Genomic DNA, 143242 nt, shown 5'->3' on the forward strand with positions numbered 1-143242 from the left:
AGAGACCATTTTTTTCTGTACATTTCATAAGTTGTGGATTCTGGAACCCCATGAGCAGCTTGAATCACAAACCCATGTGAAGCTTCATTACATGATTAAGAATAGGAGAAAAATTTGTCCCCTTACAAAGCCCAGGCCAAGACAGACAAGCTACCTCATTGTGTCCATATGCCAGTGGGAAGTCTATTTTAGAGAATATACCTTTCCCTGAGGATATAGATCTTTGAGACTTCCTCGTCTCAAGTGGGTCCATGAGCTTATCTCCTATGTCTTTTGTGTTAAGATTCAATCCCCTAGATGCTACTTATTATGCTTTTTGAACTGGGTAATGATTACACAGATGTGTTCACTTTGTAACAATTCCTCAATCAGTACATTTGGAGTTTGTGCCCTTCTCTGTATGCATATTATATACTTCAATTAAAAATTATATAAAAATCTACAAGTATTTAAAAACCTGAAACATGTTAATTCTCTCCAAATTGATCTACAAATTTAATCCAATTCCTTTCAAAATACCAGCAAGGTATCTGTAGGCACAGAAAAGCTTTTATTCTAAAATATATAGGGGCACCTGGGTGGCTCAGGTCATGATCTCAGGGTCCTGGGATCAAGCCCCACATTGGGCTCTCTGCTCAGCAGGGAGCCTGCTTCCCCCTCTCTCTCTGCCTGCCTCTCTACCTACTTGTGATTTCTGTCTGTCAAATAAATTTTTAAAAATTTAAAATATATATAAAAAGGCACAGGGCCTGGGATAGCTAAACAATCTTGTAAAAGAAAAATAGAGTGGTAGGAATCACTCAACTTGATATTAAGGTTTACTATATAGCTACAGTAATCAAAACAGTGTGGTATTGGTAGAAGGATAGAAACATATGATCAATGGAACAGAACAGAAACTCCAGAAATAGACCCATACAAGTACAGCTACCTGATTTTTGACAAAGGGGCAAAGGGAATGGAATAGAGAAAAGATAATTTTCTCAACACGTGTTGTTGATATAATTGGATATTTCATAGGCCAGAAAAGAACCTTGACCTAAATATCTTACAAAAATTATCTAAAAATGGATCACAGATATAAATGTACAACATAAAACTATAAAACTTTTAGGACACTGGAGAAAATTTTCATGACCTAAGGTTAGTCAAAGAAATTTTAAGCATGACAATTTATAAAATAAATAAAATTGATAAATTAGAATGTCAAAATTAAAAAGGTTTGCTCTACAAAAGATACTAAGAGAATAAAAGGATAAGCTACAGTCTGGGAAAAATATTTGCAAAGAATTTATATCCTAAATACATAAAAAATATAATTTATATCCTAAATACATAAAAAGTTCTCAAAGTTCAATTATAAGAAAACAAACAGACCAATTAGAAATATCAAAAAAACTTGCAGGCACTTTCTACCCAAGAGGATATATAGATGGCAAATAAGCACAAGCAGAAGCAATGTGTTGTGTGCTGCCACCTTGTAACCATGAAGATGTATCCAAAGACAAAATTAATACACACATGAGGGCAGAACTGAGATAATCAGAACCAAAGCTCTGATTAAACTGTGCCTAAAATCCACATACTTCTAGACTTTGCAATTACATGAGTTAATGTTCCATGGTTGACTTTTCTGTTATTTGTAATTTAAAACATCTTTATGCCTACCAATCTTATTATCAAAGTAAACAAACTTTAAGTAAACAAACTCCTCTCACTTCCAGGAAAATTTTCATGGCTGCTAAATGCTCTTTCTCCATTTTTTCTTTTGAGCTCCTCCAGTCCCAAGAGTGTAACATTCACCTTTTCTTTCCCTGTTCTCCGGTCCCCTCTCTTCTACACACATATGCACATACACCGCAAACCCTTGTGGCATTTATGTTTTACCTCATTTTCCATTCTCTACTGTTACAACACTGACCGCGGTGCAATGCAACATTCAACATTTGTCACACTGAATTGTGACCATGAGTGTTTGTCTCCCCCTACAAGATTGTTAACTCCTGAGGGCTTGGCAGTCCCATGGCTCCACTCCTCTCTGCTTCACTCTTTCATGTACTGACCTATAAAGATGAGGCTCTGTAGGGGGATTGGAGAGGTAGCAAGGCATCCATTCAAGCTTGTTTACTAGTGCTCATTGCCTTATGACTTCACTGGAGAGGGAGCCACTCAGGCTCTCTCCACCTGGATCATCTATTTTCACACATTTCAAATCCTACACATTCAAACTCAAAGGCTATTCTGGAAGGGGGAAAGGCTGTGATTGACTGGGAAGGGACATGTGGGAACTCCCTGGGTCAAGGATAATGTCCTGCATCTTGATAGGAGTGTAGGTTAATACACTTATCAAAACATATGAAACTATACTCTTAAGATACCTGCATTTCATTTTATGGAAATTTTAGCTAAAAAATTAAAAATGTACATTCAACTCTAGTTAATGATATGCATGCAGAAGTGTTCAGGGGACATATACAAATGTCTAATTTGAAGGACATAAAAAATAAGATGGGTTGATGGAGAGATAGAAGGATGAATAGATGTGTTTGACAAAGCAAGTGTAGTATCATGCTAATTGTAAAATCTAGATGGTGGATATATATATAGGTATTCATGGAACAATTACTTTTTTCCCCAAAACTTTATTTTATTTATTCGAGAGAGAGGGAGAGCACAGAGGAGTGAGAAGCAGATTCTCTGCTAAGCAGAGAGCCCGATGTGGGCTTGACCCCAGGACCCTGAGATCATGACCTGAGCTGAAGGCAGATTCTTAACTGACTGAGCCACCCAGGCAACCTTACTTCAACTTTCTGAATGTTCAAAAATGTTCATAGTAAAATGTCAGGGGTAAATGGGAGTATGGTTTAACGTCTCTGGTATCTTCACAGCCACTACCCTCGTTCAGACCTCATTGCATCTTAACTGGGATCTTGCAACACCTTTCACACTGGCCTCCACACTAATCCACTTCTGTCTCTCCTGCCCCAAGGATCACCAGAGAAAACATCCATGATCAGATCCCTGCCAACCGCCTTAGCCTCACTCCCTAACACTTGCCATCTTACTCTAACCTTTACACCAGCCTACTCAAGGGCTTATAGCTCCACCCACACAACAGGCTTCAACTTTCCATTTTTGCTTACGCTATTCCTTTTGCCTGGAATGCTCTATTCCAATACATTCTTCTGCCTTCCCTTGCCTAGTGAATGCCCTTCTATATTCAACTCAGAATTTCTAAGTCTTTTCTGCTTCTCAACAGGGTTTGATCTCCTTTTTTCATGCTTCAATAGCACCCCATATTTATTTGTAACATAATATTTATCCCAGCACCCTGTACTTGGGTTTCCAAGTCTGGGTACTAAAACTTTTGTTCCTTGAAGACCGAGCCCTCCAAAGGCGTGCACAGGGACAGACACAAGAGGGTTTAATAAACCATTGTAAAACTGAACCAGTGATAATTGAATTAGCATGCATGATACTCTGGCACTTTTCACCAATTTCGTGTCTTGGACTTAGTTGTATCTCCTCTACAGGAGTGTAAAGCTCACCACATTTATTGACTCAGTCATTTCTCTCTGTCTTTCAAGCACTTTCATATGAAGCCAACTCATTTTCCTGCCACGGTTTGGAATATTCTCTTCAATTCCTTTGAAGGCTTATTATATTTCTGTAATCTTTATAAGATTATAGGATTTATTGGGAAAATTTTAAGTGGGCAAAATTCACTAATCACCTGAGTGTCAGATGTTGAATTAAGTTCTTTAAAGAAACTAGGTAATTTAATTCCTCCCAACAACCCTGTGAGGTAAGAATTATATCTTTATTTTACAGATGATGAAACTGACTCAAGGAAATATAAAGTAGCCACCTCAAGATTACATAGGTGGTAGAGCTGGAATTCAGTCATTGGTCTTTTCAACTTCCAGGCACATCCTTCTACCACAGACCATTGTCTTCAGGTTGGGCCAGGTTCTGAAAAGCCTTGAAACCCAGAAGGTATAATAAGCAGCAGGAAGCCAGGAATGCTCTTGTGCAGGACGGGATGATGAAAAGAGGACTTTCAGGAGATAACATTGAAAAGCTGTGTAGGATAGAATGGAATGTGAGGGAGGCTAGCTGGGCTCCTGACAAGAAAAATATAAAATGGGTATTGCAGATCCCTTACCACATTCATAGGTGTATGCTGGCATTATGTTGTGGTCCTAAGGGGAAGGAGAGGGCCTTAAAGGGTGAGCTATTTTGAGAGCTAAAAAGCCAAAAGGGGGATAAAGGAGTGCAACTTCTGTCTTGTGGGTTGTATGAGTGGACAACTCCATGGGTCTGCCTCCTGGAAATAGCCTAGGATATCTGACCTTTATAAGATGTATAAGTCTAAAAAAAGGTCAGAATTGAAATTGACTTGACAGTCAGGTGAAGGCTACCTTAGGGAAGTGGCATTTTATGGGGCATTAGAAGATAAGATAGTGCCCTCCCCGCCCCTTCTTCAGTAACTTCCTCACTGGTCTTCCTGACTTCATCTTGCTTCCCCCGAATCCACTCCTGAGTTGACTGACAAAGGGATATTTTTAAAAAGCAAGTTGGATCATGTCATTTTCTGCTTAAAACCCTTCAGCGGTTCTGTTATTCATGGCATACAGTTAAACCTTTTGACTAACATCAAAATTACATCTCCTCCAATTACCTATCTGATATTAAAAATAAATATCATGCCTAAAAACTAATCAACTTTGATCAGGTCTTCTCCAACTACACATTACCTCTTGGAGATTCTTCATGATGATCCCCCAGGTGAAAGTCACAGCTGCAGTTATACTAAATTGCTTGTCCTCTATACACATGTATGCCCCCCTCCCACCTGTTTTTATTCATGCTATTGCCTTGGCTTGAACTATTCTTCCCACTGTTCTCCACCAGACTGGCTAATCACTTTAAATGCTTCAGCTCAGGCATCCCTGACAGGAAGACCTACCTGCTTCCTGAATTCCCTTCTTTTCCTCAGGATAGATTCCCTGACTAGCATCATGTGCTCATCTCTACCACCACACTGTACCATGTGGTGCTCTTCTGCTACATTCAGTTTAATGGAGAGCAAGTGCAATTTCAGTCAACTTGGCATGAACAGGGTCCTATTGGAAAGGAAAGGGCCTGTGTACTTGAGGCAGGGAATGCAATATGAACAAGCAGAATTGGGGATCTATTTTGGTTTGAGAATCAACAGTATCCAGAAAGTTTGGGGGTGACCATGCTTCTAGAAGTTTTCATAGTTGAAATAATTCCATCTGGGCAATGTAGAAACTGAGATCCAGACAATTAGAAATATTACCCAAATTACTTGGTCACTGAGAAGGCAGGCTCTTAGTGACAAGTCCTATGTACTTTTCTACTCCATATTGGAAAGAGTAAAGACTGAAGTTGGGTGCTCTTGTTTTCCTAATTTTTAGACAGGAGCCTCTGATCTGCTGGCACTTCTGCATAAATGAGAAGGTGACCAAAACTCTAGTTTATCCTTTAACCTGAGGCTGGTGACAGTGCTTTGGGTCCCTCCCTGGGAAGGGTGGGTTGGGAGCTGATGACAAAGAGAACCCACCCCACCATTCCTGCAAAGGCTCTGAAATTCCTCCCCTCTTTTCTGAAGCATTTCTACCAAAAGACACAGCTCCCCATGGCCCAGAAAAGAACCTTTGCTCTTTAGATCCTAATACAAAGATTCAGATTGAAAGAGTAGGAGGCCATTTAGCCAGTAGGTGTCAAACCCAGAGAGTCATCCCAGACCCACAGTAGTAGAATTTCTAGGATAAAGAAATTCTCATTGGGTCCAAACTCCTTTTACAGTGAGTCTCAGACAGTAAGCAGTCTATCCTGGGTCACACAGAGTCAGGACGGTAGTGGATCTAGAACTGAGGCTCCTGACATTATCCCAGTGGGCTCTTTTCAGGAAATAATTCTCAATGCTACATTTTGCACACAACAGGTGCTCACTGGGTCACTGATCCGCAAAAGATTTTCTAAGACAGTGAGGGTAAAGAACATTAGTTTTGGAGTCAGACAGATCCTTCTGTGGAAGATCACTGGCAAGCTTCAGTCTCCTTCACTGTAAAATGGGACTAACAACCATCTCAAAGGTTGTCAGTAAGAATTAAATGGGATATCCTAGTAAACCCCAAGCCCATGCCTGGCACAGAAAAGGCACTTAATAAATAGTAGTGGTTATCAGTAAGCTGTGGTATGGTGATAAGAACAGACTCTGGAACTAGGCTAGCCCCACAACTTAAGATGTTTGATGCTGCAAGGTTTCTTTGCCTCTGTTTTCTGCATCTGCAGAAATGAGGATGTCAGTGAAGACAAAATGAATCAATATACACAGAACACTAAGAGTAGTGTCTAATACAAGGAAATGAGCGTGTCATGTTAGCTCTAATAATTCTATTCTATCCCTTGAACTGGATCTAATCATATTAATCAAGTTCAGCCTGGAGGAGCATTTCAGAAAAAGAGAGAGGGAAGAAAAACAAAACCCCCAAACTCCACATTTAAAGAGGATACAGGTGTAGCTACTAAAAATAGCTCATGGGAGATATGGAAAGGCTTCCCAACAAACTTGTCAGGCCACTCTGAATTGTTTGCCCCCTTTGTTTTCTGTTCACTGTACTTTTTTTTTAAAGACTTTATTTATTTGACAGAGAGAGAGAGAGAGAGATCACAAGTAGGCAGAGCAGCAGGCAGAGTGAGAGGGGGGAAGCAGTCAATCCCAGGACCCTGAGATCATGACCTGAGCCGAAGGCAGAGGCTTACCCCACTGAGCCACCAAGGCACCCCTCACTGTACTTCTGATGATCTGTTTCTGGTGTGTCAACTGTATCTCTCATGAAGACTGGGATTCTGTCCCTTCCCCACCTCAGTTGTAAGTTTGTGCTGAGTTCATGAAAGGGAGGGACAGAGAAAATATAAAGAGAAAGCGGCACTCCTGGACCCATCCCACCACTCACCACCCACTACCCATTCCCCACCACCACCACCACCAAAAAAGAATTCCAAGCAAAGCAATTGCCAAGATAAATCACTTTTATCTCTATAGGAAAGGGAGGATCTAAAAAAAATATAAATTACATTAGTAACACAATATAAGAAAAAAACAGGGGGAAAAAAACAACAGAGAAGTCTGTATGATGCTATTCTAACCTGTTTATAAAAAGGCCCTGCATCAGAAATTCACAATCCTACCCACTTCTAAAAATATATTTAGACATGTACAGAAGCGGTGGGCTTGTTTTTAAATTGTTTGCTTTTTTTGTAAAAATATATTAAAGGTGAATAGAAATCCTCTCTCCCTGCCCCCTATCCAACCTCCAGCTCTGTGCTGGGGATTGGAGACCAGAGGTAACTCTCACCATGTTCTACACCTTAGTTACTACCACTCCCAACCCCTCCCCAACTTACTTCATCACTTAGAACCTGATAACATTAAAAAAAAAAAAAGCACACTAGCCTCTTTGGAAAAGCATAACTCTGAGGGTAAACTTGCTTTTCATTTAAAACACAAAACAACAAACAGGAGGCTCTGAGAGCCCATCTAAACTAAATGGAAACCCCGTCATATGGAGGTTGGGTTTCAGCTCCACAGAAACTTCTAACAAAGAAACAGAGGGGAAAGAGGCCCGGAACCAGGGGGATTTGCTAGCAATTAGCTGCCTTTGAAAGATCAAGGGGGTGGGTGTTAATGGGCAGAAGGGCTGGGGTCCTGGTCTGGTTACAGCAGTCAGGGCCTAGTCAGGTAGTTGCCTACACAGGGACACAGGCTGCCCCCCTCCCCTCCCCTCACTACCCTCTGCTGCCTTGAAATCCCCAAGAAAGCAAAGCTGGGTGGAAACAGAGGAGAGGGGAGTGGGGACCTCACATGCTAGGGGGGAGGTAGCCAGGCTTTTTGCCTTTGGTGTGACTAGATGGAGGACTGCATGGCCCCTGGAGTTCCCAAAATTTAAAAAAAAAAAAAAAAAGCAGATGGTTTTAAGGGACCCCTGATTCCAAATAAGGAGAGCAGATGTGGGCTGTAGAGAAAAGGGAGACAAATTGGAGACACAGAGACGACATGGGAAGCCTCACATACTCCTGTGGCCTGCATGGTAGCTGTTAAGTTCCCCAGAAGCACGGCAAACTGGGGTGAGGTCGAAGTGGGGAGTAGAGGGCAAGGATGCTCTCTACTTGCGCAGTACCAAAACGGAGAGAGTGGGACATTCTCCATCCAGTCCAGGGTACCAGGGAGGCAAGACAAGCAGAGGTGAAGGGAGTTAGGAGGAGGAGAAGGAAGAGGGAGAGGGGTTGGGCATTGTCTGGACAACAGAGACATCCACAAGGGGAAGACAGGGAGTGGAGGATCAGAAGATCTGCTCCTTTACAGATGGGCATCTCCTCTCCCAGGCTCAGGCTCCTGAGTAGTGCATCTGCACTCTGCTTGGGCGTTGACCTGATGTCTGGGAGCACAAAGGCCAAGAAGTGAAGATGTGAGTTCTGAGGTCTTCTTCAGACCAAGACCTCAGGTGGGGAAGGAAGAAGGGAGGCTCCTGATGGAGAACCCAGGGGTGAGCTCTCCTGTCACATCCTCTCCAGAAGGTCCAGACTGTGCTCTGTGGTTCAGGTGAAGAGAGCAGGCTGTACACAGGGCCAGGGTTATCTGCTTCAGTGGCAGGAACTCTCAGACTTTTGGAAGATAGTTTTTCACCTGTTGGGGCCCAGCTACAGCCAACTGGATAATGTTCTGTGGGACCTCAAAATCCAGGCAAATCCCTGAAGCTCACTCTGGGACAGGGGACCTCATCTGTAGCCACCCGAAAATAGCTTCCTCCAGTGGGCTCCAAAGTCATGGTCAAAGGGTTGGGTGTCAGTCCTCTCCCCACCTTGAGAAGTGATAGAAATCTCTCTTCTTCCCAAAGGTGAGTCAAGTCAGTCCATAACCTTTCAAGTCCACCTCTGAAAATGGCCCATGGTGGGGCAGGAAGGAGACTCTGGAATCTCCTCTTTATTTTCATGAAGCATTTGGCAAGAGGGGGCAGAGGCTAGACCCTTCTCTCAAGAACAAGTCTGGAATGGGACATGTCCACTAGGCTAGGGGGAAGAAGGGGAAGGAAATATGGGCAGAGGGGGACAGGCTTCTGGAGACGGTGGGAGCTGCAGCAAGTGTTGAGCACTGGGCATCCCACTTCATGACTAGGGAAAGAGCAAGGGACCCAGGCTCACTTTATGTCTCTCCTGATCCTGTCTTCCAGCTTTAAGTAGGGATAAGAGTAAAGGGCAGACAAGGCTGGTAAAAAGGAAATGGGCTGGAGCAGCAGAAAAGAGGGTTCTAGTCAGCCAGAAACCTCTCCCATTCACTGCTACTCAGAGGTATGGAGAAGGCAGGCAGGATGCTTTAGTGGAAGTAGGGAAGGGAGTTAGGGGAGTTGATGCAGAAGCCCGTTGGGGAGTCCGTGCCTTTGGTCAGTTCCAAGAAAGCAGGACAATGCGCCTCAGCACCTTGTCCGGGGCAGATAGGATCCAGGAATGCCCCGAGAGTTGACAATGGAGAAGGCAATGGGGGTGAAGGGGTGAGGGGCAGGACACGAGGGGGCTCACAGAAGTAGTTTGCCATTTCTGTGGATTTTCAGGATACGGCCAAGTCTCTGCTTTGCTGTGGCCAGACCCTTTTTAGGACGCTTTCCTGTGAGGAAAAGAGAGGTAAATAAAAGGCTGTGGCACAGGCTTCAGTAGCAATTCCAGCATCAACTATCTTCAGTCTACCCCCCTCCTCTGTTCCTCTGCCCACAGAGTCTCCCCACCCTTATGCTGGCTCCAGCACATATTGGGCAAGAAGGCTTCCTTAACCACTTCCATCCAATACCACAGGCCTTGGTTCTTCCTATGACCTTCTGCAGCAGCTATCAACCCACTGGTTAGTCTATCTGGTTCCTTTTCCTCAGATTTCTTTGGCCCCAATCATTTTACTTCCTAAATTCTGTGGAGCTGTGGTTATGCCTCCCTGTCCTCTTATCCTGAGCACTGTTATTAGTTAAAAGCCTGGTTAGTGATTATATTTGGTGTCCCAGAAGGTGCTATCCCCAAGGCCTTTTTTCATTAGAAACCCCCGTCTTCGAAAAAAAAAAGAAAGAAAACCTCATCCTCATTACCTAAGGCCATACTGACCTCACTACCCTTGAGCTGAATGCTCCAGGGACTGGGTTTTGAGGGCCAAAGTAAGGAAAAGGGGGGATTAAGCACTCCTCCCATTGCCTCTTCCTCTCTCTCCACACATCAAATCACCTCTCAGGTCCCATGTGACCTCCTCCATATTTGATCAATTTATCCCCTCTCTGTTCCCTCTGCTATAGCCTCAGCCTCTCTTCACGGCAGCCTGAACCTATGTATATGCCTCCTCCCTAGATTTCCCACCTGCAGCCCATCCTCTGGTTACCAGAAGGCTCCTTATAAACCCACACCTGAAATTCCTCTGTTTAGCACCAGTTAATGTCTCTTCATGGCCTAAGAGATCAAATCCAAGCATCTGAGGTTGGCCATCAGTATCCCTCCCAGGTATTCCCATCTACCAGAGTGCTTAGGGTTTGGAGCTGGTGACCCTAAGATCCTTCTCAGTTTTGCAACCATATGGCCATCATACCTTGTCCTGCTTGATTGCTCTGGGAGCCAACTGACGGGCGCCGCTGGGTCAAGAAGACACCAGGGGCCATGGGTGTGGTGCTGCGGTTCGCCTGGGCCATACCAAAGGCATTGGGACGAGCAGTATATTCGTGGTCAACAAGACTCCCTGAGAGGGCCTCTTGTTTAGGCTCAGGAGGAGGCGGGGGCGAGGAGGAGGTGAGAAGCTGGGGTGTAGTGGCCAGAGTTGGAGCTGGTGCTGTCACACTGAGAATGGACTCCTGAGGGCGAGGCTGTTCTACCTCCTTCAGTAAAGGCTTCTTCTTGATATATTTCTTCTTTTGGGCTTTCTGCAGCTCCTGAAATACAAGCCAAGTGGAAGGAGAAAATTCAGAAGTGGAGAAAAGAAGAGAATTGCCCAGAAAGGAAACTAGACACTGGTCAATGTGGTCCTGCAGCCCACCCCCACCCCAAGTCTAGCCTGGATGTATGTACACACAAGGCACAGGCCTTCTAACACCTAAGATCATCTCTTTGGTACCATCCATCCTTAAGTTACCACTGCCATGAATCAGTACAGTGGTAACAAAAGGGTAAATGAATTCAGAGACTTGGGTTTTGGTCCTAGCACTGCCATTTATGAAGTGGAAAATAGACACTTCTAATAAGAATAGCTGAATTTATGACAGCAGCTAAGGCCCTTTTTACAGTTGACCCTTGAAAAACATAGGGGTTAGGGATACTGCTCCATGTGGGTGAAAAATCCACATTTTAACTTTTGACATCCCTAAAACTTAACTACTAATAGCCTACTGTTGATTGGAAGCATTACTAATAACATAAATGGTTGATTAACATATATTTTGTTATGTTAAATGTAATATTATAATAAGGTAAGGCAGAGAAAAGAAAATATTAAGAAAATCATAAGGGAGAGAAAATACATTCATAATACTACTATAACTTTAAAAATCTACTACTATAATAAAAAAATCTATGTTTGAACCTACATAGTTCAAACCGATGTTGTAAAAGGGCTAACTGTATACTTCATTTATTCCTCATAGTAGCCATGAGAAGGAAAATCCCTCAGGTTATAGAGGAGAAAACTGAGGTACAAGGATATTAATAAGTTGAGCCCAAAGCCTCACAGGTGAAAAGTTGTTGGGTCTAGGATTCAGCCAGGTCTATCTGAATACCCACCCTGCACACTTCTCAAAAACGGACCTCTGGGTGTGAAAGAGTAGTAGCTTTGGAATGAAAGAAAGTTGGGTTCAAATCTAGGTTTGTGTTCCCTAAGTGGGATGGCCCTTGTCAAGTTATTTACTAACCTTTGTGAATCTCAATCGCCTTATCTGTAAAATGGGCAAAATAAATCTGTTTTTTTAGGGTTGCCAGAAAGATTAAATGATGATGTAAAAACTTAAAGCACATAATAAGTACTCAACAAGTGGAAAACTATTATTCTATGTTCATCTCTTACAATGGTTTCTCTTCCTCTTGCTGGTCTTTTCTTTTAATAGAGGACTTCGCAATCCTCCAGGTCACTGGGTCTTAAAAACCTCAATTCTGGATGGGAGGGATGAATAAGGAGTTGTGTCAATTCTCCCAATATCTTGGATTTCATCCATCCATTGCTTTATGGATCTACTATCCACTGTGTAGTGGGTACCTGTATAGTGGGCATCTGGAGCCCTGAGAACCTGGAAAGGTGGTGCTGAGAGCATGTGAACGACTTCACCTTCTGAAATGCTACACAGCCACACAGACCAACTCAGTGATTACATTTCCTTGCCTTGGCAACACGGGCCTACTCCTGCCTTCGGAAGATCTGACAGGCTGTGGCTATCATAGGAATTTCTGGGGGATAAGAATAATAATATTAGTAATACATGCCAAGTACTGTTCTATAATTTAACTCATTTAATACTCAGAAGAAGTATGAGAAGAAAGAATGAAAATCCCATTTTTAGGAGAAGAAACTGTGGCACAGGGAGATTAAGTCATTTTTCCAAGGTTACAGGACCAATATGTGACCAAGCTTGGATTCAGACCTAAGCCATCCGGCTTCAGAATCTCTTTTCTCAACGACACTGCTATTCCACCCATACCAGAAAGTACATTTCTGCCCCCATTTCTCTCACCTGAATCCAGAAATTATCTATTCACACCCTGATCACATAGCCTAAATTTTTCTATTGTCATTGCCAATCTCCTTGTATAATTTATACAGATTCCTTCACTGAAGACTAGACCATCTTAGGACAGGACCATTTACACCTTGCCAATCCTTACTCAAAAACCTGTTAGCATATCTGACATTCATGTTTGGTCATTCATACTTACCAATCCATAATGATAACACTGAAAAACTAACACATCTATAGTATTTTGCTCTGCAGCAAGTGCCATGCTCACAGCTTTCCCACCCATTCCCTCATCTAATCCTCAAAGTTTATGAGGAAACTGAGGCACAGAGAAATCAAGTAATATGCTAAAGTGGTAGAGTGAGGATTTGAACTTAGGCAGGCTGGCTCTATAATCCCTTTTTAAATCTGAATCTATCTTACTCGAGTTCCCAATATGCAGCCTCCAACGCAGAAAGATTTGCTCATTCATTCATGCATCCATTCACTCACTCGCCCAACGCGGATTAAACACGTTTAGTACAGTGGGGATATCAAGTTAAATTAGATATACCCCCACCCTTGAGGCACTCACAGTTTAATAAGGGACACAGGAAAGCATACTTACAAGTACCATGAGAGAATACTACAGAAGCATAGAAGGCCACTGAAATAAACTGGTGGTAGGTGGTATGAAAGAGTGTTAGGTAAGGCATCTGAAAGGGATGATCCCCAATGGGCAGAGGGAACAACCTGTGCAAAGGCACAGAGGCATAAGACAGTGTGATGTACACAAGGTGAACTACAAGCACCACAGTGCAGTAGTATGGCTGGTGCAAAGCATGTGCATGAGGGGCTGGTAGGTTAGGGAGGAGAGGTGAATACAGACCAAATTAACAGGACCTTGGGTGCTTTGCCAAGGATTTCCCTTCTCCTGGGATGCCTCCTGTTCCTTCTAAAAGCTGAGCCTGCCAAACCACTTCCAACATTCAAATTCTCTTCTTTGAGGTCACCCCTGACCAAACCGAACAGAAGTGAACTCCTTAGGAGGCACTAGTAGTTTTCACACCTTTAATTAATTTATCTGTTTATTTAAAAGAGTAAACCCCCCCTCCCTCCCTTTTATCCCAAATTACATCTTAGACGGCACCAGGATATACATAACAGAAGTTCTGGTCAAAGAAGGCCTGCCTGGTCTGCTTGGTCTCTGCTGGCTCCCAACAACAGCCACTGAGACATTTCTAAGCAACTCTAGAGCTCCATATAACAGCATATTAAAAACATCATTCTATTAAATTTTATTTAAATAGGATATAATTATTAAATTATATAAACATTTAATTATTTTATTGAAGTAGCAAGTAACAGGAAATTTGAAGTTAGAGGATATGAGTTTGAATCTTGTCTCCTCCATTTACTGGCTGTAATATCCTGGACTAGTCACTTAAAGAGAGTCTCATTTTCTTCACCTGCAAAATGATGAAAATATCACCTATTGAACAGGGCCACTGGGCAGATTATACAAAACATTGTACATGAAAGTTCCTAGCAGAAAGCAGATGCTCAGTAAATGCTCTACGCAATAGGATGTTGCCTAAGGAGCCAAGGCGATGTTAATAAGGAGAGAATCAAAAAATTCAACTCTAACTGTTCCCAGGGTTGCTGAGTACAGTATACACATTAAAGAACTTTGCAAACTGTAACCTGCTAGGAGGTCAAGTTGGTTCTAGTGAAGTGACCCCTTAAGACAAAAACCAGTGGGTGAAGTTTACTTGGAAAGCAGGGGGGTAAATATTAAGGCAGTAATATTTGGTATACTTTTAGTTCTTTCTTTTCTTATGAATTCCTCCTTCTAGTCATTTTGCCCAGAGAAAAATGGCTGAACAAGAGAACAAAATAAAAAATGTCAACCATGACCCAAGCAAAATACTCATACATGGATTATAAGAACTAGCATAGAGGATCATAGAGGAAGGGAGGGAAAACTGAATGGGAAGCCATCAGAAAGGGAGAAAAACTATGAGAGACTCTTACCTACAGGAAATAAACTGAGGGCTGCTGGAGAGCAGTTGGATGGAGGAATGGGGAAATTAGGTAATGGGCATTAAGGAGGGTGTACATGATATGATGAACACTGGGTGTTAAACGCAGCTGATAAATTACTGAACACTACATCTGAAACTAATGATGGCTAACTGAATTTAAACTAAAAAAATAATATTTGGTATAGAGGACAGGGAAAGCCTCTCCCCAAAAAACAAATTCTGATACTGATTGGGAGGCTGAGAACTCAAATATACCCAGCTGGTAACCTCCTCAGGGCTTCATCTGAAGGGCAAATGTTCTCATTCAAGGACAGAGAGAAGTTGGCCTGCTTGGTCTCCGCTGGCTCCCAACGACAGCCTCTGAGACATTTCTAGTTTTTGTCCTAAAGGCAAACTGGGATCAGTAGCAGGGCCACTGCCTGGGTGTCAGCACCTACCTGCTGGGCTAGCTTCGCAGCTGCTGCAGCCAAGCCTGTCTCAATGGAAGCTACCCGGGTCCCCTCACGCACAGGACGGTCCTGCTTTGGTAGAGTTGGGGTCACACGGGCTGCAGAGGAAACAGGATGAAAACAATGATCTGAATGTCAAGCATATTCCCTACCTCTGAGCCTCCCCCAAAGGTGGTCTCATCGGTCTCCCAGCTTCTAGCTTTTTACTAAGTCTGATTTTGTTTCCCATCAGGTAAGAAGCTAATTTACAAATGCTCAAAGTACACAAAGCATACAATGATTATACGATAAAAGTTAAGTTTCCTAAACTGGCATTTAACGTTGTCCATGTCTTGCTCCTGGCTTACCCACCTCCTCAGCCTTATTTCTACATCCATACTCTCAGCTTTTCTAGACAGAATGGATTCCTTATTCTATCTCCAGAATATGTACAGCTCATCCTCTTTCTACTTCCATCCTCACCAACCACATTACCTACAGTACCCTCTTTCCTTTGGCCACCTCTTCAAAACCTGACTGTCCTTCAAAGGTAAGCTGAAATCAACCTTCTGTACACAAACCTCTAGGACCTGTCTTGTTCACATTGGTCTCTCCCTCTCTGAACTTAAGATATATACCAGTCACTTCATATATAGCACCACACCATCCTGTCTCATTCCCTAACTTTAAAGTGCTGTTATGCACATGTTATTTTGCCAGCCCAACAGGCTATGAGCTCCTGAAGAAGACTGTCTTCTTGTATAACCCTTTTATAGTGCCTTAGCAACCTTGAATCAAAAAGGAATTATTTTTTAAAAAATAGTTATTTATCCCACATTTTACACAGCAAGTATATTTTACCAAACAGCCCCAGATGATGAAGGAAAGCTGCTATTTACAGAAGAATGCCAGCTAGTTAATGTAGAAAAAATGACAAAATTGGAAAATCACAGGTTTGTAAGCCCTAATAAAACAACTGATGCTAGAGACCTATATAGTAACACAGTACCAAACTATTACATACATATTACTTGCTAGTCTCAACAAGGAAAAAACTAACTTTACAATGGTGAGATCATATCACCTCCTTAACTAAGTATTAACTTGATTATTACTAATAGTGAGACAGCTGACTTCATGCACCGCCTGATGCAATGCAGTATGAAATTCACAGCATCACCTTGGAAGTAGTTTTGCCAAAGATCTAAAATCAAATAAGTGGTTCATATCACTTCTAGTTTTTAGGAAACAGAGATAAGAGAACGAGTTAAATGATGCCATGAGAAAACAATCAGACATTCTACAAGATAACTGCCCTAGTTTTATTAAAAAGACAATGTCACAAGGAAGTAAACAAATCTAGAAGGTGGGATGGGTCATAGGACAATTCTATTACTTTTTATAAGAAATAAATAGCACAAAACAAAAAGAGGGGGTATGCTCTAGATTAAGAGAGACTCAAAAGGCATGACAGCCAAATGCTATGCGAACTCTGCTAGATCCTTAGGTAAACAAACCCACTGTAAAAATACCTTTTTATGGTTACACAATTGAGGAAATTTTATTATGGATTTAGGATTAGATAATGTGCAGGAATTATCAAATTATTGCTAATTTTGTTATGTATGATAACAGGATTGTGGTTATATGAGAAAATGTATTTTTTAGAGATGTACATTAAAGTACATTGAGAGCAGGAATGACAAAATATGTAGGATATGCTTTAAAGAACAATTTTGAAAAAAGGGAACTAATAGATGAGTCAAATGTGGCAAAATCTTGATAACTATTGTTAGTGGTGATTGTATGGGAATTTATTGTATATTCTATTTTTAATTAATGAAAAAAGTCAAGTCAATGTCACAGAAAAAAGGAGGTGGTAGTGGTACCAACCTAGATTTGAAGATTCCTTGGTTGGTTAGCTGCTGCTGCTGCTGCTGCTGTTGCTATTGTTATTATTAAAACATTATTATTATTATTATTATTATTATTACTTTAATTATTAAAACCTTTCTGTATAAGTAGTATGCAGATTCTAGAATAAGCAATTCAGGAGACTGAAGTCCCCTCTTTAAAGGCAGTATTTGTTCAAAAATGATCTGAAGCAAAAAGAACAAAGGGAAAAAGGGGTAGTAGGTTTGTTTATTTGAACAAATTATAGCTGAGAACTTCCCTAATCTTGGGAAGGAAACAGGCATTCAAGTCCAAGAGGCACAGAGAACTCCCTGCAAAATTAACAAAAACAGGCCATCACCAAGAAATAACAGTGAAACTTGAAAAATATAAAGATAAAGAGAGAATTCTGAAAGAAGGTAGGGATAAAAGCTATTTAACCTACAAGGGTAGACACATAAGGTTATCAGCTGACAATGTCCACAGAAACACAGCAGGCCAGAAATAAGTAGTGGCATGAAACATTCAAACTGCTAAGTGGGAAAAATATGCCAAGACTACTTTATCCAGCAAGGCTGTCATTCAGAATAGAAGGAGATGTAGAGAGTTTCTAGGACAAGCAAACTAAGGGAGTTCATGAACACTAAACCAGTTCTGCAAGAAATATTAAATGGGACATTTTGAGCAGGAAAAGAGAGACTGAAGGCAACAAAGACTAAAATGGAACAAGAACATTACAGGTAATGCAATGGCAACCAAATTCTTATCTATCAATAATTACTCTGGGGGCACCTGGGTGGCTCAGTGGATTAAGCCGCTGCCTTCGGCTCAGGTCATGATCTCAGTATCCTGGGATCGAGCCCCGCATCGGGCTCTTTGCTCAGCGGGAGCCTGCTTCTCTCTCTCTCTCTCTCTGCCTGACTCTCTGCCTACTTGTGATTTCTCTCTCTGTCAAATAAATAAAATCTTTAAAAAAAAATAATTACTCTGGATGTAAATAGACTAAATGTTCCAATTAAAAGACACAGGGTATCAGAACGGATTAAAAAAATTAAGAGCCATCAATATGCTACTTACAAGAGACTCGTTTTAGAACCAAAGCTAATGGAAAGCTGGAGTAGCCATACCTACATCAGACAAACTAGATTTTTTTGGAGGAGGGGGAGGGACAGAGAGAGACAGAAAGAATCCCAAGCAGGCTCCATGCCCAGCACAGAGCCCAATGTGGGGTTTGATCTCACAACCCTGAGATCATGACTCAAGCCCAAAACCAAGACTAAGTCACCAGCTCAACCAGGCACACCCAGACAACCTAGATTTTAGACCAAAGATGTAATAAGAGATGAAGAAGGGCACTATATTACAATAAAGGTGTCTATCCAACAAGATCTAACAAATGTAACTATGCCCCTAAATCGGGAGTAGCCAAATACGTAAGTGAATTAACAACAAAATCAAAGAAACTCATGGACAATAATGTAATAATATTAGGGGACTATAAACCACCCCACTCACAGCAATGGACAGATCATCTAAGCAGAAGTTCAACAAGAAAACAATGGCTTTGAGAGGCAGGCTGGACCAGGTGGCCTTAACAGATATATTCAGAGAATTCCATCTTAATGCAGCAGAATACACATTCTTCTTGGGTACACATGGAACATTCTCCAGAACAGAGCAAACACTGTGTCACAAATCAACCTTCTACCAGTACAAAAAGACTGAGATCATACCATGCATATTTCAGACCACAACACTATGAAACCTGAAGACAAGCACAAGAAAAAATTTGGAAAGACCACAAACACATGGAAGTTAAAGAGCATCATACTGAAGTATGACTGGATTAACCAGGAATTAAAGAAGAAATTTAAAAATACATGGGAGCAAAGGGAAATGAAATCATGAGAGTCCCAAACCTTTGGGACATAGCAAAGGCAGTCATAAGAGGGAAGTATATAGCAATATGGGCCATCCTCAGGAATTGAGAAAAGTCCCAAATACACAACCTAACATTAAACCTAAAGGAACTAGAAAAAGAACAGCAAATAAAACCTAAGGCCAGCCAGAAGGGAAATCATTAAGATCAGCGTAGAAATAAGTGATATAGAAATTTTAAAAAACTGTAGAACAGATAAGCAAAATGAGGATCTGGTTCTTTGAAAGAATTAAGAAAACTCATAAACCCTTAACCAGGCTTATCAAAAAGAGGAAGGACCCAAATACATAAAGTCTCGAATGAAAGAGGAGAGATCACAACTAACACTGAAGAAATATAAACAATTATAAGAAAATATTATGAGGAATTATATGCCAACAAATAGGGTAATCTGGAAGAAATGGATACATTGCTAGAAACATATAAACTACCAAAAGAGAAACAGGAAGAAATAGGGAAGCTGAACAGACCCATAATCAGCAAAGAAATTCAATCAGTAATCAAAAATCTCAAACAAACAAACAAACAAACAAACAAAAAACAAAAACCAAGAGTCCAGGGCTAGATGGCTTCCCAGGGGAACTGAACCAACCAAACATTTAAAGAATTAATACCTATCCTTCTGAAACTGTTCCAAAAACCGGGGATCAAGGGAAAACTTCCAAATTCATTCTACAAGGCCAGCATTACCTTGATTCCAAGACCAAAAACCCTACTAAAGAGAATTACAGACCAATATCTCTGTTGAACACGGATGCAAAAATTCTCAACAAAACACTAGCTAATGGAATCCAGTAGTCCATTAAAAGGATTACTCACCATGATCAAGTCAGACTTATTCCTGGGCTACACAGGGGTGGCTCAATATTCACAAATCAAGGTGATATACTACATTAATAAAATAAAGCATAAAAAAATATGATCCTCTCTATAGATACAGAAAAAGCACTTGACAAAACACAGCATCCTTTCTTGATAAAAACCCTCAACAAAGTAGGGATAGAAGAAACATACTTCAACATTGTAAAGTCCACATACAAAAGACCCACAGCTAATATTATCCTCAATGGGGAAAAACAGAGATTTCCCTAAGTTCAGGAACATGACAGGGATGTCCACTCTTACACTGTTGTTCAACATAGTACTAGAAGCCCTAGCCTCTGTAATCAGACAAGAAAAAGAAATAGAACACATCCAAACTGGCAAGGAAGAAGTTAAACTTTTACTCTTCACAGACAACATGATACTCTGTAGAAAACCTGGAAGACTCCATCAAAAAATTGTGAACTGATACAAGAATTCAGCAAAGTCACAGGATATAAAAACAACATACAGAAATCTGTTGCATTTCTATACACCAATAATGAAGCAGGAGAAAGAGAAATCAAGAAATAATCCCATTTATAACTGCACCAAAAATCATAATGTAGCTAGGACGAAACCTAACCAAAGAGGCAAAGATCTGTATGCTGAAAACTACAGAACACTTATCAGAGAAACTGAAGAAGATAAAAAGAAATGGAAAAACATTCCATATTCTTGGATTGGAAGATCAAATACTATTAAAATGTCTATACTACCCAAAGCAACCTACACATTCAATGTAATCCCTATCAAAATAACACCAGCATTTTTCACAGAGGTGGAACAAACAATTCTAAATCAAAACTAACTGTGCCCCACCAAATGTCTTTTTTTTTTTTTAATTTAAATTCAATTTAGTCCTTGAATAGAATCTGGTTTGAAAAAGCAAGTAAGATATTTTTGGTACAATTTTGGGGGGGGGGATTTGAATAAGGATTTGGTACCAAATGATATGAGAAAATAAATGCTACTTTACTCAGGTGTCATAAAACAGTACTATGGTTATAGAAGAAAATGTCATTTTCATAGAAATGCATACTGAACTATTTAGTATGTTATGATGGATGACAACAGCAAAAATGACAAAGTTAAGGATCTCCAAACACTCATTCCTGAATTAAAACAATGAAAAATCTGGTAAAACAATGTCAGAATAAACTTTTTCAGAACTCTGGAAGCTAAAGGCTTACGGCAACCCTCTAGTGGAGAATTCTAGTGGGGAAGTGAAGGCTGTGGAACAGGGGTGAGAGGGAAAGATTTACCATATACCCACATATAAGTTTCATCCTTTTGGAATTTAGTGGGGATCCATCCTAAAAATAATCAGAGAAACCAACACATATAAATATGTTCACCCCAAATGTGAACTTGGCAATAGACTAAATGCCTCACATTAAACAAGTTAGGTAAATAAGGTATATGCACAGATAGAATATCTGGTGGCCATTAAAATATTTAAAACAATGGCATAAGGACATACTTATGAAATAATATTTAAAAGGTCAGGTATATGTATTGGTTTTCAACTTTTACAGTCAACCCCTAGTTAATATAAAGTATTAATCACAAGGCAATATAAATGCTAACAACCTTGACAATGTAAGGGAAAATGTGCAGTTCACAGAAGGTCAGAAGAAAGAAAGTGTTCTAATGTCTGTATCTTAGAAAGTGGGTAATCGGGGTGCCTGGGTGGCTCAGTGGGTTAAAGCGTCTGCCTTCAGCTCAGGTCATGATCCCAGGGTCCTGGGATTGAGCCCCACATCAGGCTCTCTGCTCAGCAGGGAGCCTGCTTCCTCCTCTCTCTCTGCCTGCCTCTCTGCCTACTTGTGATTTCTGACTGTCAAATAAAAAAATAAAACCTTTAAAAAAAAATAAAGTGGGTAATCAAGAGAGAGTGACAGCGCTGAGAGAAAGAGAAACAGAGACTAAGCTGATACATCAAGAAATAGTGGTATAAACCCTACCATCTTGAGTTTTGGAGGTAATGACCAGAAAAAAAGAAAACCAGAAGGTTGTCTCTTAGGCATGGAATTGGAGGTGAGGAAAGCAGAAGTGAAGACCACTGCATTTCATCCTAAACTCCTCTGTGCTATATGATTTGCTACCAAATGTACACATTAATTTGATTAAAAGTCAATAAAGCAAGATATAGGATTGTATACACAACCATAAAAAGAGATACATAGGAAAAACAGATTTGAAGGAAACATGTCAAAACATTGACACAGGGGCTGCCTCTGGGTAGCAGAATCATGGGTGCTTTCTTCCTTATACATTCTTCTATTTTCTGTATTTTCCAACTCTTCTATTTTGCTAATCAGCCAGAAACTATAGGAAAAAATACAATAAAAAAATAGTGGGATGCCTGGGTGGCTCAGTTGGTTAAGTGGCTGCCTTCAGCTCAGGTCATGATCCCAGCATCCTGGGATCGAGTCTCACATCGAGCTCCTTGCTCAGCAGGAAGCCTGCTTCTCCTTCTGCCTCTGCCTGCCACTCTGTCTGCCTGTGCTCACTCTCTCTGACAAAAACAAAAAGTAACATTTGCTGACTGACTCACTAAGAGAACACTTTCAGGGATTACCCTACCACCCCATTCCCCTGATCCCCAGCAAATAGCAGAAAGGCAGATGAGGATGGGTGGGACCACAATAGCCAAACTATGGAAAGAACCTAGACGTCCATCAACAGATGAATGGATAAAGAAGATGTGGGGTGTGTGTGTGTGCGTATATACATATAATGGAATACTATGCAGCCATCAAAAGAAATGAAATCTTGCCGTTTTCAATGACATGGATGGAACTAGAGGGTATTATGCTGAACGAAATAAGTCAATCAGAGTAAGATAATTATCATATGATCTCTCTGACAGGAGGAATTTGAGAGGCAGAGTGTGGGGATCATGGGGGATAGGGAGTGAACAAATGAAAAAAGATGGGATCAGGAGGGAGACAAACCATAAGAGACTCTTTTTTTAAAAAGATTTTATTTATTTATTTAACAGAGAGAAACAACCAGAGAGGGAACACAAGCAAGGGGAGTGGGACAGGGAGAAGCAGGCCTCCCACCGAGCAGGAAGCCCAATGTGGGGCTTGATCCCAGGACACTGGGATCATGGCCTGAGCTGAAGGCAGATGCTTAATGACTGAGTCACCTAGATGACTCCATGAGAGACTCTTAATCTCATGAAACAAACTGAGGATTGCTGGGGGGTTGGGAGGGAGGGATAGGGTGGCTGGGTTATGGACACTGTGGAGGGTATGTGCCATGGTAAGTGCGGTGAAATGTGTAAGCCTGATGATTCATAGAACCCTACCCCTGGGACAAATAAGACATTATATATTAATAAAAAAAAATAGGATAGGTGGAATCAGCAGGGGATATCCTAGGGACCCATGGGTATGGAGGAACCAGCACCCTCTGCAGCAGACTGTTGCAGTTATAGCTTTCAACTTGCTCACATCTCCCTGCATGCAGAGGAGGGCTCTGCAGTTCCCTCTCTTGAGAGGTATAATCCATAGCTCCACCCCTGGAATTGAGGCTTGACCATGTAACTTGCTTTGGCTAGTGGGACAATGGAAAACATGACACCAGCAGAGGCTTGAAAAGTGCTTGCAAACTGGGGCTTTCCCTCTCTTGCTAATGGACATGTTTCTGCTTTCCTGTGAAAAAGTTTATGCTGGCTTCCTGGTGGACTAGGAGAAACCACATGGAGAGAGGCACTAGCCACCCCAAATTAGGTCTAGACTCCTGAAGATCTGTTTAGACCACCCAGCCCAGGCTAAGCCAGTCCAGACTAGAACAGTAGCTTAGCCAACCTACAGAATAATGAGAAATGATCAGCTGTCATTGTTCTAAGCCACGAAGTTTGGGGTAGTTTGATAAGCAGCAAAGGCTAACGGATACGCCCTCCAATGTGAAAACCACCCAACCAGAGAGATGAATAAAATTCTTGTATTACACTCTAAATTCCACATTCAACTCAATGATCATTCTTTCTTCCCTCCTCAGAGCTGGCCTCTCAGGCAGTATAGATGACAGTCTAAGGAGCCTTGGGCCTTGTGAAGTTCAAGAGTCAGCAGAATTTCCCTCATTTGGCAAAGTATTACCAAAGGTCTGGGATGATGGTAGCTTCTCAGAAGCCTCAGAGTGCTAGGTGGAATCTGCTCAAGGCCTTCTTTTCACCTCAAGCCATATATCAGAAGAAACATGCTCCATCACCTCTGACTTTGCTGAGCTGAGTGCATGAAATGTGTCTTATCCACTATTTTTGCTCCAGCACCTAACACAGTACCCTGGCACACAGGTGGTACTCAACAAATGTTTGCTGAATAAACAAATGAGTGACTGAATCATATCTTCTTATGTTATGTATCCCAACTACCCCCAGCCTATTTTCCCCAAACCATACCTACAGAGTTTAAGGACAGAATACTGGATCACCTTTAGGACTCCATGGAGCATCATCTGAATTCTTCTTTTTCTTGGGTCGAGATTTCAAAGCAGGGTCATCATCATCAGACTCCAGGGAAGGGTAAACTGCAATGAGAAGGAAAGCAGGGTAAACTGATATTTCATCCAGAAGGGTGAAGACGGAATGATGCCTACACCTCAGCTCCTGCCACTCCCCCACCAGTAGACCCTTTACTTAATCCACACTCAAATGCAGGAATCCCTGAATATGCCACATACTTTTCATGTCTTTCTACTTTTGTACCTTGCTGCAAATGTCCTTCTCCAAGCATCACCTAATTCTGATTCACTCACTCAACATCCATTTAGTGAGTTACCTCATGAACTACTTTACTGACCTTGCAAAACTCAGCTCTAGATTCACTTCCTAAGAAGCCTTCCTTGTTCTTCTAACCTGATTCAGATGGCTTCTCAACTCTCCAGAGTATCTTGGGTATACCTCTACTGGAGTTATTTATTATATAGTATTTGAGAGATGAAAAGTAAATAAGTCACCCCTAACTTACTGTGAGGGCACAGATAAGTATTATTTGATTTCAAACTAACTAAGGGAGCCTAATACAATGCAGAGTAGGTACACAATAAATGTTGGCTGAAATGGAAAAAGAAATGCTATATACATTATCACACAAAGGGAACAAAAAGACCACTTGGGCTGAACTGACAACAAGATTACTGCAACTGAATGATCTGAAAGGCAAAACACACATATACAAGTATCTCAAGCTATACACATACACACAAACATCCAGTTTTATCACACTCTGCTCAAAATCCACATGTAACACCTATAGGATTTAATGGGACAATGATGTAGATAGATCCTACTGATGAAGTCAAATTCTGCGTCTCTGCTTCTAAACCTGAAAGAGAAGCAAAGTGAGAGTGAAACTTCTTCCTAGTGATTCTAATCATCCAAATGACCAGACTCAAATTTCTCTAGAATTATCCTTCATCAGAGGAATTCTAGTCACATACTTCCTTCTAGTAGGACCTCTTTATAGGAAAATGAGTTCATTTTTCAGGCCTTCTTTTCTTGAGCAAAGAGGTAAAACTCCTGCCTTCTGACTTTGAAAGAATCAAAAAGAGGGGTCACTGATTGTCCCTCAAAAGAAATAGCTGCTGGTAACAATTGTTTGAGAAAGATCCCATCCTTAATAGTCCCAGTGGCTGTTAATATTATTTTGTTGGGTCTGAAAGAGTTTGCCATCTCAAGGAAAGTAGTATGGTATGGTAGAAAAACCGTGAGTCTAGGGATCAGATGTTACTTTGAAATCCTGGACTGACCCACTAGCTTTGTGACTTAGGAAAACTTCTCTAGGTTTCACTATCTTCACCCATAAAATTGAAATAATACTACCTGCCTTGAAAAGTTTTAAGTATTGAGACATTTAAGTAAGTGTAGACATTAAAAGAAAATAGAAGTTAAGATACACATATTAAAAATGTAAAGGTAGAGGGGCGCCTGGGTGGCTCAGTGGGTTAAGCCGAAGCTCAGGTCATGATCCCAGGGTCCTGGGATCAAGTCCCACATAGGGCTCTCTGCTGAGCAGAGAGCCTGCTTTCCTCTCTCTCTCTGCCTGCCTCTCTGCCTACTTGTGATTTCTCTCTGTCAAATAAACAAATAAAATATTTAAAAAAATGTAAAGGTAGAAAGGAGTGATGTCCCCCAAATGGAGTTAGGAGCTCCAAGTATTTGTCCCTCCACTGCAGCAACTGTTGAGGTAGCAAAAACTGTAAGAATAAACATTTGGGGGACTCTGGAATACAATCAAAAACTTAGAAGGAAAATGCTTAACAACAACAAAAAAAGTCTGCTTAGTTTGGCATTTAAGTAAATTTCTATCAAGAAATCTCAGTTGACCACTAAGGCTACAGAACGGATACTTCAGTGACCACATACTAAAGGACACTGTCTATAAAAAGCCTTTGGAAAGTCACTAAATAAACATAACTGTAGTTCACAGTAAGCAACAACAGAAAACTCTGGGGAGGGAGGAAAATACGACTTCCAGCGTTACCACATTATATAATATTCAAAATGTCTCAGCTTCAGAAAATCCTATGAGGCATGCAAAGAAACAAGTATGTTTTACTCACAGAAAAAAAAATTGATAAAAAAAACTCTCCATGAGGAAGCTGATATTGGAATTACTATACAAAGGACTTTGAATCAACAGTCCTATGTGATCAAAGAAAAGCATGTTCCAACAAAAAACAGAGTATCAATACAGAGAGAAAATATAAAAATGAACCAAATAGAAATTCTGGAGCTGAAAAGTACAATGTGGTTGTGAAAAATTCACTACAGGGATTCAATAGCAGATTTTGAGCAGGGAGAAGAAACAATCAGTGAATGTGAAGAAAGCACAATTAAAATTATCCAGTCTGATGAGCAAAAAGAAAGAAGAAAAAATGAACAGAGGTAAAGGGACCTGGTGGGATGCTAACAGGCTTACCAATGTATTCATATGGGAGTCCCAGAAGGAGAACAGCCAAAAAATTTCCAAACTTTATGAAATACATGAAGATAAACATCAAAAAACTCAATAAATTCCAAATAGGATAAACTCAGAGATCCACAGTAGATAAAAAGAATTTTGAAAGCACCAAGACACAAGCAATTTGTCATCTCACAGGATCCACAATAAGATTAACAATCAATTTCTAATCAAAAACAAAGGAGACCAGTGGGTAGTTAGGTGATCTATTTAAGACACTGAAATAAACAACTGTCAACCAAGAATAATATATTGGGTAAAACTGTCCTTCAAAAATGAAGGCCAATTAAGACATTCTCAAGTAGACAAAATCTAAGAGAGCTTGTCATTAGTAAACTGCCCTTTAAGAAATACTGAATAGAGTCCATCAGGCTGAAATGAAAGGATGTTAGAGAGTAACTCAGTTACAAAGCAGGTAAAGAATGACAAAACCTGGGGTGTCTGGGTGGCTCAGTGGGTTAAAACCTCTACCTTCGGCTCCGGTCATGATCCCAGGGTCCTGAGATCAAGCCCCACATCGGGCTCTCTCCTCTGCGGGAAGCCTGCTTCCTCCTCTCTCTCTGCCTGCCTCTCTGCCTATCCAATAAATAAATAAATAAATCTTTAAAAAAAAAAAGATTGACTAAACCCATCACCTCCTCAAGATAAAAACATTCAGAAAACTAGAAAAGGGTACTTCTTCAATATAGTAACAGGCACTTATGAAAACCCACAGCTAATATCATATTTAAAGCGGGGGGTGGGAGGTTGGGGGAACCAGGTGGTAGGTATTGGAGAGGGCATGGATTGCACAGAGCACTGGGTGTGGTGCAAAAACAATGAATACTGTCACGCTGAAAATAAATTTAAATAAATAAATAAATAAATGAAATTGAGTAAGCAAGCAAGAAAAAAAAAGTGAAAGACTAGGGGTGCCTGGGTGGTTTAGTGGGTTAAATGTCTGCCTTCAGCTCAGGTCACAATCCCAGGGTCCTGGGATAGAATCCCACGTCGAGCTCCCTGCTCAGCGGTGGGGGGGGGGGGGTGCTTCTTCCGCTCCCTCTGCTGTGACCCCACCTTGTGCTCTCTGTTAAATAAATAAAATCTTCTTTAAGAAGATTTATTTATTAGACAGAGACAGTGAGAGAGAGAATACAAGCCGGGGGAATAGGAGAGGGAGCAGGCTGCCCAATGTGGGGCTCGATCCCAGGACCCTGGGATCATGACTTGAGCTGAAGGCAGACACTTAACAACTGAGTCACTCAGGCCCCCTAAATAAATAAAATCTTTAAAAAAAAAAAAGTGAAAGGGGCGCCTGGGTGGCTCAGTGGGTTAAAGCCTCTGCCTTCGGCTCAGGTCATGACCCCAGGGTCCTGGGATAGAGCCCCACATCGGGCTCTCTGCTCAGCGGGGAGCCTGCTTCCCCCCTCTCTGCCTGCCTCTCTGCCTACTTGTGATCTCTGTCTGACTTGTGATCTCTGTTTGTGAAATAAATAAATAAAATCTTAAAAAAAAATAGGAAAAGAAAAGTGAAAGACTAAATGCTTTCCCTGAAGATCAAGAATGAGGCAAATATGCCTACTTTCTCCATAACTATTCAACAATGTACTAGAAAATTCTGTCCAGAACAACTAGGCAAGAAAAAGAAATAAAAGGCATCCAAATTGGAAAGGAAGAAATAAAACTCTATTTGCAGATGATCTTATTCTATGTACAGAAAATCCTAAAGAATCTTCAAAAAACTATTAGAGCTAATAATGAAAATCGGTAAAGTTGCAGGATTTGAGATCAATGTAAAAATCAGTTGTATTGGGGCGCCTGGGTGGCTCAGTGGTTTGGGCTGCTGCCTTCGGCTCGGGTCATGATCTCAGGGTCCTGGGATCGAGCCCCGCATCGGGCTCTCTGCTCCGCAGGAAGCCTGCTTCTCTCTCTCTCTCTCTCTCTCTCTCTCTCTCTCTCTGCCTGCCTCTCTGCCTACTTGTGATCTCTGTCAAATAAATAAATAAAATCTTTAAAAAAAAAATCAGTTGTATTTCAGGATGCTTGGGTGGCTCAGTTAAGTGTCTGCCTTTCGCTCAGGTCATGATCTCAGTCCTGGGATCAAGTCCTGCATTGGGCTCCTGGCTCAGCAGGAAGCCTGCTTCTCCCTCTGCTTGTGCTTGCTCTCTCTCTGAAAAAAAAATAAATAAAATCTTTTTAAAACTCAGTTGTATTTCTATACCCTAGCAAAGAACAATCTGTAAAGAATACTAAGAAAACAATTCCATTTACAATAGCCTCAAGAAGAATTAAGCAAATAAGAATAAATTTTAACCAAGGAGGTATGGGAATAATATACTGAAAACCACAAAACATTATTGAAATTAAAGCCCTAAATAAATGAAAAACCAGCCTATGTTCACTGACTGGATGTCTTACTATTGTTAAGATAGCAAGAACACCCAAAGCATTCTATCAATTCAATGCAATTCCTATTAAAGTACCAATGGCATTTTTTGCAGATACGGAAAAGCTGACCCTAAAATTCTAATGGAACCCAGAGTAGCAAAACAATCTTGAAAAAGAACAAAGTTGGAGGATTCCATTTCCCAATTTTAAAACTTACTACAAAGCTACAGTGATCCATACATTATAGTACCGGCATAAAGATAAACATACAGATCAGTGGAACAGAACTGAGAGTCCAGAAAAAAAACCCTACATCTATAGTCAACTGATTTTTTTTTTTTTTTTAGAGAGAGAGCAAGAGAAAGAGAGCATGTGTGAGCAGAGGGGTGGGGAGAAAAGGGCAGAGAAAGAGAGAGAGTGGGAATCTTAATCAGGCTCCAAGCACAGTGCAGAGCCCAATGCAGGGTTTGATTACACGACTCTGATGTCATGATCTGAGGTGAAATCAAGGGTAGGATGCTTAACCAACTGAGTTACCCAGGCACCCCTAGTCAACTGATTTTTGACAAGGGTACCAAGACTATCCTATGGGGACAGGACAGTCTCTTTAAAAACTGATGTTAGGGGCGCCTGGGTGGCTCAGCGGGTTAAAGCCTCTGCCTTCGGCTCGGGTCATGATCCCAGGGTCCTGGGATCAAGCCCTGCATCGGGCTCTCTGCTCAGCAGGGAGCCTGCTTCCTCCTCTCTCTCTGCCTGCCTCTCTGCCTACTTGTGATCTCTGCCTGTCAAATAAATAAATAAAATCTTTAAAAAAATAAAAATAAAAAAAAAAATAAAAAAAATAAAAACTGATGTTATACAGGGGTACCTGGGTGGTTCAGTCAGTTACAGTATCCACCTTCAGCTCAGGTCATGACCTCAGGGTCTTGGGACTGAGTCCCACACCAGGATCCCTGCTCAGCAGGGAGTTTGCTTCTTCCTCTGCCCCTCCTCCCTGCTTGTGCTCTCTCTCTCAATCTCAAATAAATAAATAAATAAATAAAATCTTTAAAAATAAACTAAAAAAAACTGGTGTTATACAAAGAAAAATAGTAAAATTTTAACTCAATTAAAATCCAACATTAAAGTTTATGTAAACAATTCAAATGAGGGGGAGAAATGAGAAAGAGAGAAACAAAAGCAGAGGAAACAAATATAAATGACATAATAGAATGGTAAGCCTTTATCTGAACATATCATTAGTTACATTAAATGTAAATGGCCTAAAAATAGATTATCAATAAGGATTTTTTTTTAAAAAACGTAAGATTCAACTAAATGCTGGCTACAAAAAACCCCACATTAAATAAAATCATACAGGTAGTTAAAAATAAAAGGATAGAACAGTCACTTAAATTTCCCCTGAAAAATATCTAGCATTGTGTGCATTTTTAATTTGTCAAAATGTCATTGTTTCTTAGTTTCTTATTCAGTGCTACATCTGAGATCTGTAGGTTTCTGTGTGTAAATCTAGCTCATTATTTCTGACTGTGCTAACATTTACCATCCTTGACTTCTCCTTTCCCCAAGGGATGGGCCTCAAGGACCCTTACAGGAATATTGGCATACTTGTCTCCTGATGGATTTGTGGAAGACACTGTCTGGGCTACATGTTCCACAGTAAGATTTCACAATTAATGTTCCTCTCACCAGACTGCACCGGCCTGGTCCTACCACCTCCCCGCAAGCACTGAAGTCAGAATTTTTATGTGGTTGTATCCATCTGCATTTTCCTGCTGAAAAGTGAGGTGTATAGATGTTTCCTGACCTCCACTGAATGAGTCAGTTCAATCTTAGAAGCTTATTTTCCTTTCTTTTTTTCAAATAGTGAATACCAGTTTCCTCTTGGATTAGTTGAGAGAAATGAGGCCTCATCTTATTCTAAATCATTTCAGTGAATAGCACTGAGAACAGATTCAAGCTTTTTTCCCTCTTCATTCTGTGTGAATGTGAATCGAGTATCACTTGGGAACCAAAGATGAATGACACAGACTGAGTTCTGGGCCATGATAAATATAAATTAATGAATGAATAAATGAACAAATAAATAAATGAGGATATAAAAAGATCCACCATACCAACATTAATTTAAGAAAGCTGGATTGACTATTAAGTAACTTTACACCAAGGAAAATTACCTGGGATAGGAAATAACATACTAACATAACGACAAGAAGACATAACTGTCAATCAACTTGATCTAACTGAAATTTATAGAACACTCAACCCAACACTAGTAGAATACACATTCTTCTCAAGTTCACAAAGCAAAATTATCAACACAGACTAAACCCTGAGTGATAAAACATGGTGGTAAATATTAAATAAAACCATAAGCAAGTCTTTTGAGAAGATTCATTAAATTGATAAAATGCCAGCAAGAAGGACAAAGAAAAAAGACAAGACACAAATTACTAATATCAAGAACAAAAAGAGAGATATGCTAAAGACATCATAGACATTAAAAGGATAATAAGGAATATACTACAAACAACTCTGCACCCATAAATTCTACAACTTAGCTGAAATGCATCAATTCCTTGAATGACACAAACTATCAAAACTCACTCAAGGAGAAACAGATAACCTGAATAATCCTATACCTACTAAGGAAAATAAAACCATAGTTAAAACCTGAAAAAGAAATCTCTAGGCCCAGGTGGTTTCACTCACAAATTCTACCAAACATTCAAAAAAAAAAAAAAAAAAAGAATTGCTAATTCTACACAACTGCTTCTATAAAACAGAAGAGAAGGGAATACTTCCTACCTAATTCTTTGAGGCCAGCACTGCCCTGATACCAAAACTAAAGTCAGGGAGTAAAAGAAAAAATTACAGACCAATATCCATCATAAACATAGACACAAAATTCCTCAGTGAAATTCTAGTAAATAAATCCAGTAATATATAAAAAGAATAATATCTAAGGTCTATACTATAATTTTAAGTCTGGTTCAATATTTGAAAATCAATCAATGTAACCTACTATACTGACAGACAAAAGAAGAAAAACCATGTGACCACACTCATTGTTGGAAAAAAACACTGGACAAAATTCAACACCCACTCATAAACAAACCCTTAGCAAAATAGGAATAAAAATGAACTTCCTTAATCTGATAACCTACAGCTAACATCATAAGAGTGAAAAACCGAATGCTTTCCTCCTTAGATTGGAAAGAGGTCAGGGTGTTCACTCTCACCCCATTGTGCTGAAAGTCCTAGCCAGAACAAAAAGGCAAGAAGAAATAAAAAGACTTACAGATTAGAATGAAATGAATAAAATTGTCCATGTTTGCACAGGACATGATCATCTATACAAAAAATCCCAAGAATATATTTTAAAAGCTCCTAAAATAAGTGAATATACCAAGGTTGCAGGATACAAGGTCAACATACAAAACCAAACACATTTATGTATCCTATCATGAAACAATCAGAAACCAAAAGTTAAAAAAGGTACCATTCAGATTTCCAAAAAATACAGAACTCTGGGATAAATCTAACAAAACACGTGCAGGATCTGCATGTAAAATCCATAAAATACTGATAAAAGATATTTTAAAAAGACTAAACACAGAGGGAATAACATATACATAGAACACTCGATATCTAAGATGACAACTGTCTTGAAGTTATTGTAGAAACAGTCTGATGATTTCTCAAAGAGTTAAACACAGAATTACCATTCGACCCAGCAATGTGACTCATAGGTAAATGCCCAGAATGAATGAAAACATGTCCACACAGAAATAGATGCAAATGCAGCATTATTTATAATGGCCAAAAGATGGAAATAACCTAAATGCCCATAAGCAGATGAACAGATAAACAAATTGTGGCATATCCATACAATGAAATAATATTTATCCATAAAATGGAACAACATACTGATATATGCTACAACTTATATGAACCTTGAAAACATTATGCTAAAGAAGAGAAGTCAGACACAAAAGGTCACATATTACATGATTACTCTTATATGAAACATCTATAATGGGCAAATCCATACAAACAGAAAGCAGATTAGTGGTTACCAGAAAACAAGGAGGAGAGGGCGGCATGGGTAATGATCACTTAATGGATATAGGGAGTTTTTCCAGGGGTGAAAAAAAAATGTCTTAGAAAATGCATTAAGTGCCACTGAATTGTACCATTTAAAATGGTTAAACTACATGTTTTGTGAATTTTACCTCAACAAAAAATAAAGATGCCAATTCTCCCCAGATTGATGTATACATTTAAACACAGTTCCAATCAAAATCCCAGTAGAAATTTTTTGTGGATTCAGACAAATCAATGCTAAAATTTACATGGAAAGGCAAAATTGAAGAACTCATACTAACTGATCTTAAGAATTGCTATGAAGCTACAGTAATCAAGACATTGAGGTACTGGCAAAGAGATGGATATATACATCAATGAAAAAAAATAAAACAATCCAGAAACAGATCCACACCAATATGGCCATTTGATTTTTTACGAAGATGTAAATGTAAGTCAATGGGGAAAAGAAAGAGTCTTTTCAACAAATGGTCTTGGAACAAATAGACATCCATATGCCAAAAAAAGGGTAAACCTCAACCTAAACCTACCTTATGAAAAACTTTAGTCAAACTATGTCATGGTTAGAAATGTAAAGCAGGAAAACTGTTATGACCTGAGTTTACATAAAGAATTGTTAAATGAGACACAAAAAGCATAATCATTAAAAGATAAAATTGATACATGAGACTTTTTGGAAAATGAAAGTGCTTGCTTTAAGAAAGGAAGTGTTAAGAATGAGAGAAGCTCAGACTAGTAGAAAATAATATATATCTGACAAGAGACCTGAACTCAGACTATATAAAGAATTTTCAAAGCTCAACCTTTAAGTTAAAAAAAAAAATTAAAAAATGGGCAAAAGTTGAAAGATGGAGGAGTAGGAGGTTCCTGAGCTCACTCTGTTGCAGATAACAGCCACTTACTCTGAAAATGACACAAAGACTGGCAGAACAGACGTTACAAGGTTCATTATAGACAGGAGGCCACAATGAAAAGGGTAGGAGGGATGGAAACAAAACTAACCTTAAACACAAGGGACAATACAAGCACAAAGAAGTGAGAGGATGAGACCCCACTCTAGGCACCCCAGGCACAGAAGACCCACGCTGGGAAGATAAATTTCCATAACATTTGGTTTTGAAAACAAATCGGGCTTCATGTTAAGAGTTTTTCAATTAGCAGGGTTTATCCCTGGGTGCTTTAAAAATCAACAGGCTTAGATCCTAGAGAAGGCTTGGAACCTGGAAAGCTGGGGAACAACAAGGAACTGGATCCCAGCCCTTTATGGGCCAGTGTTACAAATAACCCAGCCAAGATAAAGCAGAGAAGCAGCAATCTGAAAAGCACCTGGGGTATACTGAAGATTTATTTACTAATTGCAGAACTTGTGCTGGAGGGGCACGGGTTTTTAGGAGACCTCTCCAAGAACAAAACTGCCGGTGGGCACCATTTCTCTTCCCCAATCCCCAGCCTAGAGAGGCCACTTGTGGAAACCAGTACAAACACTGTCCACCTATCTTGCTAGCACCATGTGCCTTAACCCCACATGCTCTCCTGCCACTCAGCCCATCCAACCTGCCCAAATCAGGAAGCAGGCTTCCCTCCAAAACTACTCCTGTCCCAACACACTCTGCAAGCAACCCCAGCAGGGAAGAGTGCCACTCCAAAGTAACTACTGCCCTGGGGAGAAGGGAAGATAACCAAACACACCAGAATGCCCTCAGTGCCAGCACCCAAACCTTATAACTGGCAGCACAGAGATAGTGCTCTGCCCATCAGTCCTGGAATGGGGGCAGGCATCTCGTCTGTCAGTCCCGCCAACCAATGAAAGCCTTCCAGAGTACAACATAAGAAGACTTCCCTGCAGGTCAATGTGACTGCAGCCCCAGCAGATGGGCTGAGGGCAAGCAAGTGTCTAACTACTGATACCACCCAACTACAAGCTTGTAGCAACTCCGGACAGGCCCTTTAACATCACAGGGACCAAACTGTGCCCTTGTGCCCACCCAAAGTAGGCAGAGAGGGCTACTGCAACCAACTGGACTGAAAGCAAACACAGATTAACTACAACAGTAGGGCACATGCACCAACACAGGAGATACCCCTCCGGATGCCAGTTGCCTGGTTCTGGTGAACAGGGGGCATTGTGCTACATGGCACTGTAAGATCTCTTTTTCAAAAGGCCACTACTTTCAAGATCAGGAGCTGTAGCCTTATTTCCTAATACACAGAAACAAAGACAGTCAGACAAAATGAGGAGACAGAGGAATATGTATCAAATGAGGGAACAAGACAAAGCCACAGCAAAAGAGCTAAATGAAATGAAAATAATTAATATGCTGATAGAAAATTCAATGTAATGGTCATAAAAATACTCACTGGACTTGAGAAAAGAATGGAGAATCTCAGTGAGGCCTTCAACAAACAGAAAATATAAAAAAGAACCAGTGAGACATGAAGAACTCAATAACTGAAATAAAAATACACTAGAAGGAATCAATTATAGATTAGAGGAGGCAGGAGAATGGATCAGCAATCCGGAAGACAAGGTAATGGAAAGAAACCAAGCTGAACAGCAAAAAGAAAAAAAAATGAGAATAGATTAAGGTACTTTGTGATATAAATCAAGTGTGATAACATTTACATGATAGGGATTGCAGAAGAAGAAGAAAAGAGAGAAGAGAGGGCAGAAAACTTATTTGAAGAAATAATAGCTGACAACTTCCCTAATCTGGGGCAGGAAACAGATATGCTGATCCTGGAGGCACAGAGAGTACCCAACAAAATTAACCCAAGGAGGTCCATTCCAAGACACCTAGTAATTAAGATGGCAAAAAGTGATGATAAAGAGAATTTTAAAAGCAGCAATAGAAAATAAAACAGTTACATACAAGAGAAACCCCATAAGGTTATCAGCTGATTTTTCAGTGGAAACTTGTCCAGCCAGAAGGGAGTGGCATGATACATTCAAAGTACTGAAAGGAAAAAACTTGCAACCAAGAATACTCTACACGCCAAGGATATCATTCACAATAGAAAGACAGATAAATAGTTTCCCAGCTAGGGCCATCTGGGTGGCTTAGTCGGTTAAGTGTCTGACTCTTGATTTCAGCTCAGGTCATGATCTCAAGGCTGTGAGATTGAGTGGTGTGCATCAAGTTCCTCACTGCACATAGAACCTGCTTAAGATTTTCCTCTTCCTCTCCCTCTGTCCCTCCCTCTACTCCCTCTCTTTAAAATAAAAGTTTCCCAGCCAAACAAAGGTTAAAAGAGTTCATCACCAATAAACTAGCCCTCCAAGAAATGTTAAAGGGAATTCTTGGAGTGGAAAGAGAAAGTCATAATCATGAGTGATCAAATGATGGGGAAATTTTTCACAGATAAAATGCAAACACAAAATAAAAGTAGTATATGAATCACTTATCAAACCAATATGGAAGTTAAAGCACAAAAACAGTAAAATCAACTATATCTACAAAATCAGTCAAGGGATTCACAATAAAAGGATAAAAAGGATGACATTTTATACATAAAACATGGGGAGTGGTAAAAATTTAATGCTTTTAAATGGCTTCAACCTTTAGTGACCATGAATTCAATTCAGACTGCTATATGTATAAGATGTCATTACGAACCTAATGGTAACCACAAATCAAAAATCTATAATACATACACAAAACATAAAGGGAAAGGAAGCCAAGCATATCATGAAAGAATGCAATTACGCTACAAGGGAAGCGAGCAAAGAAGTATAAAAAACCTGAAAAATAACAAAATGCCAGTAAGTACATACCTACCAATAATTACTTTAAATGTAAATGGAATAAACTCTCCAAACAAAAGACACAAGGTGGTGGGATGGCTAAAAGAGTAATAAGACCTATCTGTATACTGCCTACAAGAGACAAACATCAGACCTAACACATATGCAGACTGAAAGCGAAAGGATGGAAAAATGTTTACCACACAAATGGAAGCAAAAAGAAAGCTGGGTAGTTATACTGAAATCAAACAAAATAGACTTTAAAACTAAGACCGCAACAAGAGACAAAGAAGGACACCACCTAATGATAAAGAGAACAATCCAACAAGAGGATAGAACTGTAAATATTTATGCACCCAACATGGGAGCACCTAAAAACATAAAGCAACCATTAACAGACAAAAGAAGAAAGTGACAGTAATATAATAATACGGGACTTCAACACCCCAATTATGTCAATGAAAAGATCATCCACACAGAAAATCAAAAGGAAACAACAGTTTTGAATGACAAGTTTGACCAATGGCCCTAACAGATATATTCAGACTGTTCCACCTAAAACAACAGAATACACATCCTTTTTAAGTACATGTGGAACCTTCTCCAGAATAGATCACACATTAGGCCATGAAACAAGCCTCAAGAAATTAAAAAAGCACAAAATTCTACCATTTATCTTTTCTGATTACAACAGTATGAAACTAGAAATCAATCACAAGAATAACTCTGGAAAGAGCATGAATAAATGGACGCTAAATAACATGCTACTAAACAATGAATGTGTCAACCAAGAAATCAAAGAAAAAATTTAAAAATACAGGGAAACAAGTGAAGATGAAAACACAATAGTCCAAAATCACCTGGATGCAGCAAAAGCTCTTTTAAGAGGGAAGATTCCAGAAATACAAGCCTACTTAAAGAAATAAGAAAAATCTCAATAAACATCCAAACCCTACACCTAAAGGAGCTAGAAAAAGAAGAACAAAGGCAAGCTGAGAAGAAGGAAGGACAAAATAAGGTGTAGAGGAGAAATAAATAAAACAGAGACTAAAGAAACAATAGAACAGATCAATGAAACAAAGAACTGGTTCTTGGAAAATATAAACAAAATGGATAAACCTTTAGCCAGATCCATCAAGAAAAAAAGAACTCAAACAAAATCAGAATGAAGGAGGAGAAAAAACAACCACACCACAGGAATACCAAGGATTTTAAGAGAATTCTATGAAAAATTATATGCCAACAAATTGGACAGCCCAAGAAAAAAATGGATAAATGCCTAGAAACATATAACCTTCCATAACCGAATCAGGAAGCAATAGAAAATCTGAACTGACTGATTACCAGCAATGAAATTGAATCAATAATCAAAAAACTCCCAACAAACAAGTCTAGGACTAGATGGCTTCACGAGTGCATTCTACCAAACCTTTAAAGAAGTGTTAATACCCACCTATTCTTCTTGAATTATTTCCAAATTATTGAAGAGGAAGGAAAGCTCCCAAATTCATTCTGCAAGGCCACCATAACCCTGATACCAAAACCAGTTAAACACACTAAAAAAAAAAAAAACCTACAGACCAGTATCTCTGATGAACACAGATGCAAAAATCCTCAAAATAGTAGCAAACTGAATCCAACAATGTATTTAAAAAATCATTCACAATGCTCAAGTGGAATTTATTCTCAGGATGCAAGGGTGGTTCAATATTTACAAATCAATCAACAGCATACATCACATCAATAAGATAAAACCATATGATCATTTTAATAGATGTAGAAAAAGCATTTAACAAAGTACAACATCCATTCATGATATAAATTCTCAACAAAACAGGTTTAGAAGGAAGATATACCTCAACACAATAAAGGCCATCTATGAAAAAACCACAGCAAACATCATACTCAATAAGGAAAAACTGAGAGCTTTTCCCCTAAGATCAGGAACAAGACAAGGATGTCCACTTTCACCACTTTTATTTAACATAGTACTGGAAGTTCTAGCCATAGCAGTCACACAAGAAAAAGAAATAAAAGGTATCCAAATTGGTAAGGAAAAAGTAAAAGTTTCATTATTTGCAGATAGCATAATACTATAAATAGAAAACCCTAGGGATGCCTGGATGGCTCAGTCAGTTAAGTGCCTGCCTTTGGCTGAGGGTCCTGGGATCAAGTCCCACATCCGGCTCCTTGCTCAATGGGGAGCCTGCTTCTTCCTCTGCCTGCTCTGCCTGTTCTGCCTGCAGCTCTCCCTGCTTGTGCTCTCTCTCTCTCTCTCTGACAAATAAAATTTTAAAAAATCTTTAAAAAAAAGAAAGAAAGAAAACCCTAAAGACACCACCAAAAATCGATGAGAACTGATAAATGAATTCAGTAAAGTTGCAGGAAACAAAATTAAACACACAGAAACCTGTTGCATTTCTATATACTAAAAATTAAGTAGCAGAAAGAGAAATTAACAAATCAAGTTACAATTGCACCAGAAATAATAAAATGCCTAGGCATGAACTTGATAAAGCAAAAGACCTATATTTAAAAAAAAAAAAAAACTATAAAACGATGATGAAAGAAACTGAAGATAACACAAACAAATAGAAAGATATTCTATGCTCATGGATTGGGAGAACAAATAATGTCAAAATGTCCATACTAACCAAAGCGATCTACAGATTTAATGCAATCCCTTTCAAAATACCAATAACATTTTCTCACAGAATTAGAACAAATAATACTAAAATATGCACAGGACCAAAAAAGACCCTGAATTGCCAAAGCAATCTTAAGAAGAACAAAGCTACAAAACTGGAAGTATCATAATCCCAAATTACAAAATATATTATAAAGCTGCAGTAACCAAAACAGTATGGTATGGACACAAAAATAGACACATCAATTAATCAGAAAGAATACAGAACCCAGAAATAAGTGCATACCCATACAGTCAATCAGTCCACAACAAAGGAGGAAAGAATATACACTGGGGGAAAGACAGTCTCTTCAATAAATGGTTACAGGAAAACAGGACAGCTACATGCAAAAGAATGAAACTGGACCATTTTCACTGGACCATACACAAAAATATACTCAAAATGGATTATTGATCTAAATGTGAGACCTGAAACCATAAAAATCCTAGAAGTAAACATGGACAGTAATCTCCTTGACATTGCAAGTAGGAATATTTTTCTAGATAAGTCTCTTCAGGCAAGGGGAACTAAAGCAAAATGAAACTATTTGGACTACACCAAAATACAAAGTTTTGCAGAGCAAAGGAAACCATCAAAACAAAAAGGCAACCTATGGAATGTGAGAAGATATCTGCAAATGATATATTCAGTAAGGGGTTAATATCCAAAAAATATTAAAAATTTATATAATTCAACACCAAAAAAATAAATAATCTGATTTTTAAATGGGCAGAGGACCTAAAAAGACACTTTTTCAAAGAAGACATACAAATGGCCAAGAGACACATGAGACATGCTCAATATCACTAATCATCATGGAAATACAAATCAAAACTATAGTGAGATATCATCTTACATCTGTCAGAAGGGCAAAAATCAAAGACAAGAATTAACAAACGCTGGCAAGGATGCAGGGAAAAGGGAACTCTTATGCACTTGGTGGGAATGCAAAATGGTGTGGCCACTGTGGAAACCAGTAGGGAGGTTCCTAAAAATTAAATTACCACATGATTCAGTAACTCCACTACTGGGTATTTACCCAAAAGAAAATCAAACAATAATTTGAAAAGATATACACACTCCTATATTTATTGCAGCATTATTTATAATAGCTATGATACAGAAGCAACTCATCCACAGATAAGTCCTTCCACAGATGAATGCATAAAGAAGATACAAGACAGATATGTCTATATATCTATCTACACACATACACACACACACTGGACTATTTATTACTCAGCCACAGAAAAGAATGAGATCCTCACATTTGCACCAATGTAGAGGGGCCTACAGGGTATAATGCAAAGTGAAATAAGTCAGTAAGAGAAAGACAAATACCCTATGATTTCAAGTATTTAAGAAACAAAACAAAGGAACAAGCAAACAAAAAACCAGAATCTTAAATACAGAGAACAAACTGCTGGTTGCCAGGGGAGGTGGTTAGGGGGAATGGGTGAAATAGAAAAAGGGGATTAAGAGTACACATATCTTTTTTTAAAAAGATTTTATTTATTTGACAGAGAGAGAGAGAGAAAACAAACAAGCTGGGGAGCAGCAGCCAAAGGAAGAAGCAGACTGCCCCCTGAGCAGGGAGCCTGATACACAGCTCGATCCCAGAACCCTGGGATCATGACCTGAGCTGAAGGCAGATGTTTAACTGACTGAGCCACCCAGGCACCCAAAAGTACACTTATCTTGACGAGCAATGAGTAATGTACAGAACGGTTGAATCATATATCTGAGGCTTATATAATACTCTATGTTAATTATACCTCAATAATAAATATAGTCGAAAGTCATTCAAAGTGTCTATTTAAAGACATCTCAGAAAAGAGGATGTATGCATGAATAGACAGTAGATATACCATCAGCCATTAGCCAAGCCATTAAATGAGCTATTCACTATAGCTTTATTAGGATGGCCAAAATAAATACAATGACAATACCAAGTGCTGACAAGCATGTGGAACTGAAACTCACACATTACTGATAGGAACATAAAATGACACAACCACTCTGGGAAATATCTTTGCCGTTTCTTATACACTGACCAGACAGCCCAGCAATCCAATTCTAAGGCATTTACCCAGAGAAATGAAAACTCATGTTTACACAAAAGCCTGCATGTGCATGTTCGTAGCAGTTCAACTCATAATCACCCGAAGTTGGAAACCATCCAAATATCCTTCAGTGAGTGAATGGATAAAGAAACTATGGTATACAATGGACTACAGCAATAAAAAGGAACAATATATTCAAACACAACAACATGGATGAATCTTAAGGGCATTATGCTGAGTAATTGAGCCTAATCTGAAAATATTACAGTATTGTGCAACTGCATTTACATGAAATCCTGGCAAAGGCAAAAACCACAGGGATGAAGAGGACCTCAAGTGGCTGGCAGGCCTTAAGGGTAGAGGGAGGGCATGACTACTAGGGGACAACATATGCTCATTTTGGTGGTAGTTACAAGAATCTAAATGTGTATAACAACAAAGCCGATCTTATTTTGGGTTAATTTAAAAAATAAATTTTAAAAAACCCTTTATCAAAAGGGAAAACAGACTGAAAATAAAGGAAAAGAGCGTTCAATCTAAGATGTTATACAAAGAACACTTAGAGAAAGGAGTGAAATAAAACCAGAAATTAACAGTAAACAAACAAGATGATTAGTAATCAAATGAACGAAACAAAACTGCTAAACATTAGGATCAAGTACAGCCAATCCCAATAAGGAAATGTCAACTCAAAAGCAGTAATTCTGGGACGCCTGGTTGGCTCAGGTCATAATCCCAGGGTCCTCAAACTGAGTTCCACATCTGGCTCCTTGCTCAGCAGGGAGCCTTCCTCTCACTCTCTCTCTCTCTCTGCCTCTACCTGCCACTCTGCCTGCTTCTGCACACGCTCTCGCGCTCTCTGACAAATAAATAAATAAATAAATAAATAAAATCTTTTTTAAAAAAGCAGTAATTCTTACTGTAAACCACCATTAACAAATTAACAGAGAAAAACTATGTATTTATAATCAAAAGATGTCAAAAACCATTTGCTAAAACCTAATTTCATTTCTGATTTAAAAAAAAAAAGCCTCTCAAACTAGAGATAGATATTCCCCTGAAGTTCATGAACATAGCCTATCAGAGACCTACAGAGCCCAATGTATTAAGTGGGAAAACACTGGCAGCATTACCTTTAAAGTCAGAAACAAGACAAGGACTATTCAACACCCTAATAAAACTAGAAAAATCTAGACATATGAATACGTAAAAGAAAAGGGGTATTATGAACGAAATCTGTCTCCCAACACCCCCCATTCATATGTTTAGTTCCTAACCCCCAGTACTTTAAAATGTGACTTATTTAGAGATAAGACTTTCAAAGAGATAATTAAGTTAAAATGAGGCCAATAAAGTGGGCCCTAATCCAACTTGACTGTGTCCTTTTAAGAGATTAGGATATACACAAGGACATCAGGGTCCTCTGTTCACAAAGGTAAGATCAGATGAGGAAGCAGCATAAGGGTGGTCATCTGTAAGCCAAGGAGAGGCCTCAGGGGAACCCAACGCCGCTAGCACTTTGATCTTGGACTTTCAGCCTCCAGAACTATGAGAAAATAAATTTCTGGCATTTAAGTCATCCAGTCTGTGGTATTTTGTTATGGCAGCCCTAGCAAACTAAGACAGGGAACGTAGATCACCTCCTTCAAGAGCCCAAGACAATTAACTGAAAAATTAATAGAACCAGTAAGAGTATATAGTAAGGCAGTCTGATACAGGAACAAAATAGAAAACTCATACATTCCTCCATACTTGCAATAGCCAAATGGAAAATGTAATAAATAAAGTATACATACATCCCATTATAGCAGATAAGACTTCTGATGAAAGATGATAGTCTCCATAAATTTATCTACAAATGCCACACAATCTTAATACAAAAAATCCCAGGATTTTCCATGGAATTTGACAAACTGATTCTAAAATCCATCTGGAATAGAAAAAAAACCTCAATAATGGCCTAGAAATTCTGGAAAAATAAGTATAAATAGGTTGGCATCTCCTTCTTATTAAACTGCCTTTCTCATGTCACTAGGCAAACCAGGAAGCTGAGGGGAGTAGTTAGACCAGGGGCAGATGTTTTAGCTGTAGGTTGTTGATGCGACTGTCTGCTGAAGGTAGGGTGAGTAGCCAGAGGAACTTGGCATGCCCTTAAGATCAATCACAGCTCCATTCAGAGATGATGGGCTTGCTGAACACCTGTGCTCTCCCTAGGTCTAATGCAAGTTCTGCAGAGGGGATTTGCCCTACCAGATACAAGGCCTATAGTAAGTAACCAACGCAGTATCCCAACAGAAAGGGACAAATTTTGTAGAACAGAAAAATATTAATAATATCTAACACACAGCCCTTACCACATGCTAGGCAATGTCCTAAGTGCTTTATGTGTATTGATTCATTCAATCCTTACAAAAACCTGTGAATAGGTACTGTTCTAACAGAGAAGCACAGAGGTTGCCCAATGTCACATAGCTCTTAAGGGACAGAGCTGGGAACAGAGTAGAAAAACAAATCCACATTCACATGGGAATTTACTTTATGACAAAAGAGGAACTTCAAACCAGGGGGATAATGATGAACTAGTGAACAAACGGTGTAAGGGCAAATGACTAACCATATGGAAAAAATTAAGTTAGATTCTTATCTCCCACAATTCATAAAACTTAATTCCAGAGAAAGAGGTAAAATTTTAATGTCTATACATATTTTTGACAAAAATATGAGTCTTCTTACACAAGACAAAATAAAAATTGATAAAGGTAACTATGCAAAAACTGAAATCTACATGCTAAAAGATACCATAACTAAAATTAAAATATAAGCAGTAGATTAAAACATTTTGCAACATTTCCAGAATATATTAACCAAAAAAAAACCCCAAGAAATCTATAATTTAGGGGCACCTGGGTGGCTCAGTGGTTTAAGCCTCTGCCTTTGGCTCAGGTCATGATCTTAGAGTCCTGGGATCAAGCCCCACATCGGGCTCTCTGCCCAGCAGGGAGCCTGTCCCCCCCCCCCCGCCTGCTTGTGATCTCTCTCTGTCAAATAAATCAATAAATCTTTAAAAACAAAAATCTAGAATATATAAAGAACTACAAATCAATAAAAAAAATCCCAACCATCCTAATAGAAAAAATGGTTGAAAGATTGAATTAATTAATTCACAGAAAAGAAATAAAGAAGGGGTGCCTGGGTGGTACAATCAGCTAAGCGACTGACTCTTAATTTTGGCTTGAGTTGTGATCTCAGGGCTATGGGACTGAGTCCCACATCAGATACCACACTCAGGGCAGAGTCTGCTTGAGACTCCCTCTACCTCCCTGTGCTCACTCACTCACTCTCTCTCTAAAATAAATAAATCTTTAAAAAAATAAAAAAGAGCCAATAAGCAAATAAAACAAACTCAAACACCATTTTTTGCTATCAGAGTTCCAAAAATTAAGAAGACTGATAATATCCACTGCTGGTAAGGTTCATACACTGCTCATACACTGGCCCTCTCAGAGGGGAACTTGGTACTATTAACATTTATTTTGTACATACCCTTCAATCTAGCAGGTCTACCTACCCTACAGAAATGTTAGCTGCCACATGGGCACAAAGAGTTATTTACAAGAATTTTCTTTGCAGCGTTGTTAGTCAAACTATAAAATTAGAGACAACCTCAATGTTAATCAGTAGGGAATGGTTAAAAATACAATGGCACACCAATGCTATAGACTACTACACAACAGGTAGATTTCAGTGTGGTGATGCAATAGATAGATCTCTATGTAATGATGCTGAAAGATGTCCAAGCAAGTTGTAGAACCATGAACACTACACAAAACTGTATTTATTTGTGTCTACATGTGGTTGTAAGTACAAAATGAAAGTTATGTATCAACTGGTTAACACAATTTACCTGGTTAACACAATTTACCTCTGGGTAACCTGCCTCAGAGAAAGAAGAGTATTAGTCAAAGGGCACTTTTACTTTCTCTTCTTGTTCAAATCTTAGTCAATGAGAATTAATTTAAAGGTGCTATATGCAACTAATGAATCACTGAACATTATGTCAAATAAATGAAACAAGATGGGATTGGGAGGGAGACAAACCATGAGAGACTCTTAATCTCACAAAACAAACTGAGGGTTGCTGGGGGGAGGGGGGTTAGGAGAAGGGGGGTGGGGTTATGGACACTGGGGAGGGTACGTGCTTTGGTGAGTGCTGTGAAGTGTGTAAACCTGGTGATTCACAGACCTGTACCCCTGGAGATAAAAATATATGCTTATAAAAAATAAAAAATTAAAAAAAAACTAATGATGTATTATATGTTGGCTAATTGAATTTAAATTAAAAAATAATATTAAAACCCACATTAAAGTCAGTTGCACTACACAAAAAGGTGCATTATGTACTGTAGTACTTAACAAATCTTAGCTTAAAAAAAGGTTATCTCTTAAATGCAATTAGTCTGCCGAAAGATCATTATATACCTTTGCAAGGGATGAACCAAACAACAGAGAAGGAAATGGAAGTGACAGAAATAAAACAGGCAAGAGGGTTTGAAAAAAGAGTTTCCAGTAAAGAAGGTTAGACAATTTTAAAAATGGATGACAGCTGGGGCACCTAGATGGCTCAGTCAGTTAAGCACCTGACTTTTTATTTCAGCGCAGGTCATGATCTCAGGGTCATGAGATCAAGGCCTGTGTTGGGCTCCACACTCAGTGTGGAGTCTGGTTGAGATTCTCTCTCCCTCTACCCCACCCCCCACCACATTCTTTCTTTCTCTCTCTAAAAAATAAATAAATCTTTAAAATAATGGATAGCTAATTATTTTCTGAGGGTCTTCCATACGTGAGACAATGTGCCAGGTGCTCTGTACAAGCACCATCTCTAATTCTTGCATCAACCTGTAGATATTTCCACTTTATAGATTAAGAAAACATAACTCAGAGAAAGCAAGTATCAAGCTTAAGGTAAGGTCTTTGCTCATTATTGTCACAGGCTGCCCTGGACAGGGAGTGGGTTTGAGACTGGGGTGAGGGGGGAGCACTTCTGGCCTGGACCCAAGTGCTTGGCGGCCCTTACTATACTCTGCATCCTTGAAGCATGCTCCCAAGCTGTCCTGTTCATCCAGACTGGCATTCTCTTCCTCCTCCTCGCTCTCGGTTCTCCAGTATGCTGGCCTCTTGATGGGCCGCTTCCCTGGGGTGCGCTGGGAAGCAGGACTGCTGGACACTGTGCCCAGTCCACTGCTGGAGCTCCCACTGCTTCGGTCCTGGCCCCCAGTCCACCAGGCCTGCAGGCTGGAGGTAGCTGGTGAGGATGATGAAGACTGAAGGTTGGCCATGCACAGCATGCCCTGGATGGCCTCCTGAGTGCTGGGAGAGGCAGGGGCCTCGCTGCAAGGGACAGAAGAGAAATGCTTGAGGGAGTTCTCTAGCTGTCGGAGGAAACCAGTCATCAGAATAGTCAGGGAGGAGGGACAATAGCTACGGGAGTTAGGGTGGGAGGAAGGAGGAGAGGACAATTCCAGATAAGAAACCAGAAATTAAACCAACAGATCAAGATAGTACCCCAAAGGCTGTTTTCATGTAAAGGTCAGTCCTTCCTGCCCCAAGTCTTTCCACAGATAGCAAGGAAGGTGGCAAAAAGAGGGGTGCACTTCCTTCCCTGTTCACCCATGCTGAATTCTTCCAGTTTAAAAAAAAAAAAACCAAAACAGGGCCCAGAAAAGGCTCGGCTTTCCTTCCATGCCTCTTCTAGGCCCTCTTCCAAATCCCAACGTACCCAAAACCAATCCCCTTAAAGTTTATACATCTACTCTCTGTCAGGTCTTAAGTTCCTCAGGACAGATTTCATGTCTACTTTATTCTTTCAGCCCGAATGCCCTTGCTAAGTCTTTGCCCCTTTAAATGGCTCAATAAATATCTGTGGATTGGCTCATCTAACCTTTTAGGTGGGGGTGGGAGGGTGTGCTGTCTGATCGCCTGGAAAGGGGAGAGCAAAGCCAGTACTCACGTGAGGGCAGCATAGTCAGGTCCCCCCACCTGCCTGCTGGCCTTAAGCAGATCAAGAATTCCACCAGCACCACTCCCATTCCCAAGCTTGCCTTCGACCCCTTCCACCATATCCTCGTCTGTTGTATAGTCCTCCTGTTGGGGAAAGAGGATATCACTTCAGCTGCTGAGGGCTGGTCTGGTAAGGCCCCAGTACAATGTTGACATTTTTACTCTGGATGCTAGTATCTCCTGAGCACCAAGTACAGATCAAACACTAAGCAGAATATTCACTCTTTCATTTTAATCTCCACAGCATCTTTGTGAGGTAGGCATTATTATTCTGTGTGTGTGTGAGGTAGGTATTTTAATTCCCGTTTTACAGGTAAGGAAACTAAGGTTCAGGAAAGTAACTAAGTTGTGTAAGGTCATAACCAGATATTCCAAATCATATACTCTTTCTGCTACATCACAACGCCTTTTATTCTAACCTGCATTAAAGGATTTTTAAAATATTTCAACTCAATTATGGTCTTCCAGTTATATGCTCAAGTGCACTGCCCTTAGCACATAATCATTCACTTAATAAATATTTTAGGAATTGAAGGCATAGGGTATCTTTCCCCAACCCCCCACCCCCACCTAGAATGACAATCTGTCTCCTGCCTCTGTAACCAGAATGGCAGAAGACCAGACAACAGGGCAGGCTCCTACCTCAATGTCAAACTCAACTTCTCCTGGTTCACGAACTCTGTTGGGGTCAGAGCAAGGCTTTGCACGGGGTAACTTTCGGGGAAATTCTAGAAAATAATGAAATACACATATTGTGAAGATAAGATTAACATCTGAGCCAAACACCCAGGGGAAAAAAGTCAGAATATAATTTTCCTAAAAGTAATGACCACAGACACAGGCCACAACTAATTTAGGGAGGTTAGGAATTGGTTTATAAATAAATCTCTAGAGCAAAGAATTCATGGAAGCCTAAAGAGCTGGTAAGTCAGAATGTCAACAAGCTCAGGCCTAAGGCCTTTGGTCTATCAGGAGGACCCAAAACAAATGTGAAATAGGCAGGAAAGGAACAAGAAAGAACAGGTACATACTTGGTCTTATTATCAGGGTTGCCTTCTCCTTTCCCAATCTCTCATCAATCTGCAGTTCGTCATCTGAATCCAAGTCAAATTCATCCTCCATCACCTGTTCTGCCACCAGCCTAGCCTTGTCTGCCTTCTTCGTGAGCTTGGCTCGCCGAGACTTGGATAAGGTTTTTACCCTCTTGGTACTGAAAAGAAAAAGAGCGTAAAGATAGTCACTTTCAATATTATTAAAATGGCAACTCCCCCCAAATTAGTCTATAGATTCAATGCAATCCCTATAAAAATCCAGCTAATTTCTTTTATAGAAATTAATAAGCTGATACTAAAATGTATATAGGCACACAGAGGACTTAATATGGCCAAAAGAATTTTGAAAAAGAACAAAGTTGGAGGATTTATCTGCTAAGTTTCCAAAATTTACTAAAAAGCAACAGTAGTCAAGGGAGTGTGATGCTAGCAAAAGATAGACACATACATCAATGGAACACAGCTATGAGTCTAGAACCAACACTTTAATTTACAGCCATTGATTTCTGCCAAAGATGCTAAGGCAGGGGCACCTGGGTGGCTCAATGGGTTAAGCCTCTGCCTTCGGCTCAGGTCATGATCTCAGGGTCCTGGGATCGAGCCCCACATCGGGATCTCTGCTCAGCAGGGAGACTGCTTCCCTCTCTCTCTCTGCCTGCCTCTCTGCCTACTTGTGATCTCTGTCTGTCAAATAAATAAATAAAATCTTTTTTAAAAAGATGCTAAGGCAGTTCAGTGGGGAAAGGATGGTCTTTTCAACAAATGGTGCTGAGATAACTGGATATCACATGCAAAGAAATGAATGTGGATTCTTAACTCACATCACACACAAAAATTAACTCAAAATGGATCCTAGATCTAAATGTAAAAAATAAAATTATAAAACTTCTAGAAAAAAAATAAAGGAAAATATCTTTAATGACCTGGAATTAGGTAAAATTCAAAACATTTGTGCTTCAAAAGATACCACTAAGAAAATGAAAAGACAAGCCATAGAAAGACTGGGAGGAAATATTTGCAAATCATTTATTTGGAAAGGATCTGCACCCAGAATAGTTAAGTAATGGTTAGAACCCAATAATAAGACAAACAAGGCAATTTAAAAATGAGCAAAAGATCTGAAAAGACATTTCTCTAAAGATGATATACAAATGGCCAATAATCACACAAAAATATGCTCAATATCACTAGTTACTAGGGAAATGCAAACCCAAACCACAATGAGATACCACTTGATATCCATTTGAATGGCTATAATAAAAAAGACAGACAGTAACAATTGTTAGCCAGTATATTGCTGGTGGGAATGTAAAGTGGAATAGACACTTCGGAATAAATTTTGGTGGTGTCTCGTAGAGTTAAGTATAAAGTTACCATGTGACCCAAAATTTCACTCCTAAGTGAAAAACAGAAACATATCCTTAACAAAAACTTGTACGTGAATGCTCATAGCACCATTATCCACAACAGCCAAAAGCGGAGTCAATCCAAATAACTGTCCACTAGTTAATGTATAAACAAAATGGTATATCCATACAATGGTGTACTATTCAAAAATAAAAAGGAATCAATTAACGATAAACACTACACCATGAATGAACCTCAAAAACATTATGCTAAGTGCAAGAAGCCAGACATAGAAGACCACATGTTATGTTATTCCATTTATATGGTATGTCTAGAAAAGGCCAGTCTAGGGAGACAGAAAGTAGATTAGTGGTTGCTTGGGCCTGGGGAAGAGAACCAAAGGTGTAAGTGAGTATGAGTGATCTTCTTGTGGTGATAGGAATGTTCTAAAATTGGACTGTGGTGATAGCTGCACGTTCTTTAAATTTACTAAGTCATTTAATTGTATACTTAAAGCAGGTTAAATGTATGGTATGTAAAGTATACCTCAAAAAAGCTGTTAAAAATATATAAAGGATATGGGAAAAACTAAGAAATGGGCTTATGTAATCCCATTAGATATGGTAAGCAGTATTAACCAGTACAAACTGATGAAATAAACCTTATAGTTAAAAAAGAAACAAGCTTTTGGCAAATCAGTCTTCCTGATACATACATTCAGCAAGCAGTCATCTGGTAAACTGGCTTTCAGTAAACTGGCTGACATTAAACTGACCTGTTTTCTATCTCACAGGGTTTTAGGAGGATTAAATGAGCTAATGCAGAAACCAACACATGGCAAACGCCCAACAGTAGCTAACCTTATAATTAAGTTCGCTAGGCCTCAGTTTCCACATTAATAAAATGGGGATAACAACATTTACCTTTCAGGGCTGTTGTGAGGACTAAAGAAAATAATGTACTAAACAGCTAAGATAAAGTCTGATGCAGAGCAGGAGCTCAATAAATGGTAGCTATTTATACCCTGATCTTTTATTAACTTTTAAATATGAAAAATGTCAAACATACAAAAATATAAAAGTATAACTAACTCTCATGTACCTTCCACCCAGCTAAGTTCCAGCAATTATCAACATACAGCCAATCTTGTTTCATCTACACTTCAGTCCTTGTGAAACACTAGATGATTTTGGAGAAAAGCCCAGACATAATGTCATATTGTCTGTAAATATTTCTATATCTTTTCTCTCTAGGTTCACTTAACTACAGTCTCTGGCAGCTGCAGGAGTTAACAGAAGCGGCATAAAGACTTGTGGGAAAGGGGAAAATGTCTCATGTCCTCAACAGCCGTTACAGGCTGGACCCTTAGGACTCTGAATTTTCTCCTCCCCAGGAGACCAACGATGGCCCAAGGCAATGCTCAACAGTTGCTCTACGATTGTTTAGTAACTAGGTCCCAAACCCCAAGAATAGCCGTGCTGCTTTCAGAATCTGCCCTACTCTCACACTCCCTTTTTCCTTATCTCCCAGCCAGGTGGACCTACTGCACTTGCCCTTGGGATACGAAGACCTTTTCCCACAAAAAGGTTACGAAGTTATTCTTGGCACTTGTGTTCCTATACTATTGGTACTCTGCTTGACTCTGGACCGCTCCTGTCTGGTGCTCTGAGTGTCCAGATGATCACTCTCAGTCTTCCTCTGCCTCCCTACATGTTCCAGGGTTTCGGATGATCCATTTAGCTTCTGGCTATACCTATACCATCTTCACCACCACTACCAGCATCTCCTTTCATCTTCAACATTTTAGTGAAAGAGCTACCACCAATTAAGCATTTACTATGTGCCAGGCCCTGTGAGAAGCACCCTACATACATTATCTCATTTAGTCCTCCAACAACTCTAGGGTAAAAGCTTTATCTATAGAAGAGATATAATGAGGACACTGAGGTGCAGGGTTAATTAATCTGCCAAGGTCACACAATGAATTCGTGTCAGAGCTGGGACCCAAACTCAGGACTGTCTGCTTCGAAGCCTGTGCTTTTTGTGGTGAATGCTTAGATTTTATTCTTTAAGAAAATGTTCTGTTAGAAATTATTTTAAGAAAAGCAATACATGCTTATTGTACAAAATTCAAATACTACTGAAGTGAAAATTTCCTCTCCTGGCTCCCTTATCCTACTTTCCAGAGATAGCTACTCTTACAAGTTTGGTGTGACAAGTATAAAATATATAACAAATATACTTATTTGCATAAATATGCATGATTATCCCTAGAAGAAAAATCACTGACACTAGTTGTCCATGGGGAAGGGAACTGGGGAACAGAGAGGGGTGGGAACAAAATTTTTCACTCTGTACTGTTGCATACTTTTTAAATTTTAAACTGCATATATTAAATTTTAAACGTACATGCACACACACCTTTTTTAAAAATTAAAATACAACTATTACTATGTATTATTTTGTGACCTGATTTTTTCACTTAAGAATATATCTTGGACACCTTTCCATGCCAACAGATTTTAAACTCATTTTCTCTAACAGCTACAGGGTATTCTATTCATTTAACCAACTCTTATTGACAAACACATTTCTAATTACTTACTATTACAAACAGCGATGCTATGAACACTGTACATTTCTCATAACACACCTTTGCAAATATTTCTGCAAAATTCCTAAAAATCTAATAGCAAAAGGTATATAAAAAACTAATGCTCTTAATCAGCATGCTATATTCCCCTCTTATTTCTGCCAGTGGTTCTGACCCACTGACTTTCTGAAATTTCTAAAACTCATATAAAATTTTTCTCAGACTGCCAATTAGATTCCAGGCCTCTCCCCCAATGCTACCATGGTTCTCTGAACTAAGCAATGAAACCTGATAATACCTGGGTATTTCCCCAAGTACAGTCCTTCCCCCACCCATTTCCAAGACCCAGGTCTCAACTCCATGCCCTGTTCCAGTGACATGTTGCCACTGACAGTCCCAGTTATCTCTGTGTTCCTTCTTCCCACCTCACCTGCCATTAGACATCAACAGGGCCAGCGGGCCCTCATTCCCATCAAGGTCCAAGTCTGGCGAGTCATCATCTGAGTCATTCAGGCAGGTACCAGTGATGTTGAACTGCAGAAGGAGGAGGCTCAGTTGTCACCTGTCTGGGACTTGCAAGTGAATCCTGATGACCAGTTCCTTCCGGTTTCACTGGCTGAGTTCACTGTTAAAACCACCTGAACCAAGGCTTCCTGCTACACTGTCCCCCAGCCCCACCCCAAATGATCACAAATGATCACAGGTTGAGAATGTATGGCTACCTCAGGGGAAACCTATCAATCTTGTAAAACGTGTTCCCTTTTGAAGAGGGAAAGCATCTTCACGTGCCCATGGAGAGCACCACAATCTTGAAGCAAGGTGGAGCCCTGGAGAAGGGCTTTACTTAAGGACCTGTTCAAGACTCCAACCTGACACTCATATACCATGTTCTTAAATGTCATTCCCATCTAGCACTACAAGATTCAGCTGAAGTGTCATGTCTTCTGAGAAGAACTGCTGACCATCACTTCTACCCAGATAAACTCATCCCCCCTCTATGTCTGAGGGTCCCCCACACACCCTTGATTATGGCATCCTCCATACTTCATTGCACTCATTTGTTTTTATGCCTGTCTTTCTCACTAGCCTGCCAGTCTCTTGAGGGTAACATTCACAGCACCTATCACAGTGCCCAGCACAGACAAGGTCTCAATAAATGCCTGTTAAATGAGTGGTACTGGTAGCCAAACACCAGGGGCCCTAAGGGAGGTGGGAAGACAGGACAATCCTTTTGATCCCCTGATCTTCCAAGGGACCCAAAAGGGCTGGGCTGAACCCATGGGCCAGCACCCACCTTTGCTTTCTGGGAAGAGCCTGTCTTCAGTGCCTGATGATTGTATGGGTCCATGAGATTATAGCTCAATTGGCCAGCAGGCCCCAAGGCTGAGCTCTCCTTGCCCTTTCGCTCTGCCTTCTTGAAGAGTTCCTTGGGCTTCAGGCCTTTCTTCTTTGAACCACTTTTGGAGGGCAGTGACAGCCTGGACATGGATACTGAAGTGGAATGGACTGGCCTGGTTAAGGGAATGGAGCCAGCTGGGAAGATCCTCTGCAGCCCAAAGATATTGCTCGTCTTCCCAACGTTCTGTTGGAAGATATCCTACAAGAGTATTAGTACACGACGGGGTTAGCGCTTACTCCAGGGTTCTCTCTATGCTAAGAGCAGAGGTCTGTTCATGGCACTGGCAGTACTGCCATGGAAGTGTCTTACAGATGCTCCGCATCTAGATGCACAGCCTAGATTTTTTACAATGAGTTGGTCATCAGGAATTTACTGGGTGGCATTTCTTTACCCAGCCACTGACAAGTAAGGAGAAGACGAGCAGAAAAAAAGCCCAGCACTACTGTCAAAATTGGAGAAAAGACTCCAAATGCAGCTGGCATGAGAGAGAAAATACTTGAGTACTAAACTGTGTGGTCCCAACCCTAAGGACTGCAGGATTTGAGACAGGGTCTGGTCCGAAGTCTGTTGTCACTAGCTAGCTCTGTGACCTCAGGTAAGTGATCTGACTACTGTTTGTTCGACTATAAAATTGAAGGAGCAAACTGTACAGGTGGTTGTCAGAGGTGCTCTGTGGCTCCTCTGAACTTCTTGGGAGGAGGCCTGAAGACTGGAGGTAGGTGGAAGGCAAACAAGAGGAACATGTGGAAGTCGAAGCCTCTTGCCTTCCACCTTATTGACAGCAGCTATCCTTTGATTGGTTGTATACTGACCTTCCAAGTAAGATTTCATTTGACGAAAAAAAAAAAAGGTTCCATCACTTTAAAACACTTGAAAGCCAGTGGACCAGACATAATCCATCTCTCTAAGTTCTTTTCCAATGAACCCAGAGTTTTGTATATACAAAACTGGTTTCAGCGGAAAGAGCCAGAGAAAAGGTAGGCCTTGTAACTAAACCCTGAAGGATTCTGAAAGATGGGAATGGAGGAAAGGGAGGTAGGAGGTGGACAATGTAAGCTATGGTGTAGGCAGTGAAACATGCTGCAGGCGGTGCGGCTAGAAGCCCAAACTCCCAGTAACTCACTCTGACCACCCTTTAGCACAAACGTAGTGCCTATATCCTGAGTGCTAAATGGAAATTGACAGCTCCTGAGCTAAATGAGAGTTTAAGCTTCCTTAAGTCCAATTCTCCTCTGGTGCCTCTGCTACTTCACCAGCCCACACCAAGTTCTCTCTTTGCTGCAAAGTCTATTAAAAACAATGGCTCGCATTTATTGAGTACTTACTCTGCCAGGCACTGTGCGAGGGGCTCTACATACATTAGCTCTCGAGCCTAACAGAACTCTGAAAAGGTGGTGTTATTCCCCCTTTACAGACAAAGGTACTAAGGCTCTGAAAGGCTTGCAAGTGATGGAGCAGGAACTGGAATCCAAGTTTCTCTGAGTCTCTTACCATCTACACTTACTGCCTTGTGGTATAAGCCACCTGTTGAAAGACGGCTTTGTAATCATGTTTAATCTGGGAGAACTGTCATTTTGGAGAATGCAGAGACTGAGTCAAAATATTAAATATGACCTCCACCACCCACCACTACCATGACCCACCATCAGAACTTACTGAACACTTATTATGTGCCAAGTACCATTCTTAATGCTCAGCCTGTATTACCTTATTTAACCCTTTTAACAATCCCTGAGTAGGTATAATTATCCCCACTTTAGAAATAAGGAAACTGAGGTTCAGACAGTGGACTTTGCCCAGGGTCCTCTAAAAGATTTTGAGTTCTTTGTGGACAATGAATTATTTATGTATTATAAGCACCTAACCTAATGCGAAGCACACTCGAGGCACATAATAATTATTTAAATTAATGGAGTCCTTGATGGGGTTTTCCCAACCCTTCCCCTGGACTCTCAAGCCAACTGAAGAAGCCTGACCTGCCACTTGAGCCTTGAGCCCTTCCCAAACGCCTCCCCTGCTCCCCTGCTTCTTACTTCCACCAGGCGGATCTCCCTAGCCAGATCTTTAATGAGCTGTACAGTCCGCACTGTCTCCGGAATCTCATCCTCGTGGTCTGGCAGAGCCTGTCAAACAAAAGGCATGAAGAATAGACCCACACATAAATAGACAACTGATTTTTGACAAAAGTACTAAGGTTATTCAACGGAGAAAGGGTAATCTCTTTAACAACTCATATTGGACCAAATGGATACCCATATGTAAAAAAAGAAGCTCAATCCATATCTTGCACCACACACACACACTCAAAATGGATCAAAAGCCGAAATGTAAACTCTAAAACTATAATCCCTTTAGAAGAAAACAGAGGAGAAAATCTTTGGAACCTTGGGTTAGACACCAAGATTTCTAAGGACACAAAAAGCATGAGCCTTAAAAGAAAAATAAGTTGAGCTTAATAAAAAACAAACACTTCTCTTTGAAAAACACTGTTAAGACAAACCAGAGACTGTGAGGGAATATTTGCAAAACCTGTCTTAGATAAAGGACAGTGTCAAGGTGTGTGAGTAACTCAGTGGTGGGCTTGGGCCATACCCCTCAAAAAGTCAAGAACCTGGAGGAGACCCCTGGGGACAACCTGGCCTCTCCACTTATAAGGACAGAGCTCAGGTCTGAGAAGCTACAGGTCCAGTGCTAGCTCCACAGCAACCCCAGCTGAGACCTCTTGGGTGTCTCACTTTAAATTTATTTGCAATCTTTTTGAGTCCTCAAAATTTACATCTTTATATAGACAGAGCTCTCAGGCTTTTCCCTTGTGATTTCTTCCACCAGTTTTCACTTCACTTCTGCATGCAGAGGACTGACAAAACTTCTTCAGCATTACCTTATTTACCATGGTTTTGATTCTTTTTTCCTTTAATTCTTTTAAGCCATCTGGAATCTATTTTGGTGGCTGGACAGGGGTGGGGTCTGAGAACCCATGTGATCCAGCTGGATAAATTTAATAGCTCCCTCCTCCTGGCCCAGAGGCTCTGGAAAGGTGAGGGAGCAAGTACCCCCCATAGAAATCATCTTCATTTCACAAAAGACTACTTCCATGAGATGAGAATGGGCTCCTCAGATCTGTGTTCTACTCTTCTCCAGCTCCCTCTGGCCAAGCTATTTGGGGCCATCCTGGCTCACGGCATGAGTAATCAGGACTCACTCCCCTCCCTTTTGTTGTTCCTGGAGCAGAGTCACTCTAAAGTTCACTTCACTGAACTTTCATTGAACATTTTTAGAAATGAAACCTAAGGTAGCCACACCTGAGGGATATAGAGAAACGGAAGACTAGGCTAAGGCCCAGGTGTAGGTATGTTCAGGGAGAAAAGAAGGCCCAAAACATGAAGTCCAAGGATATCTCAGGGAAGGTCGGCAACAGGAATGGGGAGATTGTGCAAGTTAAGCCTACAATGGCTGAAAGGTCTCCTTAAGCCACTGTATGCAAGGGGATAATCTGTAAAGAATATCAAAAGCATAAGGAAATATATTGATATTTCTTCTTTTACTTTGTTGTATTTCTTAAAATTTTTTTAAAGTCAACATTTTGAGTAGGTAATCCATTTACATAGCTCAAAAATTGAACAATATAAAAAGATACACATTGAAAAGCCTCAAAATATATTTGTCCCTGCCATAAGTGTCATTACCCCATACCCACAGGTAACCACCTTTATTACTGTCTTCTGCATCCCTCCAGATTGCGTCTGCAGGCAAATACAAGCACATAAAAAATACTATTCTTGTTTCTCCCCCCACCTTTTAACACATAAGGTGGCACATCACACACATGGTTGTACACGTTTACTTGACAAATTCTAGAGATCTTTCCAAGTCAGTACAGAGAAAACTTCCTTAATCTCTTTTATAGCTGTTTCATATTCAATTGGATAGATGGATATTGGTGTTATTTCTAAAAAGCCATTTTGGCAGTATGCGTCAAGAGCCTTACATTTTTTTCATATACTTTGAGCCAGTAATTGCTCTTCTAGGAATCTATCCTGAAGAAACAATCAAAAGATGAGGGATAAAGGTTGGTGCAAGCACACAGTCACTGCATGATTTGCTGTAACTACTCCCCCCAAATAAATAAAGCAACAATAAACAAGTGGTGAGGTAATAAGGACGGTACATCCTTGCAAAAGAATATCATTTAACTACTAAATGTTTGTGGAGAACTTTGAGGACACAGGATAATGAACATAAGCCAACAAACTCAGATATAAAACTGAAAGTACAGAGTGATAGCAATCATGTTTTTTAAATGCATATAAAAAAGACCAGAAGAAAATATAACCAAATGTTAATGTTAATTCCAAGTGTTAAAATTATAGGTGATGTTTTTCCCTCCTTATACTCTTCTTCATTTTTTCTAATTCTCTAGAATAAGCATGTGTTACTTTTTAAAATCAGAAAGAAAGGTTTTAAAAATGTTATCCAGGAGTCCTAGTTCAGTCCTCCATTCTAACCCCAGGAGCCCACAGGCCTCCCTGGTCTCTTCCACCTCCCTGAAGCATCTACCCAAAGCAAGCCTCTACTGAGGGCAGAACTCTAGAGGAAGTAGAGAAAAAGTGTATTTACTTCTTTCCTTGTCCAGGCTCTAAAGGCCAAGTTCAGAGCTTTGCCACCATGGACCAGATAGGATGCTGGGTGCCTCCTATTCTCTCGCAAACCTAAAAGGGGAAAAAGGAAGGCAGAAGGTCAATGAAGCCATGCGGGGAAGTGAAGGACTTGTTACTTTTTCTCAGGCAACCAGATAAAGTACGCAACGTTCTAAGGACAACTCCAGATCTCAGTTCTTATAACGGTGTTCCTTTAATAAGTACCTACTATATGCCAGGCATTTAATATCTACTATCTCAGTGAATCCTTATACCCATCCTCTAAGCCAAGTATCATTATCCTCACTTTACAGTTCAGGAAACTGAGGCTCAGAGAGGCAAAGAGACTTAACCAAGGGGACATACCCAGTAAAAGACAGAGCGAAGACCATGAATCTGAGGCCTGAATCTGAATCCTTCTACCACATTGGAAGTGCTCTGCCTCTTGAGTTTCAAAATGCAACCACACTCAGGAAGACCTTGATTGCAACCTACACAGAGCTGAAGGGCCATTAACAAATGCTCTTATTCTCAGTTACTCCAGGAGGAGGTTATGATAAATAGCTGGATTTCGGCTCAATACAGAATCTTCTACTGAACTGAGCTGTTCTGAACAGGTAATAACTGGTTAGTCATCTAGCCTATGATTGAACACTTAAGTGACAGCCTGTCTCGGTAGCAGAATAAGGGCATGAAGTAGTGGATAGGAGACTGTACTCATTGGCCTCTGAGATCTTTTTTTAGATTTAATTTAACTTATTCATTTATTTGAGAGAGAGAATGTGTGTGCATGCGAGCAGGGAGAGGAACAGAGCAGGGAGGAAGGGGAAAGAATCTCAAGCAGACTCCACACTGAGCACAGAGCCGAACACAGGACTTGATCTCATGGCCCTGAGGTCACAACCTGAGCTGAAAACAAGAGTCAGATGCTTAACCCGACCGAGCCACCCATGCACCCCTGCCTCTGAGGTTCTTGGTAACTCTAAAATACTGATTCCTCGTGCCCAAGTTACCTTCAAGAATCTCAGGTCTGAGCAAGGGAGCTGCTCTAATTCAAAACAGACCAGAAAATCCCAGCAGTTTTGCTTCTATCTGGGCTGATACCTGGGAACCGACATAATGATGCCAGGCTGGTGAGGACTGGGCCTTGTCCCCATTCCATAGGAAGCACTTTCAGGAAACTCTGAGATTGTCCAGATTGAGTTTTACTTTAATTATCAGGAACTAGGGATAATTTCATTGTAATGCAATTTTCTTAGCCACCTTTGCTAAATAAAGTTAAAATCCATTTTCTACCTTACATTATACTTAGTAAAAGAGCCAATCTTAAAAGTTCACACACTATAGGATTCCATTTTTATAGCACTCTTGAAATGACAAAATCACGGAGATAGAAAACAGATCAGTCGTTTCCAGAAGTTATGGATAGTGCAAGGGGAAAGAATGGGTGAGACGATAAAGGGGTAGCACTAGAGGGTCTCTGTGGTGATGGAACAGTACTGTATCTTCTTTGAGGTGATGGTTACATGCATGTATACACACGTGCATGTGCATGCTCAGGGAAGCAGGCTAAAAGGGGCAGCTAGCAAAGGGATCCATACCTCGAAAGATGTCCAGGATGTGCTTTCCCACATACCAACAGATGGTCTCAAAGTTAGGAAACTTGAAGAGGTCTGCTGTGCTCAGCCGTTTCTCAATCTCATAGGCTCTAGAAGAAGTAGGCACAACAACAATGATGATAACAAGGATCCTGTTTACTGAGCACCTAATAGATATGGGGTTATGAATGCTTTGTACCCACTACCTCTAATCCTCACAACTACCCTGTAAAATCCAACTTTGTGGGTTAGGGAACTGGAGCACAAAGATTATGTGACTTGCCCAAAGTCACATAAACAACTAAGTGAGGAAGGATTATTCATCCCCACACTGATCATTATAAGGAATCAGGATCTACTCCTTTCTGATCATCTTGCCTCCTCCAATGCTGCACTTCTCACTATAAAGGAGAACCCAAGGACTCTAGCAGATGGGAATGGCCAACTTGGGATCACCACAGCTTCAGCACTCACTTGAGCTGCATTTCGATGTTAAGGCTGTGTAAGAAGTTCCCTCCAAATGCAAGGCAGTCCACTGGGGTCAGCACAGCATGGATCCATCCTGCAGTATAACATGGCAAAATCAAAGCTGGCAGAGGGCCTTACTTCCTCTGAACATCACTGCCCCAACTCAGCTCAAACACAACTTCTCAGAACACCCAACCTGGCAGTGACTCAGAAAGTTTTAGTTCCTCTACTCTCCCAATATCCATTCTGCCACCATTATAACCCTGAACTGGACCAATTTATGGGGTTATTAAACTCCTTCTACTTCCCTCCTCTCGACTTCAAATCTCTCTGCTGTTTTGCCCATCTGCTCTCTCATCTCTTAGAAGGGCATTACCTCCTTGCCAAGTCTCCCCCTTCTAACTTTACTCTAGGTAAAACAAAGAGCTTTTGTGTTGAACAAACCTGAGTTCAAAGTCTGCCATTTTCTAGCTAAACATCTACTTCAAAGGTTGGTTGTGAAGTATGCACCTGTTGGAACTCAATTATTTTCCTTGCCCTTGACTCTACACTACCTTCTGAGACCTTCTAATTTTTCTTCTTAAACCTCTTTCATATTCATCTCCCTTTCCCCATCCATCCATTCTACCAATGCCTTGGTTCAAATCCCTCATTACCTGTCACCTAGGCTATTTGCAAGAGCCTCCAAACTGGCTCCTCTATACCAGCAGTTCCCAAGGTATGGTTCAGGGAATCCTGAGACTCCTTGAGAGCACATGTAAGGTCAAAACTATGCTTGTGATGATACTAAGAAGCTATTTGTCTTTTTCACCCTCATTCTCTCACGGGTGTACAGTGTATTTTTCCAAAGGGTAAATGACATGATAACACAACATGCAGAAGCAGACTTGAGAATCCAGTTATTTTCTATTAATCCAGACATTAAAAAGGTTTGCAAAAATGTAACTGTCACTCTTCTCCCTACATTTCTTGATTTGAAAAGTTATTTTTCACAAAAATTATTATTCATGCTAACATGTAATGAGTTTATTACTTCTCAAATGAGTTAAACAAATATTTTAAAATTTTCTCAGTTTTAATTTATAATGTAAATATTGATGAATATAAACCACATAAATAAAAGCCTTGGGGTCCTCAATAATATTAAAAAGTATAAAGGGGTCCTGAGTCCAAAGTGCTTACAAACCACTTCTCTATACCAATCTCAATCTCTGAAGTCTATCCTCCACATCTTGACTCTAAAATACAAATCTGCCCATGTCATCCCTGCTCAAAATACTTCAATAAAATGTACATCCACAGGAGAATGGATAAATTGCCATATACTCATACAATAGAATATTGGAAAGTAAGTAAAATGAGTGAACATGTACCAAAATGAATCTCACAATCACAGTGTTCAGAGAAAAAAACAAGTTGGGAAGAATTACCTAATATGATTCCATTTATATAACATTCAAAAACAGTAAAACAATACTAACTATTGACTTGATGAGCCATGACCTGTATAATAAAGGAATAGAAATGCATGAGGATAATAATTGCCAACTTCAGAACAATGTCTAGCTCAGAGAGGGAAAAATAGGGATGAAATTGAGGAGAGGTATATGAGAGGCTTCAAATATATTTGTAATATTTTATCTTTTTAGTTGGACTATAAACACATAAATGTTTATTACATTATTCTTTATATCTTTTGCTACATAAACAAATAAAACTTCAATGGTTCTCCAATCACCTCTGGGGTAAGTACAATCTGCCTATCTTTTCAGCTTCACTTCCTCCTTGACCTCTAGGCTCCTGTATACATGAACTACTTCACACAGCCTTGCTTTGCTTATGCCTTTCTCTATGTCTGAGAGGACTCTTCTGCCTTTCTTTCCTTGGTCAGTCCATACTTACCTGTGAGGTGTCACTCCTCTGAGAAGATTTTCACAAACTTCCAGCTAGACCAAATGCTCTTCTCCATACTCCCACAGCTTGTGGTAAATGCCTCTATTATGGCTATTAGAACATGATACTGAAATGGCCTACTGACCTTTTGTCTCTAGCACCTAACCCCATGTGGGTATACTCAGTAGACATGCAATACTTGTGGAACTAAGTAGAGTTTACCCAGTTCATGGAACTTCATACCAGTAAGTGAATTAATCCAACTCAAATCTCTGGTAGGCAAATTCAATTCATCAAACAATTATTAAATGCCCAGTGTAGAAAAGGTATTATGTGATACCCTATTAGGCAAAGGATTAAAAGATTAATAAATGAATTAATAAATGCCTGGGCACAGAAAAGAGAAAAGTGGTTGGGTATGGGGGAAGGTAACATGCCTCAGTACATATTAAACATTGTATATAAAATCAATGTAATGAAATCAACATGATAACTGATATATGAACAGATAAATAGCTCTGTGCAACAGAAAAGAAAATCCAGCATTATACAGTATCGTATCACACAAAGATGTGAGATCTATATGGCAGCCTTATTTTATTTTCTTAAAGATTTTATTTATTTGAGAGAGAATGAGCAAGCGTACTAGTGGAGGGAGGGAGAGGGAGAAGGACAAACAGATTCCCCATTGAGCAGGGAGCCTGACCTAGAGCTCGATCGCCGGACCCTGGGATCATGACCTGAGCTGAAGGCAGTTACTTAACCAACTAAGACACCCAGGCACCCCATCTGACAATTTCAAAGGAGCTATCATAAGAATGCTTCAGTAAACTATTATAAACATGTTTGCAACAAAAAAAAAAAAAGAAAAAGAGAAGATATAAATAAGAAACAAATGGAAGTTTTAGAACTGGAAAGTACTGTATCTGAAAAAAATAATGAAAGAGATGGACTCAACAGAAGAATAGAAGAATAAAGACAATGGAGAAAAGAATCAGAAAACTTTAAGACAGAATAGAAAGTACTCCACATAAACAAAAGAGAGAAAACAAAAAAAATAAATTCAGGGACCTGTGGGACTACAAAAAAATATATATAGCATTCAGAGACCCAAAAGAAAAGAAGTTAGAGTATGGGACTGAAAAAGCATTCAAAAATAATAGCTAAAAGTTTCTTCACTAATATGACAAAAAATATAAACCTACACATTCAGGAAGCTCAATGAACATATTTATTGTAAACCCAAAGGAGTACACGCAAAGACACATTATAGTCAAACTGCGAGAAACTAAAGAAAAAAAGAAATAACAAATAGCAAGAAATGACACATATAAGGGAAAAAACAATTTGAATGACAGCCAAAATCTCATCAGAAACCATGGAGATGTTGGAGTCAAGATGGCGGAGAAGTAGCAGGCTGAGACTACTTCACCTAGCAGGAGATCAGCTAGATAGCTTATCTAAAGATTGCAAACACCTGCAAATCCATCGGCAGATCGAACAGAAGAAGAACAGCAATTCTGGAAACAGAAAAACAACCACTTTCTGAAAGGTAGGAATGGCGGAGAAGTGAATCCAAAGCAACGGGAAGATAGACCCCGGGGGGAAGGGCCAGCTCCTGGCAAACAGCGGAGCAACTGAGCACAAAATCTGGACTTTCAAAAGTCTGTTCCGCTGAGGGACATCGCTCCAGAGGCTACCAGGGCGAAGCCCACGCGGGGTCAGCGTGGCCTCAGATCCCGCAGGGTCACAGAAGGATCGGTGGTGTCTGAGTGTTGCAGAGCTTGCGGGTATTGGAACGGGAAAGCCGGCTACAGAGACAGAGCCGACAGAAAGCTCACAGCCCGGGATTACCTTGAACCAGCCACAGGCTCGGTGAGCTTGGAGCGCGGCCAGAGGTCAGGCAGACGGGAGTAACTGGGCGCTGTTCTCTGAGGGCGCACTGAGGAGAGGGGCCCCGGGCTCTCGGCTCCTCCGGGCCAGAGACCAGGAGGCCGCCATTTGTATTCCCGTCCTCCAGAACTCTATGAAAAGCGTTCAGGGAACAAAAGCTCCTGAAAGCAAACCCAAGCGGATTACTCAGCCCAGCCCCTGGGGCAAAGACACTTGAGAATCACTACACCAGGCCCCTCCCCCAGAAGATCAACAAGAAATCCGCCAAGACCAAGTTCGCCTACCAACGAGTGCGGTTTCAATACCAAGGAGAGCAACAGAGTTCCAGAGGACGAGAAGGCAAAGCACGGAACTCATGGCTTTCTCCCTGTGATTTTTTTTAGTATTGCAGTTAATTTAATTTTTTTATTTTTCATTTTTTTTTCTCGCCTTCGGCTAAAATTTTTTTTAACTTTTACTCTTTTCTTTTTTAACGTTTTTTAACTAGTTTATCTAATATATATATTTTTTCTTTTTTATATTTTTCTTTATTCGTTTTCATTTTTTTTTAATTCTTTTCTTTTCTTTTTTTGTTTCTTTTTTTTCTTTCTTCCTTTTTGAACCTCTTTTTATCCCCTTTCTCCCCTCTCACAATTTGGGATCTCTTCTGATTTGGTTAAAGCATATTTTCCTGGGGTTGTTGCCACCCTTTTAGTATTTTACTTGCTCCTTCATATACTCTTATCTGGACAAAATGACAAGGTGGAAAAATTCACCGCAAAAAAAGAACAAGAGGCAGTACCGAAGGCTAGGGACCTAATCAATACAGACATTAGTAATATGTCATATCTAGAGTTCAGAATGACAATTCTCAAGGTTCTAGCCGGGCTCGAAAAAGGCATGGAAGATATTAGAGAAACCCTCTCGGGAGATATAAAAGCCCTTTCTGGAGAAATAAAAGAACTAAAATCTAACCAAGTTGAAATCAAAAAAGCTACTAATGAGGTGCAATAAAAAATGGAGGCTCTCACTGCTAGGATAAATGAGGCAGAAGAAAGAATTGGTGATATAGAAGACCAAATGACAGAGAATAAAGAAGCTGAGCAAAAGAGGGACAAACAGCTACTGGACCACGAGGGGAGAATTCGAGAGATAAGTGACACTATAAGATGAAACAGCATTAGAATAATTGAGATTCCAGAAGAAGAAGAAGGAGAGAGAGGAGCAGAAGGTATACTGGAGAGAATTATTGGGGAGAATTTCCCCAATATAGCAAAGGGAACAGGCATCAAAATTCAGGAGGTTCAGAGAACGCCCCTCAAAATCAGTAAGAATAGGCCCATACCCCGTCACCTAATAGTAAAATTTACAAGTCTCAGTGACAAAGAGAAAATCCTGAAAGCAGCCCGGGAAAAGAAGTCTGTAACATACAATGGTAAAAATATTAGATTGGCAGCTGACTTATCCACAGAGACCTGGCAGGCCAGAAAGAGCTGGCATGATATTTTCAGAGCACTAAACGAGAAAAACATGCAGCCAAGAATACTATATCCAGCTAGGCTATCATTGAAAATAGGAGAGATTAAAAGCTTCCAGGACAAACAACAACTGAAAGAATTTGCAAACACCAAACCAGCTATACAGGAAATCTTGAAAGGGGTCCTCTAAGCAAAGAGAGAGCCTACAAGTGGTAGATCAAAAAGGAACAGAGACCATATACAGTAACAGTCACCATACACGCAATACAATGGCACTAAATTCATATCTCTCAATAGTTACCCCGAATGTTAATGGACTAAATGCCCCTGTCAAAAGACACAGGGTATCAGAATGGATAAAAAAACAAAACCCATCTATATGCTGCCTCCAAGAAACTCATTTTAAGCCCGAAGACACCTCCAGATTTAAAGTGAGGGGGTGGAAAAGGATTTATCATGCTAATGGACATCAGAAGAAAGCTGGAGTGGCAATCCTTATATCAGATCAATAAGATTTTAAGCCAAAGACTATAATAAGAGATGAGGAAGGACACTATATCATACTCAAAGGGTCTGTCCAACAAGAAGATCTAAGAATTTTAAATATGTATGCCCCCAACGTGGGAGCAGCCAACTATATAAACCAATTAATAACAAAATCAAAGAAACACATCAACAATAATACAATAATAGTAGGGGACTTTAACACTCCCCTCACTGAAATGGACAGATCATCCAAGCAAAAGATCAGCAAGGAAATAAAGGCCTTAAATGACACACTGGACCAATGGACATCACAGATATATTCAGAACATTTCATCCCAAAGCAACAGAACACACATTCTTCTCTAGTGCACATGGAACATTCTCCAGAATAGATCACATCCTTGGTCCTAAATCAGGACTCAATCGGTATCAAAAGATTAGGATCATTCCCTGCATATTTTCAGACCACAATGCTCTAAAGCTAGAACTCAACCACAGAAGGATGTTTGGAAAGAACCCAAATACATGGAGACTAAACAGCATCCTTCTAAAGAATGAATGGATCAACCGGGAAATTAAAGAAGAATTGAAAAAAATCATGGAAACAAATGATAATGAAAATACAATGGTTCAAAATCAGTGGGACACAAAAAAGGCAGTCCTGAGAGGAAAATATATAGCGGTACAAACCTTTCTCAAAAAATAAGAAAGGTCTCAGGTACACAACCTAACCGTACACCTAAAGGAGCTGGAGAAAGAACAAGAAAGAAACCCTAAGCCCAGCAGGAGAAGAGAAATCATAAAGATCAGAGCAGAAATCAATGAAGCAGAAACCAAAAAAACAATAGAACAAAACAATGAAACTAGGAGCTGGTTCCTTGAAAGAATTAATAAAATTGATAAACCCCTGGCCAGACTTATCAAAAAGAAAAGAGAAAGGACCCAAATAAATAAAATCATGAATGAAAGAGGAGAGATCATAACTAACACCAAGAAATACAAACTATTATAAGAACATACTATGAGCAACTCTACGCCAACAAATTTGACAATCTGGAAGAAATGGATGCATTCCTAGAAACATATAAACTACCACAACTGAACCCGGAAGAAATAGAAAGCCTGAACAGACCCATAACCAGTAAGGAGATTGAAACAGTCATTAAAAATCTCCAAACAAACAAGAGCCCAGGGCCAGATGGCTTCCCGGGGGAATTCTACCAAACATTTAAAGAAGAACTAATTCCTATTCTCCTGAAACTGTTCCAAAAAATAGAAATGGAAGGAAAACTTCCAAACTCATTTTATGAGGCCAGCATCACCTTGATCCCAAAACCAGACAAGGATCCCATCAAAAAAGAGAGCTATAGACTAATATCCTTGATGAACACAGATGCGAAAATTCTCACCAAAATACTAGGCAATAGGATTCAACAGTACATTAAAAGGATTATTCACCACGACCAAGTGGGATTTATTCCAGGGCTGCAAGGTTGGTTCAACATCCGCAAATCAGTCAATGTGATACAACACATCAATAAAAGAAAGAACAAGAACCATATGATACTCTCAATAGATGCTGAAAAAGCATTTGACAAAGTACAGCATCCCTTCCTGATCAAAACTCTTCAAAGTGTAGGGATAGAGGGCACATACCTCAATATCATCAAAGCCATCTATGAAAAACCCACCACAAATATCATTCTCAATGGAGAAAAACTGAAAGCTTTTCCGCGAAGGTCAGGAACACGGCAGGGATGTCCATTATCACCACTGCTATTTAACATAGTACTATAGGCCCTAGCCTCAGCAATCAGACAACAAAAGGAAATTAAAGGCATCCAAATCGGCAAAGAAGAAGTCAAATTATCACTCTTCGCAGATGGTATGATACTATATGTGGAAAACCCAAAAGACTCCACTCCAAAACTGCTAGAACTTATACAGGAATTCAGTAAAGTGTCAGGATATAAAATCAAAGCACAGAAATCAGTTGCATTTCTCTACACCAACAACAAGACAGAAGAAAGAGAAATTAAGGAGTCAATCCCATTTACAATTGCACCCAAAACCATAACATACCTAGGAATAAACCTAATCAAAGAGGCACAGAATCTATACTCAGAAAACTATAAAGTACTCATGAAAGAAATTGAGGAAGACGCAAAGAAATGGAAAAATGTTCCATGCTCCTGGATTGGAAGAATAATATTGTGAAAATGTCTATGCTACCTAAAGCAATCTACACATTTAATGCAATTCCTATCAAAGTACCATCCATCTTTTTCAAAGAAATGGAACAAATAATTCTAAAATTTATATGGAACCAGAAAAGACCTCGAATAGCCAAAGGGATATTGAAAAAGAAAGCCAAAGTTGGTGGCATCACAATTCCGGACTTCAAGCTCTATAACAAAGCTGTCATCATCAAGACAGCATGGTACTGGCACAAAAGTAGACACATAGATCAATGGAACAGAATAGAGAGCCCAGAAATAGACAGTCAACTCAATGGTCTACTAATCTTCGACAAAGCAGGAACGAATGTCCAGTGGAAAAAAGACAGCCTCTTCAATAAATGGTGCTGGGAAAATTGGACAGCCACATGCAGAAAAATGAAATTGGACCATTCCCTTACACCACACACGAAAATAGACTCAAAATGGATGAAGGACCTCAATGTGAGAAAGGAATCCATCAAAATCCTTGAGGAGAACACAGGCAGCAACCTCTTCGACCTCAGCCGCAGCAACATCTTCCTAGGAACATCGCCAAAGGCAACGGAAGCAAGGGCAAAAATGAACTATTGGGATTTCATCAAGATCAAAAGCTTTTGCACAGCAAAGGAAACAGTTAACAAAATCAAAAGACAACTGACAGAATGGGAGAAGATATTTGCAAACGACATATCAGATAAAGGACTAGTGTCCAGAATCTATAAAGAACTTAGCAAACTCAACACCCAAAGAACAAATAATCCAATCAAGAAATGGGCAGAGGACATGAACAGACATTTTTGCAAAGAAGACATCCAGATGGCCAACAGACACATGAAAAAGTGCTCCATATCACTCGGCATCAGGGAAATACAAATCAAAACCACAATGAGATATCACCTCACACCAGTCAGAATAGCTAAAATCAACAAGTCAGGAAATGACAGATGCTGGAGAGGATGCGGAGAAAGGGGAACCCTCCTACACTGTTGGTGGGAATGTCAGCTGGTGCTGCCACTCTGGAAAACAGCATGGAGGTTCCTCAAAATGTTGAAAATAGAACTGCTCTATGACCCAGCAATTACACTAAAGATACAAACGTAGTGATCCAAAGGGGCACGTGCACCTGAATGTTTATAGCAGCAATGTCCACAATAGCCAAACTATGGAAAGAACCTAGATGTCCATCAACAGATGAATGAATCAAGAAGATGTGGTATATATACACACTGGAATACTATGCAGCCATCAAAAAAGAAATGAAATCTTGCCATTTGTGACAACATGGATGGAACTAGAGCGTATCATGCTTAGCGAAATAATTAAGCAGAGAAAGACAACTATCATATGATCTCCCTGATATGAGGAAGTGGTGATGCAACATGGGGGCTTAAGTGGGTAGAAGAAGAATCAATGAAACAAGATGGAATTGGGAGGGAGACAAACCATAAGTGACTCTTAATCTCACAATACAAACTGAGGGTAGCTGGGGAAGGGGGGTTGGGAAAAGGGGGTGGGATTATGGACATTGGCGAGGGTATGTGCTTTGGTGAGTGCTGTGAAGTGTGTAAACCTGGTGATTCACAGACCTGTACCCCTGGGGATAAAAATATATACTTATAAAATAAATAAATAAATAAATTGATTAATTAATTAATAAATAAGAAACCATGGAAGTCAGAAGGAAGCAGCACAATATTCTTCCAAGTACTTAAAGGTAAGAACAATGAACCCAGAATTATATATCCAGCAAAAATATCCTTTAGGAATAAAAGGGAAATCAAGACATTTACAGATGAAGGAGAACCAAGAAAATCTATTGCCAGCAGATCTACCCTAAATTCTAAACAGGGATACCTGAGTGGCTCAGTTGACAAAGCATCTGACTCTTGATTTCAGCTCAAGTTGTGATCTCAGGATTGTGAGATCAAGCCCCATGTCAGGTTCTGTGTTGGAAGTCTGCTTAAGATTCTCTCTCCTCCTTTCCCACCTGTCACACCCTCTCTCACTAAAATAAAACAAAACAAAACAAAACAACAACAACAACAACAAAAATCACTTACACACACAGTAAACAGAGAGGAAATGATAAGAATCTTGGAACCCCAGGAAGAAAGAACAACAGAAAAGTAAAAATACTGATAAATACAATAGACTTTCCTTCACCTGGATATTAGAAATTATGTTTGACAGTTGAAATAAAGACTAAAACACTGTATGAGGGATCCCTGGGTGGCTCAGTTGGTCAAGCATCTGCCTTCGGCTCAGGTCATGATCCCAGGGTCCTGGGATCAAGCCCCACGTTGGGCTCTCTGCTCATTGGGGCCCTGCTTCTCCCTCTGTCTGATCCCCCCCCCTGCTTGTGCAATCTCTATTTCTCTCTCTCTAATAAATAAATCTTTAAAAAAATACTATATGATATAGTTCTCAGTATATGTGGAAGAAATATTTAAGACAAATAAATATATTATAAATGGGAAGGGCAAAGGGATGTGAACAGAGGTAAGGCTTCAACCCTTCCCTCCAACTGGTAAAATGTCAATTAAAATGTTAATACCAGTAGCTTACGATAAGATGTATCTATCTTATCTATTATACACATAAATTAAAACTAGAGCAACTACTAAATATCTATACAAACTAGAAGCTAAAAATTCATATGGAAATTCAAGGAGCCCAGAATAGCCATAATAATCTTGAAAAGGAAAAACCAAGTTCTAGGGCTGATACTTCCTGACTTCAAAATTATTACAAATGCATTTATAATGTATTTATTTGTCTTAAATATTTCTTCTGCATATACTGAGAACCATATCATATAGTGTTTTTTTTAAAGATTGTTTATTATATTAGAGAGAGAGAGAGTAATTGAAACAGTATGATATAAGGATAGACATACAGATCAATGGAACAGAATTCAAAGTCCAGAAAAAAACCAATACATCTATGGTCAACTGATTTTTGAGAAAAGTGTCAAGACAATTCAAAGGTGAAAGAACAGCCTTTTCAAATGGTTCTGGGACAACTGGGATAGCACACGAAAAAGAATGAATTTGGACCCTCACCTCACACTATATACAAAAGTTGACTTGAAATGGATAAAAAACCTAATGTAATAATCAGAACTACAAAACTCTTAGCAGAAAATATAAGTGTAAATCTTCATGACCTTAAATTATGAATTAGGCAATGGTTTCCTATATATGACACCAAAAGCACAAGCAAATAAAGAAAAAAGTAGATAAACTGGACTTTCGTTCTTCATAGGACACTCTCACCAAAGTGACAAGAGAGAAAATATTTTCATATCACATATCCGACAAAGTCTAATGACCAAAATATATAAAGAACTCTTACAACTCAACAATTAAAAAAACAAATTACCTGTTACCCTGTTACCTGGGTAACAGTTTTGAATTCATACTCCTCCATAAAAAGATACACAAATATCCAATAAGCACATGAAAAAATGTTTAACATTAACAGTCATTATGGAAACACTTCACATGCACTAGGATGGTTATAATCACAAAGACAGAAAAGAACAAGTGTTGGGGAGGATGTGGAAAAATTGAGACCCTATAATGGTGGGGGTGCTTTAGGAAACAATTTGGCATTTCCTGAAGAAGTTAAAACACAAGAGTTAACAGCAATTCTTTTCTTAGGTATGTTCCCAAGAGAAAAGAAAATATACATTAACACAAAAACTCGTACATGATTGTTCATAGTAGCATTATTCAGTATATTCAAAAAATGAAAACCCAAATATCTATTAAGATGATGAAAGGATAAACAAAATGTGGTATATCCACACAGTGGAATATTATTCGGCCATTTAAAGAATAAGTACTGACAAATGCTAACACATGGATGAATCTTTTTTTTTTTAATATGGATGAATCTTAAAAATATTTTGCTAAAAAAATATTTTGTTGAGTGAAAAAGCCAGGTATAAAAGACCACATATTGAATGACAAATATGCAGAACAGGCAAATCCATATACAAAGAATGGACAAAAGTGGTTGACAGGGGTGGGAGAAGGAGTGGAAGGAATGAGGGGTAACTGCTAATGGGCACAGGATTTCTTTTTGAAGTGATGAAAATTTTCTGGTATTAGACAGTGGTGATGGTTACACAACCTTGTTTAAAAAACTGAATGGCACTGAGGCACCCAGGTGTCTCAGTTGGTTAGGTGTCTGACTTGTGATTTCGGCTCAGGTCATGATCTCAGGGTTGTGAGATCGAGCCCTGTGTAGGGTTCTACACTCTGTGCCAGGCCTGCTTCAGATTCTCTCTCTGCAACCCCTTCTTCTCTCACTCTCCCTCTCTAAAAAAACAAAACTGAACTGCACCCTTTAACATGGTAAGTTTTTTTCTTTTTTTAAGATTTTATTTATTTATTTGAGAGACAGAGAGAGAGAGTGAGAGAACACAAGCAATAGGAGCAGCAGATAGAGTTCAGAGAAGCAGGCTCCCCACTGAGTAGGGAGCCTGATGTGGGGCTCAATCCCAGGACCCTGGGGTCATGACCTGAGCAGACACTTATCTGATTGAGCCACCCAGGCACCCAGTGGTAAGGTTTTTTTAAAGATTTATTTATTTATTATTTATTTATTTTTTAAAAGATATTATTTATTTATTTGACAGAGAGAGAGACAAGCAGGGGGAGTGGTAGAGGGAGAAGCAGGTTTCCCGTGGAGCAGGGAGCCCAATGCAGGGCTCAATCCCAGGAGCCTGGGATCAGCTGAAGGCATATCCTTAACAACCGAGCCATCCAGGTGCCCAAAGATTTATTTTTTTTAAAAGATTGTATTTATTTATCTGTAAGAGAGAGAAAGAGAGAGAGCAAAGGCAGAGGGAGCATCAGGCAGAGGGAGAAGTAGGCTCCCTGCTGAGCAAGAAGTCTGATGTGGGATCTGATCCCAAAACCCTGGAATCACAATCTGAGCTGAAGGAAGATGCTCAACTGAGCCACCCAGGTACCCCTAAAGATTTATTAATTTGAGAGAGAGAGAGAGAGAGAGAGAGAGAGCGCGCGCACAGGCAAAGCTAACAGGGAGGGGCAGAGGGAAAGGGGAGAGAGAATCTTAAGCAGACTCCCTGCTAAGCACAGAGCCCAACTCAGAGCTTATGACGCTGAGATCATGACCTGAGCCAAAATCAAGAGTCCAATGCTTAAAGGTGTTCGTAACATGGTAAAGTTTTACGGTGTGTGAATTACATCCCAATTTTTCTAAAAATACATTTAGCTAAATGAAAATGAAAACACAACATATCAAAATATGTGACACAGTTCAATCAGTGCTGAGGAGGAAATTTATAGCACTAAATGCTTACACTAGAAAAGAGGGAAATCTAAAATCACTAATCTAAGTTCCTGTCTCAAGACTGGAGAAAGGAGCAAAATATACCCCCAGCAAGCAGAAGGAAGGAAAAACAAAGATAAAAGCAGAAATCAATGAAACTGAATAAAAAGACAACAGAAAAAACTGTTGAAACAGAAAGTGGCTCTTTAAAAAGTTTGAAAAATTGGCAAACCTCCATCAAGACTGACACAGAGTAAGAGAAGGCACAAATAACTAGTATCAGGAATGAAGCAGAGGATATCACTAAAGACTTGGAAGACATCAAAAAGATAGTAAGGAAATATTATGAACAACTGTATACATTCATAAATTTGACAACTTAGATAATATGGACCAATTCCTTGAAAACACAACTATCATAGCTCACCCAGTATGAAACAGATAATTTGAATAGCCTGCTAAAGTTTAAGGAAATTGAATGTTAATAAAAACTTCCTGGGGCGCCTGGGTGGCTCAGTAGGTTAAGGCCTCTGCCTTCGGCTCAGGTCATGATCCCAGGGTTCTGGGATCGAGCCCCGCATCGGGCTCTCTGCTCAGCGGGGAGCCTGCTTCCTCCTTCTCTCTCTCTGCCTGCCTCTCAGCCTACTTGTAATCTCTGCCTGTCAAATAAATAAATAAAATCTTTAAAAAAAAATAAAATAAAAATAAAAAAATAAAAACTTCCTAAAAAAAAATCTCCAGATCCATGTGACTGCACTAGAGAATTCTACCAAAGTTTTGAGAAAATTAAACATTAATTCTGAAAGCAAAGAATGAAAATTAATAAATCAAGGAAAATCTAAATAAATGGAAAGACATACTGGGTTCATGGAAGACTCAACATGGTAAAAATGTCAACTTCCCCAAATTGAGACAACCGGGGGCACTTTTTCAAAACAAAAACTCAAATCCCACCCCAGACCTACAAATTCATAATTCAAGAGGTGAAGCCTAGGCATATATTGTTTTGAAATATATATGACCCAAGTCATTCCGATTTATAGACTGCAATGCCAGCCTCCAGTCACTATCCCTAGAGTCATGGGGTGGAAAGACCTATTCTCTCTCTGTCCACCAAGCTGACATCAGTCTAGTGCAAGGGAGTCCATCAACCTCTTCCTAGACCTTCCCATTTGCAGCTTCATGAAATGACCATGATGCCCACTGGCCATCATGTGAATTTTCCTGTGGTCCAGTCTGAGTTACCAGTTGATATGAGAGGGATATCCCACATAATCAGATCAATACATCATGGAAAGGGGCTGACTCTGGTGCCACAACCGCCCTTCCACTTCTCGCCCTTCTGAAACCCTCCCAGAGGGGCCCACGGAAGACCTGTAGGAATGAAAAGTGTCTGTCCTTGCTTCACGGAACACTTATAGCACTTGTCCACCTGGTCCCCAAAGAACATCTCGTTCTGGTTAGAGGAGCTGCTCCAGCACTCAAAGAGAGTCAGGTTGGCATTTGTTGGGCGGATCAGGTAGAAGATCTTCTCACCCTGAAACAAAAAGAGGTTGAAGTGCCAAAAATATCAGGTTTTCCAGAAAAATATTCCACAGGATCTCCGAAAGGATATTCTCTTTCTCATGCTCCAAGACCATGTAACATGACAGAATTCTTTTCCAAACCCATCCAAGAATCATTTTCACGTGGATTTGAAAAACTTTAAAAGGTCCTTTTGAACTCTGTATTTTTAAGCTTCTATAAGATTGACAAAACGACTTGGAAAGGGCATCTCAAACAAAATTGTTCGGCTTAGGACAAATGTACACCAAAAGATCCTATTTTAGATGCAACCAGGCCAAATGAGAAATGGCCTCTATAGATGAGTAGATCAATACTAGTAGCCCTAAGAGAATTTAAGGCCACATTACTGATGAAAAGAAAATTGAATTTGCCTTTAAATGCCATTTACAAAGAGTGTTCCTTCTCACACCTGCAATCAAAGCTAATAAATGTTTAAAAGTTCAGTAATTGCCAAAGGACTTCTAGAAGATTATATGTTAGGCGATTATCTGTTGGAAGAACATTTTATTTCCTAATTATGTTCTGCCTGGACAATCACCAGATAGATTATTTGGCAGAAAAGAAACAAAAGCCCACTAGTACAAAAACATCCCCAACTGACACTTGATTAGTTTAACTGGTGTTTCATGATAATAAATTCCAGTGTAGAAAAGCAACAACACTAGAAATTATCTACTGTAAAATTGGAAAAATTTGAATCAGATCAGTAGAGTAGATAATAGTATTATACATATATCAACATTAATTTCTTGATTTTGTAACTATACTGTGGTTATATAAAAGAGAATGCTCTTATTTTCAAGAAATACACACTGATTACAAGATAAAGAGAAACCATGTCTGTAACTATTCTCAAATGTTTCAGAAAAAAATATATAGAGGGAACTATTTTATTATTTATTATGTTTACTTCAGAGGAAGAATATAATGAAATGGTAACATTAGGAAATCTAAGTGAAGGGCACACAGAAATTCTTCCTACCACTCTGCAATTTTTCTATGAAAACTATTTTATATATAAAATATATATGTATTTCTATAAAAATTATTTTAAAATAAAAGAGGGGCACCTGGGTGGCACAGTCAGTTAAGCGTCCAACTCTTGGTTTTGGCTCAGGTAATGACACTCATGGTCATGAGACCAAGCCCCACATCAGGCTCCATGCTCAGCACAGAAGTCTGCTTGAGATTCTCTCTCCCTCTTCCTCTGCCCCTCCCACTTGTGCTTGCTCTCTCTCTCTCAAATAAATAAAAGAAAAAAGTTAAACCTAACATTTGAGTAACAGTGATCTACATTCTCCAATTTCATGCTAAGCCAGTAGAAACAACTAGTTTAGGATTCACAATCATTTGGACAATAGCCACATCCAAGTTTTTGACTCTTTCCTTGGCATTTCTGTTAAGAAAATTAAATAGCATGATGGTGGAAGAATCAAAATTATTTTCCAGACCTCAAAAGTCCTTCATAGTCACTAACAATCCATATGCTAATTACAAAAATTTTACAACCACTAAATAGGAAACTACCCATAGGAACACTGACATTAAAAAAGACTTGTTATAGGGGTGCCTGGGTGGCTCAGTGGGTTAAAGCCTGTACCTTTGGCTCAGGTCATGATCTTAGGGTCCTGGGATCGAGCCCCATATCAGGCTCTCTGCTCAGCAGGGAGCCTGCTTCCTCCTCCTCCTCTCTCTCTCTCTGCCTGTGTCTCTGCCTACTTGTGATCTCTCTCTGTCAAATAAATAAATAAAATCTTTTATAAAATAAAGACCTGTTATATATGCTCTATCTGACGGTAATGGCAGTTATGTGTCTACATATGACTGTCAAAACTCAGCAAACTATACACCTGGAATAGACTAATTTTATGGTGTATAAATTATATCTCAATAAAGATAGTAAGGGGGAGGGGAAGTTTCTCATGTTACCAAGAATTTCTACAGTAAATATGGACATTTCCATACACAGTCATAGGAGTATGGATTGGTTCAATTAAGATTAATAGTCAGAGAAAACCTTAGGTTATTAAAAAAATGTTAAGCATTGCTGCTATAAACATTTGGGTGCACATGCCCCTTTGGATCACTACATTTGTATCTTTAGGGTAAATACCCAGTAGTGCAATTGCTGGGTCATAGGGCAGTTCTATTTTCAACATTTTGAGGAACCTCCATGCTGTTTTCCAGAGTGATTGTACCAGCTTGCATTCCAACCAACAGTGTAGGAGGGTTTATAGCAGCAATGTCCACAATAGCCAAACTATGGAAAGAACCTAGATGTCCATCAACAGATGAATGGATAAAGAAGATGTGGTATATATACACAATGGAATACTATGCAGCCATCAAAAGAAATGAAATCTTGCCATTTGCGACAACGTGGATGGAACTGGAGGGTATCATGCTTAACGAAATAAGTCAATTGGAGAAGGACTATCATATGATCTCCCTGATGTGAGGAAGTGGAGATGCAACATTAGGGGTTAAGGGGGTAGAAGAATAAATGAAACAAGATGGGATTGGGCGGGGACAAGCCATAAGTGACTCTTAATCTCACAAAACAAACTGAGGGTTGCTTGGGGGAGCAGGGTTGGGAGAAGGGGGGTGGGGTTATGGACATCGGGCAGGGTATGTGCTATGGTGAGTGCTGTGAAGTGGGTAAACCTGGCGATTCACAGACCTGTACCCCTGGGGATAAAAATATATTATATGTTTATAAAAATAAAAAAATTTAAATTAACAAAAAAGAAGGTTAAAAAATAAAGGCAATAACTTCTTTCGGATAAAAAAAAATGTTAAGCATCAAAACTGTAGACACAGTTTATATGGCATATCCACTAAGTGCCCAACCCCAAGAGAGCAGTTATATGGAGATGTCACCAAACAATCTGGGAGATGGGTAGACCTTAGCGGCCTATTTTGTGCTACCACCTGACACAAAGAGGGAGGTTCAAGGCCAGGCTGCCTCTAGAAGTCACATTCGTTCCTACCTTGAGCACATGGTACCAGACCGAGGTGCCACCAAAGTCAATGTGAAAGTCTGTATAGCTATCCCGCACACTCATGAGGCAATACTTCTGCACATTGGGCCTCTCAAATATACACTCCTCTGGCCACAAGTTCTCCACCCACGACAGCTTCCGAACAATCTTGGGAGTCTCCACAAGGTTAGAAAGCCTAGCAAGGAAGGGATGGAAAGCAGATGTCAGCTGATTGGGAATTAAAGGTTAAAGCCTGAATAAAATGTTCCCCATCCCAGTGAGAGTCACGTAAGACAAAAAAGTTCTTTCTGCAGAATCCCTAAGGGCACCTAGCTCACTTATTCCTGTAAGTCTGGTCAGCATCCTCATTCCACTCAGCTCCAGAAGTCCTAAGTCCTAGCTCCACAGCATCCCCCAGTTAAAGGAGATAATTTCCTCCACTAAATGCTCATAACTCTCCCAACCTGGACCCACTCACTTGGTACTTGGTCAATAACAGTTTTTGTACTGTCCCCATCTCATAGGGTCTTTATGAGGAACCATTAGAGAAACTTCTCAAAGGCTCAGTTTCAGGTAAAGAAGTACCTCTCCCAAATACCTGGTTGTTTTGTCTTATGTAAAAACCACAAACCTTATAATACTGCACTTCCTTCCTTGTCCTGACCTTCAGGAAATTTACTGAAAACTCTACAGTCCTTCTCTACCAACTATCCAGACACTCATACACATATTTTGTGTGCAGATTACCCTCCAGATGCATCCTATTTACCCTTTATTTTCCTTTTGTTCCAATTTTTCCATTTTTTCCCTATGTATCTCTGTAAGCCACTTCAAATAGTCTTTCAAGATGAAGTGAGGTATAAACAACCATAGTTTTTTTTAAATCCTCAGGTTTTTAAATTTGTATGTTAAAACCAACAGCAAGGGTTTTAATATTGTACTATAGTTATGTAAGATGTTGCCATTGATAGAAACTGGCTGAAGAATACACAGGACCTCCCTGTGTGTTTTTTTGCAACTTCCTGTGGCTCAGTGGGTTAAAGCCTCTGCCTTCCAGCTCAGGTCATGATCTCAGGGTCCTGGGATTGAGCCCCGCATTGGGCTCTCTGCTCAGCAGGGAGCCTGCTTCCTCCTCTCTCTCTCTGCCTGCCTCTCTGCCTACTTGTGATCCTGTCAAATAAATAAATAAATAAAATCTTGAAAAAAAAGTAATCAGACAGTAAGCTTTCTAAGTACAAATGGATATGTTATATAATACTTTGGGAACTCCCACAGTTCTGAGCACAGAGAAGACTACACCATATATCTACTGAGTGCATGAGTCCACATAGAATCATTTAAAGGTTATCAGCTTTTTTTTTTCTTTTAAATCTAAGAAACCTTATCCTTAGAGAAACTACTTGGGGTTAATTCAGTAAATCTATTTCCAGGGACAGAGGGCCTATCCTGAGAGTTAAACAGTGACCATGCCACAATCAAAATACCAAAAACAAGGTCTAAGAAAGCTGCTCTAGCTCTTGAAGGAGACAAAAATTAACTAAAATAGTTACTGCATACTCTATCTAACGCTAGAAACTTTAGAAGAGAAACACAATTTGGTTGTTATAATGTGATCATCTACCCTAGAAAGTATAAACCAGCTCATCATCCCAAAGGAAGAAACTACCAAGAGGAAGGGAAAGGAACACTTATTCTCAGTATATCACAAGTTCCAAGGACTTTGTTTGTTTTTTACTTACCCCTGCCCTTCCTACCTGGTATCAGAGAATTCCAAACTAATGACATTGAGGACTTTCTCTCTCTTTCCACTGTAATAATATTTCACAAAATCACCGAGCTTCATCTTGCAGTCGGCCTGGCGGGTCACATCAATCACATCAATCTCTTTGTCAGAACCTGGAATAAAGAGATGGGTTCTGTACCAAGTGGCCTTGGACCAGGGAAGCCTCCCTCCCCTCCTCACCTGTCTCTACAATGGACTGGCACGCAAAACTTCTCACCTCAGACACACTGCATTTGTGTGTGCATGTTTTAGAGGTAGGGGTAGAAATCCCTCACACTCTCCTTAGATCTACATGCTGGGTCCAGGTTTGCTACAGCAACAGAACAGCCTGACATACAGCATCACTTACAGTACAATCCATGTGCCTGGGCCCTATTTCTTCACTTCTCTTGCTATCCCCAAAAAGTCATGGCCAGGAGACAACTGGCACATGAGGTCAAAAGTCAAAGGCTTTCTCGTCTCAACAGAAAAGAGACCACCATGATACCTGGAATTCTCCAGGTTAAAAAAAAAAAAATGGGGCTCAGCCTGGGTGTTTGTGGCCTACAAGGAGGAAAAGGAAAAGAAAAGCAGGATTTTGGTTCTAGTTTTACCAAAGAATGACTCTGGGTAAATCCCTTTGCCTCAGATTCCCAAGATGGCTAGAAAAGAAATGTAAAAGAAGACTGGAGGGGAAGGGTCATGGGACTTGATGAGAATAAACAATGTCACAGTTAAGAGGATCCATGATGCTTACCAACATAGTGTTCCACATCCCTCACAGTGAATGATGGAGAGGGCAGTGTCATCCCCAATCCATCCTTCTTCAAGACTAGGATGGGCACACTGAAGCTATTCTCTTCCAGGAATTCCACGGTCAGCTGACTTCCAGTGGGCTTCAGAATCACTTCATCTGAGCTGTGGGCCACATGAGAGAAAGCCTGAGCCCCAGAGGCTCTGCCACAGAAGGCCTCACTTGATGCTGCTATTAACCCAAAGAGTGGGGCCTTCCTTAGTGGACCTTAATGTGGGGTAGAAGCTAATGTCATACACCTCATTTGCCAGGGAAGAAATGACCTATCCTAGGCAAGAAGCCTGGTCATTGGAAGAGGTGAGGAGCTAAACTTAGGATATATTGTCAATAGGGTACTCTTCTCTGAATGCCAAAAAAAGAAATCAGCCAACAGCCTGTCCAGAAAGTAAAGATGTATCTGCAAATTTAGCTAATTCACTCTAACCCAGAGCAGCATCATTCATTTAAAACACTGGCAAATAAAGAGAAAAGACTGATTTTTGGATGACATATCCAATAAAGGGTTAGTATCCAAAACATATAAAGAACTTACACAACTCAACACAAAAAAAACACAAGTGATACAATTAAAAAATGGTCAGAAGACATGAACAGACACTTCTTCAAAGAAGACACAGAGATAGCCAACAGACACATGAAAAGATGTTCAACATCATTCATCACCAGGGAAATGCAAATCCAAACTACAGTGAGCAATCACCTTACACTTATCAGAAAGGCTAAAATCAAAAACAAGAAACAAGTGTTGGCGATAATGTGGACAAACAGGAACTCTCATGCACTGTTGGTACGAATGCAAACTGGGACAGCCACTGTGGAAAACAGCATGGAGATGCCTCAAAAAATAAAATAAAACTGTCATAAGATCCAGTAGTCACACTACTGGGTATTTACCCAAAGAATACGAAAACCCTAATTCAAAAGGATATATGCAGCTCTATGTTTATTGCAGTAATATTTACAATAGCCAAATAATGGAAACAGCCCAAGTGTTCAATAGTTAATAATAGATAAATGAATAAAGAAGATGTGGTGTACATATGCACATACACACAAATACACATACACAATGTGTATTATTCAGCCATAAAAAGGAATGAAATCTCACCATTTGCAATGACATGGATGGAACTACAAAGTATAGTGATAAGCAAATAAATGAGTCAGAGAAAGACAAATACCATATGATTTCACTCATATGTAGAATTTAAGAAACAAAACAAAGGAAAAATAAAGAGACAAACCAAAAAACAGACTCTTAACTATAAAGAGCAAACTGATGGTTACCAGAAGGGAAGTAGGTGGGGGGATAGGTGAAATAGGTGATAAAAATTAAGACTACACTTATCATGATGAGCACTGAGTAATGTATAGAATTGTTGAATCACTCTATATTGTATACCTGAAACTAATATAACACTGTATGTTAACTATATTAGAATTAAAATAAAATTAAAATTGTTTTTGATTTTTACAAGCACCTTCTCAATACATATACTTAGTTAACTAGAAAACTAGAAATCATGCTGGAGATAGACTATTTGGCCAAGTTGCATTGGAACAAACATCTGGAAAAATATTAAGCTCAATGTGTATCTCACTCTTTACATAATTCTAAATGGATCTAAGATTAAACTGAAAAACATGAAGTCACAGAGTAGTAGAAAAACATGGGAGAGACAAGGCCCAGTAGTAATTAAAAAATAGCAATAAATAAATTTAACTACATAAAAATTAAAATTTCCTACAAGGAAACTTAGGGGTGCATGTATCTTGAGTGTTTTTCTCTTCTTTGGGTAAATACTAAGTAGCAGAATTACTGGATTATAGGACATTTCTATAATTTTCCACAGTGGCTGTACCACAGTGGCTGTACCTGTGCATAAGGGTTCCTTTTTCTGCACATCCTCTCCAACACTTGCTATTTCTTATCTTTTTTATTCTAGCCATTCTGACAGGTCTAGGGTCTAATAACCTCATTGTTTACTGTAGTATTATTTACAATAGCTAATACAGAGAAGCAACCTAAATGTCCATTCATAGATGAATGGATAAAGATGTGGGTGTACATATACACATACAATGGAATATTACTCAACCATAAAAAAGAATGAGATCTTGTCATCTGCAACATGGATGGTTCTAGAGGACATAATACTAAATGAAACAAGCCAGAGAAAAACAAATACCACAGGATTTCATTCATGTGGATCATGATGATCATTGAGTAATGCATAGAATTGATCATTTATACCGTATAGTTGAAAAACTAATAAAAGACTCTATGTTAATTATACTTCAACAATAAATACATGCTTAAATAAAATTTTGTGCAAGAAAAGCTATTATAAATCAGTAAAAATGGGCAGTAACCCAATAGAAAAATTGTCAAATGACATAAGCAGGCAGTAACCAGAAAAAGAAATAAAGATGACTTATAAAAGCACAAAAATATATGTACCTTCTGTGCACCTGAATATTTATAGCAGCAATGTCCACAATAGCCAGACTATGGAAAGAACCTAGATGTCCATCAACAGATGAATGGATAAGAACCTAGATGTCCATCAACAGATGAATGGATAAAGAAGATGTGGTGTATGTGTGTGCATATATATATATATGCATATACATATATATATATGTATATATATATATAGTGGAATACTATGCAACCATCAAAACAAACGAAATCTTGCCATTTGCAGTGACATGGATGGAACTAGAGGGTAGTATGCTGAGCAAAATAAGTCAATCCGAGAAAGACAATTATCATATGATCTCTCTGCTATAAGGAATTTGAGAGGCATGGCGGGGGGTTGTAGGGGGTAGGGAAGGGAAAAACGAAACAAGATGGGATCAGGAGGGAGATAAACCATAAGGGACTCTAAATCTCATGAAACAAACTGAGGGTTGCTGGGGGGTGGGGGAGTAGAGATAGGATGGCTGGGTTAGGGACATTGGGGAGGGTATATGCTAGGGGAGTGCTGTGAAATGTATAAGCCTAATGATTCATAGACTTGTACTCCTGAAGCAAATAATACATTATAGGTTAATAAAAAATATATATGGTATCATCACTTTGGAAACAATTTAGCAACATTTATAAACATTTTTTAAGATTTTATTTATTTATTTATTTGACAGAGAGAGAGATCACAAGTAGGCAGAGAGGCAGGCAGAGAGAGGGGGAGGCAGGCTCTCTGCTCAGCAGAGAGCCCAGTGCGGGACTCGATCCCAAGACCCTGATATCATGACCTGAGCCACAAGCAGAGGTTTAACCCACTGAGCCACCCAGGTGCCCCCATTTATAAACATTTTTAAGGCACATATTCTTTGGTCTAGCGATTTCATTTTTAGGTAGTAAATCCACACATATACTCATCCACATATACAAAAACTTAAGTACAAAGACATTCACTGCATACACTGCAACACTTTTTTCTAATAGCAAAATACTAGAATCAATTTAAATGTTCAATATGGTTAAATAAATTATATAACCATACAACAGAATACTAAATGTTCATAAAAAAGAATGAAAAACATCTGCATATGCTATTATGGATTAATTGCCAAGATATGTAATTTTGGTTTTAAAAAAAGCAAGATGCGGAAAACAGAGTGTATTAATGCTTTTTCAGAAAAGCAGGACACACACACACACACATTTATATTAAAAAAAAACTATTTCTTAATGAATGCACAAGACACTGGTTGACTGGAGAAGATCTAAGGGAGGAGAAAGGAGACTCACTGCCTCTGAACAAACAAAACAAAGAATATTAAGTTGAAGGAACACATAATCCTAAATAACATTTCAATTACAGGAAAGCTGAAAATGGTTGTGCAAATTAAAAACCTAGCAAAAGACAGCGCTTTATTCATTACTTTTTCTAACTCATTACTTCTATTCAAGTAATTTATTTTTAATAAGCCCATTAATATTTTTTAAAGGGAAAAAAAAGCCACCTGGCTGGCTCAGTCAGTAGAACATGACACTCTTGATCTCTGGGTCATGAGTTCGATCTTCATGTTGGGCACAGAGTTTAATTTTGAAATAAAAATTTTTTTAAATTAAAAACAAAACAGATTAAACGGGGAAAAATATTTTTTTGATTTAAAAGAAATGTATGACCACTCAAACATTTTTTTAATTTTTAAAAAGTTTCCTTTTCTCTACAATGAGAGAATTAAACTTTCTGATTTTTAGACTCCTAGTTGAAGCATTCCTTGGGTGCATATAAATATCCTCTCCTGAAAGGTAAAAACTGATTCCCAATCTACCAAAGGTTTTTACGAGCAGATGTTAACATACTCTGCATGTTAAATGAAACTCTAACAATGTTTCTTAGAAAAGGACTAAAACAGGGGTGCCTGGGTGGCTCAGTTGGTTAAGCTCTGCCTTTGGCTCAGGTCATGATCCCAGAGTCCTGAGATGGAACCCCATTGTCAGGCTGCCTGCTCAGCAGGAAGCCAGCTTCTCCCTCTCCCTCTGCTGGTCCCCCTGTTTGTGCTCTCTCCTATCTCTCTCAAATAAATAAATAAAATCTTTTAAAAAATGACTAAAACAGAAGATCCATCCCCAAAGGGAACACATAGAACCCTAAAGACATTCCCAAATGAGGGAGGCACCTAACAGGACAGCCAGTGGGAAAGTTGGGAAGAGATGGATCCTAGACTCCCAGAGCCCTGGCATTCACCAACCCTCACCTGTCAAAGGTCCTACTCCGGAGCTCTCGAATGAACGTAGGGCTTCCAGTCTTCACTGGCTTCCCCTTGTGTGTATCATGTCCTTTAGAAGATACACGGCGTTTTTTCACTAAGCCAGAAAAAGACATGAGACTATGAGTCAGAATGGCCATGCGCTATGGTTCCAGGAGCAAAGGATTCAGCAGATCCTGCTTCTCTTCCAATCTAACAACTTCTTGGAACACCTGGAGTCAAGGAGGCCCTCACAAACTCAGGGAAAGCTCCTGGTGAAGCTGGTGGTTTCTCTGAGGAAGTCCCTAGGGAGATAAAGCTCTGTACTTCTGCCCTCTCAGTGGGGCAGCTACTAGCCGAGGGGCCTAAACAGGCTTTTGCTATTTCCCAAGTATTCAGGCAAAGGCAATCTCCCTTCCAAGCTTCTTTTGCTTTGTCTCACCTCTGGACCATCTTCTCTTGGAAATCCCAAGATCTACTTACTAATGGAGGGCCCATGTAAGACTTCACAGTTGGGGCAGTGGTAGAGGTCAATGTCAGCAGCCTTTTCCTCTTCAACACCAACACAACTAGAAAAGAGAAAAATCAGTCAAGGTTTATAAGGAAATTTTATTTCTGATAAAGTATAGAACTGTGCTGTCCAGTACACATGCTATTTACATTTAAATTAATTCAAAACAGGGAGGAACAACCTTATCATACTAGCTACATTTCAAAAGCTCAGTAGCCACATGTAGCTAAAGTTACCATATTGGGCAGATTATCAAACATATTCATCAATACAAAAAGTTATACTGAACCACACTGGTCTAAAATAATTATGACAGAGCTAAAAATATAGACAGCAAAGCTTCATTAAGACTCAAAATGGTCAAGGGGTACCTAGGTGGCTCAGTCAATTAAGCATCCGACTCCTGATTTCAGCTCAGGTCATGATCTCTGGGGCCTGAGATGAGCCCTGCATCGGGCTCTGTGCTCAGCAGAGAGTCTGCTTTAGGTTCTCTCCCTCTCCATTTGCCCCTCCCCCCTCTCACACACTCACTCTCTCTCTAAAATAAATAAATATTTTTTTTAAAAAAGACTCAGAATGATCAAAGCCAGAAGAGATTCTAGGACATGTTGTCCAATACAAATATAACGTGACCCAATAGCTGCATTAAAAAGGTAAAAAGAAACAGGTGAAATTAATTTTAGTAATATTTATTTTAACCAATACATCTAAAATACTCTTACTTCAACATGTAGTCAAAAATTTAAACTTTATTAAGCTATTTTACTTGACTAAATGAAATGACTGAAAAGAGTATTTTATAATCGACAGTGCTGAGCGAAGGATCACAGGTAATCGTTTTTTTCCTCCTTATTTGTATTTTCTAATTCTCTACAATGAATATGTATTACTAATTTCATACTGTAACATCTAAAAAAGATTTATTTCATTTCAAAAATTTAAGTTTGCATGTATATGAGGTGGAAATCTTACAAAACTAAACCCTTCTTGGGGCGCCTGGGTGTCTCAGTGGGTTAAAGCCTCTGCCTTCGGCTCAGGTCATGATCCCAGGGTCCTGGGATCGAGCCCCGCATCAGGCTCTCTGCTCAGCGAGGAGCCTGCTTCCTCCTCTCTCTCTGCTTGCCTCTCTGCCTACCTGTGATCTCTGTCTGTCAAATAAATAAATAAAATCTTAAAAAAAAAATTAAACCCTTCTTCACCAAAGAAGTCACCAGCAGCCCTCCTAATAACTTCTGGCTAAGATCAAACTCCTGAATTACTTGGTCAGCATAAAAATAGGGCAGAACTCTGTAACTGTTTTGTCCAAGATCATGTTCACAAACTGACTTCCTGGGATCAGGACCCCACCACCATTCCAACTGCTAATCCTATGCCCGTAAAACCTGCTGCATATCAATAAAAATTGGGGATATCACCATCAACTAGGTAGAATTTTTTTTAAGGGCTCAGGGAACATATATATAGTACTTAGACCGTGAGCACAGAGAAGCACATGTCACCCTTCACCTGCCTAAACTTTCTTTAAATATATTCCCCAGACCTTGTAGCATTAACTCACTTCCTTGGACTTGTTTTCAGTCTCACACCCATTAGCCTGGGACACTGCTCAAGAAGGAACTGCTCCACTCGTTCCTCCTTCCTGAACTCTCATCCCATCAAACATCCACTGGTCACTGACATTCCTAACTTTTCTCTTGTACCCCCAGCAACCCCATTCCTTGGTAAGCAGACCTCTCTACTTCACATCCCCTTCAACAAACCCCTTCTTCACCTTCCTGGCTTAACTGACAGCAGTGTCTCCTAGAAGAAAGCCATTTTCCCTACACGAATGCCAGTCAGCTTGGTCCACAGACTACAGACCACAGTTTTGGTTGACAGCTGTTTCCCACAGCTCTGTGGTAATTACAAAAAGTCAGAGTAAGCAATCAAAAAACTTATATGGCAATTTGGCTGAGTAATTTTATGTCTATTGTTGGATCTAACAATAAAAAAAATGGGGCTTGTATTTTGTATAGCTTTTTTTGTTCAACTATTTTTCTAGTAATTCATTTTTGATTTTGCCAAATGACAGGTCCATTATGGATTGGAAAGTTAAACCAACCAACCAACCTGGCTCTTAGCCACAGAAAGTCTAAGAAGCACTGTGCTAGAGCCCTGTCAAGCAGAAGCTGTGTCTTCTACCAGACCCTTTAACTCGGGGCTGCACTGGGGGTAGATATTCCCCTCACTTTCCAGTGAGACTTTGAGATCATCTCTCCTGTACTCCTGTGTAAGATATCTTACTCCTTTGAGCTTCATATCATGTAGCCATGCCTCTTCCCACTCCTCTTCACTGCCAGCTACTCAACTCCCCAACATAACCCTTTCACTCATTAAAGAACCGGCTCGCAGATTTCTCTCCATCCCATGTCCTGCCAATACCCCACAAGACATCAGTATTGATGCAGAGGCCCAACATCCTAGCTCCTTAGCTCTTTGACCTTCTCATCTTCAGAGGCTACTCTGCCGACTCCCCTTTCAGCTATTTATTCTCATGGTCTTCACTTGTCAAAACTTGCAATTGCTCCACATCTGGAATATGAAATTCATATTATCACACAATGTGACCACAAATGTAATCATCCAGCTCTCATTCATTATACCCATTCTTTGCCCTCAAAAATCCCTTGATCCTACTTTTCACCTATTCTTAACTTCACCTTCTTCCCCAGTCTACCTCAGATTCTAGCATTCCTCACTTCAGCCATTGTCGTACAGATATCCTCCCTTGCTCCACTGCCTTTCCATCACCCCCGCCATGCAAATCCCAAGCCTGACTCAATTCAACCATGTAACACTGGACCATTGGACATGGCTGGAGAAAAATCACCCACTGGACAGATGCCACAAAAAATTCACACTATCCAAAATATCTGAGTCACAGAATAGCCAACACAATATCGAATGAAAACTACAGAGTTGGAAGACTGACACTACCTAACTTCCAAGACTTACTGTAAAACTACTGTAATCAGGGGCACCTAGATGGCTCAGTCAGTTAAGCAGCTGCCTTCAGCTCAGGTCATGATCCCAGGGTCCTGGGATCAAACCCCACGTTGGGTTCCCTACTCAGTGGGGAGTCTGCTTCTCCCTCTCCCTCTGCCCTTCCCTCTGCTCATGCACACACTCTTTCTCTCTCCCTCAAATAAATAAAATCTTTAAAAAACAAAAAAAGGGTGGCTGGGTTATGGACATTGGGGAGGGCATGTGCTTTGGTGAGCGCTATGAAATGTGTAAGCCTGATGATTCACAGACCTGTACCCCTGGGGCAAATAACACATTATATGTTAATAAAAATAATTTTTAAAAAAACAAAAAAGATTTGAAAAGAAACTAAAGCTACAGTAATCAAGACAGTGTGGTACTGATGAAAGATAGAAAAACAGATCAATAGAACAGAATAGAGATCCCAGAAGTAGATCCACATAAATATAGTTAACTAAACTTTGACAAAAGAGCAAATGGGACAAAAAGATGGTCTTTCAAACAAATGGTACTAGAACAACTGGACATCCACACACAAATGAATCTGGACACAGACTTTGTACACACAAAAATGAACTGAAAATGGATCACAAATCTAAATGTAAAATGCAAAACTATAGCACTCCTAGAGGATAACATTGGCTAAATATCTAGATGAGCTTGGGTATGGCAATACTGACATTTTAGATGTAATACTGAAGGCATGATCCATAAAAGAAGGAATTGATAAAATAGACTTCATTAAAATTAAAAACCTGATCTTTGAAAGATACTGCCAAGAGAAGGAAAAGACAAGCCAAACACTGGGAGTAAATAGTTGCATGAGACTTACATGATAAAGGATGTTACTCAAAATATACAAAGAACTCTTAAAAATCAATAAAACAAACCCAATTAAAAAATGCACCAAAAGATCTCTCTAGAAACCTCACCAAAGAAGATATGCAGATGGGAAATAAGCATATGAAAAGGTGCTCCGTATCATATGTCATTAGAAAAATGCAAATTAAAACAGTGAGATATCATTATACATTTATCAGAATAGCCCAAATTCAAAACACTGACAACACCAAATGCTGATGAGGAGGCAAAGTAAAAGGAACTCTCACTTGCTGCTGGTGGGAATGCAAAAGTTGTACAGCCATTTTGGAAGACAATTTGGCAGTTTCTTACGAAACTGAACATACTCTTAACATACAATCCATCAATCACACTCCTTGGCATTTACTCACTATGTCCACAAAAAATCCTAAATATGGATGTTTATAGTGGCTTTATTCATAATTGCCAAATTTGAAGCAACTAAGATGTAGGTAAATGGATAAATAAACTGTGGTATATCCAAACAATGAAATATTTATTCAGCACTAAAAATAAATGAGTTCTCAAGCCATGAAAAGGCATGGAGGAAACTCAAATGCATATTACAAAGTGAAAGAAGCCAATCTGAAGAGTCTACACAATTTATGATTCCAACTAACAGATATTATGGAAAAGGCAAAACCACGGGGACAGTAAAAATGTCAGTGATTGCCAGAGGTTAGGAGGGGAGAGAAAGATGAATAGGCAGAGCACAGAGAACTTTTTTTAGGGCATTGAAACTGTTCTGTATGATACAAAAATGCTATAATGGTAGGTACATATCATTATACATTTGTCCAAACTCAGAATGTATGCTGCCAAGATGCAAACGATGAGTTTGGGTGATAATCATGTGTCACTGTAGGTCTGTTGATGGTAAATGTACCACTCTGGTGAGGAATGTTGACAGTGGAGAGGCTATGAATGTGCGGGCAATAGGAATATGAAAAATCTCTGTAACTTCCTCTCGATTTGACTGTGAACTTTAAACTCCTCTAAAATGTAGTCTGGGGGAGCCTGGGTGGCTGAGTGGGTTAAGGCATTTGCACTCGGCTCAGGTCATGATCTCAGGGTCCAGGGATCGAGTCCCGCATCGGGCTCTCTGCTCAGCAGGGAGCCTGCTTCCTCCTCTCTCTCTGCCTGCCTCTCTGCCTACTTGTGATCTCTCTCTGTCAAATAAATAAATAAAATCTTTAATAAATAAATAAATAAATAAATAAATAAATAAAATGTAGTCTGTTGGGTCATGCTTCCTCACAATGCTCCTATACTTGCCTGCTTCGGTCTCTCTCCTGTTATCCACAGTGACTATTTCAAATCCTTGATTCCACTACCTCCCTCTTCTGTCTCAGAAAATGACACTGCCTGTTTCTTAGACAAAATGAAATAATAGGAGGAGATCCACCTCAACCTCCCACACTGAAACCACCTCCTTCTGCACCCATCCTTACCTCCTGTTACAAAGAAAGGACTATCCTTCCTCCTTTCTAAAGTCAGCTTTTCCACCTGGTTTACATCTTTTTGATCTTCTCAATCAATCAACCCTTTCTTCAGTATCTTCAACCTCTCCTGCCTTCCTTTCTTCCTTCTCCTTCACAACAGCATTTCAACAAGCCCACCTGGATCTTTACAGATGAAAAAGAGAAGGCACTCCCTCCTGTCTGCCCCTCTGCCACTTAACAGCCAAATATCTTCTTTGTTTAAACCTGTGCAGGTTCATGATGACTTGTTTGGATAGTTGTCACTTACACATGGTACAAAACTCAAAAGGTAAAAAACTGTATACAGTGAAAAGTCCACCGACTTCTTGCCACCTGGTATTGTCCAGAGACGTTTAACCAGAGCCAAAAACCTGTAAGAGGTGTTCCAGGGTTGCTGTGTATACTTTCTCACCCACTGCTATGGTCTGATTTTAGTCCCCACCTTCTTTAAAACAGAGCTCATCAATATTCTAACCTTCTTAGTGATACAAGCAATAAGCACTTCTCTCCTTTATCTCACTTGATCTCTTAGTGGGATTATCACACAGTGCTGACCCTGTGCTCTCTCCACTTGACAAGCTCTCTACCTTTGACTTCCAGAACAACCCCTCTGTCTGATGTCCAGTTCTTCAGTTAATAGCTGATGAGCATCTGCCACGCCCTGGTCCAAGTGCAGGGGAGACAAAGACAGAACAAAGCATACAAAAATCCCTGCCTTCATGGAGCTCACATTCTACAGAGCAAACAAGAAACAAAATAAATCAATGTAATCAGTAAAATACATTGTATCATAGTGAGAAGAGCCAAGCAGAAGAATCCAGCAGGAAGAGACACAGAGACACAAACACAGGTACACATGTGCGCGCGCGCACACACACACACACGCGCACACACACACATATACACTGGGGGGGGAGATGGCAACGGTGCTGAAATTTACATAAGAAAGCAGGTAGATACTAAAATTTTATGTAGCAACTCACTAACAAAATGACTTTTTTAAAAGATTTTATTTATTTGACACAGAGAGAGAGAGTGAGTTCACAAGCCTGGGGAGCAGCAGGTAGAGGGAGAAAGAGAAACAGGCTCTCCACCAACAAAGAAGTCCAATGTGGGGCTAGATCCCAGGACACCAGGATCATGACCTGAGTTGAAAGCAGATGCTTACCCCACTGAGCCACCCAGGCACCACAGAAGATGACCTTTGATTAAAGACCTGACAGGAGTAAAGGAGCAAGCCATATGGATACGAGGGAAGAACATCACAATTAGAGAGAATAGAAAGGACAAAAGCCCCGTGGCAGGAGTGTGCCTAGATTATTAAAGCAATGGAGAGGAGAACAGTGTTCTGGAATAGAGTGGGGGTGGGGGACCGTGATAGGTCAGAAAAGTAATGGGTTCATGCAGTAGGGTCTTGTAGGACATCATAAAGGACACTGGCTTTTCCTGAGTGAAAAACCAGGTGAAATCCATGGAACAACTATGAGCAGGAATGTGATGTGATCTTAGTTATGTCTTTGGCTGCTGCTTCTGTTTCCCACTGCACTCTTTTTCTTCTGCTCACTCCTGAAAGGTTGATGTTTCTGCAGCCTTCTTGCCTAGGCATTCTTCTCCCCTCACTTCCCCTTGTTGATCTTACTGCCAGGACTCCATGTGCCCTCTACACCCATAAAACAGGAAGCCAGATCCTTCTGTTGAGTTTCAGACCCTTCCCACAAAATGCCTCCTGGTACTTCTACAGGATAGCCTCCTTACCTATTTCAAATTTCACATGTCAAAATTCAAACTCTCCTTCTGCCTGCACTCTAAACCTGCTTTCTCTCTTGGCAGTTGCCACCATAACCTCAGACTGCCTGAGTGTATATCCCGGCTGTCCCTCTTGGTATTAGCTGTGGGATCTTGGGCATGTTACCTCTCTGTGCCTCAGTTTCCTCATCCCTAAAGTGGAGATAAAAACTGTACATACCTCATAAGGTTATCAAAAATAAATGAGTTAATCCATACAAGATGTTTACAACAGTCCCTAGTGCACAGTTAAGTGTTCTGTGTTGCTACTATCATTCAAGTTATAATCACATCCTATCCTTCTATCTTGTGATTAGCCCTATTCTCACCCTTCCTGCCCTTGCTCTAATCCAGACCCCTATTATCTCTAATTGGGATTACTGTTGTCTTCCTAACTGGGCTCCTGGCCTCTACTCTGTCCTCACCCAACTGGCTCTCCCCACTATAGCCGAAGTGATTGTTTAAAAAACCCTTGCTCAGGGGTGCCTGGGTGGCTCAGTGGTTTAAAGCCTCTGCCTTCGGCTCAGGTCATGACCCCAGGATCCTGGAATAGAGCCCCACTTCGGGCTACCTGCTCAGCAGGGAGCCTGCTTCCCCTCTCTCTGCCTGACTCTCTGCCTACTTGTAATCGGTCTGTCAAATAAATAAATAAATAACCTAAAAAAATTTTTAAAAAAATACCTTGCTCAGCAATGTCCACAATAGCCAAACTATGGAAAGAACCTAGATATCCATCAACAGGTGAGTGGATAAAGAAGATGTGGCATATATACACAAGGGAATACTATGCAGCCATCAAAAGAAATGAAATCTTGCCATTTGCAATGACAGGAATGGAACTAGAGGGTATTATGCAAAATAAGTCAATCAGAGTAAGATAATTATCATATGATCTCTCTGATATGAGGAATTTGAGAGGCAGGGCGGGGGGTCGTTGGGGGTAAGGAGGGAAAAAAATGAAACAAGATGGGACCAGGGAGGGAGACAAACCGTAAGAGACTCTTAATCTCACAAAACAAACTGAGGGTTGCTGCGGGGAGAGGGAGGGATAGGATGGCTGGGTAATGGACATTGGGGAGGATATGTGTTATGGTGAGTGCTATGAATTGTGTAAGACTGATCATTCACAGACCTGTACTCTTGAAGCAAATAATACGTTATATGTTAATAAAAATAAAGTAAAATAAAATAAAAACCCTTGCTCAAAACCCCTCACAGGCTTCCCAATTTTTTAAAGTAAAGTTTAACTTACCACAGTCTAAAAGGCCTTGCCTCTTTACCCTGACCTCTGGCCTCTGACACACAGTGTCAGCTACATAATTTGTGATGCCTGGTGCAAACGAAAACCAGGGAAAAAAAAAAAGAAAAAAGCTTCCTTTCTTCTGGGTCTCTCTCTCTCAACTTGTCATAGAGCTTTTTGTTATTTATTGTCATGCTCCCTTAGCATGAGAATACTCAAGGGGAAGTACAGGCCACGTCCTATGCTCAGTGCACAGGATGTATGAACCTAACCCTGACTCTCATGCACTTTCCTTCAGACCTGGTGCCCCAGGCAGCCAATCGAGAACCTGTTTAGGGAGTGGAGAGGCAGTAGGAGGGAAGATCACATGTGAGTGAAAGCTCGAAGTCCCTAGGACACACTGCATTATCTAACTGGATTTCACATACAAAACACAAATTCAAAGGTAAAGTTATTAAGAATTTCAAGACAATAACCACAAAACATTAAACCTCAAGGATGGGGTCCCCTAATGAATATGAGGCTCTGTGTGACTGGTCACATTCCCATGAAGTCAGTCCTACTCTAAAAAGTCAGCTGCCATGCTTTTTCTGGTCTGGGTCTCATGACACGTGGCTCTCTGTGCTGAGGACATTCCTGCTCTTCCCCTTCCATGCCACCATGGCATGCCACACACACTATCCCTACTTCAGCACTCACCACGTGGACTTGCAACTGCTCATTTACTTGCTATCTGCCCCCACTACATTTGGCAGACAGCACTGATCTTGTTCACCAGAAATCTTTACCTAACTCATCTCCCAGTCCTGTTTTATTTATTCTTCAATTCAATTCACAAACATTCATTGGGCTAGATAATTCCTCACATCAGGAAGAAAGATGGATGAAAATCAGACTTCTGGCTGCACTGTCTCAATAATTATCACCTGGGACCAAGTGTCCTAAATGCTAATTTGCTTCCTTAGTGAAGAGGCCAATTATCACAGCACCAGGTCTCAAGACTAAGAGGACTTATCCCCACTGTGCACCAGAAAGCCTGGTACATGGTAGACAGTCAATCAGTATTTGTTAAAAAAGTGAATGCACAAATTCAATAAATATTGATTGAGAACAGCCACCTCCCTCATGGAGTGGACATTCTAGAGGGGAAGATGGACAAGTGGTGCCAAAAGTTTCTTAAGTGGTAAAAAGTAAAAGAGCAGGCTAAGGGGATGAGGGGAAAACAAGTGAATTTGAAGCTTGCATAGAGGAAACTGAGGAGAAAACTGAGGAGAAATGTGATTAAAATCACATTTAATCTCCACAATCAATCAGGACATTCTGTAAAGTATTCAGAGGCACTACAGCACAGAGGTTAAAAATACAGAGCTGGGAGCCAAACTGCCTAGGTTCAAACCACCTCTGCCACTTACTGGATGTGTGAACTTAGATGGAGAGAAGAAGGCAACCTGACTGGGGCAGCAGGACCTGAAGTAGCGGGTGTCAACAGAGACCAAGAGACCTAGACTTCTACTCTCACCTGTCAGTAACTAAGTCACACCCCCTTCACCTGCCACTAAAGTGCAGTGTCTAAAGAGGCCTGCAAAAACAGAAGATATAATAATACCCAGAATCTAATAATAACCAAAATATCCAGGATATCATGAAAATAAGCACTCATTATATCAAGAACAAGGAAAATCATAACTTGAATAAGCAAAGGAAATCAATAATCTCAACACTGAGAGGACACAGATGTTGGAATTATCTGGCAAGGATTTTAAAGGAGTAATCATAAAAATGTTTCAATGAACAATTACAAACATGCCAGAAACAAATGAATAGATAGAAAATGTCAGCAAAAAAAAAAAAAAAAATGGAGACTTTCTGCAAAGTAGAAGATAAAGAAAAGAACCAATGGCACTTTTAGAACTAAACGCTGTAGTAACTTTAATGAAAATTCACTGGATGGGCTCAACAGCGAAATGGAGACAACAGAGGGGAAAAAAAAAGACCAGTAAACCTGAAGATAAACAGAGATTACCCAATTTGAACAACAGAAAGAAAACAGATTGAACTATGAACAACTCTACACCTGGACAACCTATAAGAAATGGATAAATTCTTAAAAACAGAATCTACCAAGACTGAATCAGGAAAAAGTAGAAAATGTGAACAGATCAATTACTAGTATAAAGACCGACTAAGCAACAACAACAACAAAAAACTTCCAGTTAAGAAAAGCCCAGGACCAGGTGGCTTCACCAGGGAATTTTGCCCAAATATTTAAAGGCAAATTAATTACAATTTTTCTCAAACTCTTCAAAAATAATCAAAGAGGCCCGCCCAGGCTGCACCTGCCACTCACAGGTCAAGCGCCGCTCCTGGTGCACCAGCTGCACCATCATCTGGAACTCTCTCAGATATGGAAATTGAATCCTCACAGGGGAAAAAGATCACACAGAAATGATGGCTAAACCAGTAATAGAACCAAGGGCTTCTGACCACTAGTCCAAAGCTCATTCTGCTTGTCACAGAGACCAAGAACTTTCACGCTGGGGACTAACACAATCTGAGCATCCTCGAACTCTATTCACCCACAAGAAGACTTGACCCTCTACGGTTTCAGGTATTTTCCAATAGATGTCTTTCATTTTTATCAAAATTGCAAGCACTTCAAAGGAAAGGATTGTGGCCTGACTACTTTGGAATTTTGATTGTATGCCATGCACTGTCCATCAGACTCTCAAGGGCAGAAATTATTGCCTACAACAACACATTCAATTAATAAGGGCAGATGTTCTGGTACTATTCACAGAATACCTGAAAGACTCCCCCCTAAAAAACTGCTAGAACTGATAAATTCTGTAAAGTCACAGGATACAAAACCAATGTACATAAGTCTGTTGGATTTCTGTACATCAATAATGAAGCAGCAGAAGGAGAAATTAAGAAAACAATCCCATTTACAACTGCATCAAAAATTATAAAATACCTAGGAATAAACCTAACCAAAGAGGTGAAAGATCTGTACTCTGAAAACTAGAAAACACTGATGAAAGAAATTGAAGATGACACCAAGAAATGGAAAGACAGTCCATGCTCATCGATTGGAAGAACAAATATTGTTAAAATGTCTATACTACCCAAAGGAATCTATATATTTAATGCAATCCCTATCAAAATACCAAAGGCATTTTTCACAAAGCTAGAACAAACAATTCTAATATTGGTGTGGAACCAAAAAAGACCCCCAATAGCTAAAGCAATGTTAAAGAAGAAAAGCAAAGCTGGAGGCATCACAATTTCAGGCTTCAAGTTATATTACAAAGCTGTAGTAATCAAAACAGCATGGTACTGGCAAAACAGACATGTAGATCAATGGAACAGAATGGAAAATCCAGAAATGAACCCACAACTATGGTCACTTAATCTGTGACAAAGTAGGAGAGAATATCAAATGGGAAAAAGAATGTCTCCTTAGTAAATAGTGTTGGGAAAAATAGACAGTAACATGCAAAAGAATGAAACTGGAGTTCTTTCTTACATCACGTACAAAAATAAATTTAAAATGGATTATAAGCAGTAACTTTATTTTTGAGTAGACTCTATGCCCAATGTGAGGCTTCAACTCATGACTCCAAGAACGTGAATCATATGCTCTACCGATTGAGCCCTCCAGGTGCCCCAGGCAATGACTTCTTTGACATTAGCCATAGTGACTTAATCTTTCTAGATATGTCTCCTGAGGCAAGGGAAACAAAAGCAAAAATAAACTATTGGGGCTACATCACAGTAAAAATCTTCTACACGGGGGCACTTGGGTGGCTCAGTCTGTTGAGCACTGCCATTGGGTCAGGCGATGATCTTGGGGTCCTGGGATTGAGCCCCAGATTGGGCTCCCTGCTCATCTGTCCCAGACTGGGACAGATGTCTGTCTCTCCCTCTGCCCTCCCACCCCTGCTTATGTGCTCATTCTCTCTCTCTCTCAAATAAATAAAATATATTTTTAAAAAAGCTTCTGCAGGGGCGCCTGGGTGGCTCAGTGGTTTAAAGTCTCTGCCTTCAGGTTGGGTCATGATCCCAGGGTGATGGGATCCAGCCCCACATCGCGCTCTCTACTCCCCGGAGAGCCTGCTTCCTCCTTTCTCTCTGCCTGCCTCTCTACCTACTTGTGATCTCTGTCTGCCAAATAAATAAATAAAATCTTAAAAAAAAAAAAAAAAAAAAAAAAAATAATCAAAGAGGAAGGGAGACTCTCAAACTCATTTTAGTAGGCCAGCATTATCAAATAAAATAAAGCAAAAGCCAAATAAAGACACTAAAAGACACTACAAGAAAAGTACACACTAATATTACTAATATCCCTGATCAGTACAGATGAAAAAATTCTCAATAAAATACTAGCAAACTGAATTCAGCAGTAGATTAAAATAAGCATTTACCATGATCAAGTGTGATTTATCTTTGGGATGATCCTGGAGCCCCGCATCCTGGGATAGAGCAGGATCCCAGCTCAGCAGTGAGTCTGCTTCTCCCTATCCCTCTGTGATCTCTCTTGCTCTCACTCTCTATCAAATAAATAAATAAAATCTTTTAAAAAAAAGACCTTTAGGAATCCAAGGGAAATCAAGACATTCTCATATGAAGGAACACTAATAGTATCTGTTGCCAGCAGACCTATCCTAAAAGAACGGCCAAAGGAAGCTCTCTAAAAAGGAAGATGACAAAGGAATCTTTGGGACAATCAGGAAATAAGCCAGAAAAGGGGAAGGAGTAAAAATATAGAGTAAATAGAGTATATAGAGTATACTATATAGAGTAAAGTAAATAGAGTATAGTTTCCTTACCCTCTTGAGTTTTCTAAATCTCTTTGACAGTTGAAACAAAAACTGTAACACTATCTGATGTGCTTCTCAATGTAGGTAGAGAAAATATTCAAGATAATTATATTATAAACCTGGAAGCATAAAGGAGTTTAAAGGGTAGTAAGGTTTATACTCTTCACTCAAATTGGTAAGATGTCAATACTAGATGATTGTGGTATGTTATGTATGTATTATGTTAAGTACCTAGAGCAAGCAGTAAAAAAAGCTATACAAAGAGATATATTCAAAAACACAACAGATAAGTCAAGGTGGAATTCTAGAAAATTCCACAGGATGGTAGGATAAAGAAAAGAGAAAAGAGGAACAACCAGAAAATAAAACAAAGCAAAATGACAGACTTAAGCCCCAATATATCAATAACCACATTAAGTAGAAATGGTCTAAATATAACAATTAAAAGAGAGAGGCAGAGTGGATAAAAATGATACTAAACTAACTATATGCTATCTGCTACAAAAACTCACTTTATATACAATGATGTAAACTGAAAGTAAAGGGATGAAAAAGGATATACGATGCAACCTTTAATCCGAAGAAAAAAGTGGCTATATTAATATCACATAAAGTAGACTTCCATGCAAAAAATTACCAGAGACAGAGAAGGACATCATAATAACAAGGTCAATCCACCAAGACATAGCAATCTTCAATGCATATGCATCAAACAACAAAGCTGCAAAATATGAAGCTGAACTGAAAGGAAACAAACTGAAAGGAAACTGATAGAACTGAAAGGAAACAAATTGACACTTGTAACTGGACACTTCAATACCTCATTCTCAACACTTGACTGAACTAGATAGAAAATCAGCAAGGACAAGGAAAAATTCAGCAACACCATCAACCAACAGGAGTAAACTGACATTTATAGAAAACTCAACCCAGCAACAGCAGGATTCTTTTCATGTGACCATGGAACATTTACCAAGACGGAGCATATCCCAGGCCATAAAACAAACCTCAATAAGTTTAAAAAAACTGAAATTATACAGAGAATATTCTCTGAGCACTATGGAACCAAAACAGAAATCAGTAACAGAATTAACAGGAAAATCTACAAACGCGTGGAAACTAAACAACACACTGCTATGCAATCCATAAGTCAAACATGAAATCTCTAAGGAAATTGAAAATTACATTGAACTAGAGGCACCTGGGTGGCTCAGTCGGTTAAACATCTGACTATTGGTTTTTAGCTCAGGTCATGATCTGAGTCATGAGAATGAATCCAACATCAGGCTCCATGCTTAGCGTGGAGTGTACTTGAAGATTCTCTTCCTCTCCCTTTGCCCCCTGCCCTCTCTCTCAAATAAATAAATAAATCTTTAAAAAATCACATTGAACTACATGAAAAGGAAAATATCAAAATTTGTGGAACACAGCTATATCCATACTAAGAGGGAAATTAGAAAGACTAAATACTTACAGTAGAAAATGGGGAAAGTCTCAAATCAATAACTGAAGATCCCACCTCAAGAAATTAGGTAAAGAGGAGCAAAATAAATCCAAAGCAAGCAGAAGGAAATAATAAAGACATAAAATCAATGACATTGAAAACAGTAAGACAATAGAGAATACCAATGAAACAAAAAGCTTGTTCTTTGAAAAGATCAACAAAACTGACAAATGTCTATCAAGTCTGAGAAAGAAAAAAAGAGATGCAAATTTTCAGTATCAGGAATGAAGTATCACCACAAAGCTAGCCTGTGGGAATACTGTCAACAATTCTACACACTTACATTTGACAACTGAGATGAAATGTATCAGTTCCTTGGCAAGCACAAACTACCACAACGTACCCAATATTAAATAGATAACTTTAATAGTCCTAAAACTATTAAATAAATATAATCCATAATTTTTAAATGATTAAATTTTTAAAAGATTAAACCAAGTTAATTAGGCAAAGTATTTAGCATAGTGGCTGACACATTTGTTAGTACTTGGTAAACAAAGGCCATTATTGTTTTTTCATTATCATTTTATTTAAATCACAACCACTCTTGGGGAAACTAGGCTTCACAGAGATGAAATCCTTTGATTAGAAGAGTCAGAACTCGAACCCAGTTCTGAAGCTAGTGCCATTTCCTCCAGGAAAAAAAAAAAAAAAAAAAAAAAAAAAAACCACCCCTGGAGGCTGTGCCAACCAATACTTCCTTTGTAGACAGGAACACTGCAAAGGGGTGATGTTTTGCCAAAGCCCCAGACATCAATAAATGCTCACCAACTAACTCTCCGCCAGTGTACGACAATGATTCTTGAAAGTTAAGGTGCATCAGATTCTTCCTTTTTGTTAGAAATTGCTGGGTCCCAGCCCAAGAATTCACATTTTTAACAAATTTCGTTAATGAACCACACTTTGAGAACACTATATGATAAGGGTATGTTAGTTTGCCCATTCTCTCAACATCAGAAGCTGTCACACTCTGCAGAAAAGGGGAAGAACTGAGACAGAATAATGCTATAAATCAGGGATTCTGAGGGTGGTCCCCACTCACCTACTAAATCAGAAACCCTGTAAGTGGGGCCTACCTACCTTGTCTTTTAACAGGTCTCCCACGTGATTCTGATGCACATTAAAGTTGGGAGAACCACTGCTCTACAAATCAAAGTGACTTGCAAAAACCCCACCCTTTATAGTAGGAGAAATAAAGCTAATACCAAGTTTTTTCCACTTTTGAGAACCTGGGCTCTGGAGCCAGGTAATTCTAAGTTCAAATCCAGACTTTAGAAAGTAATTCCATGAATTATAGATTCTCACCAGCAAAATAGAATGGTCACCTTCTTTGTTATAACCTTTCCAGGAAGTAACTTGGCATTACTATTCCCCAACCAGACTTGAAGAAATCTAGCCTCTGGAAGTCATCAGAAATGTGGACAGATTTATATCACCTACAGGCATTTGTGGGCTTAACTATTGTGAGCAATCATGAAAAGTCCACAATATCGAGTCATTTTCAATTGTGCTTAAGTACAATTGTATATGGAGCACTGTGAGCCTGGCATGTGTGCGTGCATGTGCATGTACACAATGCACTGAGTAAGCAAGAGCGACCCAAGGACCTTATTCTCAGCTGGCTTCCCTGTTTTCTGCTAGCCCAGAGACAGAAGCATGATGACACAAAAATTTGGCCTCTTTCATAGAAAAAAGAAATTAAGGCAATTTGCCTGTGTTGGGGTGTTTACAGAAACACAGGACTTACCATAGAAATGTGATTAAGGAGGAGCATAGCCCGTAAACCCATTTCCATATTTGTAAATTTGGAATTCTTAAAGAACTCCGTGGCATTCATTATAAATGTCAAGTCTCTAATGTGCAACAGTATTCACCATAAGTTTTTCTTTTTGTTTTAACCGGAACCCTGTATCAAAATGAAAAACATTTCCAGAATCCTCCAAGTTTCCCTCATATCACAATATTTCATTATAAAAAAGTAGAACTAATGTTAAGTATCCAACCACAGGGGCACCTAGGTGGCTCAGTGGGTTAAAGCCTCTGCCTTCAGCTCAGGTCATGATCCCAGGGTCCTGGGATTGAGCCCCGCATCGCATCGGGCTCTCTGCTCAGCAGGGAGCCTGCTTCCTCCTCTCTCTCTACCTGACTCTCTGCCTACTTGTGATCTCTGTCTGTCAAATAAATAAATAAAATCTTTAAAAAAAGAAGTATCCAACTACAGAGGAAATGACCAAGTAACTGATGACACACATATATGCTGGGATATCAGAAATGAAGTTTAGAAGAATATTTGACGACCTGGTAAAATACACACATTATAATGTTCAGTAAGAATACAAATCAGGCTACAAAATGGTATTTATAATACAATCCTATTTTATAAAAATGCAGTTTCATATTCTAAGTCAAAAGACAGGAGTTAATGCAACAAAACATTTAACAGTGGATTATGAAGGATAGCAGATTCATAGATGATTTTCATTTCCTTCTTTATAATTTTTCTTTTCTACAATGAGTATGTCTCACATCTGCAGTCAGGAAAAAACTTAAAATATTATTTAAAAAAGAAAAATCTAACTTCCAGGATTGGGTGTGGATTGAAATAATTTATGCAAAGTCCCTGTCATGGGGACTGGCATATGAGAGAGCATTTGGTCCAGTTTTCTGTTCCTAAACTGTGCAGTTAGGGTCTCTACATTGTAGGCAGGAAGCAATTTCTTCCCAAGTTTGAACCTACACACTTTTCACATAAACCAAAGCAAAGGCCACAGACAATAGCTTTTTTTAAGAAGACACATTCATTCATTCATTTATTCATTCAAACATGCACTCAATCTATGAAATGTTTAGCACTGAGCTAGGTTCTACGGATAGCAAAACTGAAAAGATGACATATCTGCCCTCAAGTAGCTCTGGCTAATGAATAACACAGATGGATTTATAACTATGAGATGATGAAATAATTACTTTCGGTAAGGATGTACACAAAGTGCAATAGGAACCAAGAGGATGCAAGCCTTTTACAGAGGAGGTATATGCTATGAGTTGTAAAAGAGAGGACATTAGTAGGAATAGCACACACAAAGAAGAGGCATAAAGGAGTATAAAATTCTCCCAGAACTCTAAGTAGTTCAGTCTTGCTGGGACATAAAGAAGAACCAGGAGGAGGAGTGGCGAGAAATGAGACTGAACAAGTAGATCACAAAAGGTCTTGTCTGTCACACAAAGGAGACTGAATTTCATTCTATAGGGGAACCACCAAAATAATTTTAAACAGAGTGACTTGATCAGCAGTAGCAAAGATACCAGGAATCCTGAAAATCATCTTAAACCTGCTAATTTCCAGAGGAAAGGAAAATGCCCCACCCTGTAGGTCTGTCCTCTCTTAAATCAAACAACATGAAGCAGCAAACAGAACTCCACACCTGGGGTGCCTGGGTGGCTCAGTTGGTTAAGTGACTGCCTTTGGCTCAGGTCATGATCCTAGAGTCCCAGGATCGAGTCCCACATTGGGCTCCCTGATCAGCAGGGAGTCTGCTTCTCCCTCTGACTCTCTCTCTCTCTCTCTCAAGTACATAAATAAAATCTCTTAAAAAAAAAAAAAAGAACTCCACACCTGGCACACAGAAATACTCAATAAAGATCAGGTGAACATGAACATGAATGCCCTGCAAGGGGCAATCCCTGCTGAGAACAGAATTTTAGCAGTATCATCAGCACCTTCAGTCTGGTCTTGGGTGAAACAACGGAAACTCATTTGTAAGGGACTAGTGACAACGGAAAACTAGAATCTAACATGCAACAGGAGGCACCATATACTGTTCTGTTGTACTCCAGTGCAAAAACTCCTCTCATGGTTTTCTTTCCATAACTGGAATTTAAGTCCCAATTATGGGATAACATCAGTTTTTTCCCACACACTAACCTCTCTGGTATCCTGGGTGACAGGTGCTTATGAGCACACATGGTTAACGAGGAAATTCATTAGTGGCTTTATTCCTGCTGTTTTACCCAATATCTCTTCTGCTTAATTCAATTCAGTTGGATGGTTCTGCAGATAAATACTGAAGAAACAGAAATCCTATTGTATTTCTGCCTCCACTCACTGAGTGCATGCAAAATACTTTAAATAATCAGAACAGATGTATTAGATAGATTAGATATATTTTATAGGCAAAGACAATGGGGCTCAGAGAGGCAAAGCAACTTACCCAAGGACACACTGATATTAAGTTGCAAAGCCACAACTCAAACCCATGTTTGTTGGATTCAGTTATCTCAAGAATATAGTACTGTATCCTACAAAGCCTGAGTCTAAGGCAAAACACAACTGCCAGGGTACAAAAATGATACACTGTGGCTCAAAAAATATTTTGCAAATTAGATAAAGTCAAAAGGGGGCAAAGAAGAAACATATAAGGGAAAAGAGAAAAAAGGGAGACACCAAAAGCCGATGTCAGCTAGGTCCTGGTCTGCAAGAAGGGATGAGAGAACCTGGGTCTGGGAGGTGGGTTGGAGGTAATTCTTCACTGGCGTGGGGGGAGGGGCGCGGGGTGCGGGTTGTTTTCTGAGCGAGAACCTAAAACAGGGTTGAGAAAGGAGCGAGCAAATGAGCACCTGCCCAGCATGGCCTGCCCTCCTTACCTGCCATGAAACCAGTCCTGGCACATGTCACACTCGATCATGAAGCGGGTCACATCATAAGGCAGCCGGCAGAGGCAATACACTGGCACCGAGGCCATCTTCGCCCCGCCTTGGAGCGCTCTGCGGCGGGCCAGGTTCGTAGCGTCAAGAGAAGCAGCAGGCAGCAGCACGCGTCCTTTCTGGACGATGGCTGGGCACAAACAACACTTTTTAACCTAGTGAATCAGGTCCCCCAGTGTACCAACCCCTCAGTTCACGAATGGGCAGTTAGTGCGGCTGGGATGCAACACAGCTGGTGTGGCTGTAGGGGGCAATCAGAGAAAAGTCCACCGGCCTCCAGAATTTCCTTAACAAATAAAGGACGGCGTTTGACGGTCGAGGATTTTTTTTGTTTTTCCCTACCTCCTTCGGCCCCCAGAGTCGTGATAACTTCTTTCCGGGTTTCAGGGAAATATCTGACGCCTTCAGGAAGCTTCTTTGATCCCTCACTGTACCCTCTCCTTGCTCACAACCTTTTTCTTCCTAGGGCTCTATTATGACGCAAACGAGAGCCTATAGAAATACGCTGGGGTACATCAGAAAAAGCCCCTTCTCTCAACCCCCCAACATAGGGGCAACTAGAGAGAGATGAGGGATCCCTGAAAGTTGGCTCAGATTACTCGACAATTACCTTGATGCCTTCAAGAACAAGGCAAACAAGACTAGGCGCCCAACTCAAATCACAGTTCTGGGTTATGCTGAGAGTTTAAATGGTCTTCTCCTTCACTCTCAAAATCATTCCATCCCCAACCAGTCAGGAGTATCATCACCCCAACAAATGAAAGAAATCTCAGAACTGATCCGATCGTCCCCTACTTCAAAGACGAAAGGGTTCCCGTTGCACCCCCAAAACTAAAAAGGATCTCTTTAAACCCCTGAAACTGACTAGAATTTCTTCACACTCTTGCAACTAAGCAAGGATTCCCCCCGCCAACGATCAGAAACAGGAAGGCATTTCCTCACAGTCCCCTCAAAGTGACGAGGACTCCCTTGTCCCCCAAAACTGACAGAGATCTCACAAATCCCAAGATTGACAGGATCTTTTTGCAGCCCCCGAAACTTACGAGATCGCCTCACGCCTCCCAAAATGACAGGAACCTCCTCACGCCCCAAATCTGACAAGAATGTCTTTCGTCCCAAGCCCTACAGAGACCTCCTCATCTGCAAAGCTGCAGGGATTGCTCACACTCGCGAAGTTCAGTTCCAGCGACGCGCCGGGAGCCGGGCTCGCTCTGGAGCGCCTGGGCGCCTAGCTGAGCGGAGGATCGGCCAGCAGTTCCGGCCCCACCGGCTGCGCGCGCCGAATTCTGGGATCGTCACGGCAACGCTGCGAACCTTGCTAGCCTTCCCGCAGAACCACCCGCTGGGTCTCGCGGCCCCGGGCGCCGGGTAGTGCTTCAGGGCAGCTTTCCCCCCACGGTTTTGCTCCGGGCCCGGCGTTAGGGCCTACTGGAGCCCGCGGTTCAGGCCTAGCCGGTGGCCGCCGGGTGAACAAGCAAACGGCGTCGTCGCTGGGCCAGCAGGAGATCGCCGCGAGGAAGCCAACCAGGAATTAGCTGCGCCTGCGGCCAGGTCGGAGAGAAAACTGCCTGAAAAGTCGCCGGGAGCAGCCCAGTGGCAATGGTAGGCGATTCGAAGTAGTCAATAAAGTTTATTCAAAACAAGGAGGAAGTTGAAACGAAATGGGGAGGAGAAATATGGGATAAACAGCTACCATATTGAGAGTGGCGGCGGCGCCGCGGGGAAGCTACCCGACCGCCATCTTATGAGGGCTGGGCACAGGAGGTAACCGCGGCAGAGGCGGGGAAGGGAAGCTAGTGGCTCCCGCGTGACGCCAGCAGAGGCGGGGCGCCACCTTGAGAAAAGGGGACGGGATTCGACTACCTTTGGTCCTGTTCGTTTCTTCTAGGTAACCAATCGAGACTGAGGACCTTAAGCCACCATCTTAGGCGAGGCAGTCGCTTGGCTCCATTTTGAGTGGGGCCAGAACCTTCCCAGTTTTCCTCCTCCTCGGGGTAAACGGGGAGTTAAGCACCCCCGGCGCCAACACATACATACTAACTCACACTCCTCCTCCGCCTCCACTCCTTCCTTCCCTACCTCCCTCCCCTCCCCATCCCCACCCTTCTCGTCCTATTAGGGGAGGTGAACTCAGTGACTGCAAACTGGCAAAACTAATGGGTGACGGTGGGGGCGGGCTTGGGCCAGGGAAGGGGTGTAGTACGCACAACAGCTTCTGGTCTTCGAGCACATTCAGTGGCTAGGCTGTTTTGCACCGTCTCCGAAGCGTTTATTCTTCACCCTGTAAGGGAAGCTCTTTTTTATTATTCTCAAGTGACCACATGGGCTTAGGGAAGACACGTGGCTTGAATTTCAGAGCCGAGAAGTTGAACTTTGCACCCTCTACTATCCCCGAGTTCTGTCATTGGTCCCTCAATTGGTCCCTCAATCCTAGTTCCTTCATGAAGCTTCTGTCTACTTCCCAGCGCCCTCTGAACTCTTTTTTCTTTGACTCCACTGTTTCAGTTCAGTTTGCTTCAGATACAGTGTAGGATTTTCATGCACAAGTCCCAAGATTTTCTGACTACAGCCTGAGGGTTGGGTGGGAGAAGGGGTTGAAAGAATGGAGCTCCACACACATGCTCTAAGATGGCGCTGGTGTTTCCTGACATTCTAGAATATTCTCTAGGAATCCTCTTACTATTTCATTTTTCTAAAGGTTCTCACCACTTTAAACAAGAAATTATATGTGTGCACACCAATTTTCTAAGTAGTGGTGGCTTAGGTCCTGGGGATACAATGTTGAAGAGGGACCCTGCAGTGGGAAAATTGCCAGCAGAGGCAGGAGACAAGCTTGCAAGTCAACAATTATATTACAAGGTCCACTAAGCACACAGGTACCTCTTGCAAGGTACAAAATAAAATCATGAAAGTGCATCAGAAGTTGCTTATTGCTGTCAAGGAAGGCGTCAGGGAGATCTGTAGGTCCAATAAATTAACAAGCACGAGCATGGTAGATAAAAGAATCAACATGTACAAATGCACAGAAGCACATGAGAAAATGTTTACAAAGAGAAATTAAGTATTAGATTTTACCCTGTAAGCAATAACAAACCACTGAAAGTGTTTGAGCGAGGGCAACTGAGTCACATTTGTGTCTTAGCCAGGGAAAAATCGAGGTTTAGTGGGACCTGAAACTTAAACAGTTTATGAGGTAGGAGTTTAAGAAACAGAGTCATGAATACAAAATTAGGCTCAAAGGTGGACAGAGTATTTCTAGAAGCTATTACTACACCTGGGTAATAATTATAAATCGAAGAGATACAATGTCTCACCAAACCCAAACTAAATGTAACTCCTAAATCAGCTTTCACTTAGCTGGTTCTCAAAAATGTCAGGCAGCTCCAACACCACCTAATACAAGAGAAAGTGTGACTAGGAGGAAACCAGTGGAAGAGGAAAGCAGTTTTAACCAATTGTGCTTTAAATATAGTTTGCAAACTTTATAAAAACATATGACAACATGACCATATGGCAAGTGATAGATCCCACAGGTAAAGCCTTCTTAGCTTCACAAGGAGACAGGATGGACTCATTTTGGCCATAATAAAATTGGAAAGACACAAAGAAGATTAACATGGCCCCTGCCCAAGGATGCCATGTAATGTTATGAAGTCTTCCACAATAAAAAAGAAAAATGAAGGGAGATAGGAGGGAGGAGGCTGTTGCATTAGTAATGAAAAAAAAAAAAAAAGATTAGGACTGGATCAAGATAGCTGCCACACAGGTAGAAAAGGATTTGATAAGTGGAATATTTTGGAGGTTGAATAGGCAGGGCTTGGAGACTAATTGAAACTAGTATATGAGGGAGTGAAAGGAGTGTGAGTTCATTTCTGGGTTGGGTGTCAGAAGTGGATAATGATGCCATTGACTGAACTAGAGTGCACAGAATGAAAAGCAGGTTTGGTGGAGAAGAAACTAAGTTCAGTTTGGAGCATGTTATGTTAAAGTGTGTGTGAGACATTAATTCACTGACCCAGAAATTCTTGAGCATTTATTATGCACCAGGCACCATGCTAGGTGCTGAGGATGTAGTGATAACCCAGAAAAGATCCTGGCCTCCATGGAGCTGACATTCTACTCGGGGATCAGTCAATAACCAAACAAATAGAGTTTCATTCATATATTTATTCAGCACGTGCTATATACCAGTCACTGTCCTAAGCACTGGGGACTCAAGGCAAACACAAAAAGACAAGGTCCCTGCCCTCCTGTGATTCACATCCCAGCTAGGGAAACAGACAATAAAGTGAGTCAAACATGAGAATTTCAGATTGCAGTGAGTGCTTTGAGGGAAATAAAACAAGTTATGAGATAGAGAAGGATTCGGGTAGAAGTTAGTCTGTTTTTAGATAGGGTACTCAAGGAAGGGTGCTTGGAGAAGGCAGTGTGTAATCTGAGATCTGAATAATATGAAGTGGCCAGGGACAGGGCAGAAGGAATAAAATGCAAAAGTCCTAATGTGGTGTGGGGAAGGGGGGCAGTTCAGGGTACCCTTTCAATAAAACACTTCCTGAGCATTTATGATGGACTGAGCCAGGTACAGGTGGTGACTGGGGTGGGGTCTCCAGCCATGAATAATAGACCCTGTATTTACCCTTACCAAGTAAACAGTTTAATGAGAGAGTCAAAGTTCGATGAACAACACAAGGCCGAAAAAAGTCAAACTCTAAGTGCTGCCTAGGCAGGTATCAACAACATGTGTGAGAACAAAGAGCCACAGTTAATTCAAACATGTTCACTTGGTATGTCAGGAAGGCCTTCACAGGAGGTGGCATCTGACCCAGGTACAGTAGTACTCATCCCCCAGAGTTCCTCCCTGGTGTCCTTGGGCGGCAGGGTGGGCATGCTAAAGGCTAATGGGAAAGGCAAAGCCAGCAGAGAGGTGAATCTGAGGCATATTTTGCGGACAAATGAACTCTTGGCACTGCCATGGATAGGGGGCAGCTGGCTGCAGTCCTGGAAATGTGTTGTCTGGTTGTATCCCTCATAGCATCAGTGCATGATGTGAACTGGCTGCCATAGAAGGAGGCTGCCCTGGAGTCTTTCCTCCTCTACCCCACCTCCACTTAGCAGTTATAAACATTTCGTTTTAATTGCAGAAACAATAGTAAATGCATTCCCATTGTAAACATTCAAACAGGCTGAAGATACCCCCTGCCCACCACTTAGTCCCTGTCTACTTCCTTAGGGGGAACCTCAGTGGCCTCTTTTCCAATTCATCTCTCTGCATATGTTATGTACATTTAACTGGTTAGATGAAAAATGATAAGGGCTAAAGTGGACTATAAATTACAGGAGAAAGAGAGGGAAATGGAAAAATTACATGAGGAAGAATAGGCTTGCTCCAAAACAGACTGAGAAGTACAAGGACAGTGAAAACAAAAGTAATGACAAGTAGCATTATCTGAGGACTTTCGATGTGCTGAGCACTGTTCTAGGCTCCTTATATGCATGCATTAACTCACTCAATCCTTAGAGCAACCCTGTAAAGTAGGGACAGGTACTACCCCTATTTTAAGTATAAGGAATACAGGCATGTCTTAAAGATATGGTGGGTTCAGTTCCTGAACACTGCAATAAAGTGAATATCATGATAAAGTGGGTTAAATGAACTTTTTGGTTTCCCAGTGCATATAAAAGTTATGTTTACACTATACTAGCCTATTCAGTGTGCAACAAAATTTTGTCTAAAAAACCAACATAGATACCTCAATTTAAAAATACTTTATTGTTGGGGCACCTGGCTGGCTCAGGCCATTGAGCACATGACTCTTGATCTTGAGGCCTTGAGTTCAAGCTCCATTGCTAAAAAAGTGCTAACAATCATCTGACCTTTCAGTGAGTTGTAATCTATTTGGTGGTGCAGGGTTTGGCCTCAGTGTTGATGGCTGCTGGCTGATCAGGACGATAGATGCTGAAGGCTGGGGCGGCTGTGGCAATCTCTTAAAATAAGAACAATGAAGTTTGCCACATCGATTTACTCTTCCTTTATAGAGAAAATTATTTCTCTATAGCATGTAGAGCCATTTGATAGCATTTTATCCATAGTAGAACTTCTTTCAAAAGTGGAGTCAATCCCTCAAACCCTGCAAATACTTCCTCCACTGAAATCTTGAACACCTCAAAGTCAAAAGTCACCCATGACCTTTTTTTTTTTTTTTTTTTTTAAGAAATAGAGTGCATTTTATTTAAAACCAACCAAGCACTGATTAAAAAATATCTATCATGGGGCACCTGGGTGGCTCAGTGGGTTAAGGCCTCTGCCTTCGGCTCAGGTCATGATCCCAGGGTCCTGGGATCGAGCCCCACATCGGGCTTTCTGCTCTGCAGGGAGCCTGCTTCCTCCTCTCTCTCTGCCTGCCTCTCTGCCTACTTGTGATCTCTGTCAGATAAATAAAGAAAAAATCTTTTTTAAAAAAAATATCTATCATGGCAGCTGTGATTGCATAGCAAAACTTAACAGTAAGAACTGGGCGTTTAATTCATTCTTCCAATCATGTGCTGGGCCTGGCAGAGGGCACCCACCCCCATCAGAGCCTCAGAGGAAGAATGAAACCCTTGGTGGAGAGGGCTCAGGTGGCAGGCATCCTGCCTTTCTCCAAGCTTGTGAAGGGAAGGGGCCATGCAGGTCTGGTTGTCTGCTCTGCACTGCTCCTGGGCCACAGGGTTGATCAGCAACTTCTTAGTGGCAATGAATGGAGGGAGAGGGGTGAAGAACTGTCTGGAGCTGTGCAGATGAGTCCCCCCTTTCTCCTTCAGTGTGTCTGAAATCCCCCATGGATCTGATGACCATTGCAGGGTCCTAGTTGCAGGCACAAGGCTATGAAACAATCACCTTTTCTTTGGCTGAAGCGGGAAATCAGGGTTCTGAGAGGGAAAACTCTGCTTGGAATCAACTTCTTAACTCTTGTTAATGTTGATATGTTGACTTCTTTCAATGAATCATGAATGTTCTTAATGGCATCTAGAATGGTGAATCCTTTCTGGAAGGTTTTCCATTTACATTGCTTAGGTTCATCAAAGAAATCACTATGGCAGCAATACTGTTAGGAAAGGTATTTATTCAGTAATGACATGAAAGTTAAAATTACTCCTTGATTCATGGGCTAGAGAATGGATGTTGCATAGCAAGCATGAAAACAACATTAACCTCATTGTACATACATCTCTATCAGAAATGTTGGGTGACTGGGTACATTGTCCTTGGGAAAGGAGTCTTTTCTTTGAGCAGTAGGTTTCCATAGTGGGCTTAAAATACTCAGTAAGCCACATAAACAGATGTATTGTCATCCAGGCTTTGTTCCATTTATAGAGCACAGGCAGAGTAATTTAGCAGAATTCTTTTTTTTTTTTTTTTAAATTCTGGGGGCGTCTGTGTGGCTCAGTGGGTTGAGCCTCTGCCTTCGGCTCAGGTCATGGTCTCTGGGTCCTGAGATCGAGCCCTGCATCGGGCTTTCTGCTCAGCAGGGAGCCTACCCACCCACCCCCGCCACCTGCCTCTCTGCCTACTTGTGATCTCTGTCTGTCAAATAAACAAATAAAATCTCAAGCCATGAGAGACTGTGGACTCTGAGAAACAAACTGAGGGTTTTGGAGGGGAGGAGGGAAAGGGGTTGGATGAGCCTGGTAGTGGGTATTATGGAGGGCACATATTGCATGCAGCACTGGGTGTGGTGCATAAACAATGAATGCTAGAACACTGAAAAGAAATAAAATAAAATAAAATAAAATAAAATGGGAAAAAATAAACTCTGTGTCCAATGTGGGACTTAGACTCATGACCCTGAGATCAAGAGTCACGTGCTCTATCGACTGAGCCAGCCGTGAACCCCATTAAGGGCCCTAGGGTTTTCAAAATGGTAGATGAGCATTGGCTTCACCTAAAAGTCACTACCTGCATTTGCACCTAATGAGAGTCAGCCTGGAGCCAGGGACTGGCTTCTCTTCTCTAGCTATGAAAGTCCTAGATGGCGTCTTCTCCCAATCGAAGGCCGTTTTGTCTACATTGAAAATTTGTTGTTGAACATAGCCACCTTCATGAATTACCTTAGCTAGATCTTCTGGATAACTTGCTGCAGCTTCTACATCAGCATTTGCTGCTTCACTTTACACCTTTGTGTTTAGAGACTACTTCTTTCCTTAAACCTCATGAACCAACATCAGCTAGCTTCAAACTTTTCTTCTGCAGCTTCCTCACCTCTCTTGGCCTTCACACAATTGAAGAGTTAGGGCCTTGCTCTGAATTAGGCTTTGGCATAAGGGAATGTTGTAGCTGGTCTGTTCTTCTATCCAGGCCACTAAACTTCCTCCATATCAGCAATAAGCCTGTTCCACTTTATTTTTTTTAATAAATATTTTATTTATTTGACAGAGAGAACGAGCACAAGCAGGGAGAGCGGCAGGCAGACGGAGAAGGAGAAGAAGCAGACTCTCCACCGAGCAGAGAGCCTGACATGGGGCTTGATTCCAGGACCCTGAGATCATGACCTGAGCTAAAGGCAGATGCTTAACTGACTGAACCACCCTGGTGCCCCAAGGCTGTTTCACTTTCTTACCATTTGTGTGTCCACTGGAGTAGCAATTTTAATTTCCTTCAGAAACTTTTCTTTTGCATTCACAATTTGACTGTTTGATGCAAGAGGCCCGGCTTCTGCCCTATCTTGGCATTCAACATCTCTTCCCCACTAAGTTTAATCATTTTTAGCTCTTGAAGACCTGTAACTCTTCCCTTCACTTGAACACTTAGAGGACATTGTAGGGTTATTAACTAGCTTAATTTCAATATTGTGTCTCAGGGAATAGGGAGGCCTGAGGAGAATGAGAGAGAAGGGGAACGGCTGGAGGGTGGAGCAAACAGAACACACACAATATTTATCAAATAAATTTCCTGCCTTATGTGGCACAGTTCATGGTGCCCCAAAACAATGACAACAAACAGTAACATCAAAGATCCTTAATAAGAGATCACCATAACAAATAATAATAATAATAATAATGATATGAAAAAGTTTGACGTATTATAAGAATTACCAAAATGTGACACAGAGATACAAATGACATCGGGAAAAAGGCACAAATAGATTTGCTGATGCAAGGCTGTCACAAACCTTCAATTTGTGAAAAAAAAAAAAACACAAAAAACAAAACCCTACTATATGCAAAGCTCAATAAAGCAAAGTACAATAAAACAAGGTATGCCTGAATAGAGACTTTATCACTTGCTCAAGGTCATATAGCTAGTCCGTGGCCAAGATGAAGTTCCTGGTGATACAGGTCCAGAGTCTAGGCCCTTCGCCACTCCATTACTCCACTAGTTGTATTTAAAAACAACTGGTGTGGTGAGTGCTGTAAAGTGTGTAAACCTGGCGATTCATAGACCTGTACCCCTGGGGCTAATAATTCATTATATGTTAATAAAAAAATAAAAACAACTGGTGTTTCTCAGATCGGGGGGAGGTTTTCAACCATTCTTCACATAATCTGAATCACAGAAACCAAAAGAGGGTTTATACTCACTTGGGATAAAAACTAGCAGAATGGTCCCTCAGGTGCCAAACTACTAGGTTGAGGACACAAACCCACTCCTCCAGGCTTGTTTAAGAATGTGCCACCTGTGGGGTTGCTGTCTTGACATTTTTAATAATTTTGTCATTGAAAGGTTCCAGGGTGGCTGCTCAGTTGTTAAGCACCTGCCTTTGGCTCAGGTCATGATCCCAGGGTCCTGGGATCAAGCCCCACATTGGGCTCCCTGTTCAACGGGGACCCTTCCCTCTCCCACTCCCCCCCCCACTTGTGTTCCCTCTCTCTCTGCCTCTTTCTCTGTCAAATAAATAAATAAAATCCTTAAAAAATAATTTTGTCTTTGGACTTGTGTTTTATAATTATAGTCCAATGTGACTATGGAGTGTACACGTAAGTGGTAGAGATACACTGGATCACAATGTGCATGGTAGGTTATATATATGCTGAGCAGGTGGTCAATCCACCTGGTGTGCACCAGTGCATCTGGGGGAGCCTGGGGTGCCATGCAGCCCAGAGGGGAGACAGTGGGCCAGTGACAATGGTGCAGCAGCAGTAAAAAATAGAAGTGGTGGTGGGGTGGCTAGAGCCCTGAGAGAGGGGATGGCTTCTGCCTAGAGGCAGTGATGGGGCCCGGTGTGAGAGGCAATCTTGCCCTTCTATGCCCAGAGCCTGTCCTTGCAGCGTCTGCACAAATGTTAACTCTGGCTTGAGCCCTAGGACAGGAACTGCCGGTGCTGGGGTAGAAAACTTTGTCAGTAAATGGTAACAAAATAAAAGTGTATCCATGACCATTGCAGTAAAGTACATCGGGAGTTACAATTCTTTGAAGAATTTAGAATCTCTGGTTTTCAAAACTGCTGCAACACTGCAACAAATAACAACACATAAAAATGGAAATTTAAAGATCATCACATTAGACACATTTGATTAAAGCTTCCGGTGCACTGATTATTAATCAGGAAGACAGTTTAAAAGTGTTTTCCTTGTAACTGAAGATACAGTGCTAAAATACATAAACAGGTATTTTGAGTTATAAATAAATTGTGAAGCCATTTTCCATTTCTTATATGAGCCTCTCTTAGTCTCTTTAAGCTGGTCTAGCAAAATTTTATTTCTGGAGGCTGGGAAGTCCAAGAACAAGGGTTTGGCAGATTCAGTGTTGGGTGAGAAATACCCATGGCTATCTCCTTGCTGTGTGGTGGATGGGGTGAAGGAGCTCTTTGGGGTCTCTTTCATAAGGGCACTAATCCCAGTCATGAGGGCTCTGCCCTCAAGGCCTAATCATTTACTGAAGACACCATCTCTTAATACTATCACATGGGGGATTAGGATTTTGATACATAAAGCTGGGGAGGGGGACACAGGAATTCAGTCTATAGTACACCTCCACAAGTTACATGAAATGTCAGAGGAAACACCAGATGCCATTGTATAAATTTATATTTAAAATTCGATTCAGACTTTCACAAAAGTGATTTGTATGAAGAGTTAATTTTTTTTAACTTGTTAACCAGAGATCATTATGTTCAAGGTCATTTTTAAAAAAAATCTCAAACAACTGAAGGGTCTAGAGTCATCCCCAGTAAATCATAAAAGACCTTGAGAGTTCCTAACACAGAATAGTGTTTGTCATATCATGGTGATCCAATGCCCCCCCTTGTCCAAGCCTTTATATGACCACCACATAATGAACTATGCCCACGAATAGTGGGCATAGATGTGAGAGAGGTGAGCCCATTTGAACTAAGGAGAGGCCAGTCAGGCAAATGGGATGGGGCTGGACAAGATTCTCAGAAGGTGGTTGAAGGGCCAGCAAGAGATTTGCATCTTATCAGCAAAAGAAGAAAATCCACAGGAGCTTAAATGGAAGGCTCTAATATCAGTATCTGTGGAAACGGAGCCTTCCATGTATCTTGGATAGATGTAATTTAGAGGCGAGTCCCATGAAATGGTGAGAAAAAAAGGGTGAGCTTGAAACCAAAGGGCAGAGTGCTTCTCTACGCGGACAATTTCGCCCTCTCCTCTCAGAGAACACCTGGCAATATAAAAATGTTTTTGATTTTCACACCCAGAGTTGGGGGGCGGGATGACTGGCTTCTAATGAACACCCGACAACACCAGCACAACTGCCTACAAGATGGAATGATCTGGTCAACAGTGTGGACAGCGCTGAGCTTGAGAGATGGCGCCACAGGGCAAAGGGCCAGGCACGGGACGGCATCCCCCTTAGGAAAACTTCATGGTTAGTCAAGAGAGGTGAAATTTTCTGATGTAGGCTCAAAAACTTCATCACACTGCTCTGCTTAAGATCATCAGCCGATGTCCTATTATTTTTAGGAAAAAGTCCAAGATGTCTCACAGAGCCCCCAGGGCCCTGTGCCAATATTTTCCTTGTCTCGTGCAGCAAGGAGGAGGAGGCCGGTTTAGGAAAGGAACACTGATCACATTACCCCCTCTTCCACTTCATGTTAGTCAAAAAGGTCAAAAAGGACAATTAAAAATGATCTGTCACTGGTATACCTGCAGAGAACAGGAGAGGGAGGGGATGGCAGCAAACACATTGCATCTGTAGACCCCGCGAGGGTAATCAATAGATCGATTCTCAAAGAGCAACAAGTGTCCAATCTGTTTTCAGATACTTGGGGGTCACTAAAACAAAGACGAGAGAGGGGGACCATTCAGACACCCTTCCTCCCTCATTCTCCCTTTAGAGTCCAGACTTAATGTTTTCCATGCAGCGGCTCCTGGGATTCAGGAAAATGAGGAAGGCGGATGGCTCCCAACTTTAGCAGGGCTACATGTTCTTCAGGAAAGGTACACATCACTCTTCCCAGCTTTTCTTTGGCTTTGGATTTGCCTTTCTTTGGCACAATGCATTCTGAGACAGAACTGAGGGCTGCCCTGTTTCATCTGTGTCCCACAGCTGCTCCACAGCTGGCTCCCTGCCCTCCTGTCATCCGTCCCACTGGACTTTGTTCAGGACCTGGGGCATGCTGCTTCCTCTTCCCACAAGTTCTGCCCTCAGTGTTGGTTCCAGGCTCTCCCTCTACTGCTTCTCTTATGCACACACACACACACACACACACACACCCATACATCCACCCAAAACCACAATTCACACACACCCCCATATATCTACACACACACACACACATGCAGCCACCCAAACCAACACATGCCCGCACATCTACACACATTCGCACACATCCACACACATGTCCATACCCACATGCACACACACATCTATACACACACATCCACATACATACCCATCTACACACACACAGACACACACACCATACATCTACACACATCCATCTACCCAAACCCACACATGCCCACACATCTACACACATTTGCACACACATCCATACACCCCCCCCCAAAATACCCATATATCTACACACACATACATACCCACACAGATTCATACATACATATGCACACATGCATACACCCATATATCTATATACACATCCATCCACACATACAACATACACACATCCACATGTACACACAGACACACACACACACAACACAAACCCCACATTATTTATTCTTGCTCATATTTCTGATGTGAAATCACATATTATTTTTGGAATGATTTTCCCCACTCTCTCTGACCTGGCTCCTTTTTTTATATATATTCTTGTGCCTCCCCTGTTACACTTATATTTTTTTTTAAAACAATTTCAAGAGCCTTTATTGAAACCAACATTCAAATAGTATCTTAAGGGTGAGATTCTGTTTCAGCAAAGCCAGTTTAACAATTCCAAACATTATAAAAACATTTAGGGGTGCCTGGGTGGTGCAGTCAGTCGAGTGTCCAACTTGTGGTTCCGGCTCAGGTTGTGATGGAGCCCTGCGTTAGGCTCTGTGCTTAGCATGGAGTCTGCTTGAGATTCTCTCTCCCTCTCCCTGCCCCTCCCATTTGTGCTCTCTCTCTCTCTTTAAAATAAATAAATCTTTTAAAAACCCCAACAAACATTTAAAAATTAATCTTGTTAAAGGTGATTCTTTCCCCTTTCCCCAGGGAAGACTTGTTCAATCACTCTGCATGATGGTTCCAGGCTGTTTACACTGCAGAAGCTGGGGCCCCCTGGCTATGTCCCGTGAGCAGGAGGAATCAGGCAACTGGAGGCGGGTCTACTCTGCTAGCCATGTCCGTCCGGAGGACACATCTCCCTCTGTTTGACTTTCCAGCACCTTCCCATGCACCACTTCCACTACAGGAGCCAGACACCACCTGAAGAGTTTGTTTTTTTTTTAAAGATTTTATTTATTTATTTGACCAAGAGAGAGCACAAGCGGGGGGAATGGCAGGCAGAGGGAGAGGAAGAAGCAGGCTCCACACTGAGCAGAGGGAGCCCAGTGCTGGGATCCCGGGGCTCTGGGATCATGACCTGAGCCGAAGGCAGTCCCTTAACCAACTGAGCCACCCAGGCACCCAAGAGTTAATTTTTTTTTTTTGAAAAAGTCTTCTACAAGAATCATCTACTCTAGATGCATTAAAATTTTTCTTTTGAAACAACTTATCAGAAATCCATCATACTCTTGCCACAGCCTACAAAAAACAGTCCCAGTAACAGTTGCACCAACAGAGTTCCCTTTCAAAATGAAAAGTTATCAAATACCATTTGCAACATTGTGACTGATGGTGCTTTCCATTATACTAGATGGAACTAAGGTTGCTAAATCTAAAAAACAAAAATAAATGAATAAGCAAAAAACGAATCAAACCTGTAACTACAGAAAACAAACTGATGATTGCTAGAGGGGAGACGGTTGGAAGGAGAGGCAAAAATGGGTGTAGAGGAATGAAAGATACGGGCTTCCAGTTATAGAATCAATAAGTCACAGTAGTAAAGGTACGGTATGGGGAATATAGTCAGTGATAATGTAATAGCTCTGTATGGTGACAGATGGTAGCTACACTTGTGAGCACAGCATAATGTATGGAGGAGTTGAATTACTATGTTGTATACCTGGAACTAATGTAACGTTGTGGGTACACTATACTCAAATAAAAAAATTTTTTAAAAGAAAATGAGGTTCCTAAAAATATAATTTTTTAAAGATTTTATTTATTTATTTATGTATTTGACAGACAGAGATCACAAGTAGGCAGAGAGGCAGGCAGAGAGAGAGGAGGAAGCAGGCTCCCTGCTGAGCAGAGAGCCCAATGCGGGGCTCGATCCCAGGATCCCGGGATCATGACCTGAGCCGAAGGCAGAAGCTTTAACCCACTGAGCCACCCAGGCGCCCCAAATATAAATTTTGATGACTAACTGAGTTTGCAGAAAAGGGAGTCAGAAAATTTTTTTTTATTCTTTCTTTTAAAGTTTTTCTTTAAATTCCAGCTAGTTAACATACAGTGTAATATTAATTTCAGGTGTACAATATAATGATTCAACACTTCCATACATCACCAGATGCTCATCACAAGTGCACTTCTTAGTCCCCCAAACCTGTTTAATCCAATCCACCAACCACCTCCCTCCTGGTAACCATAAGTTTATTTTCTGTTGTTAAGAGTCTGTTTCTTGGTTCTCTCTCTCTCTCTCTTTCTCTCTTTGCTCATTTGTTTTGTTTCTTAAATTACCCATATGTGTGAAACCATATGGTATTTGTCTTTCTGTTACTGACTTATTTGGCTTAGCATAATACTCTCTAGCTCCACCCATGTCATTGCAAATGGTAGGATTTTGTTCAATTTTATGGCTGAGTAATAGTCCATTCTGTGTGGATATACACACACACATATTTATATATAATGTGGGATATATATATATATATATACACACACAATACATACATACACACACACACATACGCACACACACACATATAGATAGCCCACATCTTCTTTATCCATTCATCAGTTGATAGATACTTTGGCTGTTTCCATAACTTCGCTATTGTTGATAATGCTGCTATAAATGTCAGGGTGCATGTATCCCCTTTGAATCTGTATTTTTGTATTCATTGGGTAAATACCTAGTAGTACAATTGCTGGATGGTAGGGTAGTTCTATTTTTAACTTTTTGAGGAACTTCCATACTGTTTTCAGAGTGGCTGCAGCACCTTGCAAGAGGGTACCCCTTTCTCCCCATCCTTGCCAACACTTGTTTCTTGTGTTGTTTACTTTAGCCATTCTGACAGGTATAAAGTGATATGTTATTGTACTTTTGATTTGTACTCCCCTGATGATGAGTGATGTTGATAATCTTTTCCTGAGTCTGTTGGCCATCTGGATATCTGCTCTGGAAAAATATCTGTTCATGTCTCCTATTTCTTAATTGGATAATTCATTTTGGGGGTGTTGAATTTTATAAGCTCTTATATATTTTGGATACTAACCCTTCATTGGATATGTCACTGGCAAATATGTTCTCCCATTCTGTAGTTTGCTTTTTAGTTTTGTTGACTGTTTCCTTCACTGTGCAGAAGCTTTTTATTGTGATAAAGTCTCAACAGTTTATTTTGCTTCTATTTTCCTTGCCTCAGATGTCATATCTAGAAAGAAGTTGCTACAGCCAATGTTAAAGAAGTTATTGCCTATTTCACTTCTAGGATTTTTGTGGTTTCAGGTCTCATATATAGGAGATTATTCCATATTGAATATATTTTTGTGTATGGTGTAAGAAAGTGGTCCAGTTTTCCCAACACCATTTGTTGAAGAGACTGTCTAATTAGATATTCTGTCCTGCTTTGTCAAACATTAATTGACCATACAGTCATAGGTTCAGTGCTGGGTTTTCTTTTATTCTGTTGTATTGATCTATGTGTCTATTTTCATGCCAGTACCATAATTTTTTGATTACTACAGCTTTTACTATAACTTGAAGTCTGGATTTACGATGCCTCCAGCTTTGCTTTATTTTTCAAGATGGCTATTCAGGGTCTTTTATGGTTCCATACAAATTCGAGGATTGTTTATTCTTGTCCTGTGAAAAATGCCATTCGTATTTTGATTGCATCTTACGTGTAGATTGCTTTGGGCATATAGACATTTTAACAATATATGTTCTTCTGATCTATGATTATGGAATGTCTTTCCATTTCTTTCTGTCATCCTTAGTTTCTTTCCTAAGTGTTTTATACTGTTCGGAGTACAGGTCTTTCAACTCTTTGGTTAGGTTTATTCCTTATTATTATTATCTAATTATTTTTGGTACAATTGTAAACGGGATTGTTTTCTTTATTTCTCCTTCTGCTTCTTCATTATTGGTGTGTGGAAATCCAATGGGTTTATGTACATTGATTTTTGTATCCTGTGACTTTACTGAATTTGTTCCTAAGTCCTAGCAGTTTTTTGGTGGAGTCTTTCAGGTTTCTAAATATGGTATGTCATCTGTGAATAGTGAAATTTTTGACATCTTCCTTGCTGATTTGAATGCATTTTATTCCTTTTTGTTGTCTGATTGCTATGGCTAGGACTTCCATTACTATGTTTAATAAAAGTGATGAGAGTGGACAGCCTTGTATTGTTGCTAACCTTAGGGGAAAAGCTCTCAGTTTTAACCCTTTAAGGGTTAAGGTTAGTTTGTTTACTTGAGATTTTTCTGTTTTAGAACCAGTTTTGCTGCATCCCAAAGGTTATGGACTGTTGTGTTTTCTTTTTCATTTGTTTCTATATTTTTAAAATTTCTTCTTTGATTTCCTGGTTGACCCGTGCATTCTTTAGTAGCACATTCTTTAACCCCCATGTATTTGTGGTCTTTTCAAATTTCTTTCTTGTGGTTGATTTCTAGTTTCATAACATTATGGTCAGAAAAGATGCATGGCATGACTTTGACCTTATTGAATTTGTGAGACTTGTTTTGTGAGCTAATATGTGATCTGTTGAATGTTCATGTGCACTTGAAAAAGATGTGTATTCTGCTATTTTAGGATAGAATATTCTGAGTACATCTGTTCTTGTGTGTCATTCAAAGCCATTGTTTCCTTGTTGATTTTCTGTTTAGATGATCTGTCCATTGATGTAAGTGGGAATGTTAAAGTCCTCCAGTATTATTATCAATTAGTTATTTTATGTTTGTTATTAACTGTTTTATGTATTTGGGTACTCCTTTGTTGGTTGCATAAATATTTATAAGTGTTGTATCTTCTTGCTGGATTGACCCACTTGTTTTTATATGTGTCTTTGTCTCTTATTACATTTATTTATTTATTTAAGATTTATTCGTTTATTTTAGAGAGAGAGAGAGAGAGAGCACCAGTGGGAGGGGCAAAGGGAAAGAGAGAGAGAACCTCAAGTGAGCAGAGAGCCTGGACATGGGACTCCATCCCAGGACCCTGAGATCATGACCCTAGCTGAAAACAAGTGTCAGAGTTAAACCCAACTGAGCCACCCAAGTGCCCCTACAGTCTTTGAATTCAAGTCTCTTTGTCCAGTATAAGTATTAGTATCCTGGATTTCTTTTGATATCCATTTGCATGATAGATATTTCTCCAACCCTTTACTTTCAATTTGTAGGTATCTTTAGGTCTGAATTGAGTCTCTTGTAGGCAGCATATAGATGGGTCTTGTGTTTTGTTGTTGGTTTTTTTTTTTTTTATTAATTCTGTCCACCTATGTCTTTTCTTTTTTCATTGAAATTTTAAAAATTATTTTCAGAGATAGAATTTAGTGAGTCATCAGTTGCACCCAGTGCTCATTTCATCCAGTGCCCTCCTTTTTTTTTTTTAAAGATTTTTTAAAAAATTGTATTTATTTGACAGAGAGAGATCACGAGCAGGCAGGCAGAGAGAGAGAGGAGGAAACAGGCTCTCCGCTGAGCAGGGAGCCCAATGCAGGACTCGATCCCAGGACCCTGAGATCATGACCTGAGTCGAAGGCAGAGGCTCTAACCCACTGAGCCACCCAGGCGTTCCATCAAGTGCCCTCCTTAATGCCCATGACCAATGATCCCTTCCCCCAACCCACCTCCCTTCCAACAACCCTTAGTTTGTTTCCTAGAATCCAGTGTATCTTATGGTTCGCCTCCCTCTCTGTTCTTATCTTATTTTTCCTTCCCTTCCCCTATATTTATCTGTTTTGCTTCTTAAATTCCACACATGGGTGAAATCATATGGTATTTGTATTATTCGCAGGAGTGTCTCCAGTGGGTGCTGCATGTGCTCTGCTATTGTGTCCTGGCCACTTTTTCCTTCAGGCAGAGGTTCTGTTTGCCTGTTGCGGACAATTTGGTCCCTGGCCTGAATGTTATGCCTTTTAACTAGGCCGGCTCTATCACCACCACTGCAGGAACCAAGGCTACAGTAGACTCCTGTGTTGGAAGACATGGTGTGAGCAGAGGTTGGGCCTGTCTTCTCATAGAGGGGCCCCACCTTGTTGGGACTTAGACAAGTGTGCCTAAGAAAGACAGTTCCACTGGAGCTTGGGGTGGCAGGGCTTAGTGTAGTGCAATTTAGGTCATGAGTGTTGTCACCACACTGGTTTCCACAGGAGGCTCTGCGCTTATACTGAGTGGTGGGAGAGGGAAATGGTGCTGGCCTGTTCCTTTCTTCCTGGAGGAGTCTCTCCCTAAATGCTGTCTGTATGGGACATGCTCTGAGATGAGCAAATAACCTCCCCACTGTGTGCCTCAGGTGCTCTTCAGACCACCCTTTCCATGCTGTATGTCTGCAGATTGTTTGCCTGCTTTTTGTCCAAGAGTAGGGCCCTGCCCTCCAGGCTCTAACCCAGCCAAGCCCACTGACATTTGAAACTCCAGTTTCTAAGTCCCAGTGGTTGCCAAAAGTGACAAAATTTGGCCCCTCTCACTTTCCAAGCCAGTTGCTATGGGGATTTGTTTTCTCTGCATGCTCGTCTGTCTCTCACCCTTCTCTGTGACCACAGCTTCCTCCTCACTCCAGCAGCAACAATCTGCATCTTCCAAAACTGGCTCTCCACACTTTTTACCTTCTTTGATGTGGCCTCTTCTTTCCCTTTAGTTGTGGAGTTTGTTCTGTCAGTCTTCAGGTCAATGTCTAGGGTTATGTAGTTATGTAGTTATAGTCATGGGAGGAGGTGAGCCTAAGGTCCTCCTACTCTGCTGCCATCTTCCAACCTCACCCCTATTATATTTTATAGTAAATTTTAGTACCTTTAACTATACTTCCCACCTCTCCCCTGGTCTTTAAACAAGGAGCCCTCCATTTTCATTTTGCATCAAGTCCCACAAATTATGTAGCAGCCTTCAACTACTGTTGATGGTAATTATGGGGTAGGCGATTTTAGGGGATTATAGCCACTCAAACAGTCTCACTGCCCTAACCAAACTCCTCTCCATTGGGAGTTGTGTTGACAGTGGGTAGAGACAGAACAACAATACAGATATATGGAGGTTAGTGTGGATATTTATCATTTTCACATGAATAGGATCATACTATCCATATTATTTGGCTAATTGCTTTCTTCACTTGGCTATATATCTTGGAGATCTTTCTACCAAAACCAAAATCAACCTAGCTTTCTTTTTGGAATTCTTGTTCAGGGAATTCCATAATTAGATGAGTCCTGATTTATTTCCTTACTCCTCTGATGAACAGATTTTTTAAATGTTATATTTAAATTCAATTTAGCTATCCTAGAGTGTAGTATTAGTTTCAGGTTAGAATTTAGATTCATCAGTTGCATATAACACCCTAGGATCATAACTTCAAATGCCCTCCTTAATGCCCATCGCCCAATTACCCCATTCCCCCCACTTTCCCTCCAGCAACCCTTAGTTTGTTTCCTATATTTAAGAGTCTCTTATGGTTTGCCTCCCTTTCTGTTTTTATCTTATTTTAGTTTTCCTTCCCTTCCCCAGTTCATCTGTTTTGTTTCTTTTTAAAAATATATATTTTATTTATTTATTCGAGAGAGAGAATGAAAGAGAGAGAGCAGGAGAAGGGGGGAGGGTCAGAGAGAGAAACAGACTCTCTGCTGAGCAGGGCACCTGATGCAGGACTCAATCACAGGACTCCAGGATCATGACCTGAGCTGAAGGCAGTTGCCTAACTAACTGAGGCACCCAGGTGTCACATCTGTTTTGTTTCTTAAATTCCACAAATGACTGAAATCATATAGTATTTGTCTTTCTCTGACTGAATTATTTTGCTTAGCATAATACCCCCTAGTTCCATCCTCATCACACAAATGCAAGATTTCATTCTTTTCGATGGCTAAGTAATATTCCATTATATACATATACCACTTCTTTATCTATTCACCTGTCAATGGACACTGGGCTCTTTCCATAGTTTGACTACTGTGGACATTGCTGCACAAATACAAACAAATATAAAATTTGTATCCTTTGGATAAATACCTAGTAGCACAACTGCCAGGTCATAGGGTAGTTCCATTTTTAACTTTGTGAGAAAACTCCATACTGTTTTCCAGAGTGGCTGCACCAGTTTGCATTCCCAACAGTGTAAGAGGGTTCCCCTTTATCTGCATCCTCATCAACATCTGTTATTTCCTACATTGTTAATTTTAGCCATTCTGACTGGTGTGAGGTGGTATCTCATTGTGGTTTTGATTTGTATTTCCCTGATACTGAGTGAATGTTGGGCATCTTTCCATGTATCTGTTACCCATTTCTGTGTCTTCTCTGGAAAAATGTCTGTTCATGTCTTCTGCTCATTACTTCACTGGACTTTTTGTTTTTTGGGTGTTGAGTTTGATAAGTTCTTTATAGATTTGGATACTAGCAATATATCATTTGTGAATATCTTCTCCCACTCCATACATTGCCTTTTAGTTTTAATGATTGTTTCCTTTGCTGTGCAAAAGCTTTTTATCTTGATGATAAACAAGTTAAAACAACAGTTCATTTTTGCCTTTGTTTCCCTTTCCTTTGGAAACATGTCTATCAAGAAGTTACTGGGCTGAGGTCGAAGAGGTTGCTGCCAGTGTTCTCCTCTAGGATTTCGATGGATTCCTATCTCACATTTAGGTCTTTCATCCATTTTGAATTTACTTTTGTGTATGGTTGTAAGAAAGTGGTCCAGTTTTTTTCTTCTACATGAAGCTGTCCAATTTTCCCAACACCATGCGTTGAAGAGACTTTTTTCCATTGGCTATTCTTTCCTGCTTTGTTGAAGATTAGTTGGCCATAGAGTTGTGGGCCCATTTCATTGATTGATGTGTCTGTTTTTGTGCCAGTACCTTACTGTTTCAGTGTTTACAGCTTTGTAGTACAGCTTGAAGTCTGTAATAATGCCTCCAGCTTTGGTTTTGTTTTTCAACATTACTTTGGTTATTTGGGGGTCTTTTCTCATTCCATACACATTTTAGAATTGTTTCTTCCACCTCTATGAATAATGCTGGTGGTATTTTGATCGAGATTGCATTGAATTTGTAGGTTGCTTTGGGTAGCACAGATATACTAACAATATTTGTTTTTATAATCAATGAGCATGGAGTGGTTTTTTTTTTCCATTTCTTTGTGTCTTCCTCAATTTCTTTCATAAGTGTTCTGTAGTTTTCAGAGTACAGACCTCTTTGGTTAGCTTTAGTCCTTTGTATCTTGTGTTTTTTTGTGCAATTATAAACAGATTGATTCCTTAATTTATCTTTCTGCTGCTTCATTGTTAGTGGATAGAAATGCAACAGACTTCCATGTGTTGATTTCATATCCTGCAACTTTGCAGAATTCCTGTATCACTTCTAACAATTTTTTGGTGGGGTCTTTCTACATAGAATATCATGCCATGTACAAAGAGTGAAAACTTGACTTCTTATTTGCCAGTTTGGATGCTTTTGATTTCTTTTTGTTATCCAATTGCTGAGGCTAGGACTTCTAGTACTACACTGAACAACAGTTGTAAGAGTGGACATCCTTGTCATGTTCCTGACCTCAGAAGGGAAAACCTCTCGGTTTTTCCCCATTGAAGATGTATTTTTTTAAGATTTTATTTATTTAATAAGACAGAGATCACAAGTAGGCAGAGAGAGAGGAGGAAGCAAGCTCCCAGCTGAGTAGGGAGCCTGATGCGGGGCTTGATCCCAGGACCTGGGATCATGACCTGAGCCGAAGGCAGAGGCTTTAACCCACTGAGCCACCCAGGCGCCCCCGAGGATAATATTTGTTATGGGTCTTTTGTTTATGGCCTCTGTGATGTTGAAGTATGTTCCCTCTATCCCTGCATTGTGGAATTGTTGTTGTTGTTTTTTTTAATCAAGAAAGGATGCTGTACTTTGTCAAATGCATTTTCTGCATCTATTGAGAGGATCATATGGTTCCTCTCCTTCCTTTTATTAATGTGGGTATCATGTTCATTGATTTGCAGATGTTGAACCACACTTGCTGCCCAGGAATAAATTCCACTTGGTTGTGTTGAATAATCCTTTTAATGTACTGTTGGATCCTATTAGCTAGTATCTCATTGAAAATTTTTGCATCCATGTTCATCAGGGATATTGGTCTGTACTTCTCCTTTTTAGTGGGGTCTTTGGTTTTGGGAAGAAGGTAATCCTGGCATCATAGAATGAGTTTGGAAGTTTTGTTTCCATTTCTGGTTGGGTTTTTTTTTTTTTTTTTTGGAACAGTTTCAGAAGAATAGGTATTAATTCTTCTTTTAAGTGTTTGGTAGAATTCCCCTGGGAAGCCCTCTGGCCCTGGAATCTTGTTTGTGGGGAGATTTTTGATTACTGATTCAATTTCTTTTCTGATCATGGGTCTGTTCAGGTTCTATTTCTTCCTGTTTCTGTTTTGATAATTTGTATGTTTCTAGGAATTTATCCATTTCTTCCAGATTGCCTAATATGTTGGCATATAATTGCTCACAATATTCTTTTATAATTGTTTATATTTCTGCAGTGTTGGTTGTGATCTCTCCTCTTTCACTCATGATTTTATTTATTTGGGTTCTTTCTCTTTTCTTTTTGACAGAATAGATCACATACTGAGCCACAAATCAGGACTCAACTCGTACAAAAATTTTGAGATCATACCATGCATATTTTCAGACCACATGCTATGAAACTTGAAGTCAACCACATGAAAAATTTGGAAGGACCACAAATGCATGGAAGTTAAAGAGCATCCTACTGAAAAATGAATGAACCAACCAGGAAATTACCTAACCCTAACCCTAACCTTTCGGGTGTAGCAAATGCAGTCAGTCCTAAGAGGGAAGTATATGGCAGTACAGGCCTTCCTTAATAAATAATAAAGGTTGTGGGGGGATTGGGAGTAGGAAAAGAATGAATGAAACAAGATGGGATTGGGAGGGAGACAAACCATAAGAGACTCTTAATCGCAGAAAACAAACTGAGGGTTGCCGGAGGGGGGGGGGTGATAGGGAGAAGGTGATGGGGTTATGGACATTGGGGAGGGTATGTGCTATGGTGAGTGCTGTGATGTGTGAAAACCTGGCGATTCACAGACCTGTACCCTGGGGAAAATAATACATTATATGTTAATAAAAAATAAAAAAATAAATTAAAAAGAAAGAAATAATAAAGGTCTCAAATACAGAACCTAACCTTATACCTAATGGACCTGGTAAAAGAAGAGCAAATAAATCTTAAATCCAGAAGAGAAGTAACAAAGATTAGAGTAGAAATCAATGATACAGAAATTTTAAAAAATAGTAGAACAAAAAAAAAAATAGTAGAGCAGATCATCAATGAAACTAGGAGCTGCGTCTTTGACAGAATTAACAAGATTGATATAACCCTAGCCTCTGATGGATATATAATGTGGTTTCAAATTTCTCCAGTACAGAGTGGCAGCAAACATACCAGTAGGGGCCTCCTGAGGTCAGTCAGGTTTCTCTAAGTGGACACTTCAAAAGTGGGTTGCTGGTACATGGGGTATGGACATTTGAAATTTTAATAAATACTGCCCAATTGCCTTTCAAAATCATTATGCCTGCTTTCAATCTCATCAGTATATCTTCATGTTTCCTCAGACTCTGACCTTTAAATTGTTTACGAATCTGACAGATGAAAAAAATGGTAACTTATGTTTATTTGTTTTAAATTTTCATTCTCTCATCATTAGTGAAATTGTATATCATTTCCTATGTTTATTAGCCCATCCTTTATGAACTGTTTGTAAACTTGGTTTAGTGTTTCTTTCAGGGTTGTCTTTTCCATATTGAGTTGTAAGAGTCATTTCTAGTTCTGGATGTTAACCCTTTTTCTATTATGCGTGTTGCAGATAGTCTTCCATTGTATGTAACATGTTTATGCTTTATGTTATCATACAGAAGTTTTAAATATTTGATAGTGATTTGCTGTATTTTTTTTAAAGATTTTATTTATTTATTTATTTGACAGAGAGGGAGAGAGAGCAAGAGAGGGAATGCAAGCTGGGGGAGTGGAAGAGGGAGAAGCAGGCTTCCTGCTGAGCAGGGACCTCCCCCACCCCAATGTGGGGCTTGATCCCAGGACCCTGGGATGATGACCTGAGCTGAAGGCAGACACTTAACGACTGAGCCACCCAGGTGCCCCTGACTTGCTATATTTATTTCAACCTTTTTCTTCTATTGCTTTTTCTGTTTTATTAGAAGGCCTTTCTTATCCAAGGCAACAACCATTTTCTCTTTTTCTCATTCTGTTATAGTGCTTTCTGTTTAGGTCTTTAATATACTATAAACTTCCTTCTCAAATCTTTGTACTTTTCCTATCTAGATACTCTCTTCCCCCAGATCTTCCTATGGATGACAACTTCAGCACTTGGATCAAATACTGGTTTTTCAAAAGGCCTTCCCTGACTACCCTAACTAAACTGACCATCCCCTGTCCATTAAAATGTGCCCCAGTTTGGGGTGCCTGAGTGGCTCAGTTGGTGGATGTCTGCCCTTGGCTCGGTCATGATCTCAGGTTCCCAGGATCAAGCTGGCGTTGGACTCCCTGCTCAGTAGGAATCTTGCTTCTCCCTCTTCCTCTGCCCCTCCCCCTGCTTGTGCTCTCTCACTTGCTCTCTGTCGAATAAATAAATAAAATCTTTAAAAAAAAAAGATGTGCCCTAATTCATTACCTTAATTTATTTTCTTTATAGATCACCTCTCTGAAGTTATCTGATTTATTTGTTGTGTCTCCTTAGATTGGAAACTCTATGAGTGTAGGGATTTTGTCTTATTCCCAGCTACTAGAATACTGTTAAGAGTTTATTTTAAGTGAATTTGATATGATATAGAGAAAAGTAATTTCTTCCCAAATGGATAGCTGATTGTTTCAACACCAAGACTCCCTTTCTAAAAGGAAAATTATTTCAGTCATTCATCCTGCTTTTCTACCCTACTAAATACTGAGTGAGTCAAGAATGGTTATTATTATTCAGCCAAGTGGTTCTCAGCCCTGCTGGAGTATTAGAATTATACTTACAGATTTTTTTAAAAATTTAGATATAGGGTGTGTATTAGTTTTCTAGGGCTACCATTACAAAATACCACAGAGTGGATAGCTGAAAACAATAGAAATTTATTGTCTCATAGTTCTGGAGGTGAGAAGTCCAGAATCAAAGTGACAACAAGGCAGGCCATGTTGTCTCTGAAAGCCCTAGCAGGGAATCTTGCATTTCTTTCTAGCTTTTGGTGGTTGCAATCCTTGACATTCCTTGGCTTGTAGATGCATCACTCTGCCTCCATCATCACATGGTATTTTCCCTGTGTGCTTGAATTTACGTTTCTTATAAGGATTCTAATTACTGGATTAAGATTCACCCTACTATAGTAGAACCACATTTTAGCATGATTACATCTGCAAAGACCATATTTCCAAATAAGGCTACAATCACAGGTTCTGGGTGAATGAGAATCTTGGGGGCATACTATTCAACTCATTACAGAGTGCCACATTTTAAAAAAAATTTGCTTCACTAGGTCGGGATACCCTAGTATCCTTAATTTTGAAAAGCTTCACTGACTTGAGTTCACCTGGAAAGGTAAACATGGAAGAATAACTAGAATATTTCTAAAAAAGAAATTAAAAAGAAGAAGTTATACAAAACTAGTTCTGTTAGATATTAAAAATACTACAGAAGCAAAATGATTAATACGGTTTAGAACAGGAAATGAATTAGATCAATGGAACAAATAGATTCCTTAAGTATACCTAAATACATAAAGGGATTTAGTTTATGATAAATGTAGCAATTAAAATTAGTGGGGGAAGAAGGGCTTATTCTATAAATAGTACTCAGCTGGCTATTTGGTGTTGGGACGGGGCAGGGAGTATCCTTACCTTACTCGTGTAACCAAGATATGATTCTAGATGGATCAGAAGTAGAAAACGACAAAAATGACAACATAATTCTAGAAGAAAAGATGAATGTACATACATGTGGTTAAGAATTGGGAATGCCCTTTTAAAGCAGAATTCCAAACCCAGATACCCATAAGGAAAACTACTGATGAATTTGTGTGCATAAAAGTTAAAAGTGTTGTGGGTGCCTGGGTGACTCAGTGGGTTAAGCCTCTGCCTTCAGCTCAGGTCATGATCTCAGGGTCCTGGGATCAAGTCCCGCATCAGGCTCTCTGCTCAGCAGGGAGCCTGCTTCGCCCCCCCCCCCCGCCTGTCTCTCTGCCTACTTGTGATCTCTCTCTGTCAAATAAATAAATAAAATCTTTTTTAAAAAAAGTTAAAAGTGTTATGAGACAAAAATACCATAAACAAATTCAAAAGATCAACAGAGCTGGGAAAACATACTTGCAACATATATGACAAAGGGCTAGTTTTGTAAATTTACAGTGAGTTCAGAAAAAAATCAACATGCGAAAGGCAAACCCCAATAGTAAAATGAGTTAAAGAATAAGCAAGTAATTTACAAAGACATATACACATCAATAAAGATTTGAGGAGGAAAGTCAAGATGGCAGAGAAGTAGCAAACTGAGATAACATCAGGTCGCAGGAGTTCAGCTAGATAGTTATCAAACCATTCTGAACACCACAAATCCAACAGGAGATTGAAGAGAAGAAGAGCAGAAATTCTAGAAAGAGAAAATTGACCACTTTCTGAAAGGTAGGGCATGCAGAGAAATGAATCTGAAGCAACAGGAAGATAGACTGAGGGGAGAGTGGCCAGCTCTTGGAAAGCGGTGGAGCAATGCAGCACAAAATCCAAACTTTTAGAAGTCTGCTCCACTGAGGGACATTGCTCCATAGGCTAAGTGGAGGTGGGGCACTCACGGGGACAGTGTGGTCTCAGGTCCTGTGGGGTCACAGAAGGATCCGGGATGTCTGAGTGTAGCAGAGCTCGCAGGTATCAGAGCAGGGAAGCAGACTACAGAGACAGAGCTGAGGACTGAGCTCTCAGCTTGGGGTTACCTTAAACTGTGATCTGCAGCACAGTCAGGACACTGCTCTTTGAGCAGGGACCCCACAAGTGGCAGATATGGGGAGACCCACCTTCCTCCTCTGGAGACAGCAATCTGCTGGGTTTGGAGACTCCAAGTTGGGCTGCGTGCCAGAGACAGAAACGCTCAGTCACAGGCCGGGTGAGCTCTGAGCATGGCCAGAGACCAAGGAGATGGGAGTGATTAACGGCTTTTCTCTGAGGGTGCACTGAGGAGTTGGGCCCTGAGCTCTCGGCTTCTCTGGGCCAGAGATTGGGAGGCCACCATTTTCATTCCCGTCCTCCAGAGCTCTAAGGAAAGCGTTCAGGAGACAAAAGCTTCCAAGAGCGAACCCAAGCAGATTGTTTAGCATGACCCCTGGCAAGGGTGGCACAATTCTGCCTTAGGCAAAGACATTTGAGAATCAGTACAACAGGCACCTCCCTCAGAAGTTCAGCAAGAACATCCAGCCAAGACCAAGCTCACTGATCAAGGAGAACAGTGGAATTCCAGAGGAGGGGAAAGCAAAGCATGGAATTCATGGCTTTCTCTCCATGATTCTTTAGTCTTGCAAAATCAATTAAATCTTACTAATTTTACTTTTTTCTTATTCTAATTTTTTAAACTTTTCATCTTTCCTCTTTTAACGTTTTTTAACTAGTTTATCTTAACAATACCTTTCTAAAAAAATCTTTTTAAACCTTCATTATTATCCTTCATTTTATCTAACTTTATTTTTTGTATACATATAGGGTTTTTTCTTCTAAAAAATTTTGGGATACAATTTCTTCTAATAGAATAATATATACCCTCAGTACAGCACAGGGCTTTGTCTAGTCTCCAGCCTGAGAAAATTCTGTTCACGTTCTTTTTCTTTCTTTTTTCAACCAACTGATCTGATCAATTCCTTTTTTAAATTAAAAAAACTTTTTTTTAATTTTCATATTTACAGTCATATTCCATCCCTTCATTGTGTTTATCCTTATTTGTGTGTGTGTGTGTGTGTGTGTGTGTGTGTATATAAATTTTTCTTTCTTTAAAATTGTGGGAGGTAGTTTCTTCTAAGAGACCAAAATACATCCGAAATCAAGTGGGTGGCTCTGTTCTATTCACAAGTCTAAATTTTTTATAATTTATTTTTACCCCCTTTTTTCTCCCCTGATTTGGGTTTTTTTCTGATTTCATTGGTGTAGATTTTTCTGGGGTCTTTGCCACCCATTTAGTATTTTATTCTCTCCTTCATATATTCTTATCTGGATAAAATGACAAAGGCAGAAAAACTCACCACAAAAAAAAGAACAAGAGGCAGTACCAATGGCTAGGGACCTAATCAATACAGACATTGGTAATATGTCAAATCTAGAGTTCAGAATGATGATTCTCAAGTTACTAGCTGGGCTCAAAAAAAAGCATGGACGATATTAGAGAAACCCTGTCTGGAGAAATAAAATCCCTTTCTGGAGAAATAAAAGAGCTAAAATCTAACCAAGCTGAAATTAAAAGAGGTGCAATCAAGAATGGAAGCTCTTACTGCTAGGATAAATGAGGCAGAAGAGAGAATTAGTGATATAGAAGACCAAATGCCAGAGAATAAAGAAGCTGAGCAAAAGAGAGACATACAACTACTGGACCATGAGGGAAGAATTCAAGAGATAAATGATACCGTAAGATGAAACAACATTAGAATAATTGGGATTCCAGAAGATGAAGAAGGAGGGGGGCAGAAGGTATATTGGAGCGAACTAATAGTAGAGAATTTCCCTAATATGGCAAAGGGAACAAGCATAAAATCCAGGAGGCACAGAGAACCCCCCCCTCACAACAAGATAACACCTCACAGCAGTCAGAATGGCTAAAATTAACAAGTTGGGAAGTGACAGATGTTGGATAGGATGTGGAGAAAAGGGAACCCTCCTACACTGTTGGTGGGAATGCATGCTGGTACAGCCACTCTGGAAAACAGCGTGGAGGTTCCTCAAAAAGTTGAAAATATGGGGTGCCTGGGTGGCTATGGGTTAAAGCCTCTGCCTTCGGCTCAGGTCATGATCCCAACGCCCTGGGATCAAGCCCCACATCAGGGTCTCTGCTCAGTAGGGAGCCTGCTTCCCTTCCGCTCTCTCTGCCTACCTGTGATCTGTCAAATAAATAAATAAAACCTTTTTTAAAAAGTTGAAAATAGAGCTACACTATGACCCAGCAAACGCACTACTGGGTATTTATCTTAAAGATATAAATGTAGTGATCCGAAGGGGCACATGCACCCGAATGTTTATAGCAGCAATTTCCATAATGGAAAGAACCTAGATGTCCATCAACAGATGAATGGATAAAGAGGATGTGGTATACATACACAACACAATACTATGCAGACATCAAAAGAAATGAAATCTTGCCATTTGCAATTACATGGATGGAACTAGAGGGCATTATGCTGAGTGAAATAAGTCAGAAAAAGACAATTATCATATGATCTCCCTGATATGAGGAATTTGAGAGGCAAAGTGGGGGGTGTGCAGGGTACGGAAGGAGAAAACGAAAGAAGATGGGATCGGGAGGGAGACAAACCATAAGAAACTCTTAAACTCACAAAACCAACTGAGGGTTGCTGGGTGTAAGGGGATATGGAGAGGGTGGTTGGGTTATGGACATTGGGGAGGGTATGTGCTATGGTGAGTGCTGTGAAATGTGTAAGCCTGACAATTCACAGACCTGTACCCCTGGGGCAAATAATACATTATATGTTAAAAAAAAATAAAGATTTGAAAAGATGTTCAATCTCATCCATGAGATATACAGGAGATATATTCTTATGTTTTATAAAATATATATATAATAAATATATATTGAAACACTAAGATTCCATTTTCACCTATCATATTGGGAAGTGTTTGAAGTTTGATTATATGCAGAGCAAGCAAGGATATGAGGAAATAGATATGCACTACTGGTGAGACTGTAAGTTGGTGCAACATTTTACACGTACAAATTGGCAATATTTATCAAAATAGATCATGCACATACTCTTTGACTGAATGTGGTGGCCTTTGCTATAGCATTCATAGCAGTCATTCCCCCACTTTTTCCTTTCTACCAATTTATAAGTTTTTATTTGTATACCTAATCTTCCCACTCCTAGCCCATGTATTTTGGGGTAAACTGATTCTATACCTAGTTCTTCTGGCCACAGACATTATTACTTCAGGGAAGAAGTAACAAGTTCAGGGATGGTAACATCAGTAACCATCTCATGGTTACCTTGCCTACAGCAATGGTTCTTTGCCTTTAGTGTGCATCAGAATCACCTAGTTTGTTAAAACACAAATTGCTCATCCCCATCTCCAGAATTTCAAATTCTGTATATCTGAGGTAGGGACCAAGAATTTCCTTTTTTAACAAGTTCCCAGATGCTGCTGAGGCTGCTGGTCCAGGGAATGGGCTTAAAAATCCACTTGGACCAAGGAGGGACTGCAGAACATGGAGATAAATAGAAACTGTGTAGCTCTAGCTCACCCTACTGCTGGAGTTGTATTCTACTTGTAAAGAAAAGCATCCTAATCATTCGTTATACTTAATAATCTTGCCACTGAAAATTTACCCTACAGATATCCTTGCAGAAGTTCACCAAAATATATGTCCATTGATGATCATTTCAACCTTGTTTGTAATAGCTAAAACTGGAAGCAATCAAGGCACTTCTCAACAGGGAAATTATTTGATGGAATCATCCATCTAATGGAATACTATGCAGTGTCAAAAATTACAAAAGTCTATGCTCATAAAGAAATATCTCTAAGATACATTAAGTACAAAAAATAATGATGACTAAGAGGGAATAATTTATACTTTTTAAGCAAAAGAATAGACAGATAATAAAAATTATACTTTTTAAACAGAATAAACAATTCTTTTTAAACAAAAGAATAAACAGATATATGTGTATATATGTGCATATATATGTGTGTGTGTGTGTGTGTGCGTGCACGCGTGCAAGTAAATGCTTAATTATTTCCAAGAAGGTTAATTACTTCCTGGAAGGTTAATTCTGATTAAGAATGGCTATATTTGAGGAGAGGGGTTGGGATTGGGGTAGTGCTAGAGGTTTTCCAGTCATTACTTTGTACATATTTTTTTTAATTGTCTAACTTTAGGTAAATTTTCCTTTTTTAAGAAAAGAAAATGTGATTTGGAGTTATCTGGGCAAGGTATAGGTCAATTTTAGTTTCTTTCTTTGTATTTCTGTATTTAAAAAACAACTAATAAATGTTATATTCTTTCTTAAAAGATGAAATCATGAAAAGACAAATGGAAAATTGAAGATTTCCCAGGTACTCAACCAGGCTCCAGGTTATAAACTGGTGAGGACATATACCTATCTAGATTGAGACCAAACTAGAGAGTTGTTTTTTGTACCCTAGTATGAATATGAATCACGTAGGGAACTATTATTTTTTTATTTTTTTTAAAGATTTTATTTATTTATTTGACACAGAGAAATTACAAGTAGACGGAGAGGCAGGCAGAGAGAGAGAGAGGGAAGCAGGCTCCCCGCTGAGCAGAGAGCCCGATGCGGGACTCGATCCCAGGACCTTGAGATCATGACCTGAGCCGAAGGCAGCGGCTTAACCCACTGAGCCACCCAGGTGCCCACATAGGGAACTTTTAAAATGCAGATTCTGACTGAGTAGATCTGAGGTGGGGCTCAATGGTCTGCAGTTATTATAGGCTCCCAAGTGATTGCTGGACCACTGATCAAACTTTGATAGCAAGAAAAAAGGAGGAGAAAATGAAGAAGAAAAAGGAAGCATGGGAGTGGGCTGTGGAGATGGAGAAGATGGGGTAGATACAAGACACTGCAGCAGAATGATTAGACATGATAGATGAGGAGAACATGGGATGATGAGGTTTTCTGGCCTGGGTGGTGTGAGGATAGTGCTAACATTAGCCAAACACAGAGGAATCAAGCTGGAGATAGGAGAAGTAGGAAACAATGGAGGAGGAGTAGCAAGACTTCACATTTAAAATATTGAGCTTTGCTTTTTCTGGGATTGTATTATACGGACTTGCCCAGCAGACCATTTGAACTCTGTATCTCCTCAGGAGAGTTCAGGTAGAGGTAGATTTGGAAGTCATCTATATAAAGATAAAAGTTGAGGCCATGGGATGGGATGAATCTCACCAAGGAGAAAGAATAGTGAGAAGTTGGCTGACAACAGAAACTCTGAGAAATGTTAATCTTAAGAGATAGGCCAAGGAAGGAAATGAAGTACTGAAGAGGCAGTACAGAAGGCTAGATATCCTGAAGCACCCTCCTACTACCAAAACTTGATCCTGCATAAAACAATTTGTACCATATTGCTGGATATGTGAGTTAGAACTGCTGCTAAATAAACCATCCTCACACTCAGTGGTTTGAAACCAAACCATTTATTATTGCTTTGAATCTACAGGTTGGCTGCATAGCTCTGCTTTCTGGACCAGGCTTGGCTGATCTTGGCTTGGCTCGTGTACCTGTGGTCTGCTGGTGGGTTGGCTGGGGTTTGACAGGTCTAGGATGGTCTTGTCTGGTATTGCTGGATAACTGGATCCCACCCTCCAGAAGGCTAGCCCAGGCTTGTTCTCACAGTAGTTCCAGCAGTTCAAGAGTCAGCAGAAGCATCTAGCCTAGGCTTGAAACTGGCATAATTATCACTTCTGCAACAGTTTACTGGCCAAAACAAAACACTAGTCTGGATTCAAAGGCTGGAGAAACAGATGCCATCTCTTAATGGGAGGAGCTGTAGAAGATGTAGATACAGGAATATGTGAACAACTGTGACCATTTTTGTAACCAATTAATCATGCTGGAATTAAGGAGTCTTTAGAGGACAAGCAAACAAACAAACAAATCTATGACAATGACAGTTAGCAAACTTACAAAAATAGCATAGATGTATGTCCTTGGAAATTTGAGGTGTTATTACTGTATAGAACAAGGAAGGGCTGCTGGTCAGGTAAGAAAAAACCAAATAGACACCTGCCTCAGAATCTAAGAATCTAGCCTTTTTTATCAGAAAATTCTAGAAATACTTTGACAATGGATAGTTTTGGTCTTTCTGGTCCTAGAAACTAGTATGCACGTGGGTCAACTTTAGGAGTCTGAACCTGGACTCAAAACCAGCAGGCCAACTATGTCTTCTTAGTGTACTGAATGTGTTTTCACATCCATTAGTTTGTTTTATGCTCACAACTATCTGTAAGGGAGGCAATTCCCACTTAATGCTACTTTTAAAAATAATTTTTCTTTTACAAAACAAATAATTTTTTCACTATCTTATAAAGGTGAACATTTGCATGCCTTAGGTCCCAGCAGGAGCCATATGCAGAAGTTTTCACAGCAACATCAATGGAAACCCGTTATTTCCACTGGAGAGAGAATGGGTAAATTGTGGTGTGGTCATACATGGAATACTATATAGATGTGAAAACAAATTAACTACAATTATAGCAATAACACGTTTGAGTCAGAAAAATCAAATTGAGTGAGCAAAGGAAGTTGTGGGAGACTACATAAAGATTATATTTGCATAAAATTAAAAACCTAGGAGTATATTGTTCAGAGATAACTATGTGATAAAAATATTTAAAAAGAAAACAAGAGAATGAAAAATAAAACTCAAGATACCTCTTCCAGAAGATAGAGAAATGGAATAGTTCTTAGGTTAGGCAGTGGGCCATGAATGTTCATTTTATTATCTCATCTCATAATATATGTTACATATAGCCTCTTGTGTTTATCAAATATTACATGATTTTTTCAGAGTAGTCAAAAAGGAAAGAGAAAGAGGAGAAAGAAAGACCAGGGAAGCCAGAAAGTTTCAGAAAGTAAGTTCTGTTTCAGTGTCAGTTACTATGGAAGTCCTCAGTGAGACGAGGCCTGTATGAACATCCAGGACTTGGTGACAGGGAGCACACTGGTCACCTTTGGGAGCAGCCACATTCAAATGGAAGGACTGGCACCCAATTACAGGCAAGGAAGGAATGTGTTATTAGGAAGCCATGACTGGGAGCATAAAGTCTTTCATCTATCACCATCTCCTGCAGAATCTCAACAACAGCTCATATTTATCAAGGCTGGATTATGTGCCAGGCACTTTACATACACTATATCACTTAATCCTTACAGCCACACCCACAAAGTGGGCGAGGGGAGCCAAACTTGTGCTACCACCTGAATTGTATTCACTTCAGCCACATGCAGAGAATCCCTTAGGACACTTGAATGGGCATGAAGGCTTCACTGTTTCATTTCAAATTTTAGGTATAATAGCTCAAGTGGTTAGGTTATGGCAACCAGACAAAATGTGATGAATCAGTTCTACCCAGAAATGGGTCATTTCTCCTTGTGATGCTTTTACTACAACTCACCAAACTCTTATCTCTCCCTTGTTCCAGGCACCTAACAGAATTGTACTTTTCCACTTCCATGAAGTTAGGTGCAAACATGTGACTTGCTTTGGAGGATGAGAAGAGAGAAGTGCTGTATGCCATTTTAAGCTTTAAGAGTCAGTTTGCATTTTGCCACATGCCTTCCCCTGATCCAGTAATGGGGCGTGTCAGTCTGTGTTCCCGAAGGGCTGTAGATGAAGCGCTCCCATACCAACGCATGCTGGACATATATGAACAAGAAGTATACCTCTATTATGTTATTGAGATTTGGGGGTTATTGCAGCAAAACCTAGCTTATTCTGCCTGATACACTCCCGTTTTCAACAGTTAGAGATTATTGATATATAGGGGCTGAAAAATGAAATGCAAATATATACAAATGTGTAAAATAAAGTGCCCAGACCTCTCTCTGGCAAGACTTCGATAGACCACTTTCTGTAATCTGTTCCTAATAAATTACCACAGAATTTTCATGTTTCTCACACACGAAGACTAATTGTAGAAGATATAAATAGAAGGCAATGTTCTAGGCTCACATTATCCCTAATGTTTGTAAGTTTAAGAGCTATATTTTAATCCTTTGTCACTTTCTCCCTCAAATCCATAAAAAAGCACAATTGGCCCTGCTCAGATCATACAGCCATCCCACTGGGGAAGGTGAAGCCATTTGACTGACCACCAAGCCTCCTCTACCCCAAGATAGGGAGGAGCACTACCCCAAGGGGGAAAACTGGGTTTAATGTCTAGAAAGAAGAAGGAATGGTGGGCAGGCAGAGACAAAGTTATCTACTTAGTAAAAACAAACTTAGATTTAGAACCCTGGTTTTATTGCTCATTAGCGTGTGCAAACTTGGGCGCCACTGAATGCATCTGCTCATGTACAAAGTGGGGATGGTACTTACTTTGCAGAGTGGTTTGAAGATTAGAAATAAGCTACAAGAGCTTCGTACCCAACAGGTGCTCCATAAACGGTAACTTTCAAAAGCCAAATGCTCAAGATTTCCTACTATTAATTTCTGACTCCCAACCCCCAAAGATCAAAGGTTAGGAAAAGGCATCTGTAGCCACAATGAAGCCAATATAAAACAAAGTATATTACAAATAAGAGTTTTCAGTTAAGTGTAAAGTGTTTATAAGCATCCCTCTATGGCTCGAAGGTGACTCAGAGCTCAGGGTTGGTTTTTTTTCTTTTTATAGCCCCATAACACATTTAAGTGAATACCATCCAGTGCTAAACCTTCATCCTCAATCTTATGTTTTTGCCATCAACACATCCTACCTCAGAAGTCTACAATCTGCTTTATACCAGGGAATATTTTCAAAGGTGGCTTAGCTGTCCTTGATTTGTTAGGTGCATGCTGGGTGATAGGTGCCAAGAAGACAGAGATGATCTGTCTTAACTGAGGGGCAGAGATGCAGGAAAGTGCTATAGGACTGGGTGCGAAGAGTCTGTAGAGGGATCCCTAGTCTGGGATCAAGAAAAGAATCACAGAGCTATGAGCTGAATCTTGGGGAGTCAAGTTGAGAATGCACCAGAGACAAAGGGAGAGAGGCATTCTAGGCAATGGTATAAGCAAATGAGAAGAAATGGGTATTAAGAGCTATATGGGATACACTTTAGTGTTGCTGAAGTGGGTTAGGGTTGTAGGAAGTGAGGCTAGGGAAGTGGTCAGGGACCTGATTATGAAGGGACCATGAAATTGGGGGTACAGCATGTTAGGAGAGATTACTCTGGAAGCTGATATACATAGTGGATTAAAGCAGTGGTTCTTAATGTCTCTTGAGTCATAGCCTTCTTTAAGAACCTGAAAAAAAAAGCTACTGGCCCTTTCATTGGGCAAAGGTACATAATGCTTAAACATGAAATGTTGCTTATAATTTCCCAGTTAGGCATAAGACAGGGGAGCAACTACAATAGTCCAGGTGAGCCATAAAGAGGCCTGAGCTAAACCACAGCAGCTCAGACAAAAAG

At 40.2% G+C, this 143242-nt stretch overlaps 1 protein-coding gene, 1 long non-coding RNA gene and 1 other non-coding gene across 7 annotated transcripts; 2 read left to right on the forward strand and 1 right to left on the reverse strand.

Moving 5' to 3' along the window:
* Window positions 1-7044: 7044 nt before the first annotated feature.
* Window positions 7045-107303, reverse strand: PHF8 (PHD finger protein 8). 5 transcript variants are annotated; one of them, XM_059156420.1, is made up of 22 exons: window positions 107184-107303; window positions 105959-106148; window positions 86572-86657; window positions 86098-86206; window positions 81328-81488; window positions 80563-80704; window positions 78818-79004; window positions 75636-75798; window positions 61016-61103; window positions 60545-60651; window positions 58924-59015; window positions 56340-56429; window positions 54202-54504; window positions 53338-53441; window positions 48947-49125; window positions 48558-48643; window positions 47866-47999; window positions 46933-47246; window positions 24362-24457; window positions 15232-15341; window positions 10646-10982; window positions 7045-9691 (listed from the first exon to the last, which is right to left on the reverse strand). In XM_059156420.1, the coding sequence occupies exons 2-22, from the start codon at window positions 106054-106056 to the stop codon at window positions 9603-9605; spliced, it is 3075 nt and encodes a 1024-aa protein (XP_059012403.1). In that variant the 5' UTR covers window positions 106057-106148; window positions 107184-107303; the 3' UTR covers window positions 7045-9602. The 5 variants fall into 5 exon arrangements, with proteins under 5 accessions (XP_059012403.1, XP_059012402.1, XP_059012406.1 ...); XM_059156419.1 differs by having other exon boundaries at window positions 107062-107198; XM_059156423.1 differs by lacking the exon at window positions 107184-107303 and adding an exon at window positions 106361-106428.
* A 179-nt stretch (window positions 107304-107482) lies between these two features.
* On the forward strand, window positions 107483-115914 carry LOC131820736 (uncharacterized). The gene is made up of 2 exons (XR_009349757.1): window positions 107483-107620; window positions 114432-115914. It is a non-coding gene; the product is annotated as an uncharacterized LOC131820736 (long non-coding RNA).
* LOC131822361 (U6 spliceosomal RNA) lies at window positions 109584-109686 on the forward strand. Its single transcript, XR_009350233.1, has one exon. It is a non-coding gene; the product is annotated as a U6 spliceosomal RNA (small nuclear RNA).
* Window positions 115915-143242: the final 27328 nt, after the last annotated feature.

This window comes from Mustela lutreola, chromosome X (genome assembly GCF_030435805.1).
Source record: "Mustela lutreola isolate mMusLut2 chromosome X, mMusLut2.pri, whole genome shotgun sequence".
Lineage (NCBI taxonomy): Eukaryota > Metazoa > Chordata > Mammalia > Carnivora > Mustelidae > Mustela > Mustela lutreola.

Bases quoted from the DNA above. Each gene is read 5' to 3' on its own strand.
- PHF8 (XM_059156420.1), bottom strand. From the start codon at position 106,056: ATGGCCTCGGTGCCAGTGTATTGCCTCTGCCGGCTGCCTTATGATGTG. The intron at 47,247-47,865 runs GTGAGTACTGGC...TGTCCCTTGCAG, and splicing joins CCTGACTATGCTGCCCTCAC to CGAGGCCCCTGCCTCTCCCA. The intron at 10,983-15,231 runs GTAGGTGCTGAC...CTTGTATTTCAG, and splicing joins CTGCGAAGCTAGCCCAGCAG to GAGCTGCAGAAAGCCCAAAA.